The 101141-nt window shown below is 46.6% G+C and overlaps 2 protein-coding genes across 10 annotated transcripts; both read right to left on the reverse strand.

The window, feature by feature from the left end:
• Positions 1-1259: 1259 nt before the first annotated feature.
• Positions 1260-48601, reverse strand: CAMKK2 (calcium/calmodulin dependent protein kinase kinase 2). Of its 6 annotated transcripts, XM_088019576.1 has the most exons (18): positions 48495-48601; positions 34432-34525; positions 32470-32969; positions 28069-28116; positions 27335-27388; positions 26572-26623; positions 26082-26215; positions 22675-22711; positions 18832-18853; positions 18594-18682; positions 17005-17204; positions 16282-16335; positions 13886-13959; positions 13703-13790; positions 12449-12577; positions 7773-7873; positions 7206-7248; positions 1260-4369 (listed from the first exon to the last, which is right to left on the reverse strand). In XM_088019576.1, the coding sequence occupies exons 3-18, from the start codon at positions 32926-32928 to the stop codon at positions 4205-4207; spliced, it is 1749 nt and encodes a 582-aa protein (XP_087875702.1). In that variant the 5' UTR covers positions 32929-32969; positions 34432-34525; positions 48495-48601; the 3' UTR covers positions 1260-4204. The 6 variants fall into 6 exon arrangements, with proteins under 6 accessions (XP_087875702.1, XP_027972209.1, XP_087875703.1 ...); XM_028116408.2 differs by lacking the exon at positions 34432-34525 and having other exon boundaries at positions 48495-48599; XM_088019577.1 differs by lacking the exons at positions 27335-27388; positions 34432-34525 and having other exon boundaries at positions 48495-48599.
• An 8671-nt stretch (positions 48602-57272) lies between these two features.
• On the reverse strand, positions 57273-99202 carry ANAPC5 (anaphase promoting complex subunit 5). 4 transcript variants are annotated; one of them, XM_028116604.2, is made up of 17 exons: positions 98898-99202; positions 94723-94802; positions 94149-94258; positions 93106-93298; positions 85731-85797; positions 82699-82800; positions 81317-81507; positions 77974-78055; positions 77245-77334; positions 73685-73866; positions 72485-72620; positions 69162-69236; positions 66712-66833; positions 66145-66252; positions 65914-66061; positions 58001-58163; positions 57273-57509 (listed from the first exon to the last, which is right to left on the reverse strand). In XM_028116604.2, exons 1-17 carry the CDS (start codon positions 99102-99104, stop codon positions 57358-57360), a joined length of 2208 nt encoding a protein of 735 aa, XP_027972405.1. In that variant the 5' UTR covers positions 99105-99202; the 3' UTR covers positions 57273-57357. The 4 variants fall into 4 exon arrangements, with proteins under 4 accessions (XP_027972405.1, XP_027972404.1, XP_027972406.1 ...); XM_028116603.2 differs by having other exon boundaries at positions 57273-57604; positions 98898-99201; XM_028116605.2 differs by lacking the exon at positions 58001-58163.
• Positions 99203-101141: the final 1939 nt, after the last annotated feature.

Consider the following 101141-nt stretch of genomic DNA (forward strand, 5'->3'; position numbering starts at 1 on the left):
GGATAAAACCTGGGCTTTTCTTGCTTTGGGGGGCGGGAAACGTTTACTGAACCCCCTTGAAAAAGCTCTGGTTCGTGCTGCCTTTTTGGGGGAAAAAAAAAAGCCTGCCTGAACACACGGATCGAGTGGAGCTGGAATTTTTTAGGGATGGCTTTTCATCTTGCAGCCTAAGACACAATAGTTAACTGGGGTCGGGGGGAGACTTCTCTTTGCCTCCCTTTTTCTCAGAATGCTAAGGCCAGCTGGGGTGAAGGATGGGGGAGGCATTGCTTACTTTACTCACCAGGTCTTCAGCTATATTCCCACTTGCTGGCCCTCCCTGGTACTGCTGCTTAAGGAGGAGGGGTCCTTGACCTTTGCACCCATGGAGGGCCTTCCAGGAGTCTCTGGAACTCCTAAAACTCTGCAAAGCAATGCACCTGTGTGCATTTCTTTTGGCTTTCATTAGATTCTCAGTGGGGTCTTTGAATAGGAATACCTGCTCTTGACTCTTAAAGGCCAGTATTCCAAAGTTATATTTCTGCAACAACAGAACAAGGAGCGTTCACACTTCATCTGCTGTCCCTTCATAACAGAAAGCCAAGCTTCAAAGCCAGTAAGGCAATGCCATGGGCTGGATTCACATTTGGAGGGCAGGGAACACCCAGACCCTAGAGTGGAGGAAGCATCAGTTCTAAAACAGTCTCCAAACGCCATGAAAACTGTCCAAGCTCTGTGGAACCCTGCATTTGCTGACAAAATTAGAGCCCTTGGACAACTGACTTAACTTTTCTGAGCCTCAGTTTACAGAGGATGATCCATAAAATGGGATAAATACCCACCTTGCGGGGTGATGTGTCCTACAACATGCCTGCTCACAGGATGTGTTCCATGTGTAATTAATACTGCTCCCAGAGCTGCTCACCTAGTTGGTCTCCAACAGAAGAATCTAGCAATTACCTGCCTGCTAAAGCAGTGCCTCTCAGACTTCCGTGGGCACATGAGTCACCTGGGGATCTTGTTTAAACGGGGCCCAGGAATTTGCACCTCCAACCCACTCCCAGGAGATGCTGACGCTCCCGGTCCAGGGACCATGCTTTTGTAGCAGGATACTAGGACATGGTTACACAGACATGAATAATGTAATGCTGAATACATTAGCCCTGACTTGGGCATCTGATCTCACAGTCAGCCTAAGGAAGAAAAACAGACGTAAGGACGGATGTCCTACAGACATCTGTAAACAGTGACCAACAAAAATACCTCCGAAAGGCCCAGGCTTTGCACCATTTTTGCTGTCTGTTTATTTCAAGTTTACAGAGAAGCTTAAACATCTGTGGAAAAACACCAAAGACTTATTTTTCTCTTAAATTCATGTACTTTTAAGTGATAAATACACAGTATTTAACTTTGTACACCTGATAAAAAGGAAAATGCATAGTAGAAAGGATCAGGAATAAAACAGAAGCATCGGGCATTAAATCAGACACAGAATAGAAAAGTCAGCAGTCCCACGAAACTCGGCCCATAAAGCTGCAAAGAGGATGGGAACCGACGACCTTGAAACCTTCTCTAGCACCTTGGAAGCAAGTGGAGGTCATGGTTCTTCCCCCCAGCAACGCAAAGCTCCCTTTTGGAAGATGAATGAGAGCAAACGGTTGAGCCCATGCATCTAAATGCTCAGGTATTCGCCTCCTCGTTCCGGAAAGGCTTTAAGGATGGGAGCCCTAACTCACGGGAAAGGCCAAACCCCTTGGGAGATGGCCTCTCCAGCCCCCAGAGCCAACAAGGGGCTAGCTAAGGCTTTCTGGGAGCCCCCGGTAAGCCTGTCGAAGAGACGGGGAAAGTGGAGCAGGGCAGAAGAAGATGGGGCAAGAACTTGTGCAGGCCCCAGGTTGCTTACACCAACTTGGTCCCACAGATGAGCCAGCAATGAAAGAAACTGATAGGGCATCCTTTTTGCTCACCCGGAGAAGCTGCCCATGATGGCTTCTCCCCTTTCCCGACAGAGCCAGCTTCCGAAAAACCAATGTTTGTGCTCCAAGAAAACGGTAGCCCCACCGCTTGACGGTACGGCCCTCTGCTTATACTTTTTGCGGGGAGCAGTTCCTTCGCACAGCTTTCTTTGGTGTTTCTTTGGAAAAAAAAAAAAAAAGTTGTGAACCCACCCGCCTAAACAGCCGGCATTCCGCGTATGAAATCTTACGTGGGTAGTTCTGTGGCGGAAGAAACAGTCTTGCCCGATGCAGCTGTGTAAACAGGAGTTCTGCAGAGAGCTTGCTACCTGCCCGCCCCGGGCGAGCCGCTCGTCCAGGCCAGAGTCCACACAGACAGGCCGGGACTAAGGACAGGTTGACTTGAACTACTGCAAGGTGCTTATTGCAAACTAACCAGACGCCATCTGCTCCCAGAAGGGATGGTGCCCTATAAATACAAACAAGCGCAGGAGCGCCAGAGGAAGTACCAGGTTACAAAAAGCAAGCAAGCAGGCCAGACAACCCTTCATCTGACGGTTGTCCTTTGCTCTCCGAAACCAGCATTCCTTAATTCTGTACTGCTTATAAGATAGCAAGAAAAGTCTGGCTAAATGACAGTCAAGAGCTTACGAAGGTCTGTGGAAGCCAAGAACACCCAGGTTCTGTGAATGCACTGGGTAGCGGGGGCACAAGGCCTTGCTCCCATCTCTCTGCAAAAAGTCCTCCTACCAGCGATGATCAGACAGAAACTACAGGAGAGCATGTCCTCTCAGCCCAGTTACTGACACTATTTCGCCCAAGCCAGAGTCCACAAAACACTGGCAATCTCCCAGAGCAAAGGCCTTCCTGTTTTCCTCCCCCGTGAACTTCACACTCAGCCATGTGTGGCTCTGAAAGAAGTCACACTTGAACTGCAGTGAGAATTCCCAGTATGAGTTGGAACCCAAAAAGATAAACCTTTTCTGTCTGGGACTTTTGGCTTACAAAGCAGAACTCCCTGTGCCAAGCCCTGGTTCTCCTGGACCCTGAGGACCGCTCTGGGTTTCAACAATCCTCTCTAAAAGGGTGCCCCAAAGTTTCTGTGTAGATCCTAACAGAGCTTTGCCAGTAAGGATGATCATTTGTTTCCGCTGAAGCAGAGTATTTCCTCACTGGCCCTCCAGAAACTAAGTGCTTCACTGACGGCAACAATCAGCTAGTATTTGAGAAAACAAAACCTCGGCAGTCTCTAGAATACACAGGTTACAAACAGACCAAGCTGCTAATATACAGGCACAGATTTCATTGGCTCTAACTCTGATCACATGCCTGAAGCCGTGGAAAGTATCCTGGAAGCTCTAAATGATCTCTGAACTACTCTAGAGTTCAGTCTAGTTTGAGAATCGAAAATATTTTATTTACTCGTAAGCCATGTAATGTACATGGAAGTGTAGGATTTCACCCTGAAGTTTTTGTCATTTAACAAGAGATTGACCAGAGCTCCGTTAATATTTCAGAAACCCACTGTGAGTGGCTATCAGTCCTTTAGGTAAAACCTCCCCCCCACCCCCCGCCCCACAACCACCACGGAACGCCCTTCGAGGGGCGGAAAATCCCCTTTGCGAAGCAATTAAGCTTCCAGCCCTTTCCCTTTTCCTGACTACAACTCTACCCATAAAAAAATGTAAAGTCCTTCTTACAAATAAGGTGCAATGAAGCTCCCTGCAGCTAACTGAGGGCTAGCCCTGCCCGGTCCCCGTGACCCACAGTCCTGGAAGGTGCCATAGGCTTGGCGTTTGGGGCTTTCAGGGTTCGCAGGAGGAGTCACGCCCCCCTTCTTCTCCCTTTCAAACGCAGCAACTAACTCTGTGGTCTCAGCCCACACCGCCAGAGTTTTCTGCCAGTTTTGCATGATTTTCAAACCCCACACACATTCACTTGGTATATCTGACATGGTTCTGAGTTTACAATGAAGGATTTTTGGCATAAAAACGTTTTAAAAAGCAATTGTCCCAAAATGCATGTGGCTTTGGGTCTGCAACTCCTCACACCCGCCCGTTCAGCCAGCCAGCGGCCAAGGTCGATGTCATGGAGTCAAGTCTTTTTTTTTTTTGTCCCCTTGAAAACAACAAAGGAAGAAAAACAAAACAAAACAAAACAAAACACCAGAGATGACGGTCAAGGCTCTACACACGTGCTGGGTTTCCGTAGGACATGCTGCTATGGAAACGCAGGGTGCAGCCTGCATGCGAGGTCGCGCGTCCGGGCAGCTACTCCATCACCTCGTCGGGCCGCAGAGGATGCATGCGAGCGCGGGGGCCGGGGGCCAGGGCCCCCCAACTCTCGGCACAGGGACCGCCTTTCACAAGAGCACTTCCTCCTCCCCCACGGGGGGCGGGTCGGGGCCCCGGAGGCTGTCTTCGCTGCCTTGCTTCCTGCTCACCGAACAGAAAACCCACGTTAAGGCAAGGCTGCCACGGCCTGAGCCGGCGTCTCCCGCGTTCCCACACCACCTGGAACGTCACTGACTTCACTTTTCCCTTCAGAGTCTCTCCCCTTTTCTCGCCTATATGAAGTTTCAAAGGAGACTTTGTATCCCCTTCTGTAAATGGAAAAGCAGCATCATTTGCCAAAAATAGAAGGGAACTATAAAAATAGATGCGAACCTATCTGTGTAACACCTAAAATCATCCCATGTGAGTAGTGTGCAGCCAGCGATGGGGCCTGTTCACAGAGGTTTTTAGGTATCTTGATGTGTCCCCCCCAGCCCCCCACCCCAAGCTTCCTTCTTCAGGATAACGTTGAAGATTCTTCAGTCACCTGAAGGTGAGCTTCCTGGGGGCAGCAAGCAGGACCACCTGGGTTTGGCCTGGCACAGAGCCAGCCTTTTGGAAATGGTGGTCAAGAGGAACGTCCCCAGCACACAGGCCCACGGGACACCTTGGATGGAGAGAAGGGCCCTCCTCTTGGCGATGTGAGTGATCAGAGCAGGAAAGACCAAGGAGGCGGGAGGAAAGGTGTCCTTGTGTACCTGAGAGGTCATATCCTGAAGTGCCCCCGGCTCGACCTGCCTGGGGGTGGGGGGAGGTGGGGGGCGGGGAACGGACACAGGTTGAACTAAGGAGTTAGGAAGGAAAATCCCTGAGGAGAAGCCCATATCACTTGCCACCAGCCAACAATAATGGCCCCTTCTAAGGGAAGCCACTGGGCTTGCCACACCAGACTAACGTCTGCTGGGTGTCCCGGCCAGAAGTGAAACCCTGTCCCGGCACAAGGAAGAGAAAGCCAGTTATCTGTGACCCTCTCTGTTTCAAGAGCAGGCTCACTGGCTTTTATGTTTCTGCCAAAGAAGAGGGGGTCAAAACTCCCAGGGAGGACAGCTGTAACTAGATGTCAAATCCGGGCCTCAAATTTCTGCCCTAGAGGTGCCTGCCTGTACCAGCTGGGTGTCGTTGCAGACAGGCGGCAGGCCCTGGGCCCGAGGCCTCCAACAACTGAATAAGCCCTCGGAACTTGATTGCTGGGCCATTCGGACAATCAGAGCATCCCACCAGCAGCCTGAGGGCAAGACCAGGTAATCCCCAGGTCTTGCTGGGACTACTGGTGAGGGAATAAAGGGGTAGTAAAGCCCTTTGGTCCAATCTCTGGGTATCTTGCGATTTTGAGCTCACTGAAAATAAGAAACAGATGACAGACTTGCACACAGACAGGGGGCAAACCCTAAACCTCGAGAGAAGAAAAAGGGCAGCCCATTAGGCTTCCACTCGCTGTCACCCTGGGAGGCTCAAAGAGTAAGGCGGCAGAGAACAGGGAGACCACCTGGCAGGAATAAGGCAGCCTTCTCGGGCTGCCGACAACTGGCCGATGGCTAACTGCCCCTTTCCCTGATCCTAAACTGTCCACTAGCTGACTCCACAGGCCCCTGACTCCTGCGCTACGGGTGGCCAGTAAACTTCATCTCATGAGTCAACTGCGCACACACAGAAATGGCCGCTTGCTTGTATGTGAATGTTCGTAGCAGCAGACATTCGTGACAGCCCAAGTGGAGACAACGTCCGTCACCGAAAGAAGGAGGAATAAAATGTGGTCTACCCGTACAATGACCTACGGTCTGGCCAGAAACAGGAAGGAAGCGCTGACACCTGCTACACCGTGGATGAACCTTGAACGTGATGCTGAGTGAGAGAAGCCAGACGCAAAAGCTCACACGTTGTACGGTTCCGTTGACAGGGGGTGTCTAGAACAGGGGAGCTCTACAGACGCCGAGAGAAGATCAGTGGAGGCTGGGAAAGGGCAGTCGGTGGTGACAGCTGAGGGTACAGGGTTTCTTCGGGGGCTAATAAAAATGTTCTAAAATTGATTGTGGTCTTAGTTGTATAAGTCTGTGAATATATTAAAAACCACTAAATCATACCCTCCAAACGGGAGAAACATATAATATGTGAATTATATTTCAATAAAGCTGCTCTTAAAACATAGAAATGGCTTTCCAACGATAAAATTTTAAATGTTAAAAAAATTAATAAAAAAATACATAGAAATGACTGCCTGGAGCTCCCAGCTGAGGATTGGGGTAGTGAGTTGAGCTCAATGGAAGGAATCCTAGAACTTCTACCTTGCCATAGGCACTAGGGGGAGGAGAGGCAGCAGGGGTGCTAAGTGTTTATCATCTTCGTCCACAGGGATAAAAATTCCCATCTGTCCTGGGAGCTGCTGGTAATGCTGACAAGGCTGTGTGTTGAGAAGAGGGATGGCCAAAGGGAAAAGGTTCAGATCCACCCTGGGGACAGAGGACTCTTACACTAATTTGCAGCAGGCTGGAAGGGAACTTATCTTCTAGGTCTTCACCCATCAGAGAAGAAGGGGGTGGATGCTGGAGAGCCCCAGAACACTGCATGCCTGATCTATGCTCTGACCACATGGACCCAGGGCAGGGGCAGCCACGGGACCCTGTGCCACAGCTTCAATGCCACTGACGTGCCCTGAGCATATGTGGGTACCAGACTGGGTCATGAGACCTGGGTGAATTCGCAGGCATTCCGGGTGGAGCGCCATGCACCCGCAGCCCCAGCCCACATGCACGACCCGCCGTCGGGTCCAAGCCCCTGGCTGGCCCTGGTTTTTATCCTAGGTCCAGAGGCCCGCAGCGAGCCTAGGCACAGCGGCCCAAGGTGGAAGGACCCTCCGCCCGGGTGGGGATGCCCCGTGCTCTGCAGCTGCCCCCGCCCCCAGGCTCCGGCAGAGGCTACAGCGCAGGCAGGCAGGCATTACCTTGGGCTCAGACAAGGGCTCACACTCCCTGGTTGGTTTTTTGCTGGAATGGCCAGAGGGGAGGGAAAAGGGAAGTAAGAAGGGACACTGGGGATCTCTGAGATGCCTGTCCCCCACCCCAGAGACACTCAGACCTCCAACACCAGCTTCACAGAGCTGCTGCCAGGGGGATTTTGAGCACGGCGCCTCTGCGGTGACACACAGGGTCACGTGGGCGAGGCAGGTCTTGCTCCTCCATCACAAGGCCCATAATCCCACCATCAAGCATGCATGCTTCTGGGCCACAAAAATGCTTTCTGATTGTCAAGCGGTCCCCCAGATAAAGTGCAAGTCTCCCTGAGAAAGGTAAAACTGCAGCATGGCTTAGCTGTCCACAAAAGGAGGTGGGCTGAGCCCCTGGCGGGGTGGGGGCGAAACTCTCCCTCGTGAGCCTGGGAGACCTGGTCTGAGTCATTCCAGGAGCTTCCTTCCACTCCAGGGATGGGCCCAGGCAGAGTGCGCTGGGCAGGGCTGCCCTGGGTTCAGCCTCTAGCTCCCCAGCCCAGAGGACGGCAGATGGACACTCACGTGAGCAGGTTTCCAGGCGCTGACAGGGAGCGCTCCTCCCGCCGGCTGCCCTCAAACGGGTTCCCGAAGGAGCGTTTCCGTATCATGGTCTTCACCAGGATCTGAAGGACAGAAGAGGAAGCTGAGCCTCCTGGGGGCGACTCCAGGCAACGTCCTCCCCTGTGCCACTCTGCAAGGGCCGTCTCCCCCCTCCTTTCTCTCCCAGCCCCCGGCCGCTCCCATGGCTCGTGGCTGGCAACAGGCCTTTGGGAGATCCTGGGCAGCATCCCTCCCACCGCGGACACAAAAGCCAAAGCTTCTGTGACTCGTCCCACGTCCGAAACCATTCATGTCTCCCTGACTGCCAAGAAGGTCCACACCCCTTGGTCTGACATCCTCCTGCCTTAACCTCATCTTGGTCTACCTGAGCCCCAGGGGGGACCCCGTGCTCCACGAAGCTGGCCAGCACTGTCCCTCCAGTAACTTGGCACCACTGATCTCACCCAAGCTACCGCTACCCTGCCCTCCTGGCCCATCAACCTGTCTCATCTTCAAACCTGGGCCTTTATTTTCAGTGAAGACTATCTGGCCCCCCCCACCAAGGAAGCAATTATTCTTTTCTGGGCCAAATTCAGGGGCTGTACTTCTTTTTAAGTTGAAATATAAGTCCCACAGTCAAACATTCACCATTTTAAAGTGTACAGTTCAATGGTTTCTAGTATATTCACATCACCACTATCTAACTTCAGAACATTTCCATCACCCCAAAAAGAAACCCGGTACTCACACCCCATTTCCCCTCCCCGCCAGGCCCTGGCAACCACTGATCTGTGTTCTGTTTCTATGGATTCGTCTATTCTGGACATTTCGTATAAACGGAATCACATGGTATGTGGCCTTGTGTGTCTGGCTTCCTGCACTGAGCACCAGGTTCTCAAGGCGCCTACGGTTGCAGCAGGTGTCAGCACTCCCTTCCTCTTCGTGGCCAAATAATGTTCCTCTGTACGGATATACCTCCACTGGTGGACAGGTGGGCTGTTTCCACTTTTTTGGCTATTGTGAATAATGCTGCTACGAACATTTGTGCACATGTTTTTGTGTGTGGGCCTGTTTTCCCCACAAAATGTTTTCATCTCTCTTGGGTCTATACCCCAGAGTGGAATTCTTGGATCACGTGGTGACCACGTTTAACATCCTGAGGAACCGCCAGACTGTTTGCTACGGTGGTTACACCACGTGAGGGTGCCAATTTTCTCAGGGGGCTGCATTTTAGCAGAGGAACACCTGACTGGGTATACGGGGCTGAGGAAACCTCCCAGGACGCCGAGGCTAGCCAGCCCACAGGCTGCTGTGAAGTCCTAAAGGGCCATCCAAGTCTGAGAGGCGCTGGGGGCAGGCGGGTCCACTGCCACTAGTGGGAACTTGCTTGTGGGCCCCCTCACCCACTCGAACACAGATGGGGTCCCCAGCTTGGTTGGCAGACACCTGCCTGACGAGTGGATCCCTTGGGAAAAGGTACTATTCCCTCATCCCATCCCTCGGCCCCTGCTCAGCTTCCCTCCTCCTCCGCCTCCCAGGTTTCTGCCTCATCCCTACCAATCTGACCTATCCTCTCCAAAGCCCAGATCTGATTCCCTCACTCCCTGACTTAAAATCTTTCACCCACAGGACTTTGGAACTTATCCTGCTGCTGGCCAGAGGGCCAAGAACGATTCTGGAGCAAGGGAGTGAATGAGTTATTTTTGGTGCTGCTTTTGGCTGCTGTATCCTCTGAAGGAATTCAAGGAAAAGACCTCAGTCTGAAAGGCACTGGCCCCCACCCCCTCAAGCAGAGCATGGTGCCTCTTCAAGCTCTTTTATGTGTTGAGTGAGCTTCTGAATTATTTTTTGTGTGCACTAAGAAGAAATCCAAGTATTTAAAAAAAAAAAAAAAAAACCACGATGGCAGCGCCTGGGTGGCTCAGTCGGTTAAGTGTTACCTTTGGCTCAGGTCATGATCTCGGGGTCCTGGGATCAAGCCCAGCGAGGAGTCAGCTTCTCCCTCTCCCTCTGCCCCCTCCCCCCCTGCTTGTGCTCTCTCTCTCTCTCTCAAGTAAATAAATAAGATCTTTAAAAAAACAGAAACAACAAAAACAAAAAACAAAACCACTGATGTTCCAAATGGTGGAAACACCCATCATCTGAAAAACGGATAAACAAAATGTGGCCTATCCATACACTGGCATGTTATTCAGCCATGAAAGGAAATGGCATGCTACAACATGGATGCACCTCAAAAACACCATGCTGAGTAAAAGAAGTCAGACACAGAAGACCACATACTGTATGATTCCATTGATATGAAATGCCTAGGAGAGGCAAATCCAGAGACAGAAAACCCACCAGGGGTCGCCAGGGACTGGGGGGAGGGAAGAACAGAGTGACTGTTAATGGGCACAGGGTTTCTTGGAGGGGGGAGGGGATGAAAACGTTTCAGAACCACAGAGGTGACGGTTGCACAATATTATAAATGTAATAAATGCCACTGTATTGTTCACTTTAAAATGGTTAGTTTTATGATACACGAGTTCTATGTCATTAAAAAAGAAAAGAAAAAAAGCACTGACTTAGATCCCCTAGGAAAGCTCTCACCGTCCCTCCCTGGCCAAGGCTGGTGTTCTGTGGTTCCTGGAACACACCAGCCCTTTCCTCCTCTGTGCCTCTGCAGGTGTCGCTCCCCACACCCTTCCACCCCCTCCATCCCTGCCCTGTCCCTCCCTGTGGCCTTGTCAACTTCCCTAGCCCTCAGGACCCAGCAAAAGAGCCTCCTCCTCTGTGAAGCCTCCATTCTCGTTCCTCTGTGCGTGCCTGTCACCGTGTAATGGACAGGAGAGTGATTCTTTCTTATGAGGCCAGGAGCACCACGAGGGCTCATGCTGTGCCCTGCTCATCTCTGAAACCCTGTGCCTGGCACACGATGGGTGTGTGGACCTGGGCCTCCCCACTCCAGCCCCTGCCCTCGGATGGCTGCAGTAGCCCCCACTTCCTCCCCGGTGCCCACATTCCACTCTCCACGTGGGGTCTTTCCAAGGCCAACTCTGATGGTGCTACTCCCCTGATTCAAACCCTGCAGGTGCTGCCCACACCTCTTGGGACCAAGAATTAAATCTCTGCTGTGGCCTCAGGTCTTGGGTGGTCTGGCCCCTCCTCCTGCCCAGATTCATGTCACCTTCCTTGCCCTGCCTCAGTGGCCCTGGCTTTCTTGAAGCTTCTTGTGGGCCCAGCCTCCTCCCACCAGAGGATCACCACGTTTGCTCTTCCCTCTGCCAGAAACACCCCCTGCCCAATACCACCTCGGCCCAGTAAATACTCTGCCATCCACTCAGTATCTATCCGCTTCCTCCCGGAGGCCTTCTCCAACCCATCACCTTGGCCACATCCCCCTCTTGGGGCTCCACGGCCCCCCTTAGGGGTACACCTTGCAGCCCCTCTGTTTTGTTGGTTGTTTGCCCAGCATCCGCCTCTCCAAGATGGCAGGCACACCACGTTGGTTTTACTCGTCACTGTAACCCCTGCTCCCAGATCTCTAGGATCAGAAGCCTTCTCCTAAGAACATCCTGAGCCTGGCACAGAGTAACCTGTGGTGGGCACCTGGATCTGACACCAGCTGCCTCCCGCACTGTGGCGCAGGACATGGGTGCAAGCGGTGGATGAGAAAGAGTGAGTGAGTGTGGGTGAGTTTTAACAGTGAAGGTCATGCAGAGGCCCTGGGGAAGGGAGGAGGAGGGTGTGAATGGATGCCCCGGCGCAAGGGCTCAGGTTTTGGAAGAAGGAGAAAGTGTGTGGGGAAGCAGGAGGGAGAAGTGCAAAGCTGGGAGAGAAGGGGCCAGCATTTGGGCTCCTAAAGGGGCAGTCACCTGAGGCCAGACACTGTGTCTTTGTGGAAAGTCTCACCAGTTCCTTCCAGAGCCCAGGGCCCTGCCTGCCTGCTGGAGCCGGTGCTAGCCAAACACACCCCAGGGCTTTCACGGGGCCTTAGTGGGGTGGCCAGCTGGATTCTGCCCCCGGGACTGCTGCCTGGACCCCAGGCCCTCGAGAATTCTAGTCTCCCTCCCGGAGCCAGATGCCCTCCTGGGCAGGGACTGGCAAGTGAGTGATTCCCAGAGTCTCCAAGGTTAAGCCTGAGGACTCCACATTCTGGGTCCTTTGTCCTGGGTCAAGACCCAAACATAAGGCCATAAAAGCACCGGAGCTGGGAGACCTTGCCCCTAGCCCTGGGAGCTGCCCACACAGCAGATGTGAGACAAACGAAGCCATGCACTCTGGCAACCGAAGACCCAGCCAGGAGGGAATTCCATCTTGGAGACCTCAGCTCCAGCTCCCACCCCTGGCACCTGTCCCGGTCCTTCTCCTGCCCCTGCCATGCTCTGAAAGCAGGAATTCCAGAAAAAGCAGTAGGATCTTTGGAGAGGAGCTACCCCTCCCAGTCACACAGAATCTGGTTGTAGACAGAACTAAAGCTACAAGATGCAGGGGCCTCCTGGCCTGATGTGTGGCCAGGGCCCAGAGCCTGGTGGCCGTGAGTCAGGGATAGACCCGGCCATCCCGATTCTCAGGCCCAATGTCTGCTTCTTAGCCGCCCGCCTGTGTCCCGGCCCGTCCTCGGCGGCCCGCCTCAGGCTGTCCCTGTTCTCGGTCAGTGGTTCGGCCCGCCTTACCACGGTTGCCAGGCTGGGAATGTGTTTGACCGAATTCTCGACCTCCTCTTCGGTCACCTCGACCAGCGTGCAGTTCTCGTCCTCCGATGGCAACGGCTCCGCCCCGTGCCTCGTGACCCAGGGGTGCAGCTTCAACGAATGACAGGAGGGGTGAGGGGCAGGCGACAGGCTCCCAGAGGCCGGAGAGCAACACCGAGGCCCTGCCAGCGAGCGGAGCCAGGGAGGGAATGCGGGGCGGTGGGGGGGGGGGGGGGTGCAGAGGTGGTGGCCTGAGGTCAGGCATGCAAGAGAGCTGGCAAGCCAGGCAGAGGGTGGGGGGTGAGCGAGATGCAAGAAAACGTGTAAAAGACGGAGGGACAGAGAATGGGAGGGAGCCACCAGGCCGGGATGTGCACCGGACCGCACTCACCATCTGGCCCAGGCCTTGGCAGAAGTGACCAGAATTTGGCATCTGCCTTGTATAGTTGCCCAAGGAGCACCCATCACCCCTCAGCAACTTTCCCTGCTGCCCCCCGGAAGGCTCTGCTCAGAGCAAGCAGACCCTCCCCATTTCACAGAAGGGGAAAGGGAGGCACAGTGAGACCAGTTAGAAGGCCACTGTCAGGAGAGGACCCAGGCAGGGGTCCAAGTCCTTATCTGTAACCACTTGGCCTCCCTCTTCTCAAATGCTAGTTAGCTAGATGCCTAGGAGTTCCTGAAGCAAACCTCTAGATTTCTTAAAGAGTCTGATGTGTGAGTGTGGCACTGGTCAGGGTGTAGGGGTGCACAGGGATCTCTCCTAACAGTGCTTTCTGCAAAAGGAAGGAATTCAGCAGGCTGGGAAGAGGGTATCAAACTGCTCACTAATTTCCTCCCACCCCCACTGAGATTTCTCCAAGGGATGGGCAGGGTCAAGGAAAGGATCCAGGACTTGGGCAGTGGGGTATGGAGCACACAGAGACCCCATTCTGGTCTGGTCCCGTCAGGGTGGATGACACCAACCCAAGCCGATCGGAGTGAGTGCTAGCTGCCCCACTGACAGCAGATCCCACTCCCACAATCACAGTTAACACAAGTCCAAGTTCTCCTCTCCAGCCCCCACCACCGCCAGCCCTCAGCAGCCAGAGGCCCGGGGCATGGAAGGGTAACGGTGCCAAGGAGGACGCAGCGCTGTGGACGGAGGGGCGTGGGGCCTGGGAGCCAAACAATCCCAAGCAGAGGACACAGGCCTGGCCCCTGGTGCACACCCCATGGAGAGCGGTGGCCCCCAGGTACCTTGATTTCCGGCACCACGATCCTTGATTCTGGGTTCTTGTCCAACATGCGGGTGATCAGGTCCTTCAAGTCCTCAGCTATGTCAGGCCTGGGGATGCAAGACACATCAAGGGTGAGAAACACACAGAGGACCACCAAGGGCTTGGAGAGGAAGGTGACTTGGGACAGACAGGCAATACTCACTGATCTGGAAATTCCAGGGCCTGACTCTTGATCTTACTGTGCAAACACATGATCCGCTCGTCCATGAACGGGCACTGCGAAGAGGCAGCGGGGACAGAGTGGCCGTCAGCGGCTGCCCCATCAGTCCTGCAAGGGCTGCCCCGTACTGGTGTCACTCCACGTGCGTTACAGCAGAAGAATAGATGCCCAGGAGCCCACTGCAGCGAGGGAGCAGCTCCCATGCCCACAAGTCTAGAAGAACCCAGAATACCCTTCTACAAGGGCTAGAGCCCCTCCCCGCCACACTGGGGCTTTCCTCTAGGGCTGTGCTTTAATTTACCTACGTAAACAAAGTCAAAGACTCTCTCCACCCACCTGCTGGGTGAACAATAACAATAACTAAGAACAATACATAAGATGTAGCAGCAACAGCAGTGATTCATGAGGGCTTACGCTGGGCCAGGCCCTGGACTGAGGTTTCTCAGCACCAATCTTCACTGGCTGTTCCCTGTCTGGAATGTTCTTCCCAACAACATCTGCATGGCTCATTTTCTCCCATCCCTCAGGTATCTGATCAAAGCTCACCTTCTCAGGGAGGCCTTCCTGAGCTCCTGTCTAAAGCAGACCACCCCCACTGTCATGTGATTTCTCATCAGAGTGCCTATCCCTGACATTATGTTACATTTGTATGCATGTACTGTTTAGCTCCTGCGGGGAAACATCAGCTCTAAGAGGGCAGGGACTGTTGCCTGTCTTGCTTCCTGCCGTTTCTACAGTGCCCAGGAATATCCCGGGTACAAAGTAGGGGTTTGATAAATACCTGCTGAATTAATGAATGCTTGAACTATTTCTGGTGATCCTCTCAGAGCCTTAAGAAATCATAAATATTCTTCTCATTTTACAAAAGAGAAAAACAGAATCTCAGAGAGGTGACATGCGCTGGGGTGTATGAAGCTGGGATTTACCCAGACTGGGTTGACTCTGAATCCTGTTCACACACCACTTCCCAAGTGACAAATCACTGCTCTCACTCGGGGGAGGAACCGACAACCTGGGAAGAGCTCAGGTGCTGTGCTGGAAAAAAGGAACCTCTATGTGGGTGCTCAGAAGGTGGGAAAAGGTCACAGAATGTGACCTGGTCCTCTCCTGTCCAAGGAAAATTCTTTCATTAAGAGTAGTAACTTGAGATAAGAGTTTGGATTGCACAGGTATATCCATTTGACAGAACTCATTAACCAGTACACTTCAGATCTGTACATTTCATGTCAATTTTACCCCAAAAAGGAAAAAAAAAAAAGAACCACAAATAGTGAGCTCTAGCTAATGACTACATTCTGAAGCATCTGGAAGGAAGTGCAGAGATGTTAGCAACTTAATCTGGAATGTGTAAAAGAAAGTAAGACAAGGTGAAGATGGACGTGGACAGACTTGTGATAAAGCAAATACAGTGAAATGTTTATGGCAGAAAACAGCTGGTGGCTGCGTGGGGGTTTCCCGTAGTTATTTCAACTTTGCTATATGATTGAAAATCTTATCAAATATTGGTGGGGAGGACATTATAAACCACGCGACCAGTTTCTTAAGCTTTCCTCCATAAAAGCACAAATTCATGAAAAGGAAAAATCCATGCTTTTATTGCTCACATAATTAATCTGAACTTCAGAGTTAAAAACTGAAGTTCCTAAGTAATGATAATTTGATAATAAAAAATAACAACAAAAGAACAACAACGGGGGGGGCAGGGCGCCTGGGGGGCTCAGTTGGTTAAGCGTCTGCCTTCGGCTCAGGTCATGATCCCAGGGTCCTGGGATCGAGTCCTGCATTGGGCTCCTTGCTCAGCAGGGAGCCTGCTTCTCCCTCTCCCTCTGCTGTTCCCCCTGCTTGTACTCTCTCTCTCTGTGTCAAATAAATAAATAAAATCCTTAAAAAAAAAAAACAACGATGAAGAGACGAGACCGCAATCTCTAAATCAATAATGTCAAATGGATTTTTCACATCCATTCCAATTCTGTCCCTCCAACAGCTTCTGGGAACACACTCTGCTGAGAAGAACATCAAAGCAGCACTGGGCTCAGGAAGAAAGGGTGCCAGTGGCTATTGATTTGTGATGTCTGTCTGGGGTGTCGGAGTGGGGAGAGAGGTGGCACATTTGCTGTCCTTGCCCTAAATCCATCAACTATTTACAACCTCTAGAGCCTCTGCCAATCCTTCTGTGTTAACAGATCGTTTTGCACAGATTGGACTATTCTGTACAGGTATGTACATTTAGAAAGGCATCTTTTTTTCACATTCGGGTCTAACTGTGGAAATAAAATGGTAAACTCAATGAATAAAGTACCGTCTCTCTGCAAGGGTAACTATTAACCCACAGGGGCTGCCCAGCAACACCCAGCAGTCAGGACACCCCACCCCGTTACCTGGCCAAACACAAAGCAGTACAGCGTCACACCCATGGCCCAAACATCCAAAGCCTACAAGAAAAAGAGAGCTTCGTGTAAGGAGACAAGGGACGGGGCGGGGGGGGGGGGGGTGTCTATTGCTTCTGCCCCGCCAAAGATCAAATCCTCCAGCTTTCCTCTGAAGAACCACCCCTTCCTGACTCTGGATCCACCAACTGAGGGTGAGACTGATCCTGCTACCGGCCTCTGGGTGAGCACATGACCCAGGCCTGGCCAATAAGAGCTTCATTTCCACCAGCCATAGTGATTGGTTTAAGGATAGGCACATGACCCAGGCCTGGCCAATGAGAGCACCACTTTCCCCCCAGCCACAATGATTGGTTCAAGGATGGACACATGACCCAGGTTGGGCCAATCAGAGCCAATCCCGGGATTTTTGCGAGGGCTCTTCAGAAAGAGGAACGCTCTTTCTTCTGAGGTTGGTAAGCTGATAGGAAGGAGCCTGGAATGGCTGGGGGTACCCACCCACCTGGGCAGGAAACCAATTCAAGAAAACAGCAGAAAGATGGAGAGATGAATTCCTGTTTGAATCCCTGTATCTAGCCAAACCGGAAGCCGCTCTTCATCTACATGATCCAATGGATTCATTGTTTAAGCCAGTTTGGGTTGGATTTCTGCCACTTAGACTGAAAGGACCCTAACAGAGGCAGAACTCAGCATCTCAGGCAGGTCCACACCAACCTTCCCAGAGAAGATCTTCCGGGTCTCCGAGAGCGACTCAGGCGCCATGAAGGCGGGTGTGCCCACGGTGTTAGAGAGGAGTGCGTCGCTGCCCTTGAACTCGTTGCTGACACCGAAGTCGGCAATCTTGATGTGCCCGTCTTCTCCCACCAGGAGGTTGGAAGGTTTGATGTCCCGGTGGATGATCTTCTGATAGTGTACTAGGGGTGGGGCGGACACCGGATGGGGGAGAGGGGGCAGGAAAACCATGTGAGGAGCTCTGCCTAGCCTCCAGAGCCCAGAAATACAGACGTGGGCCCCCAGTGCTCTCTCACAGCCCCCAGGCCCTTCCCAGCCTTACCCTCCCAAACCTACTGGATACCCCCAGCTTTGAAAGGTAAGGGGGGACAGAGTGTGCTTAAGGAAATTACCCCATCTTCAAAAATGAGTGCAACACCGACTGACAATAATAGTCAGTAACCACCTGCCCTAGTCTAAGTCGTAGGTGACAGCGGTCCCTGGAGAGTTTTTGTTGAGCCTGGCTGGCGTCCAGCTAGAAGCCTCACAACTTGTGACAGTCCAACATATTTTCATTTACTAATGCCAACACTCAACAACGAATGGTGCTGGTCGAATGGAAGTGTGGACCACAAAGTAGGACTGGGGACCTCCCTAACTTGTTCCTGCCCGGATGTCAGCCCATAGGAGAGGACATGGTCTCTCTTCCTATGGCCTGGAAGACCCAACTGCGTTTCTTTGCTGGTGGCAGTGTTGACAGTGATGAAACCAGTAATAGGGGCAGCAGCTCCATTTGTTGAGTACCCCGTCTGGGGCCCAGCCCTGGGTTAAGTGCTTCCCATTTTCCCCATTTAAATCTCCCAACAATTAAAATCTTTAAAAAAGGGGGCGGGGGGAGCCTGGGTGGCTCAGTCGGTTAAGCATCTGCCTTCGGCTCAGGTCATGATCCCAGGGTCCTGGGATCGAGTCCCGTGTCGGGCTCCCTGCTCGGCCAGGAGTCTGCTTCTCCCTCTCCCTCTCCCCTGCTCATGCTCTCTCTCTCTTTTTGTATCTCTCTGTCTCAAATGAATCAGTAAAATCTTAAAAAATAAATAAATAAATCTCCCAACAATCCTATATGATGGGCAAGGGGAAGAGACAAAATGTTTTAACAACCAGAAGCAGAAAGGACACCTGTCAGTCAGAACTACTGATATGAACTGGCTGATTTCCACCCTGGTGAGAGACACTTTATTCCCACTTAACAGATGAGAAAACTAAGGTAACGGGAGGTGAACAGGATCCCCATCCCAGGGTTGCTGGGAGTAAGGGACAACATAAATACAGCCCCTAATGGTGCCTGGTACACACAGAACGTGCTGGGGGAAACAGTCATTATCAATATGGCTCTTAATTTTTGCGGCAGAAGAAGGGTTTCTTTTTCCATCAGGAGCATGGCTTTCTGTAGCTGTCCACGACTGCATGTCAGACAATTCTGTCTCTCACCCTCCTGCTTGTACTCCAGGAGGGAAAGTCCACTTTCCCACTTGCCATCCACTAGCTGGGATGTTAACCACCCCTGGGTGAGAATCCTCCCACAGGCCCCCGCTTACGGTACTCTATGCCTTTGATCAGGTCCTGGAAGTAGAAACGGGCCTGGTCTTCCGAGAGTGGTTTGAGGGTGGGCACTTCCATCACAGGCCTGGAAGGTCAACACACACATGAAAAGCAAACCAGATACACTGGCCTTCACCCTCTTTCACCAGCAGAACCAGGCACCACCTCCCTCGAGAAGCTCTGCGGCTTAAGAAGCTTCAGGCATCACACCCGCAAGGAAAACGGGACACTCACCCCTGGTTGACCAGTTCAAACACTGCAGGAAAGAGAAGGGGGTGAACTGTTACATTGGGAAATTGGAAATCCATCTTCCTCCTCCTCCTCCTTCCCAATCGCTCACAGAAACACCAAGAAGCACAGAAACTAGTATTCGGGCTGGGGAAAGAACAATCCACTGAGCCAAAGCTGGTCAAGGTCTTGCTCGGGAGGCTAGGGGTCAGAGATGTCTGACCCCGGTCCGACTGTACTTCTAGCCCTCAAAACAGCCAAGGACCGCCTGGCCAGGGAAAACAAAGCAGGGAGACAGGAGACAGGCAGAGATGGCTCATGGGCTCCTTTCTTCTCTCCACTCATACCTTGGAGATGCCAGGGATATGACTGATACTAAACTGTGTCCTCTTAGTCACACCCAGGTCCCGAGTCGCCTGATGCCAAAGAACAGGACTATGGGGACACAACCCGACATCTGTTTACTTAGGCACAAAGAAGGAGCCCTCGGGGTCCTCGGAACCCCAGGAAAGTTTTGATTCAAGAAACAACAGGAACATGTTTCAACCATCCCTCCCACATCCTCCACACTGCTGGGCTGTGTCAGGCCACAGACCAAGAATGCTTGTAGATTCTTCCAGCTCCTCTATGCTCTGTGGTCAGCTGGGCCTCAGACTCTTTCCCGTGACTCTCGATCCAAAACAAGACTTGGAGCGAGAGGTGGGGGTGGAGATTTCCTCACCACCTCAAAGGCCAACGCATCCCACGACTCAACAGGGCCTTTCTTGACTCACATTCATGCTCGACCTGCAAATGCCTCCCACCAAGCCAGCTCCTTCCCAGTCCTCTACTTGCGGGGAATCCCTGCTGCAAACCACCAAGTATTAGGTAAGCTGTGTCCAGGGAATGCACAGGGCTTTGCTGTTGTTGTTGCTGGGGCTTTTTTGTTTTGTTCTTTGCATTTTTAAAAATTGAGGTGAAATTTTCCTAACATAAAATTAACTAATTTAAAATTTACAATTCAGTGGCATTTAGCATTCATGATGCTGTGTGACTATGCCTCTACTTAGTTCCAGAAATTTTCACCCCCTCATAAAGAAACCCCATGCCCATGAGTAGTCAGTCCCTTCCCTCCAGGCCCCTGGCACCCACTGACCTGATTTCTCTTTCTATGGATTTGCCTATTCTGGACGTTTCATGTATATGGAATCATATACTATGTGACCTTTTGTGACAGGCTTTTTCACTTAGCATCATATTGTCAAGGTTCATTCATGTTGTAGCATCAATCAGTACTTCATCCCTTTTTATGGCTGAATACTAGTCCACTGTGTGCATATGCCGCATTTTGCGTATCCAGTCATTAGCTAATGAACATTCAGGTTGTTCCCACGTTTTGGCTATTGTGAATAGTGCTGCTCTGAACATTCACGTACAAGCACTTGTGTGGATATCTGTTTTCAGTTTTGGGGGGTATATTACCTAAGAGTAGAATTACTGGGTCATGTTGAATAATTATTTTAATTTTGTCCTGCTTGGACAAACATAACTGGGAACATGAAACTATCCTATAGGAAGTGAAAAATGCAGTGAATTTCAAAATCAAGTGAAGAATAACTTTGGTGCTCTCTGTTGTTCTAGAATCATCTACCCACATTGGAGTTTCTTATAGAAGAAACCGAAAGATGGTTTCAAAGATCTCCAAGGGCTCAGGTGGCTGAGAGACAAGAGCCGGCTCCTCAGATAAAAAGACCAGAAAAGGAACATAACTCCCTCAGGCCCCTCCCTATCTTCAGGTTCATCAACCAGTGTTGGGCAAACCCAAGTTAGGGCAGATCTGCCGTGGCGTCAGGCTGTGGTTAGAAGCAAAAAGCAACAGCACTTGAAGGGAAGGTTTCCATAGGCAGGAGCGCTGGTCCCTTCAGCTCTGGCCTATCCCAACTTCGTTCTGGAAGACTTAACTTCCACGAGCTACTTCACAAATTTCTGTGCTTCCTCCTAAGCTCGGTAACTTGGTCAGCATGGAGGAAGCTAGCTATTAGTGATTGAAAACAGCCAGCCACCCAGGCGCCCCTCTCATGTAATTTTTTCAAGTTAACCTATGTAGGGGCGCCTGGGTGGCTCAGTCAGTTAAGTGTCTGCCTTTGGCTCAGGTCACGATCCTGGGGTCCTGGGATCGAGCCCCACTTCCTTCGGGCTCTCTGCTCAGCAGGGAGTCTGCTTCTCCCTCTCTCTGACCCTCCCCCTGCTCGTGCTCCCTCTCAAAAAATAAAATCTTAAAAAAAATAAAGTTAACATATTTGATGTGATTTACTATGTAGCCTCTAAATTGTTTCTATAGGAAGATTTTATAAGTTCTAAAATTTACAAACAAACTGGCAAAGAAAGAGTTCTAAAATTTGAACATGGAGTGCACCTTAGATGCTCTTAGGGAACTGGCATTAACTTTTTCAGATGTAATAATGGTACTGTGACCACACAGGAGAATGTCCCTATGTGAGATGCACACTGAAGTATTCAGAGGCTGAAGTGTCAAGATGTCTGCTACTTTACATTTTGGATAGTTCAGCAAAAAAAATACAGAAATGGATGGGTGGGTGGCTAGGCTGATAAAGCAAATCTGACAAAAAAATTAACAACTGTTGAATCTGGGTGGTAGGTATACAGATACTCATTGTACTATTCTTTCAACTTTTCTGTAGGCTTAACATTTGTCATAATAAAAACCTGGGGCAGGGAAGAGGAGGGGGAAATGAAAAATAAAATGTCCTAAGCTGCAACACTTCCTCGGAACTGAACCATAGCAACTACGTGAGGAGAAAGGGAGCTCTGAGCTTGTTTTCAGACCAGACCCCATATAATCACTCCTTGTGCAAAAAGGATCATCCCCCGTGCTCATCCAGGAGACTTCTGGATTCCAGGCTGGGCTCGTGCCCACTCTCCTCACCTCGATACCCCTCCTGGCTGTCATCTATACTCACTTGAAATGCACAGGCTCATTTGAATGCCCACCCAAGCCATATTGCAAGGACATGTGACCTGTCAATCATGCATTCCTGGGCCCAACAGTCTGCTCTCCAGATTTGAATTAGTCCTGCCCTTCCTTCCTTCATCAGTACCTATGCTTAGAGCTGACAGAGGGCTGTCCCATGTCCTCACCAGTTTTTAAAAAATCAAATCTCTGAGGACATGCCTGAGTCCCTCCATTTCTTTGTGCAGTGCCCTCCAAGGCTCCAGACGCCCCCCCGCGGCCTCGGGCTCTCCATCCTCTTACCCATCCCCTCTCCCTGGTTTACTCTGTCGCAGCCACATTTTTCTCAAACACGCTAAGCTCTCACCAGCCTCAGAGCCTTTGCACCTGCTGTTCCCTTTGCCTGGAATGCTCTTCCCCACATGTAACAGGACTGTGTCTTTGACATTCAGGTGCCAAATCATCACCTCATATGTGAAGTGGCCCCTCAATCCCTCTCTCTCAGGTCATCCTATTTAACCTTCTTCAGAGGATCTACTGAAGTTAACTGATTTATTTAGTTGTTGACTATCTGTCTTCCCCGACTAGAATGTCAGCCTCACAAGAGCGGGAGCCTCATCTTTCTCACTCACCACTGCATCCTTAGTGCCTAGAACATGCTCAGCATTAGCAGGTGCTCAATAAATATTTGCAAGTGAATGAACAGGACCTCCAGAGAAGTCTCAGCAAGCACTCCCTTCCATCTCCTGCTCCAAACCTGGGCTGCAGCCTCACGTGTGACTCACTGTGGTGCCCAGCTTTGGCGGGGGAGCCAGGGACAGGGAATGCTCAAGAGGACCCCGGGGTTTGGCAGGTGCAGCTGCCTGAGCAAAGGTGGCGGATGGCAAGGGCTCTCTTACCCATGTACAGATGGTCCTCATTGGGGTCATCCAGCACCTATTGGCACAGCCACACGGAACAGGCCGGAGATGAGGAGCAGGGGAGAGGAAGAGAGAGAAATGATATGAGCAGGGAGGCAGCATCCACATGACTGCATTTGCCAACAGGAGGGCTGTGCTTTCCACTGGTTTTCCTGGTTAAGATGAAGGGCACAGGAAAAAACCCAGAGTGTGTGATCCAAACGGCCATCTGGAAAATAGGCACCTTCTAGCCCAATCCTCAAGGGTCCAAAACACCTAGAAAAGAGGTTACAAAAGGGAGGGGCAAATTCCTCCCCTGGGAAATGGGGGCGCCCGGCTGCCTTAGTCAGTCGAGCAAGCCACTCTTGATCTCAGGGTCGTGAGTTTGAGCCCCACATTGAGAGTAGAGATTACTTAAAAAAAAAAAAAAATTTTCTTTTTTTTAAATTCCTTCCCTGGGAAATGTCTCAGTTTCAGTAAGAATCCCACCTGTCTCCTAGGAGACAGAGGAGTGATCCTCAGGGTGAAAATGCAAATCCTGTCTGGGCTCTTCCGACCCCTCCGTGAAGCGCCCCCTGACTTCCTGCCCCTGTGAGAAAAGACGTCCCCCGGCCTGGAACTGCCACAGCATGTCCTCGCTCTCTTCTCACGGCCATCCTGCTTTCAGCTCGTCACTTATGTGTATCTTGTCCCTCTCTGCAAACGGCTGTACCCGCCTGGGTTGCCTCTGCGGTGCCCTGCACAGGATAAGCCTCATAGTCAGTGCTCAGGAAATGCCTGATGAATGTCCATGTCCATCTGATGAATGTCTGAGGTCTGTCCAACAGGCAGGCCGGCCACCAGTCTTGTTGGGTGGACAGGTCAGATGCCACAGGGCGGTGGGGGCCAGGGAGACCATGCCAGGACCCAGGGCCACTTGCTAAACCAAGTGTCCTTGAGCTTCCTCTAAGACGGCTGACTCCAGCCATCAGCGAATTGAGACTGTGAAACTCAGTGTGACAGGTGGAGGCAGCCTGCAGCCACCATCCCTCTCCTTCTCTCCTTGGCTAGACTGCTCCTCCTGCCTCTTCCCACATCATGCTCACCTTCCCCAGTCAACCAAGATCCACAGGACAAGAGCCCTGAGAAAGAGATGCACCCTAGGCTCCCACCTGGAGCCCTAAGCCCTGCCCTGTCGGGGGAGTCGGACCCAGGGCATGGCCTACCTAGAGCCCACACCTGAAAAGCCCCAGGAGGGCATGGCTACTAACCCTCACACCCACCAAAGGCAGGAGTGCACCCCCAAACAGAGGACACCGGCCCTTTGCACATGCTGTTCCTTCCTCTGCAATGCCCTTCTCTGTCCTTTCCCTGTTACCTCCATCAGGGAACAACCAGGGTCATCTCAAACATCCTTTCCCTGAAAAGCCTTCCTCAGCTGTTTGGGCTGGCTGGCTGCTGGCACTCCATGCTCCTGCAGCACCACGAACACCCATCCAATTACGTACTTTATCACATGCCATTTACAAGTCCTGTCATCTAGGCCGGAGGTGCTCCAAATGTAGTTTGGGGACTTCTAGAGATCCCCAAGATGCTTTCAGGGAAATCATGAGGTCAAAACGATTTTCACACTAAAACTAAGATAAGGAGCACTGGGTAGCTCAGTCGTTTAAGCGTCTGCCTTTGGCTCAGGTTATGGTCCCTTGGTCCTGGGATCGAGCCCGGCGTCCGGCTCCCTGATCAGCAGGGAGCCGGTTTCTCCCTCTCCTCCCTGCTCATGCTCTCTTGGTATCTCTCTCTCAAATAAATAAAAATAAAATCTTAATTGGGGCGCCTGGGTGGCTCAATTGGTTAAGCATCTGCCTTTGGCTCAGGTTGTGATCCCAGGGTCCTGGGATCAAGCCCCGCATCGGGCTCCCTCTTCAGCCGGGAGCCTGCTTCTCTCTCTGCCCTTCCCCTGCCCAGCTCGTGCTCTCTCTCTCTCTTTCTCTCTCTGTCTGAAATAAATAAAATCTAAAAAACTAAAATAAATAAATAAAAAATAAATTAAAATCTTATTTAAAAAAGTGATAAAATAAAATAAATAAAACTAAGATAATATTTGCCCTTTCTACTCGCATTCTCTACTAGTAGAGAAACGAGAAACCACATGGCATGCAAAATCACCACAGCTGAATGCAAGCGCAGATATGAGAATCCAATCATCTTCTATTAAGCCAGACGTCAACAACAACAAAAATTTGCAAAGATGTAAAATGCCAGGGCGCCTGGGTGGCACAGTCCGTTAAGCATCCGACTCCTGGTTTCGGCTCAGGTCATGATCTCAGGATCCTGGAATCGAGCCCTGTGTCGGACTCCGCACTCATCGCAGAGTATGCTTGGGACTGTCTCTCCCTCTCCCTCTGTTCCTCCCCACCATGCTCCCTCTCTACCTCTCTCTAAAATAAATAAATAAATAAATAAATATTTTTTAAAAAAATAAAATGTAAAACGCCACTCTTCTTAAAATTTTTTCAGAAAATATACTTATTTTTCATAAAAATATATTGTTATATAATGGGATTGTTGTTGTTGTTGTTTTTAAAGATTTTATTTATTTATTTGACAGAGAGAGACACAACGAGAGAGGGAACACAAGCAGGGGGAGTGGGAGAGGGAGAAACAGGCCTCCCTCAGAGCAGGGAGCCCGATGCAGGGCTCGATCCTAGGACCCTGGGATCATTACCCAAGCCGAAGGCAGACGCCCAACGACTGAGCCACCCAGGCGCCCAATTGTTGTTGTTTTTAAATGAATTAATAAATAATTTTTAAACTTCTCAGTTTTAAATCTTAATATGGCAAATAATAAATATAACCCACATACGCAAAACTTTTTTGGGGCCTTCAATAATTTTGAAGGACATAAAGGAATCCTGAGACCAAAAACTGTAAGAACTGCTGATCTAGAACAGGGGATGGCAAATATAGCATGCAAGCCAAATCTGGCCCTCTGCCTGTTTTTTTGTAAATAAAGTTTTATTAGAACACAGCCATGCCCATTTGTTTACATGCATATGTCTGCTTTTGAGCTAAAACCATATATATATATATATATATATATATATATGTATATATATATATATATATAAGAGAAAGAGAACCAGCTCCAAAGACAAAAATGGATAAAGGGCAAGTCTCGGTATCCGTCTGACCTTCAATTTCTTTATCTGTAAAATGGGAATAATAAATAGTCTTAGGGAAGGGTGAGAATAACATGAAAGAACAGGGGTGAAGAAACCTGGAGCAATAAATACTACTTCGCTCTGCAACAGCTGTTTAACATGGTATGGCTCTCCCTAGAAACCGGTGGTGCAGCGTTTGGGTCGTAAGAGAGCTGGGCCTGGACAATCACCATTCTTCCCTCCCTCCTCCCTGTCCCCCTAGCTCACCTCCACCAGCTTCACCACATTGGGGTGGTCTAGCTTCTTGAGGATGGCGATTTCCTGGTACACCTGCTCAATGGGGCCCCTAGGCTGGATGCAGCCCCCAGGGGCTGGCCGGGTGCCTCGGGGCGGGGGGCGACCTGGAGGAGACACAGACCATCCCAGAGTCAGGGCAAAAAGCTTTTCCTCTGCAAATGGGGGGGCAATCCAAGTGAGGGGGACTCGGCAGGGCTAGAGTGGCTGATGCCACCAGGGGCCGTAAGTAGCTTGCTCCTCTCATCTGTCTCTTCTGCTGCTGAAAATCAGTGAGGCTGGAGACCCAGCCCCCTCGCTCAACTTTCTGTCCCCTCCTTCCCACGCCATACCCCAGGCCATAGTGACAGGAGTCTTTGAGGCCTCTACCCGGGCACTCTGCAGGGGACACCATTCAGTGAGATCTTCTCTGTCGTGCCCCAGCCCTGCACCTAAGAACAAAGGCCTGGTCCACCAAACTCACGTGGAAAGCCCGCCTGTCGGATCAGCTTCTTTTTGGACAGCACCTTCATCGCCTATGGGAGAAAAGACCCCACACCTCGGTTAAAATGGAGAGGAAGGAGGAGGGAGAGTTCCCTCCACTCTTGGCTCCCTGGCGGCCTCAGGGCAGTGCAGTGAGTGCTTTGTCATCGGAGTGGGTCAAGCAGCTGCGGGTGGCCTGAGGGCTGGACTGCCAGGGTCCCCCCAGCCCTGAGGGTGCTTCTGAGGTTCCTGGTCCTCTTTCCCAGCTGGGACCACAAGCCTTGGGACGCGATACAAGTGAACCAAGACACTAGTGAGCTAGAGTGACGGAGGACAGGCTGTTCTACACACGGGGAAACTGAGGCTCAGGTGTTATGTCACTTGGCCAAGGACACACAGTTGGCAAATGAGAGAGCCAGAATTTGAACCCACACTGGACTGACCCCAAAGCCTCAGCTACAAGGGCAATTTGTCTCACTACCACCTGGTTCTTGGTGCTATGAAGGATGTAGAAATGGTAGCCCAGAGTAAGGCTATGAGACATTTACTGAATTTACCCATTTTCTTTCTGAGCCAATCACTTTGCCTCCCCATTTCCACATCCACATAATGGCAACACCACTTCCTTCCTAATGCACAAAATGAAATGACCTAAGAATAAAATGAGACAACAGCGAAGAAAATCTTCCAGGAAACCAAGTTCTGGAAAGGCGGCTTTTGCTTTGGACAACGGTGAGGGCGGGGAAGGGGACATGGACACTTACGTAATAGGTATTGTCATTTTCATTGTAGGCCAACTTGACCACACCATAGGAGCCCTGGATAAAGGGAGATGCCCATGACATACTATCCAGAAGTTACAATCTGCAAAATGAGGACCCTAATACAGGGGCTGCAAACCAGTAGCCAAATGGCCAAATCTGCTCTGGGATTACATTTTATTGCATCTGCAGTTTTTAGAAAGTTTGAATTAGTTGCCAACATTTAAAAACAGAAAGATCAGATGTAAAATCTAAAATCTCAGCTTCTTTTGAAAAAAATCCGACCTGTCCATATGGACCCATAATCATTTCTACATGTTAACAGTTTGTCACAGTCCTCACCACTCCCTACTGCCTTAGACCTAGCATGCTTTGCTCATTTATATTACTCATTTGCTTTCTATTGGCATTTGAGTTTTTGACCCCTGCAAAGATATTGCCTGTTGGCTGAAATAAAAGCAAAAACAGATGTGAGAGCACCTTAGGCGGGGGGGGGGGGGAAACACTAATGTTGGTGTTATGGAATTCCCTCGAAGCTGTCTGAGCTTTTGTGGAAACACATTAATATTATGATGTAGAAAGAAAATAAACCAGATGGACCACTGACGACAAAACCCTCCCCCACAATCTCGCCTCCAAGGACTTCTTCCAACTCCCAGCTCTAGCGGGCTCCCTCCACTGTATCTGAGACATTCTTGGTAGATGTAGAAAACCAGCCTGGGTCCTGGGATATTTACCTTTCCAATTTCATCCTTCAGTGTGTACTGATTCAGCTGTACGCAATCCTGGAAAGTTAAGTAGAAACACACCGTATATGAATTGTAAGTTTGCAGCTCAATACGTTTTTCACAAAACAAACACATGAACCAGGACCCAAATCAGGAAAGAGAATTTTCCCAGCGCCCTAGAAGCATCTCCCAGGGTGACCACTACCCTGACTTCTAACAGCCGAGTTTTTGTAAATTGCAAAAAGGTGATCATACAGTATGTACTCTTTTAATACCCATTTTTTTAAAGATTTTATTTATTTTTGACAGAGAGAGAGAGTGTACAAGCAGGGGAAGCAGCAGGCAGAGGGAGAGGGAGAGGGAGAAGCAGGCTCTCCGTTCAACAGGGAGCCTGATGTGGGGCTCGATCCCAGGACCCTGGGATCATGACCTGAGCCGAAGACAGATGCTTAACCATCTGAGCCACCCAGGCACCCCCTTAATACCCATTTTTAAGAGGTGTTCCCAAAATGTTGATTTTAAATTAAACAAGTAATCCTAGCTAAGGACTATGCTGTCCTGTAAAAACATACAGTGACATAAAGTAGAGAATATCTGAGTGACCGTGAGGCTGACAATGGTTTTTTTTCTTTTTTTTTTAAAGATTTTATTTATTTATTTGAGAGAGAGAGAGAATGAGAGCTAGAAAGCATGAGAGGGAAGAGGGTCAGAGGGAGAAGCAGACTCCCCGCCGAGCAGGAAGCCCCAAGCTGGACTCGATCCCGGGACTCCAGGACCATGACCCGAGCCGAAGGCAGTCGCCCAACCAACTGAGCCACCCAGGCGCCCTGACAATGGTTTCTTAACGGTTTCTCAAAGGATCTTTTTGTACAAAAGTACAAGATATAAAAGGCAACAAGTGATAAACTGGATTTCATCAAAATTAAAACCTTTGCTCTTTGGAAAAAAAAAAAAACTTTTGCTCTTTCAGACACTCACTATTAAGGAAACAAAAGACAAGCCACAGCCTGAGAGAAACTATTTGCAACACATCAGACTGGCATTCAGACAGATAAAGAACTCTTATAACTCATTAATAACAACACCCTCATCTTAAAAAAAGAAGATATACAAATGATCAGTAAGCACATGAAAAGAGGCTCAAAATAAAAAAGGAGGCTCAACATCATGAATCATGGGGGAAATGTAAATTAAAACCACACCCATTAGCTTGGCTAAAATCCAAGACTGACCATACCAAGTGTTGCAGGAATAATGTAGGGCATGGAGAAGCTTTGCACACCGCTGGTAGGAATTGAAAATGGTGCAGTCTCTTCGGAAAACAGTTGGGCAGTTTCTTAAACACCTCCTCCAGGACATAGCCATTCTGCTCCTAGCTGTTCATCTAAGAGGTGTGAAAACTCATGTCCGTGCAAAGACTCACAGACAAATGTTCCAAAGAGCGTCATGTGTAATAAGTCGAAACAACTCAAACACCCACTGACAGATAAACAGTGGTCAACAAACAGTGGTCCATCGCAGACAATGGAGTGCTAGTTAGCCATAAAAAGGAAGCATGCAACAACACGGACAAATCTCGAAATCATCATGCCGTCAAAGAAGCTAAGCCCAAAAAAGAGTACATACTAGATCATTCCACTTACATAAAGTTCTTGAACTTGCAAACTAATCTACAATGCTAAAAAGCAGGTCAACGGGGCGCCTGGGTGGCTCAGTTGGTTAAGCGACTGCCTTCGGCTCAGGTCATGATCCTGGAGTCCCGGGATCGAGTCCCGCATCGGGCTCCCTGCTCGGCGGGGAGTCTGCTTCTCCCTCTGACCCTCTTCCCTCTCGTGCTCTCTATCTCTCATTCTCTCTCTCTCAAATAAATAAATAAAATCTTAAAAAAAAAAAAATTAAAAAAAAATAAAAAGCAGGTCAACAGTTACCTGGGAAAGGGGAAGAAGGGGGAGGATGTGTCGTCGGGTGTGCGGGGAAGGTTTGTGATCTTGACTGGGGCGATGGTTTCACAGACGTATGCATGTATCAGCACTGATCATATTGTACACTTGAAATATGTGCACTTTGTTTTACTTCAATTATACCTCAACATATTAGGGAGGAAATGTTAGGTGATAAAAGAAGTAAAACTGGGAAAAGAAACATGATAGAAAATAACACTTCCAGTGTTACAGATAAGCCCAACACTTCCCTTGAACCCCCCCAACCCAATTCTAACCCTTTCCCCGAACCTTGACATCGGTTTGGTGCATAAACTTCCAGGCCTTTCTCTATGTAAATGCACGCATACATGCACCTGTTGAAAATACAGAGCATCGTTTTGGGATGGGGTTTGGGGAGGCAAAAATGATGTCACACTAGGTCATTTCCCTCTCAACGTCACTGGAGACAGTTACATGTCAGAGTGTACCTGCGTCTTTTGACCTGCTGTATAGCACTCCTCGGCTCACAGAGCCCTCCCTTCACCAGGGGACATTTTAGGTTGCTTCCTCTGTTTCTTTCCAGTGTTGATTTTATTCCCATAAGTCCTAGAGGGATGTGACAGGCTGAAGTGGGGCCCTGCAGAGCTGTCCTAAGGGGTCTCGCTGCCCCTAATCTAAGCCCCAAATGCTGCTGAATTCATCTTCCAGATTCCACTCTGATCCCATCAGGCCCTGATGCTTCCAGGGTCAAGTCCTGACTCCATTCCTCTGACCTTGGCAGAGTCACCTAGTTGCCAACCAAATACCAGGCTCCCCTTTCTTCCTTATAAATGGATAGCTGGGTGGCAATGTCCCAGGCTGGAAAACCGAATTTCCCAGGCTCTCTTACAGCTAGGGGTGGCCACCCTATCTATGTTCTGGGTAGCAGGAGTAGGCAGAAGTTATTGGGTAGAGTTTCCAGGAAAAAGGACTGACTTAGACAGCAGATGACTTTTGCTCTTCTTCCCCATTCCTTCTTCCTGTCTGGAATGAAGCTGTGAGGGCTACAGTCACAGCAGCCATCTTGAGACCATGAGGTTTTAAGGACAACAACAACAACAGGACAACCACACAGGTCCCAAATGCCTACCTCCAGATTTATTTTACATGATAAATAAGCCCTACTGTGTTAAAGCCACTTCTGTGGTGAAGGGCAGTGTGTCTCAATTTCTCTAGGCTGACTCAACTCTAAATGAAATAAACCCAAACTCTCCCTCTAGCCCTGTTGCCACAGTGCTCCCTACATGGGCCCTACCCTTGACTGCCCTTCCCCCCACATCCTGACTTCTACCCCTGGGCCTTTGCTCACGCTGTGCATTCCCCTGCAGTGAACTCTCTGTGTGTACCCATCTCCAATTATGAAAATCCTACCTAGCCCTCAAAATATAGTTAAATACCGGCCCCTTTAGAAAGCCATTCTCGATATCCATACTTCTCCCAATTAAATTCATTCATTCCTTCAACAAATATTTTTGTGTTCCTACTATGTGCACTGGGTGCTGGGAACATGATGGTGGACAGGACTGTTCCTTCTGAGCTTACATTCTAGCTGGGGAGACAGGCCAAAAACAACTCAACAGACACACAGATAATCAGATGGTGATGAGTGTCGCATCAACAGGGTGACAGGGGAGGGGGCTGGGGGCTGAGGCTGCTTACAGAAGGTGGTCTGAGAGGCCCTTCAGAGGAGGAGACATTTGAGTTGAAACTTGGCTGTCAGGGGGAGACAGCCCTGCAAAGACAAGGGGGCGGGAAGGGGGGGTCCAAGCAAAGAGGACAGCAGGGGGTAAAGGCCTAATGGAGGGAATGAGCGTGAATATCTGAGGAATACAAAGAAGGCAACGTGGATGGAGCCCTGTTAGCCGGCAGCAGAAAGGCTGGAGATGGGGCGGGAGAGGGGGCAGGGGCAGATCACTCAGGCCCAGTGTGCCCTAGTGGGGCTCTGAGTTCTAACCTACCTCCCAGAAGTTTTCAGCAAGGATCAAATGAGAAATACACACCAGGTGCTGAGAGTCGGCCTGGTGCCCTGCTGCTGGGCCAGGAGGCTTCTCACTGACCGCCAGCCCCAGCACAACTCCATCCACCAGTGCCTACATCTCCGCTGGACGTTCTCTGTGGCCCCAGAGCTGCTGTGCCCACTCTCAGGGCAGATCACCTGCTCCCAGAAGCCCCACCAGCAATTGCCAGGAGTTGGTATGAAAGGCCCAGCTCCCTTGGCCCTCGGGCCAGATAACTCTTGAGGTACAGGACTTTCTACACTGTCAAACAGGGTTCCCCAGAGATGGAGCCCCAGTCAGTTGCGCATGGCGGCAACCAGTTCCCTCGGGCACCCTTGCTGACCTCCTTCTCTTCCACCCACACTTCCCACCCCCACCTGGGTTTCCTGGGGTCACGTCCCAAATGGACGCCACCTAACAGAGGACCGCGCGGGCTCGGCCAGCTCACACACCTGCATGCCAGTGATGGAGACGTGGTGGGACTCCACGGTGGGCCGCCGGGGCAACCGCGGCGAGGACTGCGGGGAGCCCACCGGCGAGTGGGGCAGGGCCGCGTAGACGCAGCGTCCGTTCGCGTCCAGCTGGGACCGCTCCTGCAGGGAGAGCTTGCGACTGCACAGCTGGGGCCGGGCCTGGGGCTCGGAGGCGGAGGCGTCGAGGGGCCCCTCTCGGCCATCGGCCTCCAGGGGCCGGTCCCGGGCCGGGCCGCGGTCCACTGCGCAGCCCGGCTCACACTCGGTGACCACGATGAAGGACTCCATGCCCAGGCGGATGCTCAGGGATGAGAGGCCCTGCAGGGCCTCACAGGGCTTCTGGCCTTCGCTGCCGCTGCCGCTGCCGCCGCCGCCCCCCAGCTCATCCTGGAGGGCGGCCGGGTCGCTGCTGGGCTGGCTAGAGACGCATGATGACATGGTGCGCGCGCCCGGGCACTCCCATCCGGCAGCAGGGCCACCTGCGGAGAGAGGAAGGGTCAGCCGCCCGCTGCGAGCAGGGCAGGGGAAGCGGGCTGCCCCCGGGCGCCGCGGGAACCTCCTTCCCGCCTCCAGTGGACAGCCTTAAAAAATCTTGCAAAACATGTGACATGATCTTAAGTCTATACAGAAGAGCCTACTCCACACTTCCTTACTTGAAAAGCCCCTCCTCACACACAGACGAAATCCAAACTCCATCTCTGTAGGAACCAAGTATGAGAAAACCCCAAAATAGAGTAAGCCTGCCCCCTACAGAGGCGGCAGCTACTTCCAGCTCAAGCCGCTTGTTGCTAAACTGGGATTTGGGCCTAGAATTTCCTGTTCCCCCCACCACCACCACTTTCTTTTCTTTTTTTTTTTTTTTTTACCTATTTATTATTTCATGTTTTCCTAGTTCAGCACTCTAGTTGGTGCCTGCCAGGCATACAGCAAACATGAAGTGGAAAGGTTGACATCCGAGCACCTGGCTGGCTCAGCTGGTAGAGCATGCCACTCTTGATCTCAGGGTCTTGAGTTCAAGCCCCACAACAGGAGTTAAAAAAAAAAAAAAAAGGTTGACATCAAATAGTTCTTTGAGGGGTTCCTCAAAAAGCCTAAACGGAGAATGACCACATGACCCAGCAATTCCGTTTCTAGGTACACACCTGAATAGCACTATTCACCATAGCCAAAAGGGAAAACAACCTACATGTCCATCAACAGCTGAATAGATAAGCAGAATGTGGTCTAACCACACAATGGAATATTATTCAGCCATTAAAGGAACAAAGTACTGACACCTGCTACAGTCCGAATGAACCTCAAAAACATCATGCTAAGTGAAGGAAGCCAGACCCCAAAGATCATGTATGTATAATTCTCTTTAACTGAAATTTCTAGAACAGGCAAATCCATAGAAACAAAAAGTAGATTAGTGGTTGCCTAGGACTGAGGTGTTGGGGAGAACGGGAGTGGCTGCTAATGGGTACAGGGTCTCCTGGGGTGATGAACATGTTCTGGAATTAAACAGACGTGATGACGGCACAAAACTGTCAATGTACTAAGTGCTGCTGAAGTGTTCATTTTTAAGCAGCGAAGTTCATGTTATGTGAACTAAAAAAAAAAAAAAAAGTTGGCACTTCCTTAGACTGTCAATTCCTTCCGTCTCTGGGACAGATCATTAACCTTTGGTTCATGTGTTTGACAAATTCTGCGGGACAAATGTCACAGGTGCCACTAGGATTCAGGGAATACATCCTAATGGTGGCAGCTCCAGACTGATCACCCACATCACCAAGGTCCCAGGCAAACAGTGGTGCTGAGTAGAGAGGTTTTATGAATGAATAAAAGGGTATCTCTTTATGACACTGCGTGGCAGTGAGGGGAAAGGGAGGAATGCACAGACGGGAGCAGAAAGCCAGCGTGCTTCCTGGAGGAGTTGGGTGAGGGGCAAATGCCACTTGCCTTCTTGGGATAGTCCTGTAAGAAGTAGTTAGGGAACAGCTTGCTCCTGCGTCCGGCAATCTGGACAGTAACCTAGGTGGATGGGGTCCGTGCTCTTGTGGAGGAGGGGAAGATCAATGAGAAAAGCATTAACAAAATCACTGCAGCATCCTAGGTACAGTTTATGAACAAGGAGTTCATGGTGAAGAGTGACAAAGAAAGCCATCCTGGGACAAGATGCTCAGCCTTAGCTAGAGTAAGAGAAGGGCAAATTTAAACTACAATGAAATGGTCTGGTGGGTCCTCAAAAAGTTAACTGCAGAATGACCACAGGATCCAGCAATTCCTCTCCCAGGTATGTACCCAGGAGAATGAAGTAGGGATCCAAACAGCTACAGATACACCCTTGCTCCTGACAGCACTATGCACAGTCAAAAGGTGGAAACAACCCAAGTGTCCATCAACTGTGAATGGATAAAAGAACGCGTTCTGGGCGCCTGGGTGGCTCAGTTGGTTAAGCGACTGCCTTCGGCTCAGGTCATGATCCTGGAGTCCCGGGATCGAGTCCCACATCGGGCTCCCTGCTCAGCAGGGAGTCTGCTTCTCCCTCTGACCCTCTTCCCTCTCGTGCTCTCTCTCTCTCATTCTCTCTCTCTCAAATAAATAAAATCTTTAAAAAAAAAAAAAAGAACGTGTTCTATCCATATGATGGAATATTATTCAGCCATAAAAAGGAGTAAAGTTCCAACACATGCTACACCCATGGATGAACTCTGAAAACATGCTAAGTGAAACAAGCCAAATATTAAAGGACAAATACCATATGATTGCATTATATGAGGGACCTAGAATAGACAACATCATACAGACAGAAGAGAGAGGGTACCTCTCTCCTCGGGGAGAGAGGAACAGCGAGTCACTGTTTAAGGGGTACAGAGTTCAGGGCGCCTGGGCCGCTCAGTCGGTTAAGCGTCTGCCTTCAGCTCAGGTCATGGTCCCAGGGTCCTGGGATTGAGCCCCGCGTCGGGCTCCCTTCTCCATGGGAGGCCTGCTTCTCCCTCTCCCACTCTCCCTGCTTGTGTTCCCTCTCTCTCTGTCAAATAAATAAATAAAATCTTTAAAAAAAAGGGGGGGTACAGAGTTCAGTGTGGAGTGACGAAAAAGTCCTAGAAAATAGACAATGGTGATTGTTGAACAACACTGTGAACGTCATTAATGCCACTGAGCCGTACACCCAAAAATGGTGAAAGCGGTAAATTTTGTGTTATGTATATTTTACCAAAATTAAGAAAATAATAATAATAAAACTATAAGGAATTACTACTTTTTCAACTATCAGATTGACAACGACAAAAAGTATCATCATAGCACTATTTTGGTGAGGCTATGGGGAACATGAATTGGTACCATCCTCATGAAAGGAAACTCACCAATATCTGACAAAATTCCAAACGTACATACCTTTGACTTAGCAATTCCACACCTGAGTATTTATCCCACAGAAGACAACCTCACACATATAAAAAATGATGTATTTTGACAGTGTGGTTTGAAAATGACCATCCACAGGGGACTGAGTAATAAGATTAGGTACATGTATCCCAAGAGAAAACCACGCCTTTATTTTAAAAGAGGTGACTCTACACAGCCTGATACGAATTAGCTCTAAGACACACTGTTACAAGGACAAAACCAAAGCATTAGTATGTTGCTGTTTTGGCATAGAGTTTGGAAAAAGGCCATACATGTGAAGTAACTGTATATGCAACAGCATATTTCCAAAAAGATATACAAGAAAATGGTTAGGGGCGCCTGGGTGGCTCAGTCGTTAAGCAGCTGCCTTCGGCTCAGGTCATGGTCCCGGGGTCCTGGGATCGAGCCCCGCATCGGGCTCCCTGCTCCGCGGGAAGCCTGCTTCTCCCTCTCCCACTCCCGCTGCTTGTGTTCCCTCTCTCGCTGTGTCTCTGTCAAATAAATGAATAAAATCTTAAAAAAAAAGAAAGAAAGAAAATGGTTAACAGTGACCTCCAGAGAAAACAAGTGGTTTGCAGAAGTAGGGGGACAGGGTGGGAAGGACTAACTTTCCACTGGGTACCATGTGCAAATAGTAACTCTTCAGAAATGAATTCTCTTTTTTTATTTTTAATATTTATTTATTTGACAGACACAGCGACAGAGGGAACACAGCAGGGGGAGTAGGAGAGGTGGAAGGGAAGCAGGCCTCCCACGGAGCAGGGAGCCCGACGCGGGGCTCGATCCCAGGCCCCTGGGACCATGACCCGAGCCGAAGGCAGATGCTTAACTGACTGAGCCACCCAGGCGCCCCGAATTCTTTTTTTAAGATTTTATTTTGGGGGCACCTGGGTGGCTCAGTCAGTTAAGCATCTGCCTTCGGCTCAGGTCATGATCCTAGGGTCCTGGGATCGAGCCCCCTGTCGGGATCCCTGCTCAGTGGGGAGTCTGCCCCTCCACCTACTCCTGCGTGTGTGTGTGTGTGTGTGTGTGTGTGTGTGCGCGCGCGCGCCTTCTCCCTCTCTCAAATAAATAAAATCTTAAAAAAAAAATTTATTTTTAAGTAATCTCTACACTCAACGTGGGGCTTGAACGCACAACCCTGAGATCAGGAGTCACATGCTCTACCGACTGAGCCAGCCAGGCGCCCCCAGAAGTGAATTCTTAAAAGAAAGAAGGTAACGTAACCATGGCAGGAGTTAGGATAATAAACCTAGAGGGCTGAGGCACGCGGAGGAGGAGGAGACAGCTGGCCCCACTCCTATTCCTGTCTCCCACCCTACTGTGTCTGAGAAAGAAATCATGAACTGTGTTCCTGGCTGTGTGTCCCGATCACTGAAAGAATCCAACCCAAGTTCAAGGTTCTCTGCGGCCCAGCTTGTTATGTTACACATCCCCCAGGAAAGGATAAGCAGGACCCTTGAAGTTCCATTGCTTGGACTGTCCACATACAAATGACTTAGCCTCCCTCGGCCTCAGTTTTCTTATCTATAAAATGGGCATTCACCCAACAGTCATGAGGACTACATGAGCTAAGCACGCAGTATCATGTCTGGTACATGGTTATATGATCAAAAAGCTATTCTTTCAACAATTACCTATCGAATGCCTACTCCCTGCCAGGCTGGGTTCCAGAATGTTCCTATGAGGTACTGATGTCCAAGCCAGCCAGCCTGCTCTCGTGTGGGTTCCATCGCTCTGGCCATAGGGGCTGCTGCCCCCAGGGCAGGGAGGCAGCTCCAGTGGCCTGTCCTCCCTCCCAGAGCCGCCTCTGACAGGTCTGCAAAGTTCCTGAAAAGAAAACTAGTCTGGCAGCACCTGAGAAAGTTAATGGAGAATTTTTCTCTTGCCAAGAAAAAAACAATTGCTTATCGATCTTCACTCCAGGCCAAGGACACCAAGCCATCTGCCCCCAGCAAAGCTGCTTTTAATCAGTCTCCTTGACAAGTTGGCGTCTGGCCAGGGCCTTGGCCCTTGAGGTCTGGAGGAGGCAGGACGGAAGTGAAGGCCTCTGTGCTGGAGGGGCAAATGTGTCCAGGTCTCAGGAAAGAAGGCCCAGACCTCAGTGCCTCGAGACCACCTGGAGCCCCCTGGTCTCCAGCGAGGCTTGACAGGCAAGATGGCCATTCTGCCTGGGGGGAGGGCGATCTTCCACCACTAACCCCTACAGAGTCCAAGCCAGGGTTCCAATGGTTCTGGGGCCATAGACCCTACAAGGTCACAGGCTCCATAGGAATTTGATGAAACCTATCAACACTCTGCCCAGGAGGAAAAAAAAAATCATACAAAGACAATGGTTTGCATAACAACCGCAACAGCTAAAAACCAACTGAGCACTTACCCTGCACCAAGCATGGCTAACCATTCCACCTGGGTCATTTGATCCCCACAGGCCCTCTGCAAGGGAGGGACAGCTGAGCATGCCATTGAGGGGTTGGGGGGCCCCTTTCTGCAAAACTGCTTGGGTTTGACAAAAACACCAAGAGCCCTCTCCCCAGAGCCTCTCCTGTGTCCTCTCCCTTCCCCTGAAGGCTCCCCCATCCCCCCAGGGCTGGCAGCCCCAAGCTCCCCCACCTCTCACGAGGTGGCTCAACAGAACAACCAGACCCTTCCTGAAGCAGATGGTCCAGGCTCCGGGCCCGGATGAAGGGAAGCGCTCCTTCCTCTGCCAGGAAGCCAAGGGGTACCAACCTCTAGGAAGCGCGTTCCCATTTCCTAGGGGCTGTTTCCAACCTGTGCCTGCTCACCAAATGCAGAGGCACCATACGAGCCCAGCCAGCAAGTAGCCAGCAAGTGTGCTAGGGACATGCCTCAACCCGAGACATACCCTGCAAGGGGTTCCCTGAGCTCCCAGGCACCGTGGGCTAACAAAGGGGCCTCAGGTAGCTGCAAGGATGCTGCCAACGCCAGGGACGATGTCCTCCCTGGGAGAACAGGCTTGGCCAGACACATCCTCTCTTACGTGGGTAAACTGAGGCCCAGCGAGGTCCTAAAGGAAATTCACTCACACATTTGTTCCTTTAGATAATTACTGAGGACCTACTATGTGGCTGGTAAACAAAATAGATGTGATTTGTTAAAAGTACGTACATGGGGTGCCTGGGGGGCTCCGTCAGTTCAGCATCTGACTCTCGGTTTCCTCTCAGGTCATGATCTCAGGGTAGTGAGATCAAGCCCCTCACTGGATCTGTGCTCAGTGGGGAGTGTGCCTGAGATTCTCTCCCTCTCCTTCTGCCCCTCCCCCTGCTTGCACTCAATGTCTTTCACTAGAGATCCCTCTCTCTCTCTTTCCCTCCCTCTCTGTAAAATAAATAAAATCTTTAAAAAACAAAGTAGGTACACAAATAACTCTACAAGTATAAATGAGGAGAAACCAGGACGAGATAAAAGAGAAAACAGGGGAGATGCCTGGGTGGCTCAGCTGGTTAAGCAGCCAAGTCTTGATTTTGGCTCAAGTTGTGATCTCAGGGTCCTGGGACGGAGCCCCATAATGGGCTCCACGCTCAGTGGGGAGTCTGCTTGAGGGTTCTCTCGCTCTCCCCCAATGCCCCTCTCCCTGCTCACACTCTCTCTCTCAAAAAATACATTTATTAATTTAAAAAGAGAGAGAGAGAGAGAACGGAGGGTCCCACTTTAGATCGGAATGGAGGGGGCCTCACTTGAGGAAATTATATTTAGGCTGAGACCTACAGGGTGCGTAGGTGCTGAGGGGGCAGGAACTTGTTCCAGAAGTGAGCTTCTGAGAAGGCCCCGAGGCAGGAAAGATGTGGGAGAGTGGAGGGAACAGAAAGAAGCACCACCCCCTCCTCCCCAGATTGGAGGCACGTGAGTGTGAGCGTGAGTGCACGGAGGGTGTGCGGAAAGGAAGCTGGAGGGGCTGGAGCACAAGAGCTTTGTAGGAAGTTGATGGAGAACACAAAGGGCAACCCAGGGCAGAGTTTCAGGGAGCCCACTAGGCACCTGTTATAGATTGAATTGTGCCCCCCCCCCCCCGCCCGGCCAAAAAAGATATGCTGGAGTCATAACCCTGAGACCTCAGAATGTAACTTGATTTGGAAGAGATGGTCTTTACAGAGGTCATCAAGTTACAGTGAGGTCACTAGGGTGGGTCCTAATCAAATATGACTGGTGTCCTTATAAAAAGGGGAAAATCTGGACCCAGAGACAAACCCACACAGGGAAGAACACATGGGAACGTGGAAGCAGAGATCTGGTGCTGCCCTGTCTGAGCCAAGGAATGCCAAAGATGGCCAGCAGAAGGCGGGAGGGAGCTGGATCAAGGGCTTCTTGCCTCCACAACTGTGAGACAATACAGTTCTGCTGGTGAAGGCCCCCAGTCTGTGGTTCCTGGTCACAGCAGTTAGCCCTAGCAAACTAACACAGCTCCCGCCCACCCAGAGCAGCCGGCTGCCTCCGAGGCCACAATTCAGAGGTGTTTCCAAACAGGAGCGGAGACCTGGGGGGCTCGGCGGGACTGGCCAACACAGGGCTAAGGTTTGATGTCAGCAGGAACACTCCAGATTCCAGCCCTGGCCCAGCCAAACAGTCTTATCAGTTCAGTGACACCAACCCTTACAAATGACTCTCCTTAAGCACTCTTTGTTTGGAGGCATGGAAACGGACTGTCTCCCCAGAGACAAAGGCCCCCCCTTGGTAGACAACAGGAGGGATAATGCCCGTTTTAGCTTGGCGTGCACAGACCCCGTCCCCATCACAGTCCCGAGAGCAAAAGGGTGGCAAATGGTGACTCCGGGTGACAACTGGCCACCAACATATTTTGCTTGGCCTACCCTGTGTCTAAAACTATTTGAATGAGAGGTCAACATCTCAAAGCCAGGACATTTCAGATAAAAGGCAAAATTTCCAGAGTCTCTGGAGGTACTGGACACTCCAATAGCACTGGGCCTGTGTTCTCTCCTGGCAACAGCTCATGGCAGCCTCAGACAGGAGATACAGTTGCCCGCGTGCCACAGTCCTCGCCGCCCCCCCTTTCCTCCCCAACACCGAGGACAGGCCAAGTGCACATCACATGCCCGCCCCCTTTTTCCACAGCTCCTGCCCTGTCTCACCCCTCTAGGCCCTGCTTGGAGATGCGTCAGATGTCAGGGCTAAATAGGGCACACATCGAGGGTCACCTGCTCCAACCATTTCAATTCACCAATGAGAAAATGAACGTTCAGGAAGATTTACTGATTTGCCCCAAGTTAAGCAGTGGTTCCACAGGAAAAGCTAAAATTGGTCTGAGTTTTTCGAGAAGGGGCTAAAAATTACAAGTACAGCCTTGCAAGGTCCACATATTACATCCTAAATAAAGTCCAGGCTCGGCAAAATCTCTAACAAAGGGGAGGACACAGCCCATTCTTCTGACTTCCTAAGACCTCAACCTGCTTGAGAGGGGGAGTATGAAGACAGGGGGTCCTCGGGTGGTCAGAAAAGAAATGCATAGGATTTGGGAGTGGAGACATCACCCTGACTTAACTTGTGAGAGCCGCGGTCTTGCCTTTCTTTTTTACTCATCAACTCCAGGATCTAGAACTTTCCAGAATGCTGTAGCACTCAGTAAATGTTGGCTTGAGGCCGTTGTTTATATCACCCATCCCAAGGCTGCTAAGAAGTTTTCTTTAGCTGGCTTAGAGTCCATGTTCCTTTAGTCTAGTAACAGCAGCTTGCTTTACATCTGGGAAACCATTCTTTCTTGTGAAAAGTGACTCCATGGGGCTGTCTGTACCATCAACTTCAGAGATTCCCATATGACTTAAGCCTAGTCAATGAGGCATGAATTGCTCTGGTCAAGAGATTTGATTCAAGAGTAGATGTGTGACTCAAGTCAGACCACCAAGTCTCATTCTAGGATTTGGCAGAAGTATTGAGAATGTCTCTTTCTGTGGAACTTGGAGCAAAAAGGATGTATTTCTAGAGTTATCAGGGGCTGGGGAACAACCCTCCCTTAGAATGAAGTCGACAGAGAGAGAAGAGAGGCAACAGAAAGAGAAGAACTGAGGCCAGAGACACTGTTTGAGTACCTGGATCCAGCCATGCCTGAAGCCCCACATACACCAGAAGCTTTTAACTACATGAGCCCATTTTTGCTTAAGTTAGTTTGTGACTGGTTTTCTGTCACTTATAACCAAGAGTCGTGACTGACAGAAGACACAGAGCTGATTAACAGAAAAGCTTCTCCACTAAGCTTCCTGCCAGATCAACAGTTTCCTACACTGTAAGGCTCTCAACCAGGCTAAACTGCCAGGCAGCTGCAGGTCCCCTGGTGACCCAGACAGCCTTCACCTTGACAGTGAGGCAGAAACCAGAACTTCCAAAGTCTTTTTTTTTCTCTTTAATCTTTTTTTTTTTTTCTCTTTAATCTTAAAGGAAAAAAAATCAAGGATAGGGAAAGGAAGGGCTAATGAACAGGACAGAGTGAAGGAAAGAAAGTGACCAGCATCTTCGATACAAGAAATGCATCACTGTAGCTGGGGCCATGATGGTGTTAGATGGCAGCCAGCTCTCTGGAGTTCTTGCCAAGTGCCAGGCACTATTCTGAGCACTCTACATGTATCATCTCATTTAACTGTCAGAACAACTTTATGAGTCAGGTACGCTTATCATGCTTATTTCACTGGTGAGGACACTGAGGCAGAGAGTCCGAGCGACTTGCCCACAATCACACAGCGCTTTGGGAAAGCATGGGTGTAAACCAAAGGCTCCTGGAGAGGTGGGACATGGTGATCAAGTGAAGGTCCCTTCTGCACACAGCAAAGGCTCCCTGAACGGAGGCTGTTGCCAAGAAAGCACTTCCACGGCTAGCAAGTTCAAGTCCCTCAACTGGCTTGAATTTATATTAAAACAAAATTTTTTATCTCTAATCCTACCATGCTAACTTTACTCTCTTCATCTTCCCCTCTAACTCTTGTCCACATGCATCACTTTTCACAAGATTTAAATCAAAGCGTGCACAGAATTTCACGTCCTTGCTTACAAGTGTCAAAAAGAATTTGTGCACGCTCCCGAGGCTCTTTCCTCTTTGGCGCAGGGCTGCAGATGGAGTCGCTGAGACCCAGGGAGGTGAGGTGACCTCCGCAAGGGAGCCTAGCAGGTCCAGGGCTAGGCCAGGGTGAGAACCAGGGGTCCTGACCCCTGCAGCCCCATGTCCCCTGGGGGCCACAACAGTTATTGAGCAAGAAGCCCAAGTGTCTTCTTCCGAGGCTATTGTTTGGTCAATAAGGAAGTATGGAGAGGGGGGCCCCGTTCACACAGCCAAGCATCTTAAGCCAGGTGCGCCCCAGTGGCCCTGCATCTTGAAGAGGAGGAAGTGTCAGTGGGTGGGGTGGCTGTGGAGCAGGTGGGGGGGTATCTGGAAAGGAGGTGGGAACCATATTACTTCTTTCCCCCTCTTCCCCCTGAATCTTTCACTGAACCAAAGGAAAAGGCAGGGAAACAACTGGAATTTCAGTTTGTAATGAAAAGAAGTAACAATTTGAAACAAATGAAAGAAATAACTGGGACTCCAACATTCTGCAGCCTGGCAAGTCGGAGATAGAGGGGGCCAGCCTGGAATCCACAGGCACCCCTGCCTTGCCCACCCACGGCCCTTCTCCTTCCCTCTTCCCTGCGGTTTGGAGGTGATGCTAAATCCAGTTCCCTCCCTCCGGAACCTCCAGCCCAAAGCAACCCCAGACAGGGGGACCAACCCTGTCCCCCACACCTGGACACAGAAGCTGGGAGAATTGTCTGAGATGAACCTAAATAAAATCTCTTTCCATCAGAAGCCTCAAAGGCAAAATCCTAACACACTTGTAAAAACCCATAAGGGAGGTGTTCTTTCTTCCACACCCTGCCCCCACCCAAACCACTAGTTCCCCATTTAAACTTCTCCAGCAGAGGCTTATCTCAGACACCACCCACGATGCCCCTTCCCCCATCCACTCACCTCCTACCTCAGGCCCCTGCAGGCAGAGGGGCCAGACCTTGGCAGGAGAGGGGTGAGGGGGCATCTCCTTGCGGGACCATCCTCTCTCCACTCCAGGTTGGGTTAAGCATTTTTTATCTCTGCAACTGCCATCTCTCAACTATTTACAGAGCCAACAGGATAAAAAGAGACAACATAAAAATAGTTGCTCAGCAGCTTTCGGGATGGGGTGGGGGTGGGGGTACAAGAGACTCTTGGAATTTTCTTTCTCTCCTTTTCAAAGGGGAAAATGCTAGAATTGTTTATCTCTTCCAGAGCACTCCCCAAAGAGTTAAGAGACCACCCACCTGGGAGCTCTCCGGGGACAGGGACCACATCCCAGCGTCCCTCAGCTCCCAGGACAGGGTTTGTTACCAGCCCCCCAAAAAGTGTGGGTTCAGTTCAGTGACATATCATCAGGGTTCCAGAGCCAGCGCTAAGTGAAGCGCCTTGCTCTGCCCTGTTTCCATCCGGTCTTCCAAAACACATGAGCCAGTCAAAAAAACAAAACAAAACTTGGCTTTTCTCTATGCTTAAAATGTTTCGTAATTGAAGAAAACGTTCGGCAGCACCACTACCAACATGACAGAAACCGAAAACACGGGCAGCTGAAATCACTCCTTCCCCATTTTGGTCATTAACGCCCCCTGCAGGGAATGCCAGAGCCAGAGGTCTGAGCAACCTGAGCAACCACCTCCCTTGAAATATACCCAACTTTTGGTTGTGTTGAGGAAGGGATCCAATCAGGGAAGAAAGAAAAAAATAATCACTTAAAATCTTATTTTTCAGAGAGCAAAACCATACCCTCCTGGAGAAAATGGGTATCATCTGCCACCATATGGAGGCCAAGGGAGATTAGAGCACTCAGGATTAGAAGGTAGGCCAGGAAACTAGACAGATCCCAGGGGCCAGGGCATTGATTTTCTCATCTATAAAATGGAGCCACTGCGGCCTAGTCAGAGGGTGGCTTTGGAGTCCATCTTCTATATGAAAGCTGGTTCACAGTCAATGCTCCCAAAGACCCTGTTCTCCCCTCCTCTCTCCGTTCCACCTACTCAGCTGTCAAACGGAAGAGGCTAAGGGGTGCTCTTTTCTGAGCTTCCTCCCAGGTCAGTGTTTGCTAGACTTCTGATTTCCTCTGTGGTAGGCATTTCTGGCTAAGCCTTTGGGAGACTGCACTGACTCCACGCCTGGCCACCGGGTTAGGGCTCCATCTGTCTGGTGAGGCTTTCTCTACTTTGTGGATTTACTTACCTGAAAAAAGTCTCACAAAATACATGCCAAGAGATGACATGAGGCCCTACATCTAACAAATCACCGTGACGGAAGAAATGGAACCGAAGGAAATCCACACTCTCCCTGAAAAATCACACGCGTCCGTGTCCGTCCGCCCCCCCCCCCGCCCCCCGCCCCGTGCATTGACCCTGGAGGCACTGGGCTTTGGAAGGAAGGATTCTTGTGGCGGAGCTGGAGGGGGCAAGATGGAGGGAATCCTGAAAACCCTGTTCATGGGAACTGTTCCCCAACTGATTTCAGAGGCCCTTCCTTCCACCGTCTCTTTGCAAACAGAGTGACAAAATAATGTCTCATGCCCAGAGGTTTATTAATTGGGCGCTGAAGAGGCAGAGGAATGCACAAAGTGCATGGTGTAAACAACCCAGTGTCCACCAGCTGATGAATGGATAAACAAAATGGGGTCTATCCATACAAGGGAATACTACTCAGCCACAGAAGAGAAACACGGAGATGTTCTACAGCATGGATGAACCTCGGGAAACATTTATGCTCCAAGGAAAGAGAAGCCAGATACGAAAGGTCACATATTAACAGGTCAACAGGGGAACAAAAACATTCTGAAAGAAGAAAAGGCCATTCCAAGAGAGGAATGCAATTTCCTTCACTCCCAAGAAAGGAGGCGCAGAGATGAGGGAGAAGGCCAAGGCAGCACCCTGGAGCCAGTCATGCCTGAACCCCACGCCCCAGGGCCTGTAACCCAAAGGGGAGGAGCTAACTGGGAGAGCACAACATCCGGGGAAAAATAGCAACACAAGGCCCTCTGACCCAAAGGACAATCTGAAATAGCATTTGCCCCAAATCTCCAGGACTGGAAAAGGAAATGAGAACTCTAGGCTTCCCACAGCTACCAGAAGGTGGCATGCAGAGAGGAAGGTTGCGAGTGACCCTAAACAAGTTATAGGACTTTGCCTCTCTGAGCCCTTCCATTAAATGAGTTCATGATGGCATGAGGATGACTCTGCAACCCACATTAAAATCTGAGTCAAAATGCCTTGAAAATAGGCTTGGCCTGCCCCACCCAGTTCCTCTTGACAGAGGTGTCTCCCCACCCAGCAGCCCATCTTGGATCCAGGTTGAGGCTCTCAAGGAGGGAACTCTGAGTTACTGCAGAAAGTTCTTTCTGCTAGGTCAAACCCTTACCCTTCTACTCCCATGCAATCTCCTTTTATTTATTTTCTTTATTTATTTATTTTTAGCCCATTACTCAAGGCTGAGCACAAACGACACCTCTTTCTGGGAGCCTCCTGGATTCATACCGGCCAGAAGAGATTTCTCCAGAAACTCCACAGCCCTCTGCTTCCTTCATTCCTAGCACACTGATTCCTCCTGGTGTTTTTCAACAGGTGCCAGGACAATTCTTTGTGCCTGGCATGGATCTGGCCTGCTTGCCGGACATTTGGCATCCTTGGCTCCAACCCACCAAAGCCAGAAGTGCTCAGTATCACTTTGACAACCAAGTCACCAGGCACTTCTCCAAATGCTTGCCAGGAAGGTGGGACTGCCCTTGATGAGAGCTACTGCAGAGTTATTGGTGAATAATTTGGCTACTAGCCCACTAACAACCTGGGAACAAAGACAAGTCAATAAGCATCAGCAGCATGCCTGCTTAGATCTGTGTCCCCCTAAGCTGGCTTAGTAAACAATTCTGGACCCCTCAAAAAGCTGAGGGCAGCCTTGCAAGGGACCCTGCTCTAGGAGAGGTGGTAAAGTGCATAGGCTCAAGGGCCTGACATGCCTGTGTGACCCTGGACAAGTTGCTTAACCTCTCTGATCCCTCTATAGAATGAGGCTAACTCCTAGCAACACTGCAGGATTGTTTCCACCCTTGACCTCCTCATCTCTACAATGGGAATAAAAATCTCTGCCTCTAGGATTTTGGTAGACCTTAAATGAGATAATAAACGCAACACATAGCACAGTGTTTGGAGGCTCATCAAATGATGGCTATTACTTTTTATTACAAAAATACACTGTGCTCTCACTACAATAGCTGCTTTCTATATAGGAAGGGCTGATGATGAGCAATCTGGAAGGAGGTGCCAGGGCTCACCACAAAGCTGCATTTGCATAGCATGAACACTGTTTATTCTTAAATTGCATGTTTCTGTGGGGTGGTTTGGAAGGCAGGGGATCGCTCCCCCAAAGCCCTCCCCTTGTTGCTGCCCCTACCTCCCCCTGAGAACATGGGAGCCTATGGGGACAGAGAGCTAGCCTGTTCTCTCTCCCCTGGGGGCAGAGCTAGGCAAGGGGGTGTGGTAAATGACAGTACCACTCTAGGGTACATGAAGTTTCTATCTCTGGGACTGTAGGGACTTCCAGATTGAGGAAGGTTAAAGTTACCTTCAAGGAAGTGGACACTACATGTCCCACCCCAGGCCAGCGAGCCCCTCTCTTAATGAGACGGCACCAAGTCCCCCGCCCCCTCCCCAAACGGCTTCCCTCCGCCCCAACCTTCTGAGGGAGACAGGAGAGGCTAAGGTGCAACCTCCCCACAGCCAAGTGAGAGCAGCAGGGAGGCTGGCAGAGCTGTGAATACACCCGCTTCCCAAACTGGGCAGTGCGGGGGTAGGGGGAGCCAGGAAGAGCTCGAGGCTGGATAGGGTGGCATTCCAGGCACCGAGATCCAATGCTTAGCGGGGCTGGGCCCGGACTCCTCGCGTCCCCAAGAGTCAAGCAGAGGGTGCCGGTGAAGGCACCTCTCTGCACTCACTGAGTGCTGAGGATCGGATGTAAATTAGGTCAAAAAGACCAGCCAGCGAGGTTCCGGAGGGCGGAGGCAGAGGGCCAACTAAGGGAGGCAAAGGTCCCCAGGCCCCGCAACTGCTGATCCAGGGTCCTGCCCCCTGGTGTTGGTCCAACCCACCAGGTCCTGGGTTTGCCCCCAAGACAAGCGAGGTGCGGGGGTGGGGTGCTCAGAGTCCGGTGTCCCTCTCCTTCCCTGCACTCTTCCCTAGCTTTCCCCACCTGTCAAACGCGAGAAGGTGGGCCTAGGCCGCCTCCAAGATCCTTGACTGCCCCGGCCTCGGGTGACATCGGTTCCAAACTCCGGGACCGCCCCTCCCACCCCCGGCCGGGCGCGGCCCAGCCAAGGAGGCCACCCCAAGGCCCCAGGCGCTCCGAGGACGCGGGGGAAGGGGCGCCGGGGGGCCGGGTCCCCCCACGTGGCGGGGCGTGGGGCGGCGCACGTGGGGTCCCCTCGATGGAGGGAACTGGGGCCGGCCTCAGGGCTTTGTCTGCAATCCCAGCAGCGGTCCCGCGCCCCGAGAGGACGACGGCGCCCGGGGCTGCGGCGCTGCGTCCGCGGCCCGCGGCCCCGCTCCCGTCAGCTCACCTGGGCTCCGCGCCACCGCCTCCCGCGCTCTGCGCCCCCGGCTCGGCTCCGCTCAGCTCAGCGCGGCCGCGCGCTCCTCTCCGCGGCCCCAGCGGGCGCGCGGGGTTGGGGGGGCGGCGGGGGCGGGAGGAGCCGCCCGGTTTCGGCTGGGGCGCGACGCCGCCGCGGGCTGCGCGGCGATTGGCCGCGGCCGCTGGAAACCCGGGCGCGGAGCCGCCCTCGGCGCGCCCCCGCCGGCTCGGCCCCGCGCCGGGGAGGGAGGGGAGGCGGGAGCCGGCGGAGGCGAAAGTAGCGGCGAGGCAGGGGAAAGAAGAAAGGGGAGGAGGCGTAGGCGAGGGGAAGTGAGGCGGGGCCGGGGGCGGTCGGAGGAGGCCGCCGACCCGCTCCGAGGGGAGAGACCTGGCGGGCGCCGGAGCGCGGGTTGCTGCGCGGCAACTTTGCCCCCGCCCGCGGCGCGCACCTGCCCCGGTTCTCCCCGCGGCGGCTGCGGCACCCTCGGGCAGGCCGGACGCGCCGGCAGCGCTCGCTTTGTTTGGCCAAACGCGAGGACTGCAGGGCGGCGGCTGAGTCGCGGAAAGTTCCCCAAGCCCGCGGGACAGCCGGGGTCCCGCCTAGCGGCCCGACTTCCGTCCCGGGGCTGCTCCCTCTGCACCAGGGGCGGGCGGTGGATGCGGCCTGGATTTCGGGTCACCACCCATTGGGGGAAACCCCTTTCCTCACCCGCCTCCCCACTGACCACTGCTCAGGGCCCGACCTAAAGGCTGGGCAACGGTGTTCCCTTCCCACCCCCGACTCCACCCGGATATACCAAACTACACGAAACCCAATGAAGTTCTGGCTTTTCCCCAAGACTACTTAGATGCTTTTTGTGAAATACATCATCTTCTTCACATTCTACCCCTTTGGGGCGCCCTCTTTTGCTGGAGCCTTAAGAGTGTGTTTAGTCCCCCAGCTGGGTAACGGCACTGCCCGGGGGCGGGGGGGGGGGGGCAGGGAGAGAGGAGACCTCAAAGGCTGCCTGAACCGCCGACCTTAGGTGGTTTCGAAACGCAGTCCTGAACCAAAAGATACCCAGGGGATGTCTCGCTGACCCTGCCAAGGAAACAAAAGGGAATCAAGAGTCCAGAGGGGAGTCAGGGGCCCAAGTAATTAAAGGTTCAAAGTCCTCTCGTACTGGGTGGATTTCCAGTCCCCCTCAGTTTAGTATTTCCGTGCTGCAGGGGTGCTCACAGACAACTCAGAGCTTCCAACCAGATGACCACCATTTCTGATGTGACTCACCACTCATGCTTTTTTTTTTTTTTTGTAATAGTGAAAGCCCGGAAACAACCTTCCTCAATGTTCATGGGCGGAATGGATAAACGAAACGTATAATGGCCATTTGATGGAATACTATGCAATAGTTCGAAGGAGTACATTAGCTCTATTTGTACACATACACGGGAAGATCTCCAAACCAGAATGCTGAGTAAAAGAGCAAGTTGCAGAATACAATATGATGTATAATTTGTATTTTATTTTATTTTATTTTATGTAAAGATTTTATTTATTTGACAGAGAGAGCGAGAGAGCACAAGCAGGGGGAACAGTAGAGGGAGAGGGAGAAGCAGGCTCCCCGCCAAGCAGGGAGCCCGATGCGTGCGGGCTCGATCCCAGGACCCTGGGATCATGACCTGAGCCAAAGGCAGACACTTAACCATCTGAGCCACCCAGGCGCCCCTACAATTTGTATTTTAAAACCCCCACATAGTCTATCTTGTTCATGGACACGTGCTTACATAGTGTTTTTTAAAAAGGTCAGAGGGGATTGAGTGTAAATTCCTGACAATCTGCCACAAAGATGGAAGTAGGGGCAGAAAATAAGGACAGGGAGCATAAGGAATGTTGGACAGTTTTATGCCTTTTACTTAAAAATGAATTCCACCCCCGAATAGCCACAGGAATATTGAAAAAGAAAAGCAAAGCTGGCAGCATAACAATTCCGGACTTCCAGCTCTATTACAAAGCTGTCATCATCAAGACAGTATGGTACTGGCCCAAAAACAGACACATCAATCAATGGAACAGAATAGAGAGCCCAGAAATGGACCCTCAACTCTATGGTCAACTAATCTTTGACAAAGCAGGAAAGAATGTCCAATGGAAAAAAGTCTCTTCAACAAATAGTGTTGGGAAAATTGGACAGCCACATGCAGAAGAATGAAACTGGACCATTTCCTTACACCACACACAAAAATAAACTCCAAATGGTTGAAAGACCTAAACGTGAGACAAGAGTCCATCAAAATCCTAAAGGAGAACACAGGCAGCAACCTCTTCGACCTCAGCCGCAGCAACTTCTTCCTAGAAACATTGCCAAAGGCAAGGGAAGCAAAGGCAAAAATGAACTATTGGGATTTCATCAAGATAAAAAGCTTTTGCACAGCAAAAGAAACAGTCCACAAAACGAAAAGACAACCGACAGAATGGGAGAAAATATTTGCAAATGACATATCAGATAAAGGGCTAGTATCCAAAATCTATAAAGAACTTATCAAACTCAACACCCAAAGAACAAATAATCCAATCCAGAAATGGGCAGAAGACATGAACAGACATTTTTCCAAAGAAGACATCCAAATGGCCAACAGACACATGAAAAAGTGCTCAACATCGCTTGGCATCAGGGAAATCCAAATCAAAACCTCAATGAGATACCACCTCACACCCGTCAGAATGGCTAAAATTAATAAGTCAGGAAACGACAGATGTTGGCGGGGATGCGGAGAAAGGGGAACCCTCCTACACTGTTGGTGGAAATGCAAGCTGGTGCAGCCACTCTGGAAAACAGTATGGAGGTTCCTCAAACAATTCAAAATAGAGCTACCATACGGTCCAGCAATTGCACTACTGGGTATTTACCACAAAGATACAAATGTAGGGATCCGAAGGGGAACGTGCACCCCAACGTTCATAGCAGCAAGGTCCACAATAGCCAAACTGTGGAAAGAGCCAAGATGTCCATCGAGAGATGAACGGATAAAGAAGAGGTGGTATATATACACAATGGAATATTATGCAGCCATAAAAAGGAATGAGATCTTGCCATTTGCAACGACGTGGATGGAACTGGAGGGTGTTATGCTGAGTGAAATAAGTCAATCAGAGAAAGACATGTATCATATATGACCTCACTGATACGAGGAATTCTTAATCTCAGGAAACAAACTGAGGGTTGCTGGAGTGGTGGGGGGGTGGGAGGGATGGGGTGGCTGGGTGATAGACATTGAGGAGGGTATGTGCTATGGTGAGCACTGTGAATTGTGCAAGACTGTTGAATCACAGATCTGTACTTCTGAAACAAATAATGCAATATATGTTAAGAAAAAAAAAGAAGAAGAAGATAGCAGGAGGGGAAGAATGAAGGGGGGGAAATCGAAGGGGGAGATGAACCATGAGAGATGATGGACTCTGAAAAACAAACAGGGTTCTAGAGGGGAGGGGGGTGGGGGTTGGGTTAGCCTGGTGATGGGTATTAAAGAGGGCACATTCTGCATGGAGCACTGGGTGTTATGCACAAACAATGAATCATGGAACACTACATCAAAAACTAATGATGTAACGTATGGTGATTAACATAACAATTAAAAATTTTAAAAAATGAATTCTAAGCAAATGGTGAAATGTTAAGTCAGTTCTGAATGGTGGATGCATAGTTCTGTCTTTTTCTATATTTTGCTATTTTTTCCCCAAAAATATATATTGGGGCTGATGGGGGAACATTTTGTACATTTTGAACATTTTGACTCTATGTCAGGGGTCAGCAAACTTTTCCCATAAAGGGCAGGAGAGTAAATATTTTAGACTTCCAAGCCATGTGGTTGCAACTTCTCAGCTCTGCCATTCTAGCAGCCACAGACAAATGAATGGGTGTGGCTGTGGGCCAATAAAACTCTCATTTGCAGACACTGAAAGTTAAATTTCATATAATTTTCACATGTCACAAAATATTATTGTTTTGATTTCTCTTCAACTATTTAAAAATGCATAAAACATTCTTAGCAGGACATATAAAAACAGGTGGCATGCCAGATTCAACCCATGTGAGCAATAGTTTGGCAACCCCTGCTTTACTAAAGAAACCAAAATAGATATTGGTTGATGTCTCTTCCTGTTACTTGTTAAAATATACCATTCTATATGTTACTAAATTGTCTGTTTTATTAGAGTGCTATTGCTAGCAGACAGAAACAGGTATACACACATACAGCTGTGTGAAGGTAGAAGCCCATTATGTGAGAAAGGCAAGAAAGTACCCATCCAGATCCAAACTCTAGCCCAAGATCCACTTCTTTCTGGAAGAATTTCCTGAAATGTTATGACCAGGCCCTCCTTGGCCTCTCCTCTCTCTGACCTCCTATAGCAAGGACTGGACCACGTATTTGATGCTCAGCCATCAGCCTGTCTCTATTCTTTCCTTTTCACTAATGGGTTCCAAATTGCCAGTAGAGCTATAAATTCCTGGAGGATAGACAAGTACCACGTCTGAAACATCCGTTTACCTTCAGTGTTGTGGTTGAAAGCAGTGACTCTGGAGTCAAGAATAGACCTAGTGCAAATCCCAGCTTCGCTAGTTACCGGGTCTGTGGCCTTGGCCTTGGACAGGGACTCTGGTTTCATCAGCTGTCAAATGAAGACAACCAACCTAGCTCACAGGCTCAGTGAGTTTTAAATACAATAATGTATGTAAAGTTAATAACTCAGTACGTGGCACATAAGAGCTGAGGCGCTATTGATATACTTAAGTACGGTGCTAAAAACTCCATTGATTATGTGCCTTTCTTATTAAAGTGAATTAGAACAAAGCAGAGGACATCGTAATTGCCGTTCGTTGACATCTGGCCTTCCTTATGATAGGAATCCTTCCACTGAAGAAAACCATTTTCTTCTTAGAGATATGAAAATAAGAATTGGCTTTGCTTTTTGGGTTTTCTCCTCTAAGAACACTAGAAGAACCTATTCTAGGCAAACCGATCTTGTTCTCTTGACAACCCAGACTGCCAAGAAAATAAGTAAACAAAGCATCTGAATCTTATTTTTAAGAAAACTTAGTACAAGGGAGGGGCGGAAGAAGACTTAAAAATTATCTTACCCAGTAGGACAGCATCATAAGCTCCTGCCAAAGCTTTGTCTTTTCCTATAGGAACTGTTGTATGTTCTACTCATGGTGTTGATGACTAGAATATTCCACCTCCCAAACCTTGAACGTCCAGGTAGAGACAGCAGGATTAATCACACTGATATACTTTATTAATTGAATTCCTTCCCATTCAACAGGAAAGTAGAAAAACACTGGCAAAAAAAAAAAAAAAAAGAGAGAGAGAGCGCGCGAGCCTGGGAAGTTTCCCTTCAATGGGCAGTGAGATTAAAATGTTAGTCCCAAACATAAATAACAGCATAAAAGGAGAAGTCAGCAGGGACATAGATAAAGAAGCTCTTCATTTGTCTTAGATGTCCTATGAGAAAGAAAAAAATCAGTGTAACCCCAAAAACATCAGGGCAAAATAGAAAACACTCTGAACAAGTAGGAGTATTCAAGGCATGTAGGTCAACACGAAGGGGCTCCAGTGATGAGATTGAGAAGCTTGTCACACCTGGATGGAATCCCCACCAAGCCAAACATTACAGTACTTTTCAAAGCTCCAGAAACAGGGAGCTCTAGGGTAATGCAGGAACTGGGTTGGATTCCCATCTCTGCAACCTACCAGCTGTGTGGCCTTGGGTGAGTGAATTAACCTCCTTATGCCTCAGTTTCTACATCTGTTAAACGGGATGAATGCTATTGCCTACCGGGGCACCTGGGTGGCTCAGTCGTTAAGCGTCTGCCTTCGGCTCAGGCCATGATCACAGGGTCCTGGGATGGAGCCCTGCATCAGGCTCCCTGTTCAGTGAAGACCCTGCTTCTCCCTTTCCCTCTGCTCCTCTTCCCCAACCCCTGCTCATGTGCTCTCTCACTCTCAATAATAAAATCTTTTACAAAAATGCTATTGCCTGTGTCTTAGGATTGTTGTAAAGATTAAATGTGTTAATATACTTAAATTACAACAGGGCAGGGGCGCCCGCGCGGCTCAGTTGTTAAGCGTCTTCCTTCGGCTCAGGTCGTGATCCCGGGGTCCTGGGATCAAGCCCCACATCGGGCTCCCTGCTCCGCAGGAAGCCTGCTTCTCCCTCTCCCACTCCCTCTGCTTGTGTTCCCTCTCTTGCTGTGTCTCTGTCAAATAAATAAAATATTCCAAAAAAGAAAAAATTACAACAGGGCACTCTGTAAGTGTTAAGATATTTGTACCCACCTGCCCCAGGGCTAGAAACACTCAAACAATCTGCTGGTAGAGCTCCCACCATGCTGAGCCACTGGCTTGGGTCACCACCCTTTCTTCTCTGTAAGGTCTCTGGGTCACCACCCTTTCTTCTCTGTAAGGTCTCTGGTAGAGACCCGAATGCCCACTGGCTATACAGCTTCAAATCCCTCCTCACCAAACCCTTTCCCCATTTAACCAAATCATTTAGTTACACTTGCATGTTAAACCACCCATAATTACACCATTCTGACCCTTCCCTCCCCAGATGCTCCACCAGGAAAAAAGCCAATTAGCTGTAACCCAGACAGTCCTGTGTGTGTGGGGGGGGGTCACTCTGATGTTTCCAACTTTCCATTTAACCCACTATTCCTGGAGGAGAGAGCCTCAGCCAACAAATCTAAGTCACAGGTGGCAGCAGGCCACAGACCATATTAGTTTTGGATTCAGTTCTGCAAGGGTGAACGTGCAGGCTGGGAGCAGGGTCAGGCAGGCTGGCTTCACGGGCATGTAAACTGTGCCCCTTACTTGGTTTAATGCTCTATTTAATACAGGCTTTGTATTTTTACTTTGCACAAATTTTTATAAATTATGTAGCTGGTCCTGATCAGGTCTGATTTCTGGTTTTTAATGTTGATACATGAGGGGTCAGCTGTGCAACCTTGCCCCATCTCTTGGACCTTCCTCTGCTGAGGCAGAGGGATTAAGATCACTTCTTAGATTGGAAAGACCACAGTTTAAATACACGGACAAAAATGTGTCAGATGAGAGAATATATTTGGAAGAATAAAAACAAACTGATGATTGTGGTTATTTCCTGGGAGGAAGAATCACTTTTTACTCTACAGCCCTTAAGAATATTTAGTTTTTGCCATCTACATATATAACCTCTCAAAACCTTAAGATTTTTCAACATCAACACAACAATTACTGTCTCTGTCTCTACCCTGAGCCTCATTTCCAGAGCAGCTGTCTTTAGCCAACAAACGTACCCCATGAGTGGGAGTTGTTTTACAGTTTCAAAGAGCTCTAGAGATAAATTATTTCCCATCCGAAGGTTTAAATTTAACAGAGAAAGAGCCAATGATAGAAACTGCAAAATTTGGTTGGTTCCTTGTTGCTGGTTTGGACTTGAAACACGGTGATTTTCCTGTGAACAAACACCGAGGGATAAGATAAATTCATGGACAAAGCAATAACTGGTTCTGCTTAATTGCTAGGTTGAGATGTAAATTAGATACACTATATATTTGAGTGATAGCACCCACACACCTCTGAGCTTCAGACCCTTTCTTAATTTATAATCACCTTATTCATAACGAATTCCTAGACTTATTATCATCAAACCTCATTTATACAGTTAAAGAGAGAAGAAATATACTCATGCAGAAGATATAAGAAAGCATATACCCAGAAAGTGATTGAAATAGGCTTTTTGTCGTTGGCCCAAAAACCATAAAAAGATCTTTTCCTTCTAGGGCACCTGGGTGGCTCAGTCAGTTAAGAGTCAGCTTTGGGCTAAGGTCATGATCCCAGATTCTGGGATCGAGCCCTGCATCAGGCTCCCTGCTCATCGGGGAGCCTGCTTCTCCCTCTCCCTCTCTCCCTGCTTGTGCTGTCAAATAAATAAATAAAATCTTAAAAAAAAAAAAAAATCTTTTCCTTCTTAACCTCAAGGACCAACATGTGCTTGCGGGCACACACAGGCACACCACAAACCCCAGCTCAGTCCAACAAAGCGAGGAAGCTTCAGAAAGAAAATCCAAGCCTCAGAAAAACCTGTACTGACCCCCTAGAGAGATCCAGCAATACCCAAAAGAGCTGATGTCTGAGCATAGATGCTAAATGAATTCATGTGATGATGGAGAGTGTGCACAGATTCTAAGATATTGGCAACTTTTTTCAGAGAGAACATAATCTTTAACACTTGCACAGCGGTTTATCAAAAAGCATTGGCATCTTTTGCTATCAAAAAGAAAAGGGAGGGGCGCCTGGGTGGTTCAATTGGTTAAGCGACTGCCTTCAGCTCAGGTCATGATCCTAGAGTCCTGGGATTGAGCCCCATGTCGGGCCCCTTGCTCAGTGGGGAATCTGTTTCTCCCTTTCCCTCTGCCCCTCCCTGCTTGTGTTCTTCCTCTCTCAAATAAATAAATAAAATCTTTTTTTATTTTTTTTTAAGATTTTATTTATTTGAAGAGAGTGAGCAAGAAAGAGCAAGCGAGCACAAGCAAGGGCAGCAGCAGGCAGAGGGAGAGGGAGAAGCAGGCTTCCCGCTGAGCAGAGAGCCCGATGCAGGGCTCTAGCCAAGGACCCTGGGATCATGACCTGACCCAAAGGCAGATGCTTAACCAACTGAGCCACCCAGGCGCCCCTAAATAAAATCTTAAAAAAGGGGGGGGGCGGGAAACAAATACGTATATTCTAGCAACAAAATAAGACAAACTAATCAGAATGCAGTTTATTGATCAGACAGACATCAAATACATCATTTACATGGACGGAGGGCATGTAAACAAGTCCCAAATCTTCTAGTCTATATAGTGGATCAGCAGGGATGCTCTCACTAGAGATGATTTATCAAGGGCACCCCATGAGAGGGCAGTTCCTGATGCAGCTGCCGGAAGAGCATCGCACACCGGTTCCTCTCCTGGGTCTTCCCCAGTGTGTGGTAGAGTCTGGCCTGGAAGTAAACAACATCTCTGATTTGCTCTTTGCAGTCGACCTTTGCAAAATAGTTCTTGGCTTCATTGAGATTCTCAATGGCTGCCTCCAGAGCTGATGGAAAGTGGGAAAATACCATGCATGTTTAACTCAACATTCCACACATAATTTTCAAAACTTAACATCTACTTTTATTGATATAACATTTACCAGACAGTTTTGTATTCTACTCCTCGAGAAGAAGAAGAAACAAAACACTAGGGTGAGGTTTTTAAAAAGGTCCCGATTTCCAGCCAGGGACCTGGTTCTGTAGAGTTAAAATAATGATTCACTTGCCCTCAAACTTCATGCCAAGCATACATGTCAAAGTACTTTAAATACAGCATGAAATTTTAACATATATTTGAGAACTTAAATACTGTCCCAAATTTAATGTCTTCCTTCTTCTGGGTCCTAAATTTTTTTTTTTCCACAGTAGTATTGCCCAGCAATCTTTGAATGGCTCCCTACCTTCTGCCTTCTTTGGTGGATCATAAGAAGCTGCTGAAGCCACCTGGCACTTGGCCACCAAGAACATGGCGCGGCCTTTATCCAGCACCGCCCCATCAGCCAAGATGGGTTCAATGGCCATGTGGAGAAGACTTAAGGCCTGCTCTGGGATTCCAAGAATGAGCTGAAAAAGAAACACTGTGGTACTGTACACACCCACATCCACTGCCCGTGACAGAAAAGGCTTCATTTCTGGCTCTTCTCTCCCAAAGGGCCATGTCTGGCTTATGTTCTCCCTGACATGTACTACACTGAATATGCACCACACTCCTAGAAAACAATGTGTGACAATCTGATTTCAAATTATGATGGATACAGTAGGTAGTAGTTATTCACACTATAGAAAGGTTTTTTTTAAAAGATTTATTTATTTATTTATTTGAAAGAGAGAGAATGAGAGAGAGAGAGAGAGAGAGAGAGAGCACATGAGAGGGGGGAGGGTCAGAGGGAGAAGCAGACTCCCTGCTGAGCAGGGAGCCTGATGCGGGACTTGATCCCGGGACTCCAGGATAATGACCTGAGCCGAAGGCAGTCGCTTAACCAACTGAACCACCCAGGCCCCTATAGAAAGGTTTTTGTCTTTACAAGAAGACTCAGAATCAATATCCTTTAGTCTGGTGATTCCAAAGGGTCAAAAGGTCATTCTTGCTGTGTAAGAATCACTGGGATAAGGGAAACCACTAAGAAAATAACCCAAAAGTATATAGTAAAATAAAACAAGAAACATCCATTTAACACAAAAGAAACAGTAATGGAAGAACTGACGAGCAAAAAAGATATGACATACAGAACAAAAAAAACAAAATAGAAGTCCTTTCAAATCCATAATTACATTAAATATAAATGAATTAAACTCTTCAATTAAAGGGCAGAGGTTAGCACAACAGATTTGAAAAAAACATGATCCAACTATATGTTATCTACAAGGATACTCACTTTAGGTTAAAAGACACAAATAGGCTGAAAGTAAAAGGACAGAAAAGAGATATTCCATGCAAAGAGTAACCAAAAGAGACCTGGAGTGACTATTCTTATATCAGATAAAATAGACTTTAAATCAAAAACTGTTACAAAAGGGGCACCTGGGTGGCTCAATCAGTTAAGCATTTGACTCTTGGTTTCAGCTCAGGTCATGATCTCACAGTTATGGGATCAAGCCCCACATCGGGCTCCATGCTCAGTGCAAAGTCTGCTTCAAATTCTTTCTCCCTCCCCCTCCGCCCCTCCCTGCTTGCACTCTTGTGCACTCCCTCTCTAAAATAAATAAAATCTTTAAAAAAAAAAAGTTACAAAGCTAAAAGACATTACACACTGATATAGGGTCAATTCATCAGAAGATACAATTATAAACACATATACACCAAACAATGGAACCCCAAAATATGTGAAGCAAAAACTGATAGAACTGATGGGAGAAATAGACACCTTAACAGTAACAGTTGAAGAGTTCCAGTACTCCACTTTCACTAAGGGAGAGAACAACTAGACAGAAGATCAGCAAGGAAACCGAAGACCCAAACAAGGCTACGAACCAACTAGCCATAACAGTCACTTGTTAGGGAGCACACTCTACCCAACAACAGCAGAATGCACATTCTTCTCAAGTGCACATGGAACACCTTCCAGATAGATCATGTGTTATATCACAAATTAACACTCTAAATTTTAAAAGACTGAAATCATACAAAGTATCTTCTTTGAGCACATGAAATAAAATTAGAAATCAATAATAGAAGGGAATCTAGAAGATTCATAAATATATAGAACTCAAACAACACATCTTTATTTTTTTTTAAGATTTTATTTATTTATTTGAGAGAGAGAGAGAATGAGAGATAGAAAGCATGAGAGGGAAGAGGGTCAAAGGGAGAAGCAGACTCCCCGCTGAGCAGGGAGCCCAATGCAGGACTCGATCCCGGAACTCCAGGATCATGACCTGAGCCAAAGGCAGTCGCCTAACCAACTGAGCCACCCAGGGGCCCCTCAAACAACACATCTTTAAATAACCAATAGGTAAAAGAAGAAATCACAAGGGAAATTGGGAAGTACTTTGAAAATACACACACAACATACTGAAACTTACAGGATGCAGTACTCAGAAGAAAATTTATAGCTGTAAAGGCATAAATGAAAAAAAGAAAAAAGATCTCAAATCAGTAAGTTGAACTTCCACCTTAAGAAACTTTAAATAAAAAAAAAGGGATGCCTGGGTGGCTCAGTCAGTTAAGCGTTTGCCTTCAGCTCAGGTCATGTCCCAGGGTCCTGGGATCAAGCTCCATAATGGGCTCCCCGCTCAGCAGAGTCTGCCTCTCCCTCTCCCCCTCCCTTCCCCAGCCCCCTCATGTGCTCTCCTCTCTCTCTCAAATAAATAAATAAAATCTTAAAAAAAAAAAAAACACAACCCAGAAACTAAAAAAAGAACAAACTACATCCAAAGCTGACAGAGGCAAGGAAACGATAAAGATTAGAGTGAAAATGAACAAAACAGGGGGTGGGAGGATAGGGTCACTGGGTGATGGGCATTAAGGAGGGCACATGACATAATGAGCACTGGGTGTTATATAAGACTGATGAATCACGGACCTCTACTTCTGAAACTAATAATACATTAGATGTTAATTAATTTAATTTAAATTTAAAAAAGAAATTTAAAAAAAGAAAAAATGCTGACACATTAAAAAAAAAGAAAATGAACAAAACAGAGAAAAGAAAAACAATAAGATCAACGAAACTAAAAGCTGGTTCTTGGAAAAGATCAAGAAAATTAATAAACTGTTAGCTAGACTGACCAAGAAAAAAAAAACAGAGAAGACTCAAATGACAAAAATCAGGAATGAAAGCACAGTTAACTAATAACCTTACAGAAATAAAGAGGATTATATGAGAATACTATGAACAATTGTATGCCAACAAATTAGATAAATTAGATATAATGAACAAATTTCTCGAAAGATACAAATTACCAAAACTGACTCAAGGAGAAACAGAAAATCTGAATGGGGGGCGCCTACGTGGCTCAGTCAGTTGAGCATCTGACTCTTGATCTCAGCACAAGTCTTGATCTCGGGGTCCCAAGTTCAAGTGCTGCGTTGGGCTCCACCCTGGGTGTGGAAACTACTTAAAAAAAAAAAATCTGAATGGACCCTTAACAAGTAAAGACACTGAATCGGTAACCAAAAAAATCTCCAAAAAAGAGCCCAGGACCACGTGGCTTCAGTGGCAAATTCTAGAAACATTTAAAGAAGAATTATCACCAATCCTTCTCATTTTTCCAAAAAACAAAAGGGCAGGGAACATTTCTTAACTCACGTTATGAGGCCACTATTACCCTAATATCAAAGCAAGATGAAGATCTCAAAAGAAAACTACAGACCAATATCCCTTAAGAATACAGATGCAGAATACTAGCAAACCAAATCCAACAGCATATTAAAAGGATCATACACCATAAACAAGTATGATTTATGCCAAGAATGCAACAGTAGTTCAATATGCAAAAATCAATGTAAAACATTATATTAATAGAAAAAAGGGGAAAAAACACACAATCTACTCAATTGAAACAGAAAAAACAAGGACGCCTGGGTGACTCAGTTGGTTAAGCATTTGCCTTCGGCTCAAGTCATGATCCCAGGGTCCTAGAATTAAGTCCCACATCAGGCTCCTTGCTCATGGGGAGCCTGCTTCTCCCTCTGCCTGCCGCTCCCCCCTGCTTGTGCACTCGTGCTCTCTCTCTCTCTGACAAATAAATAAAATCTTAAAAAAAAAAAAAAGAAAGAAAGAAACAGAAAAGACATTTCACAAAAACCCAACACCTATTCATGATAAAAACACTGAGGAGTAGAAGGGAACTTCCTCAACCTAATACTGATGCATCAGTGAAAAACCCACAGCTAACATCATGTTTAACAATGAAAGACTGAAATCATCCCCCTAAGATCGGGGCAAAAACAAGGATGTACACTCTTGCCACTTCTATTCAGCACTGTTCTGGAAGTTCTACACAGGCCAATTAGGCAAGAAAAAGAAATGAAAGACATTCAAATTGGAATGAAAGAAACACTCTCTGTATTTGCAGATGACATGATCTTATATATAGAAAACTCTATAAAAAATTCTCAAAAACCTGTAACAGGTATTAAACAACTTCAGCAAAGTTGCAGGATGTAAGATCAATATACACTAGCAATAAACAATCCAAAACTGAAATTAAATTTTTTATAAGTTTTAAGAAGTATTTTATTTATTTATTCGAGGCAGGGGAGGAGCAGAGGGAGAGGGACAAGCCGACTCCGTGCTGAGCACGGAGCCCAATGCAGGGCCCAGTCCCAGGACCCCGAGATCATTACCTGAGCCGAAACCAAGAGTCAGATGCTCAACCAACTGCACCACCCAGGAGCCCCTCTTACTTCCTGATTTTAAATTTAATACAAAGATACAGTAATCAAAACAGTATGGTACTGGCATAAAGACAGATATACAGATCAAGAATAGAGTGCAGAAATAAACCCATATATCCATGATCAATATTTCTGACAAGGGTGCCAAGACCATTCAATGGGAAAAGAATAGTCTCTTCAACAAGTAGTGCTAGGACACTGGGATATCCATATATGAAAAATAAAGCTGGATTCCTACCTCACACCATATACTAAAATTAACTCAAAATGGATCAAAGATCTAAATGTAAGACCTAAGACTATTAAAACCCTATTCAGCAGGAAGAAGTTACAGAAGATGAGACCTTCCACCTTCAACAACCTTAAAGATTTAACGGTCAAAATTGTTCAGAGGGGAAATGATGAGGGAGCAGAAGGCTGGCTGAAGACAAAGCATAAGCTGACACCCTGCAACCTCCTCCCACCCCCTCACTCCTGGGTGGGACGTGTGTGACATTCTTCCAGGAATCTCCCAACTATCTTAATGTTAATGCCTTGCTAGAGGGGGGAAAAACAACCTTAACTTGACAATGGCAAGGCCTCCGATATCTTGTAGGTCCTCCTTAGCATATGAAAGTTCTCTTGAAACCTCCCTTATCCTTACCGCCCACAACCCCAGAGTATATAATCAGCCACCCTTCACAACCCACACAGTGGCTCTTTCTGCCTACGGGTCCTGTCCCCAAGCTTTAATAAAATCACCTTTTTGCACCAAAAAAAACCCCACAATCAAACAAAAAATGCTTACAAGGAAATATAGGTATAAATCTTCATGACCTTGGATTATGCAAGTTTCTTTCTTTCTCCTTCCTTCCTTCCTCCCTCCCTCCCTTCCTTTCTTTCTTTCTTCTTTCTTTTTTAAAGCTCCCACTAAGTTATTTGTGAGAGAGAGAGAGAGGGAGAGAGAGCATGAGAGGGGAGAGGGTCAGAAGGAGCAGCAGACTCCCTGTGGGCCTCGATCGCAGGACTCGAGGATCATGATCCAAGGCAGTTGCTTAACCAACTGAGCCACCCAGGTGCCCCTAAGCAACAGTTTCTTAAGTAGAATACCAAAAGCATAAGCAACAAAAGAAAAAAAAGGATGAATTGGATTTCATTGAAATTAAAAACTTTAGTGCATCAAAGGTCATGATCAAGAAAGTGAAAAGACAACCCAGAGAACAGAACATACTTGCAAATCATCTATCTGATAAGGGTCTAGTATTCAGAATATACAAAACAATCTTATAACTGAACATCAGAAAGACAATAACCAAACTGAAAAATGGGTAAAGGACTTAGATGTCTCCAAAGAACATATACAAATGGCCAATAAGCACATGAAAAGATGCTCAATATCATCAGTTATTACAGAAATGCAAATCAAAACCACAATGAGATAGAACTTTACACTAGGTTGGGCATAATAAAAAAATGGGAAATAACAAGTGCTGGCAAGGACACAGAGAAACCAGAATCTTCATACATTGCTGGTGAGATGGTGCAGTCACTGTGGAAAACAGATGGGTGGTTCCACAAAAAGTTAAACAAGATAATTCTATCATATGACCCAGCAATTCTACTCCTAAGTATATCCAAGAGAAATAAAAACATATATCCGCACAAAAACTTATACATGAAGTTAAAAGCAGCTATTCATAATAGCTGATCCAAATGTCCACCAACTGATGAATAGATAAATGAAATGTAGTCTATCCATCTAATGAAGTATTATTCCGCCATTAAAAGGCATTGACACCTGCTACAACATGAATGAATCCTGAAAACATTACGCTAAGTGAAGAAGCCAGACTACATAAGGCCAGATATTGTATGATTCCATTTATATGAAATATCCAGAATAGGCAAACCCACAGAGGCAGAAAGTAGATTGAAAGTAGGTTGCCAGGGGCTCAAGGTGAGGGGGGAATGGGGGTGACTACTTAATGGGCACAAGGTTCCTCTTCGGAGTGATGAAAATATTCTGAAATTAAATGGTGCTGATGGTTGCAAAACCCTGTAAATATTCTTAAAACCACTGAATTGTGCTCTTTAAAATGATTAAAATGGGGGCGCCTGGGTGGCTCAGTCGTTAAGCGTCTGCCTTCGGCTCAGGTCATGACCCCGGGATCCTGGGATCGAGTCCCACATCGGGCTCCCTGCTCAGCGGGAAGCCTGCTTCTCCCTTTCCCACTCCCCCTGCTTGTGTTCCCTCTCTCGCTGTGTCTCTCTCTGTCAAATAAATAAATAAAATCTTTAAAAAAAAATGATTAAAATGGTAAATTTTTTAAGTGAATTTTATCTTAATTAAGAAAAAATCACTAGAGGGGCGCCTGGGTGGTTCAGTCGGTCAAGCATCTGCCTTCACCTCAGGTCATGATCCTAGGGTCCTGGGATCAAGCCCCGCATCGGGCTCCCTGCTCAGCAGGCTCCCCGCTTCTCCCTCTCCCACTGCCCCTGTTTGTGCTCTCTGTCAAATAAATAAAATCTTAAAAAAGAAAGAAAGAAAGAAAGAGAGAGAGAGAGAGAGAGAAAGAAAGAAAGAGAGAGAGAGAGAAAGAAAAAGAAAGAAAGAAAGAAAGAAAGAAAGAGAAAGAAAGAAAGAAAGAAAGAAAGAAAGAAAGAAAGAAAGAAAAGAAAGAAAGAAAGAAAGAAAGAAAGAAAGAAAGAAAGAAAGAAAGAAAGAAAGAAAGAAAGAAAGAAAGAAAAGAAAAGAAAAGAAAAGAAAAGAAAAAAGAAAAGAAAAGAAAAGAAAAAATCACTAGAGAAGCTGGAAAGGAAAACATTAGATTCCCGTGCTCCTTCCATAGAGATTCTGACTCCATGCATTCAGGGCAAGGCCAGATATATAGATATTTTTTAAATCTTCCCAATTAACTCTAACGCATGGTTTGGGGAATATCTGCTTTAAGTTAGTAAATTCCTCTAGTGCCAGTGAGTTCAAAATGCATTCATTCACTAAATATTTATTAAAAGCCTACTATGTGTACGTCTTACTCTGTACCAGAGATCACAGCAGGGAGAAAACAAAGTCCCTTTCTCGAAAGCCTTTACATTCCTCAGGAGGAGACAGAAAACAAACATAAAATACAATTTAATTTCCAAAAGCTTTCAATGAACACACAAATTCCTCATTTCTTTATTTATCCCCTTATTAATCAAGCATAGCTCTGGGCCAGCTAAATTATTAATATGATACTACTGTCCTCAATGAAAAGGTGCATCCCCTTTCTTAAATATGCAGCTCAGTACAGCCAGTGCCACTGGGAGGGGTCAGCTTGCCAGGGAGTTCGCAACTTCAGACTTCCATGGAGGGCCTGACGATGAGACTACATTCCCAGACTTCAATATTAAGAAGTCAATGCTCATTATTATCCTTTTCAAAACCAAAAAGTAGTAACAGACTCACCAGTTCTTGAGCACAAATATGTGCTATAAAAACAGAGATCAGCTTACCTGAGCAAAAGCCAAGTTCAGCACTGTTTGGGAGGCCAAGTACTGTAACCGGTATTCCTTGGAGAGGGCCAGAGCCTGTAGGAGCACGGGCAACGCGACGGTGGGGGAGGAAGACCGCCAGTAGAGCTCTGCCACAGATAACAGGACACTGCCCGCAAAGAGAGAGACATGGAGTGAGAATATCCGGCGCAAGGGTCCACCTACAGCAGGTGCTTGAGAGACCTCCCTTACCTGATCACCATTTCTGTATTCCTGATTTTCTGACAATGAATCAACAATTTCTGTAAAAGCTTGTGCGCCTCTGACATTTGGTTCTGAGCTTGTAGTACAATTGCTTTCCTGACACAGAAACAATATAAACAAAATGGTTATGCTGATGTTTTGCAAGTCAAGTCGCTTTGAGGGTTAGAGTCTCTATTTCCTCAACTAGACTGTGAACCTCCCATAGGGAAGAACCTTGCCTGATATAATTTTTGTTAAAAGAGGGAAAAAAGTGTGTGTGTGTAAGTACATGTGTATACACCTACCCACCCACCCACCCACCCACACACACACACATGCAAGAACAAAAAAGTCTGGAATTATCAATATCAGAACATTAGTGATTATCTCTGGGTGATACTTATTTTGTCCATTTTACTCATCTGTATTTTCTAATTTCCCAGAAGAAATAGGTAATAAATAGGAAAAAAAGTTTTTTCCTAAGCTAAAGTTAATACATTAACTTTAATTAAACAAATAAGAATAAAGGCATTTGAGGATTACTTCACCCTGGGGTTGGAGTTTTTAGTCTCTTACCTGTATACACCCTCTATGCTGTTAAGAGCTGTGATTCCCGTAACAAGTGAATCAGCCAAATGGTATTTGCCATCATTCATTGCTCTGTCAAACTGTATTTTTTGATCACATAGCATCCATAACTAGTAAGAAAAAAAAAAAAAGAACAAAATGGCAAGGGTTCACCTCGTTATTCAACAGAAATATAAAAATATTTTGGCTTTCTTAGCAAGTATTCTTACAATTCATACATTTTTGAGATTTAAAAATGTTTTTATAAATATTTCAAGGATGTGAAAAAGCACTAAGAATAAAAAAACCCATGTGTGCCAATCACCAACTTTGTCAAATCACAATTTTGCTTTATTTGCTTCAGATACTATCACACACTACTGAAGTTCTTCGCAAATTCCATTCCCCTTTCTTTGCCCAAAGTAAGCACCAGATTTAATGTTTATCACTCTCATTCACGTTTTTATACTTCTACAGCATATATTCTTACCCTTAAACAATGTATAGTATGATCCCATATGTTTTTTTTCCAATAAAAATTAGAAGGATTTTTGATTTCCAAGCTTTCTAAGAGAAGTCAATGCAACCAACAGACTATTAATAAATTTACAACAAGCTTAAGTAATTTTGTTACATAAATTAACCCATTATAGGCTAGCAGTGTTTCAAATGATAGAGCTTCTACCCTGTCTTTCACTTTCGATTCCTTCAGATGTTCCTGTGAAGGCAAAAGTGGTGCTATAGGTCGGGGTTACCTCCCCCCCAACCCCCACCTGCCCCCTCCCCACCTCCAGCTGCGGTTTACATGCAGGAACCACAGGTGTCAGATCCCCATAGCTCCTCTTTTCATCTTGGTTTTGCCACAGAAGGAGCAAGTTTCCTTGGCGTGCTGGCTTATTTCAGTCTTGTTCACCATCTTCCTGAGGGAGGCACCATAACGGGGTCCGAGAGGCACCGATGATTCCAACCTTCTTGGTGCATTCAGCCCAGAGAGCAATCTTGTACGTTTTTAAATTTTGTATATAGTAAATACTATCATACCCTATGTATCCTTTGACAACTTGCTTTTAAGCTCAACATTATTTTGCTGGGACTTACACATGTTCATACAAGTAGCTCTCTAGTTTATCCTTTTCACTGATGAATAGTTTTCAATTACATGAATATGTGACAACTTATCTATTCTCATGTTGATGAGTATTTAGGTAGGACCAATTTTTCACTCTTCTGAACAAGGCTGCAATCAACATTCTCATACATCTCTCCTGGTGCAAGAGTTTATCTCAGGTCTACAGAAAGCGGTGGGAAGGCAGTCGTAGGACATCCGCACCTTCATTTTAATGTAGTGCCCGCCCATTCGTTCTTCCAACAGGTTGCATGGATTTGCACCCCTCCCCCCAGGAGCACAGGACACTACTTGTCACTCCTCGTCCTCACCAACACTTGGTGTTGTCAGGTATTTGACCGGTGGCCAACCTGATGGGTATGAAATATCTCATTATTGTTTTCACTTGTATTTCCCTGATTGTCAGTCAGGCTGAGCATCTTGTTATGTATCTATTGGCCATAGATGTTTTTTCAGTGAACTGTGAATTACATTCTTTTTTTTTTAAACATCTAGAACTATAACCAAAACCATTCCATCACGTTAGCACTGCCACAGAACCACACTTAACCCTCCCTTCCCACATGACCCGTAGGTGCTTTCTCCAATCTTCTATTTTGTTTGCATACCACCTTTGCAGCTGGGCACTTTGAGTTCAGACCACAGCCTGCTGAGACCCCAGCACATTTCACATGCAGATGGGTACCCATAGCATATCAAGTGCGGTGGAGCCAACAACCCCTGGCAGTGGCAGCCTCAGGGACCAGCAGTGGATTCCCAGGCCATGACCTCTTAGGGTTTCAAATTCTCGAATCCATTGCTGACTAAACTTGGTAAGGGAAAGAAGGGACCAGTAGAACAGCTTTCTCAGCCCCATTAGAGACAGACATCAGTGCAATAACGAACAGGGGGCCTGGGAGTGCTTTATAAAATTAAATTCCCTCTGGGGACAACATCTTCCCAAAAGGTCATTTAATTCTGGCAGGAAAAGACTAGAGTTGCCAAGTAAGGCACACAACACCAAACTGAGATGTAATTCTTCATCTATCCATAGACACAGATGATCCATACAGTTAGAGATACAACGAATACTACCTTAAAACCATAAAGACAGGAAGAAAAAGTTCCCTAAATAAATCTTTAAATCTTTTATCAGAGTTTATTTCTCTGCCCTCTCTCACAGAGTTTAGAGAGTCTGGTATGTACCTATATTCACCTCAATGCACAGATGACACAGAAAGGAACCAAGACACAAGAAACTGAGGGGAGACCCTAAAATATTCTGCTTTGACAACAATACAGTAAAAACCATCTCTTTGGAAATAAATCCAATGCCATGCAAAAGGCAGATTACCTGGGCATGCTGACTATTAGGCGGGAATCGTTCCTTCAAGTGCTTTAACACTTCCGAAGCTGCAGCAAAACAGCCCTAAGTAGAAACACACAGTTTGATGAGCACACCTGTGTTGTAAACCACACCTGCTACACCACTCACAGGATGTCACTATGATTCACCTGTTTGTGGTGCTGTACCCTGGAAGGCATGAGCCAGAGACTGTCATACATCAAGGGGTCTTTTTTTTTTTTAAGGTTCTAGCATATTTTATTTGTTCATTAAAAAAATTTTTTTAATTACACATGTAATGCGTGTTCATTCTAGGAAAAAAAACTTAAGAATAAATGTAAACAATAAGAAAAAGACCAATTTCAATCTCACCAAAGATACTCACAATAATGTTTTGGCACATATCCTTCTAAATTTCTCTTATGCACATAAATAAACGACACATACACGTTTTCTAAAAACAGGTATATATGCGATTTCTGTAAATTGCCTATAACACTGTGTACTACATGGTAGACACTCAATAAATATTTTTTGAATGAATCAATCTTTCCAGTGTCCACAAATACAAAGCTATATCATAGTATGTTATTAGGTAAATAAACTATGACACATCAAAATAACCTCCTAGTGTGGGACAGTGTGGTTGTTTCTAATTTTGTCCATTTTAAGAATGCTACAGTGAGTATCTTGGTGCATTTACCTTCACATAGTTGTCCACTTGTCCAGTCATTTCCTTGAGATGAGACCTTTGAAGTAGAACTGGCTGGCCAAATGGTAGGCACTCTGAAGCCTTCTGATAGAAATTACTAAACCACCCTCCAGAAATGTGCCAAGAGCTTTCATACCAGCACTCTACGCCTTTCTCCCACCACAATATTTAAGGATTGCCTATTTGACTGGTGAAACTAGTATTTCACTGTATTAATCTGAATTTCTTTAATAACTAGATTGAAAATGTTTTCATGTTTTGGGGTCATTTTTGTTTTTTATGTGAATACACTTTCATGTCTTTTTTTGTACCCTTATGTCGTTGGAATGTTCCTTATTGACTCCAAAAGCTTTTCAATTTGTCCCAATCCTTTGATTAGGTGAAATGTCTTCTGTCTATATAGAAGTTCAATTAGACTGCAAGTAAACTTTCATTTGAAGTGAATGAAGTGGAAATTACATTGAATTATAATAAAAGGTCAATAATCTTTTTACTCTTATGATTTTTAAATGACCAATCTTGCCAACTATTTTCATGACTGCCACAGTGAGTTGGGCCCATAGGTTGAGATGGGTTGTCAAACCTGCAGGCCAAGTAGAGAGACACACACTGCAGTACCCCCCCAAACATTCCCACTGTGACCTGCCCCTCCTGAGGCTGGGAGAGTTATGATACCAGATGGTCTAGAATTATACGAAAACAGCAAGGGGGCTGGCTGTCTTAGTGCTCCCTTTGGGTTTCAGGAGAAAGGTCAGAAACAGCTATTCAGACCTTTTAACTTCTTTGTAGGTTCGCCCACGCCCCAGTCACTGCCACACCAAAGTGCAGCATCCAGTGTATTTGGAGATCAATTTCAGAACACAGTCCGAAGCACACATAAAGGAAAGAGAGGAGCAAATGGAGATGCATGATGAAGCTGCCTTCTCCACCGCTGGCCAAGCTTAATTTCCCAGGGGCCCAACCAACCTGTACAATTAAAAATGTGACAATCATCAGCCCCGTGGGTATAGCTACCTGGTTGATGTTCTAGCACCAGCAAGGTCTTAAGAAGGCAGGTTGAGGAAAGGGAGGAAGGGACTGAAATGAAACAAAGAGGCCACTGCCTATCTCCTAGCAGTGCAATTCTAAGGCTTCACAACACATGCCGGCCACTGGAGCCAGGCAATGATGGCATCAGCAGCTTCTTCACATAAGCCCGGGGATATAAGGGACATGAGGCTGGAAATACCAACACAGATCCAAAGAGCAGGAAAGATCTCCCAGGAAAAATCGAGGAACTCTAATAACTGGCCTTGGAGAAAGTTTCAAAGCTTGAGTATCGAGCCAAGACCAAGATTTTTGTAAAGTAGTTTTTCAGTCCAGCAGGGAGAAAAAAAAAAATCATTTCTACCCTACATAACTCAAAGAGAGCTGAAAGGAAGTTACCCAGTTTAAGGCTGGGGTCAGTGGGGAGAATGGCTTCAAAAAGCCATATGGGGAAACTTAAAGTGGGTGAATTGTACAGCATGTGAATGTTCTCTCAAAAAAGTTGCTGGGGGAGAAAAGTCGCACGAGGTTCACACCAAACACCTAACTGAAGGTTCACTGACTCATCCATTACCAAATGCTCCACTTAACCACGGTAGCGGGAGAGGAAAAGGCGATATGTTTCGGGGTTCCATTAGGAGGGGTAGAAAAACCAAGAAAGTGATGAACGTGCAGCTTCCTGCAGGAAAGCAAACAGCACGTGCAGCTGGCCGCTGTTCTGACATCACGGAAGCCGGGGTGATGCTTCCCAGGTGCAGGAAGAGGGCAGCTGATGAAGGTGCACGTGGGACGCAGCCAGGGCCCATCCATCCCCTTTGTCTCCACAGATACCTAAAGGACTGTCAAACGCTGAAATACGGTTGGTGGGGGTAAGTATTTATAGACTTCTGAAAGGGGCGGACACCATCCAGAGCTCTTCGGGCTGCAGATTAGGGAATACTGAGTGCTAAGGTACACCCTAACGATAACCTAACGGTAACAGACACTACAGACAAGTGGAGGAAGCCGTATGAGTGAGGAAAGGCACGTACAGCCAAGGCAGTGTTTAGTGAGCTAGAGGGCTTGGGTAAGAGGTTTCCCTGACTTCTTTTCCATGAAAGAAGACATTTTGGAGCAAAGGAGAGAGAATGCCTAGGGCAGCAGGAGAGACCCTTTCCTCAATGCCCTACAAAGAGAACCATGTAAAAGGACTTGGGCTGTGAGTCAAGGTTACATCCAGTTTCCACTGTCCCTTTTTGGAGTCAGTCAGACTTGTGCTGGAGACGTAACATTAACTGGTGTGGCTTTCCCGTCTCCTATAAACATACATAGCTCTACTACCTTTAATTTCAAAGACTCCTTTTTATTCCATTTGCTACATGGAAATAGCTGACCTCTTATTCCCTTTGTCAATGCAAAGAGATCCCAAGTTCCACAAACTTTATAGACTCCACACCCCATCCATTTCCAGCGATGGGATTTCACCCTTTCAGCGCCCCCTGCATCCAACCAGGCCTGACCCAGACACATCCAGTGCTTTTCTGAAGCAGCAGAGAGGATGACATGGTGGAGCCTCCACTGCTCCCAAAGCACGCAGGCCCAGCTACCTGCCTACCTGCTCTGCGTGCAGCTCTGCGAGATGGCAGAGGGCGACGGCAAATGACTCCGTGTTGTTCTGCTGCACACCTGCATTCACGGACTCCAGGCTGTTCATGCTCAGCAACATCTGGGCCTGCTGCAAGGCCATGGTGCTGGGTGGGGAGACGGACAGGAATCCCCTTCAGTCAAGAGACCCAGGTTGCCCCTCAGCCACATCCCACAACTATCTTGAGTGGAAATGGAAGGAAATGAAGTCCCTCTGCAGGCTCTGGCTTAGGGGGAGCGGCCACCTCCCACCCTCAGCACAAGGAAAGCAGAAACGCACCCTGGGTGTGCAGTCCCAAAGGAAACATGTGGTGGTTACGGCGCAACCGGGAGCTCCAAGCTCCAGACCCCTTGACTGCCTCTAATTTCCCTGTGGTCACAGTGCGTTAATTAGTTTTCATGGATAAATTCAGACCTGATGCCATCCTGGCACCAGCTGCTCTGGCAACGTAAGCAGCGGCCAGTGTCTGCAGCTGTCTCAGAGCACATCGTGCCAAAAAATGATCTCAAGTATACAAAAACAAGACTCGTAAAGGAGGCGCTTCCTTTCATTATTGAATTCCTAGAAATAGCAGATTGTCTAGGTAGAAGGTGGGGTAGTGACGGGGCTCCAGGATTAAAAACCTGGTTCAGAAGGGTACTTCCAAGCTAAAGAAGGCCAAATGGAAAATTAAACTTGAGGCCGGAGATACTCCAGAGAACACACCTTGGCTAACAGGGAAGCGCAACCCAAGCAACTGTGGCCCCTGCCTGCCAGGGACAGGAAGAGAGATTCCGGTCTCGGATCCTAGGGGCATAGTGCTTGGAGTCACAGGACCTGGGTGTGAGTCTTGGCTCTGTCACTGATAATGGCATTTGTGATCTTGGGCAGATCAGATGTATGAACCTTGGTTTTCACATCCTAGAATGGAGCGCACCTACCAGTTACCTCATAGGGCAGCTGGGAGGAGCAAATAAGAATGAGCATGGGAAAGAACTTCACAAAGTCTGTGCAAAGTACGAAGTGTTTTAAAACTATAAGCATCTTCTTTAATCTCCTGCACAAACAACTTTCATCAAAGGGGAAAATGACTTGTCTGTTTGGCCTTTCATAGAACCAGTTTGCTAGCTTCCGCTCATCTCTGGAAGGATTCATGCCCCTACGGCCTTGAAAGTCAGCTTGAAGACCCACCTGCGGCCATAGAGTCTCCAGATAGCCGTTTTCTGTGCAATGCTGATATCGATGAGCTCTGACAGGCTGTGTTTCCAGTGTAGGAGGTCAGAGTCCTTTAGGGCATCCATCAGTTTGTTTGCTGTCTTCCCAGCAAAAGCCCTCTGCTGAACTAGGGACTGTATTCCCAGAGAGGCGAGGTACTAAGGGGACAGACATATCCATGACTCAAGGTACAGATTACATGACAGAATTGTTCACTCTTCAGAAATTTGGCATCTTTCACATTTCAGCACATGCAAACCGACGGCATTATATAAAAGGAAAGTACCTAGGGCGCCTGAGTGGCTCAGTTGGTTGGGCAACTGCCTTCGGCTCAGGTCATGATCCTGGAGTCCCAGGATCGAGTCCCGCATCTCCCTCAGACCCTCTCCCCTCTCATGCTATCTCATTCTCTCTCTCAAATCAATCAATCAATCAATCAATCAATCAATCAAAAAAAAAAAAAAAGGAAAGTACCTACAGCCTGACCCTAATGCATATGAAATGTGTGCCTGAAAAACTGGGCCTGGAAGAGAGGCAGATGGTATGCTGAGAACCAGGGCTTTGACATAAAATGGGCCTGGACTTAAACACTGTCTCTATCACTTATTCTGTGAGTTGAGGCCAGTTAGCTTCTTAACCAAGCCTCAGCTTCCTCATCTGTAAAATGGGCATAAACTCTATCATAAAGAATTATCGTGAAAAATTAAAATAAAACGGTATGTGGGGCACCTGGGTAGCTCAGTCAGTCGGTTAAGCGTCTGCCTTCGGCTTGGGTTAAATCTCGGAGTCCTGGGATGGAGCCCTGTGTTGGGCTCCGTGCTTGGCGGGGAGCCTACTTCTCCCTCTCCTTCTGCCCCCTCCCCCGCTCATGCCAGCTCTCTCTCTCAAATAAATAAAATCTTAAATAAATAAATACAAAACAGTATGTGTCAAACAGTGCTGGACACATTACAGAGTAGGATTTTTTTTTTAAGATTTTATTTATTTATTTGTTAGCGAGAGAGAGAGCACAAGCAGGGGGAGCAGCAGGCAGAGGGAGAGGGAGAAGCAGGCTCCCCGCTGAGCAAGGAGCCCGATGTGGGACTTGATCCCAGGTCCCTGGGATCATGACCCGAACCAAAGGCAGACGCTTAATAGACTGAGCCACCCAGGCGCCCCCGGAGTAGGAGATTTTTTATTTCCCTTTTTAATTTTTTTTTAAGATTTGATTTTTAAGTAATCTCTATACCCAATGTGGGACTCAAACTTACAACCCCAAGATCAAGAGTCACATGTTCTACCAACTGAGCCAGCCAAGCTCCCCTGAAGTAGGAAATTTTTTAAAGGATGACTATTATGAGCATAATTATCTTTTCATTAACTTCTGATATAATTTTCAAAGGCGAAAGCACAACTTAAAGAGTCAGCTTAGGGGGCACCTGGGTGGCTCAGGTCATGATCCCGGGATCCTAGATAGAGCTCTAAGTCAGGCTCCCTGCTCAGGGGAGAGCCTGCTTCTCCCTCTCCCTCTGCCCCTCCCTCTGCTTGTGCGCTCGCGCTCTCTCTCACTCTCAAATAAATAGATAAAATCTTTAAAAAAAAAAAAAAAAAAGAGCTTAGGGGCCCCTGAGTGACTCAGTCCGTTAAGTGTCTGATTCTTGGTTTCAGCTCAGGTCCTGATCTCAGGGTCGTGAGATCCGAGCCCTGTGTCAGGCTCCACGCTCAGCAGGGAGTGGGCTGGAAGAATCTTTCTCTCCCTCTCCCTCTGCCCCTCCCCCCACTAAAATAAATAAATCTTTAAAAAAAAAAAAAAAGCTTAAATCCAAAACAAAAATTGTACTTACGAAGCCTATCATTTATTTTAAGGGACAACTTACTTTTTGTCATTATAATCAATTCTGTACATGTAAGTTTCCTTTCCCAAAAACAAATCAAATGGACAATTTACAGATTTAAAAAGCATATACAATGTGTCAACTGTACCTCAATTTTGTTTTAAGGAGGCTCCCCACCCAGCTTGGAGCCCAACATGGGGCTTGAACTCACGACCCTGAGATCAAGATCTGAGCTGAGATCAAGAGTCAGATGCTAATTGGGGCGCCTGGGTGGCTCAGTCGTTAAGCATCTGCCTTCAGCTCAGGTCATGATCCCAGAGTCTCCTGGGATCGAGCCCCGCAGCAGGCTCTCTGCTCTGAGGGAAGCCTGCTTCTCCCTCTCCCACTCCCCCTGCTTGTGTTCCCTCTCTCGCTGTGTCTCTCTCTGTCAAATAAATAAATAAAATCTTAAAAAAAAAAAAAAGTCAGATGCTAAACTGACTGAGCCACCCAGGCCCCCCTTCCATTTTTAAAAAGCCTATACAGTAAGTCATTACACATATTACTTTCAGTTTTCCTGGACCTTGCTGCAAACTTTAGGAGACAGAATGCTTAAGCAGTCCCCCTGCCTATGGGGCAGTTTTCAGCAGATGTTTTTGAGACAGAATAAGGTTCTGTGAGCAACAGTAATCTAGATTCTGATACTCATTACTACTACATATGTGAAGACTAAGCCCTTTCACTGCCTCTCAGTATTTGTCACCAAGGACTATAATTCGGGTCCTTCTCTGTCACTTAAAGTAAGAAAAGACAAATGTACCTGTCAGGTTTACTGGTTCCTGACTTTGTTTACTTTTAAAACACGGATCAGCAAACTGGCTCTATAAAGGGCCAGGTAGTAAATAATTTAGGTTTTGCAGGCCACATTTGGTCTGTCACATATTCTTCTTTGTTGTTTTTTTTCCCCAACTATTTAAAAATGTAAAACCCATTCTTAGCTTGAGGGCCATATATAAGCAGGCAGCAAGCCAGATTTGTCCCACTGGCTTTAGAGTTTGCCAATCCCTGGTTTAAAAATAAGCCTTTCCTGGGGCTCCTGGGTGGCTCAGTCGTTAAGCGTCTGCCTTCAGCTCAGGTCATGATCCCAGGGTCTTGGGATCCAGCCCCGCATCGGGCTCCCTGCTCAGCGGGAAGCCTGCTTCTCCCTCTCCCACTCCCCTTGCTTGTGTTCCCTCTCTTGCCATCTCTCTCCCTCTGTCAAAAAAATAGATAAAATCTTTTTTTATTTTTTTAAAAATATTTTATTTACTTATTTGAGAGAGAGAATGAGATAGAGAGAGCATGAGGGGGGGAGGGTCAGAGGGAGAAGAAGACTCCCTGCTCAGCAGGGAGCCTGATGCAAGACTCGATCCCAGGACTCCAGGATCATGATCTGAGCCGAAGGCAGTCGCTTAACCTACTGAGCCACCCAGGCACCCAAAATAGACAAACTCTTTGAAAAGAGACTTTTCTGAAAATTTTCTAAGTAAATATGTGGAAGTCAATGTTGATCAATAAACTAAACAAGGATCTCCCCTCAAATTGGTCAATGGAACTTTCATAGATATTATTAAGATAAAGGGAGCAGAGAGAAACCTATCAAACAGAATTTCGCGGTTTGATTAACAGTTAAGGTCATAAGAAACTACCAATAATAAAACCACACCATTTATTTAAATAATCTCACAGGAAGACAAGTCTTACCGGTAACCCAAAATGTACTGCCTTCTTCACAGAGTGCTCTAGCAAAACATAGCTATCAGATCTCTTCTGCCCCAGCACGTAAAGCCAGCTCTGGTAAGAGAAATCATCAAAATATATCCTAACAATGACAACAGTTAATGTTCTATCGAAATATCAGCATGGTTGTAAGAAAAATTTAACGAGAGACAAGATAAATCTTCTAAAATATTCACGAAGTATGAACCTAAATGAAAACCACTGAACACATTACAACTGTCAGACTAAAGTAAACAGCTACTGATCTTCACCTCTGACAGTAGTGAGTGGCAAGTATTCCATAAAAAAACCATGAAGCTCCCATAGGGCCTTTAATTGAGAAATCGAGATTCTCAGGGAATGTTAAATGAATTCTCTGTTCTCCCTGTGCTTGGTGTTTATGCTTTCACGGGACAATGTCTCATCCAGTTACTAGGTGTTGCATACACCTTTTGGTTAATGCCAACATTTAAAGTGGTAGCTTTGGATTAAAATTTGTAGACAAGAAATGCCTCCCCCAAAGCAAAACAGAGATCATGAATTAAGAAAGATAATAACTATGGGTTGCCTTTTCTGAATTCCCACAACCACCTAACTAGTTTCCCTTCACCGCTAAGGGCCTTCTAACTGCAAAACAACCCAATCCGAATGGGGCCTTTTGAAGGCCAACTCAACCCACGGGCTGAACTCCCGAGACAGGAAGGGGCAGCTCACCAAGCAATGCTGGAGACACACATGATCGTTGGACTCCTGGGCAATCCTAATCGCCTCCTGCAGGGCAAGCTCTGCCTGCTGACTAGAGACAGACCAAACATTAATAACTCATTAACAGGGGCGCCTGGGTGGCTCAGTTCTTAAATGTCTGCCCTTTGGCTTGGGTCATGTTCCCAAGGTACTGGGATCGGGCCTCGCACAGGGCTCCCTGCTCAGCGGGAAGCCTGCTTCTCCCTCTCCCACTCCCCCTGCTTGTGCTCCTTCTCTCACTGTGTCTCTCTATCAAATAAATAAACAAAATCTTAAAAAACAAAACAAAACTCATTAACAATCACAAACATGTCCAAGCAACGTAACAGGAAGGCATCTGTACAGTAATTCATCCAAGGAGAGGCCTCTGGGTTGGAAGTTGTAACAATGAGCTTATTCCCAGAGGTGCTTCCGTCTCCCAGCAGCAAGAAACATTAACAGTAGAGACACAGAACAGGTCCTTTCTAAGGTGGATTTCTACTACAAAGGGCAAGAAGAAATGGCTTTTCTTGATCTCTGCTCCTAAGATTTTTATTTTAGTTGTCTACCCCTGGGAGGAGGGGCCCGCATAGGATATAACACTTCACTTTTCACGGCATTCCCTTCCCCATTATGTGAATTTTTTTTTTTACAATGGCATTTGATACTTTTGTATTTTTTCAAAACTAGTTTTAAAAAGTATTTGGAGAATACTCACTTCTGAGATTTTTTTTCTGCTGATGTGGCTCCCCTCCATCTGGGATGTCTCCCTTAATCTCAGATTCTGCAGAAATTCAGCCAACTATCCTTGGCCCCACTGAGCTCTCACCTCTGAAAACACCCACAGAAATGCTATCTGTAACCCACCTTGCAGTGCTTAAATACTATTATGTATCACCTTCTACTTATTTAATCTATGTTAATTTTATTTCTTCAAATAGTTTATAAGCCTGCAGAGGGCAAGCTCTTAAATTTTGGTTTCCCAGTGGCAAGTCACAGAAAAGAAGTTCTATAAATGCAGGGTTACGGAAGACCTCAAAATCAAATCAGAAATTCTATGGGTATCTCTTATTAAGGAAAAATTTACATAAGGAATTTTCTTTAAAATTAGTATTAGCCTCACACAATCCATTTTAACTGCGGAGAGCTGGATTGTTCTTCAATAGCCACTTATTTGAATAAAGAGGGGAGATACATTTTTACCTATTTTACATTTCTTTTAAATTCCTTTCAATGCTGAGATGTAACAGGACAAGCTACTCAGGGGCAGGAAGCCTATCATCACATACAGGACCTCAATAAATATCAGTTGATTTAACTTTATGGAATATCTGAAGAACAAATAAATAATGTTAAGTTAAAAAAAAGGAGGGGCTTTTGGGAGAACTGTATAGATAGTATTTTAAAACTAAAGAGAGATTACTTTACCCCGGGTAGGAGGAAAAGTTAGATCTACCAAATGGTAGATTCCCAGACAGATTAAGACTGCTTTAAATCTGCGTTCAACTATTAAGTTAGTAGAGGTGAGGGAGGGCTGACCTGCTACCTTATTATTTAAACAGACACTTACAAATTGAAGGAGTGATCTGTGCATATATCTGGAGGAGTGTCCCTTATGAAAACAACAGCACTCCCCAACCCTCTATTCTCATCTATCACCTTTATGTATTATGGTCAGTGTTGTTTATTGTCTATCTACCCCACTGTAAGCTCCATGAGAACAGAGGCTTTTCCCTCTTCTTTTACAGTTGTACCCTCAGCACCTACCACAGTGCCTAGTACACAGCAGAAGCTCAGTGAACAACTATACTGACTTTCAAGAAATCTTCACAATCCTATAAGCTAAGTGACAAAGATTTATAAAGGCCACAGCTCCAGGGCTAGAATCAAAGAAGCATGGACCTGAGTAAATTAATTAGCAATTAATTTGATTCAGTTAGCTGCCTCTCCTATTGAAAATGTATCAATTCTATACATCAACAGATTATTTGTATCTAGAAGGCTGGATACAAATTTCCAAACCCGAGCAGCAGCTGTTTTGAACACAGAAATCAGTTAATGGTAAATACTACAAATGATATTACTATTTATTATGATAACATAAAAAATGAAAGGTTCTGATTAAGAAGTCATTACAGTTGGGCAGACAAAAAAGAAGTCCAGGATCAAAAGATAACATGGAATCCCATAAAATCATGGAGTTTGGAGTAGACTTGAACCTTTCTGAGTCCAACTATCAATGTGATGCGTCAGTTCCCTTACTGACACCTGGTCTAGGCTTGAGCACCTCGCTGCCCCTTCCAAAGAGGTTCCATGTGGGACCACCTTCCTTATCACAGGCAAAGCACGGCCCTTCCTTTGCACTTCCCCGCTCTTGTTCTTCTCCAGGAATTACACCCTCGGTCATCTAAGCTTTCTTCACATGACCTTTTATGACATGAAGATGACAAACATGTACTTGGCTAAATCATTTTCTCTCTAAGCTCACCATTCTCATATCCTTCCCACACTGTTTACACAACATGGCTTTGAATGCCTACAAGACGACTGTCCCCAACACAAGTTCCAGCCTCTCTATGTCCCTTTTAAAATGTGACAATCAAAAACAATTTCTGACCCAAACAGCAAGGGGTAGAAGTCTCAGTTCTTGAACTTTGGACACTATATTTCCATTAACACACCCTACAGTCTCTATTCAAAAATGCCTGTAGCAGAGACCACATTTCTCTCAAAGGGGAAAAAGCCACGGGGCGGGGGGAACACTTTCAATTAATAATTCCCTCCCTTTTCACCCTTATTCACATTATTTCACTGTTTCCAAAATAGCCTCCACGTTTTAAGTTTTTATCCACATAACTCTATTTACTAATTAATAATTGGGCAATTTTCCTATTTTATTCATTAAAATCATAAGCACATCTCAGCAATGGCATAAGCCAGTGTCACCCCACTGAACTGCGGGAATTCTATCCAAAAGCACAAACATGTGGCTTTTAGTAAGCTGTACACTGTTTTATCCAGTAAAAGGACAACTTCCTTTTGGCTTTTTGAAAGACTGAAAATAGCTTTTGTATCATTATTACCTCCAAAAAATCCTTTTGGGAATCTCTGGCCTAACGACCTAATTTCCTTTTAACTCAATGGCTGTTTTTCTTAGAAGGAAAGAGGCCATGCACTAAGACAGTAATGCTCAACAATGACACTAGGGGGCAGACTGCTTAAGCAGAAAATTTTTGTTAACTGCCGTCCAGGGAAAGAGCTTCCGTCTTCGGAAGTTAACGCTTGAGAGTTGATCTCTTCAAGTCTCTTCGGGGACAGAAACCGACGGACTCACTAGTGACCGAAGCGGCAGTGCAGGGCGGCCAGGTTCAGCGCGGCGTATCTCAGGCTCCGGCCGTAGCCCTCCTCCCCGTTACTTTTGCTTTCAGCCCCAGTGAGAATCAGGCGATCGAAATAATGAAGGAGGCTGTGTGTTGAACTGAAAACATCTTGGACCCGGAGGTTGTTTAAGTAGCTGAGATAGTGCTGAAACAAGAAACAATCCACGCATTTTAAATATTCGGCTTCCTCCCGCGTGAGACTAATTCAGAGCGTCCCGCTGGCTGCAAACACCAGTGTACCCCCAACCCTCCCAGCAAGATGGCTTAGCATAACCTTTCCCCCACGGGCAGGATAAAACAAGTTCAAGATACGGTGGTTTATTTCCTCCTTAGGGAGTCCCCAAATGAAAAATGGGCGCCCATTAGGATTTGTGTCAGAGTTTTGGCCTACTAAATATAGGTCCACTATGCCACTGGTTATATTTGGGCCCATGGGTGATGGGGTGGGGGGGACTCAACTAGCTCAAGTATTAAGGAATACTGTGAGCTCAAAAATAAAGATTTTAATTCCTGAATTCATATAAAAATTATAAAATTAATTTCTGTAAATGTCCAAAGCATAACACAGTGAGTCTTTAACTAGTTTACTAAGTTAATTATCTTGCATTTTGACACTATTTTCATTTTGTTTGATTCACTGAATTAAACTTCCCTCCAACAGGCAGATCCCAGTTACTATGGAGCAAAGCAGATATATTTCTGCATGTGAATAAAGATGTCAAATCCAGGTACTACTAAGAAAGTTTAAAACAAAAAAAGAGGGGCACCTGGGTGGCTCAGTCACCAGACACCTGCTTTGGCTCGGGTCATGATTCCAGGGTTCTGGGATCGAGCCCCGCATCGGGCTCCCTGCTCAGCCAGGAGCCTGCTTCTCCCTCTCCCACTCCCCCTGCTTGTGTTCCCTCTCTCGCTGTCTCTCTCTCTGTCAAAAAAATAAAATAAAATCTTTAAAAAAAAGAAAAGAAAAGTTTTCAGGGTAAAAATCCAGTAAGGAATGCAATTACTTGAATTTGGGAGGAAAAAAAAACTAAGAGGAAGGGGGAAAAGAATTTTTAGCCCCAAAACTTGAAGAAAAAAAAAAAAGTCAGTCTACTCTACCATCTGTTCATAACTCGGAGCCTCAGAGAGACGATGTATGAACGAGAACAGCAAGAGACTAAAGAGACTCCTAATGGCCCCGGGGGGTGAGGGGTGACAGGAAAAGCTTTGCGACCTAGGCTTGTTGACTTGCCAACATTTTCTTCCAAGAAACGGGGCCAATGGGCCACTCCTCATTTGCACGGCTCCTCAATACAAAGAATAGGCTTGTCCTGGCTTTCCAACTCAAAAGACTCACCGCTTCAGCAAAATCAGGATTAAATTTCAACAAGTTGTTCAGTTCTTTCTGCAAAGATGCTGGAGTGAGGGCTTTTGTCTCATCGTTCTTTAACAAAGAAGCCTGAAATTTAAAAATGACAACTCAGTGGACAGAAATGGCTAATAAACATATGGAAATATATACTAACCAGCATCCTCTGACTATGTTCTTTTCCGCAGCTACTCTCTCCTCTTGACCACACAAAACACTGTTTCCTCTTCCTGAAACACAAAGAGCCCAACTACCTCTACCCAGTCACACGCTCCTCACATGCCTTGCAAACTCCTGCTCCTCCTTCAGGCCCCAGTTTAGACTTCAGCCACTTGCTTGTATCACTTTCTAGACTAGGTAAGGTCCTCTAAGCCCCTACGCGTGCCCATAAGCCCCCTGCACTAACCCTTCCTGCAGTACTTATCAAACTACGTGAAAAGTACCAAAGTGACCCACCCCGGACTGGGACCACCCTCAGGACTGACAGTGTGTACCTCCATCCGGCCCCGCAAGAGGCCCCAAGAGCACTCAGGTGCCTTACTCCTGGTTATCTGTCTCATTAGATGGTACCAGCAATGATTACACAAATATGTAGAAAACTAATTCTAAATTAAATATTAGTACTTAACTTTGTTACAGACACTTCAATTTTACCTAGACAAAAAAAAATTTTTTTAAAGATTCTATTTATTTATTTGACAGAGAGAGACAGCGAGAGAGGGAACACAAGCAGGGGGAGTGGGAGAGGGAGAAGCAGGCTTCCCCCTGAGCAGGGAGCCCGATGCGGGGCTCGATCCCAGGACCCCGGGATCATGACCTGAGCCGAAGGCAGACGCTTAATGACTGAGCCACCCATGCGCCCCATTACCTAGACAAATTTTTATTTATAAGCAATAATTTCTAATTCCATTTGAATTCCTTATATCATTATAGAAGGTTCCAAAGACATGGAAAGACATACAGAGGAAACAAAAATCATCTGTAACCCCTCCACCCAGAAAGAACACTATTAATATGTCAGTGTCTTATTCCAGTCTTTTTTCTATGTGTGTGGGATATGTATGTGATACATACGTTTATACACCTATACCACATTTTTAACAAAATTAGAACATGGTATATCAATTTACTTCCTGCTCTTTTCATTAATAATATAAAGTTTGTCTCATCATCAGTCTTTGAAAATAAGACTTTTAAAGCAAAAGTATTAACCCTGTGACCATCATATTTATTGCAAAATATTTTTTCCCATTTTACTGTTTGTCTTTTAGTTTTGTTAGAATGTGTTCTGACATGCATTTTTAATTTTTATGCTGAAAAATCAAATGATCTTCTCCTATGTGTTTTCTTCCACAGCTTTTATGTTTAGAAAGTCTTTCCCCACCTAGAGATCAGTTAAAAGTTAATATGTAGTTCCTCCTGGTCTAATTACAGCTTTACATGTTCACATTTACCCTTTAATCCATCTGTAATGTACTGAAGTGTGAGGAGGAGGTAAAGAGCTAGCTATATTTTCTCTTCCATACTTAACCAATAGTCTAGATGGGTTTTTCTAATATGTTTGAAGGGTGATCCTATCACTTTTCATCTAGACCTAAACAAACAGAAAATTAATAACAAAATTAAGGAAAATTAGAAAAGTAGAGCAAAAAATCAAAATCCTGCACTTGAAAATAACATGGGAGAAAAATATTCAGTTTCTGTTAGCAAACAAGTGAAAAAGTATGGCTCAAAAGCACCAGCAAGAAATGTCTGGGCTAAAATGTACTGATGTCTGCAACTTGAAATGCATCAAAAAATGAAAAGATGAAATGGTGGCTGGATAAGGGGGGTGTAGGTACATAAGGACAGAGCGAAATAGTAATTGTGGTATCAAAGTGACAGGTATATGGGTATTCACTGTGCAATGCTTTTCAACTTTTCTTTCTGTTTGAAAATGTCTAATAAAATGTTGGGGGAAGAGAAGTAAGTCTTCCAAATCAGGTTTTTGGGCTGTGTTAGTCACCCACTATTATAAAATGAACATGCATTATAACTTTAAGAAAAATAAAATGAGGGGCGCCTGGGTGGCTCAGTTGTTAAGCGTCTGCCTTCAGCTCAGGTCGTGATCCCAGGGTCCTGGGATCGAGCCCCACATCAGGCTCCCTGCTCTGCGGGAAGCCTGCTTCTCCCTCTCCCACTCGCCCTGCTTGTGTTCCTTTTCTCGCTGTGTCTCTCTGTGTCAAATAAATAAAATCTTAAAAAAAAAAAAAAAAAAAAAAGAAAATGATGGGGTGCTTGGCTGGCTCAGTCAGTAGAGCATGTGACTCTTGATCTTGGGGTTTTAAGTTCAAGCCTCACATTGGGTGTAGAGATTACTTAAAAATAAAATCTTAAAAAAAAAAACAGAAAAAGAAAATCACACACAAAATCATAAAGAACACATAACCACCACTGTATTGTTAGTGAAGAAAAGAAGACCGAGAATAAGGAATAATGCAGATTCACTAATAAACGTACTAACAAGACAGGCACGTGTGATGACATATAATGCCACAGGACATGTTTTTACTTATTAAAGATTTTATTTACTTATCTATTTGAGAGAGAGAGAGAGCAGGGGGAGGGGTAAGGGAAGAGGGAGAGAGAGACTCTCCAGCAGACTCCTTGCTGAGTGTGGAGCCTGACACGGGGCTTGATCCCATGACCCCAAGATCATGACGAAAGCTGAAATCAAGAGTCACATGCTTAACCAACTGAGCCACCCAGGAGCCCCTCCACAGTATTTGTTTTTCAAAAGTTTGTGATAGGGACGCCTGGGTGGCTCAGTTGGTTAAGCATCTGCCTTTGGCTTGGGTCATGATCCCGGAGTCCTGGGATCGAGTCCCGCATCGGACTCCCTGCTCAGTGGGGAGCCTGCTTCTTCCTCTGCCTGCCGCTCCCCCTGCTTGTGCCCTCTCTCTTTCTCTCTAAAAAATAAATAAAATCTTTTTAAAAATTAAAAAAAAAAAAGTTGGTGATAAATAACAGAATTAACATACCTGTTGAGAAAGAAAAAATTCTGCTTGTTTTTGGGAGAGAGGCCCACTGCAAGATACCTCCTCTTCTCTGGAAAAAATAAAACAAAACTACTAAGGAATTACAGCACAGGGATGGGTGAACTAGGTGATGGGCACCAAAGAGTGCACCTGTCATGAGGAGCACCGGGTGTCATATGAAGTGCTGAATCACTGTATTAGTTTTAGTTTCACCTGAAACTAATATGACAGTGTATGTAATGAACTGGAATTAAAAACTTAAAAAGTCAAACCAGCAAACAAAAAAGAATTACATAACAGCAAGAATGGTAAGGCTAACAAAGTCAAACAGCTTCATCAGAAGAGTTCAAAAACCTTTATAATTAATTCTCTCTTCTCAGGAATAAAAAAACATACTTAAAAAGTGAAGTTAAATGACCTGCCAAAGTTTGCACAATATAATTATGGACAGTTACAGACCTAAGTTCTACATGGTGTGATCTTTCCACCATGCAAATCTCTTGTGGTACCCCTGATTTAAAGCCCTTTGGTGGTACCCCCTCAGCTTCCAGAGTGAAGTCCACACTGCTTAGCAGGGCAGGTGCAATGTTCCGTGAGTGGTCCTAGCCACTACCTCTCTCCTTTGGCTTTTCTTTCTCACCCACACCTCCTCACAGATCTCCTATCCTGCCTCCTTGGCCTGCAGGGCCCATTATCCCACCCACTGTTGGACTGCAGTACACCATCCATCATTCAAGACTGACTCAAGTGTCATGTCCTCCAAGAATCTCTGCCGACGTCTTCACTGGAACTCCCACTGTCTCCTGGAGAGGCTGAGCACAGCACCTATGCATTGCCACACCTGCCTGCTCTCACTTGCAATTGGATGCCAATACCCAGCACCATGCCTAGGAACAAAACAGGCCCTCAGAGTTTGGGAAATGAATGAATGAAGAGTTTCTAACTCCTTGCTACAGATAAAAGATGTGGTGTACTCAAGAGCAGGAAAAAGTGGCTTCTCTTAAGAAATAACCATTTGCCTAGAAATTTACATTATGCAGAATTAAAAGACAAGGAATATAGGGATATAAACCTAGGCTTGAGAAATCTACACACACACAACAGAAAAGTCTTATTTTGAGAGCAAAGTATGAGTAATACCCTTCTGCCACAAGACTCTGAAGAAATGGACTTCTCTATAGGATTATGGTAAGTATAAAAATCAATATTTACTCATAAATAATGCTTTTGTAAGTACTCTGCATCTAATACTGCAGTTCTCCAACTTTTATGTAAATGATATGTGAATGGATATTCTAAAAGAAAAGAAAATTCTTCTGAGGTTACATAATTTGGGCAAAATTACACACTCTATCTTGCTTGGAGATTCATGATGCACGTGAGAGAAATCCAACAGAAAGAAACTATTTACTTGTATTTAATGCACCATTTACCAAACTCACTGAACAAAGAATCCTTTTCTCAATCTTTCAAGAAGAACTAGTGTTCCACAGAAAACACTTTGGGAGGTGCTGCTCTAATATTCTCTCGGCTTCATTTCTTTCTTTCTTTTTTTTTTTTTTAAGATTTTATTTATTTATTCGACAGAGAGAGACACAGCGAGAGAGGGAACACAAGCAGGGGGAGTGGGAGAGGGAGAAGCAGGCTTCCTGCTGAGCAGGGAGCCCGATGCGGGGCTCGATCCCAGGACCCTGGGATCATGACCTGAGCTGAAGGCAGACGTTTAACGACTGAGCCACCTAGGCGCCCCTCTTGGCTTCATTTCTGATAAATACTACCTAATAATCCCTAAGGCAGTGTATCAGATTCTGCAATCATTGGAGCTGCCAAGAACCAGCCCCAACCCAGGTCTAACAAAGATCAGTGACACACTAGTGACCTGGAGGGAAACAGAAAACGAATTCACAGGCCAAGTTCTCAAATGGAAAACAGTCAGTAAAGACCCCTTTCTCTTAACATGCCTCCTAACCAAGGTAAACCCAAGGCTTGGAAGACACATGGCTGCACACAAAAAGGCTAGAGATTGGTAAGAATGAATGAATGAATAAATTCATCTGAATGAAACTGGACACACAATACTAGTCCCATCTGCCCCTAAAGTCCACAGTGGTCAGGGCACCTGGCTGGCTCAGTCAGTAGAGCATAGAGAAAATCAGCAGCATGCAAACTGATTCTATAAAGAAGGTAAGTACAGTCCCCATAAATGAAGATCGAATTTGGTTCTGGCCTCCAAGGTGGCAATCGTGGCTGACATGAACAAGGGGAAGAGCAAGGAAAAACACAATGGCCCAAACCATCTTTTACTGACTCCTTCTGTTCCCTCAGGGCCCCATAAATACATGCAGAAGAAAATAACTTGTGAGAAGCCACAGAGGTATTCAATTTAGGAAAAGGGCTACCCATCTGGGAAAAGGGCTCAAGTACACCTTGCTTATAATCCAATTATTAGCTGAGACAGAATTTTAGACTTACTAGTGCTATAAATCAAGGGCACTTAAGCTGGGTCCATGGATGGGCTTAAAGTTCACGAACCTTGTAAAACTGCACTCAAAAGTTGGCAAAGATGTGCATTTCTAAAATGGACCTACTATATGGCATTTGTGAGATTCTCAGGAGTCTGGAAATTCCTCTAAAGGTCTTAAATCTACCACTGTCATCGAAATTTTAAAAATATGAGATTAATCAATCAACAAAAATTTTACTTTTTGTTTTTGAATACCTTGGCAATGCACAAGCCTCCAGTCTAGGTCCTGGAGGACACACAATGTGTTAACAGGCTTACAGTCCCGGGAAAGGCTAAGACAAGCCCAGGTGAGATGGGGGTAAGTGATAAATGCCAAATGTGAATATGAACTCTGTACTGAGAAACGGGGGAAATCACTTGCAAGTTGGGAAGCAGCAGAGAAAATGGTAAGGAAGGAAGAAGGCATTCCAGGAAAGGGAAACAAAAGACAAGACCCTGGCAGGCCAGGACAAAGGATCCAAGCTGAGAAACTGAAAGTAAGGTCAGAAAGGTCAACTGTGGAAGGCCTAGAACACCAGGTGGGGAGACTGTGGAATCCTTGGAGGTTTCTGAGCAGGATATTGACAGAAGCAGGGGAGACGAGGGACCGGGGCTGGGACAGGAACAGTTGAGGAAGCAAGGACCTCACTCTTCTGAGGTGTGTGACCAGAGGGCATGATGCAACCCCTCTCCCTGAGCCACACTGTCCTCCTTCTGTGCCTCCAATATGCTGGCCTGGACTGTCTTGGAAGCTGTGTGTGTGCCGTGTGCTCTGGCAATTTCTCCTGGCTCCTTCATCACCTGGCTCCCTGTCCGAGGGGCCCCTCCCCAGACGAACCCCCAGTTACTCTCTACCCTTTACCCGAGGGTCCCATTTTCTCTCGATGGCACTGCCTTGCTCTGAAACTGCATTACTTACCAGTTGCCTCTCTATTATCTGACCCTCCCCACATGGCCTTCTCCTGGCTAACACAGCACCTTAACATGGTGTCTGGTACACAGGAAGCACTCAGGAAGTATTTGTTGAATAAATTAATGAATTGGGGAGATTTATATTATATCACTGGCAAGTGAAGAATTACCAGATAATCTCTACTTCTATTAGGTCCTTTTAGGGGCACAGAGAAGCTGTAATTACAGCAGCTTGCAGACTAGGAGCCTCCACGGCCGACTCATGTGGGCTAATCCTATCAGCCCTCTCCTGACTACAGGCACTTGGCAACTGCCAGCAAATGAAACACAGGCTCAATTTCAGTGTGCCCTCTCTTCTGTGATGTGATTTTTTTTTTTAATGATAAACATTTGCTGACTCAATATTTATTCCCTCCCTTCTAAATTAATAGTGGGGGGAAGAAATCAATTAATTAATTAACAGTAGGGTTTCTCATTTCAGACGGGAATAATTTCACTGTGGGATGGGAGATTTGAAAGCTATGCAGTATTTCTTTCCCCTTTCTATTTGTTTGTTTGTTTGTTTATGTGGGCTCCACAATGGGTGGGCGTGGAGCCCAATGTGGGCTTGAACTCATGACCCTGAGATCAAGACCTGAGCTGAGATCAAGAGTCGGACGTTTAACAGACTGAGCCATCCAGGCGCCCCACTCCTTTCTAATTTTAATACAAATTTCTAGGGCAAGAAAAATAACTTTCCTGAAGAGACCTGGAAACATTCCAATAATTGAAAAAAAAAAAAAGAAAGAAAGAGAGAAAACAGGAAGAATAAAAGAACTAAATTAAGAAGCTTTTCATAATGCAATAAAACATTAGAAAAGGTCACAAAAAATGAAATTTTCCTCTTTAAGAGAACCAAGAAATGAATGTAAATATATTCTTCCTTTTTTTTTTATGTAAATATATTCTATAAAATAAAAAGAAATCTTACTACAAGTAAAACCATTTCTTTGTGGAGAAAACATTGTAACACTTGATTAGAAAAATCTTTAAATAGTATCTCTCTTTAATTTTGGTGATAAAATTCAGCTACTATATGTACATTATTTTCTGGAACTATACATACAGCTTTTTTTTTTTTGATCCAGAAATATCACTTACTGGAAAATTATGAAAATTTACATTGGTCTGTATTTTTTAACTATTACAAAGCATTCTGCATGTTGTATATTTTAAGTGAAAAAACATTCCTATTTTATTTTTGAAGATATAAAATTGTCATATATATGCAATTTGATTCTCAGTTCTTACGGTTTCAAATTCTTCACCCCTACTTTTTTTTTTTAAGATTTTATGTATTTGAGAGAGAGAGAATGAGAAAGAAAGAGCAGGGGGAGGGGCAGAGGGAGCAGCAAGCAGACTCCCCGCTGAGCAGGGAGCCCCACTCGGGGCTTGATCCCAGGACCCTGAGATCATGACCTGAGCCGAAGGCAGATGCTTAACCAACTGAGCCACCCAGGCGCCCCTCACCCCTACTTTTCAAAAAAAGTTTTTATACATTGTAATTCACTGTAGACTTTTTTTCTCCTTTTTTTTTTTTTTTAGTATAGTGCGCACAATGTGACGTTAGCTTCAGGTATACAACATCGTCATTTGACATGAAACAATACACTTTCATAGTAAATACACTGGGTCACACACAGGTAAGTTCTTGTAACATGATAAAAACAAAACGATGCAGTTAGACCTAATTACATCAGATTAATTTAGGAGACAGCCAAACCAAAATAAGTCTGAATTTTAACATTTCACAAGAAGTGACATTCTGCTACTTGAAGTAGATAAAGTAGCCAGAACAGGGACTACACCACAGCCCAGACGCATCCCTGAGGCGGCTGAGTTAAAAGAGAAAAAGAACAGCCAGTATTCACTGGATGTTTACTACATGCCAGGCACAGTTCCAAACACTTACATGGATCTGACGTTTAATGCTCACAACACCCCTCTGAAGAGGGGATAGGATGCACCATTTTGCAGATGAGGATGCTGAAGCACAGAGAGGGTGAGTAACTGGCCCAGAGTCACACAGGGAGTAAGTGGAGGAGCCGGAAACCTAAGCCAGCAGTCTGTCACCAGAGCCAGACTCAAGTCCACAGTGTTCTGTCTCTCCATTAGATGAGAGGCATTTGTGAGCAACTCTGAGTAAGTGAGGTTTTGGATGCTTAATGGTACTATAATCTCTTGTGCCCCGTACGTGCTAAAGAAACCACGTAACCAAAGGCCACTGTCAGGAAGCACCCAGCCCCGACAGCGGTCAGCCAGCCTACTTAGGGCAGGTGAGGTTTCTTAAATCAGAGCTCTGAGCAACGTGCAGGGTAATGATCTGTGATGTCAGTCTTCCTCACCACACTGTGGGCTCCTTGAGATCAGGGGACATGGAATATACTATACATGTACACACACAAGTGTGTGTTTTTCTCTCCCAGCAGCAGTTTACTTGGGAGGTGATCCCAGGTAACTGTTGGAGTGAGAGGAAGTGAGGTAGGAAAGTGAAGAAGTCAATAAAAAGTGCTTCATGGGACCACAGGCCAGTGTGGGTGATAGGCTGCGTATGTCGATTTTCTGCATTCATTCATCCAGCACATATTCACAGACACAGTCTACGAGGCAGGCACTACATTAAGTACCGGTAAAGATGCGATGAAGCAAGACAGAGAAGGGTCTTAGGCTGGGAAGGGGTGCCAAGGCAGAAGACACAGATACAAAGAAGTAAGCAAATAAATGTGAAAAGTTACTCTGTGAGGAGAGCCATGAAGGAACTAAAGAAGCCAGAAGTATGTGGGATGGAGATTACTTCAGATACATGGTCAGGGAAGGCCTGTGTGCTGACGCTGGAGCTGAAGCCGAAGTTAGCGGGGAGTATTCAGGAAGCTGAAACAAGCCCAAGCAGCTGAACTGCTGAGAGTGCAGGGGACAGTGAAGGAGCAAGAGGCATGGAGGATGGCGGGGCCAGACCGCACAGGCACTGAGGCCACGATACGCTTGGATTCAGGTCTGAATTCCAAGAACAGTCATGAAGGTTTGGGGCAGAAGGGTGCCATGGTGTGACTGACATTCACAGGGGTTCCCTGGGATGCTGCATGAAAAACAGATTGCAGGGAGACAGGAGCGGAGGCAAGGAGGCCAGAGGGGAGGCCCGAGAAGTCCAGCCTTAGTGGAGATGCGGTGCCGGGGTTGCAGGGGCAGCAGTGGTGATGGAGACAAGTGAACTAAGTCCAAACTGTCATGGAGGAACAACCGACTAGGCTGAGGGCCTGGTTGTCGGGGTGACAGAGAGGGAGGAACCAGGGGCACTCCTAGGTTTTGAGCTTCAACAACTAGGTAAGCAGTGGCATCCCGTGCCCCACGCTTAAACTTTAATAGGCACGCCATCCATTTTCACTGAATTAACCAACTGTTAACTCACTCTGACATAAGGAACACTATCAGTCAGGGAGGGTCCCAGCAAGAAACAAATGGCACATTCAAATGGGGTGATGTGAGAAGAGTTATAAAGGACCACTTATGAAACTCAGGGCAGGAGACAGAGAAGCCGTAAGGGACAATACAGTCCCCAGGACTGGTAACAGTGGGGCACCTTACGCCCCAGGCCTGGGAAATCTTCCTAGTTCCCAGACCCCAGAAGAACGCAGAGAGGACCACCTAATAGAAGCTGTTACCCCACAGCCAGTCTACCATGGCCCTGAAGGAAGGGAGCCAGTGGATCAACAGCCTGACCCAAGTTTCCTTGGCCCACTACTGCCTCCCAATCAGAAATCAGAAGGCAAGGAGCCCACTGATACAGCCCACATGGGTCAATTTCTTGGATCTGGAGCGGCAAAAGGATAGCACGCAGCACATGAATCTCAATGAATGAGGACTTACTAAGCCTATGACTATACTATTTCACAGGAAAGGGATGCCTACCCAAAAAAACCAAATTACCTTATAGATACATCAAGTTCTTCTTTTTCCATTTTTCTTTCACCCTCCTCTCTGTTGGTCTGTTCCATATCAGCATCCTCCACTGTCTTTTTCTCGCCATTTTGGAAGTACTGTTGAAGGGCAGTGTACAGTTTAAACACTTGACTGAAAGAAAGCTTACTGTAGGCCAAGATCATATGGCGCAGAAATAAACCTATAAAATAAGACATACACAGTGTAGGCATTAGCTGAAATCCAGGCTACACAAAGTTGATACGATTTCTTCCAATTCTTCCTTCAAAAGAATCAAAGAGATCCTTGCAGTTGCTATCCCCTCCAACTAGAATCTTCTTCCCCCACCTTTTACAAAACCGGTTTCCTCTTCTTATTCAGGGCTCAGTCCCCACCCCAACCCCCTGCCCCCACATTCCATCATCTTTATCCATCTGATATGTTTTTTTGTGGCTATTGAAACTACCTGAAATTATTTTATTTGTTTACTTTTCACCATCTGGCCCCACCCTACCAGTATGTGATCTCCATAGAGGAAGGTCCCCGTCTATCTTCTAAGTCTAGAGCCTGGCACACAGGAGATAATATAATAGCTGATGTTGAGTAACATAAAAACTACCATGCAAAAAAGCCAAACGATGGAGCGGGGATATAAACCTAACAGAAAAGCCTCCAGAAATTTCATGTATGCCCCCACCTTATAAACTATAGCAATGATATATTCTTACATGCCTCTTTTTATAAAAGTTTAGTTGGTGACCCTGACTTAGAGTCATATAACGCAGAGAAGGAATCCAAAGAACTGTGAGAAACCCTAAAAGCCCTTGGGACCAGACTAATAGTTGGGACTATTACAGACAAAACAGAAGATGCTTTTCTACAAGACAGTTACTTAAACATAGGACAAAATGGCAAGGCAATAAATACAAACTAAAACATGTCCAACACCCCATTGTGTTTGTTCAGAAATGGCAGAGTCATGATAGATGTGACTTAGAAAGCTGCTCACTTCAATGAAAACATTCTCTGCTCTCCTTAGAAGAGCGTCATACCTACTACACTCGTTTTGTGAACCTCTGGTTCAGTTCCAGAAAAAGAATCTGAAAGGTCATCAAAAAATTGTTCCATATCCTTCAATTCGCCTTCAGCCATCAGTTTGATTCTGAATGAGAAAATTGAGGTGCGTATTTTAGGAAGTCCCTCTGAACATCTTCTCATGTTTCACATTCCACAATTATCTCCAAAAAAAATCTATTTTAAAAGCAATTCAGAGACTCATATAAAATGGTGGCACATAAAACAAACTTGACAATCCAAAATGTCACTCTCGTTATTCTAAAAAGCATCACTGCTCATGTTTTCTTGATCATAAAATGTGTCAAAGTAACACATCAGCCAGGAAAAATGGAATTCTCTGCAACAACTAAAAAGAACAAGGTAGATCCATATAGAAAAATAAATTTTGAAACAGTATGTTTAATGTTAACCATTTTTCAAAAAAAGAAGTACTTAGGAAAACCAAGAGTAACAAAGATATATTTTTAGTGAATTCATTACCACGTGCATTTTCCTAATTTTCATCTACATAAACATATTTTCACATACACAGAAGGAAAGGAGGCTTACCTGATCTGTACTGAATTTGCCAGCTGGGGACAAGATTCTTCAATTAACTTGTACAGTTTAGACAGTGTAATATCTGGGCCCTGGATAAAGAAGACAGGGAGGTTACAGAAAAATTTTAAGGAGCTGGAGAATGATAAACAGTAAACATGAATTTATCAACCCCTCTGCTTTCACAATTATTCCAAATGTGAAATCTCAAGTCAAAAGGGAAAACAACCAATCTAAAACGCTAAAGGAACACTTCACATTTGCAAAGCACTCTTGGTTAGTTGGAGGAAAGGTTTAAAAGAGAAACAAAGCATACACTCCGTAGTCCGAGGACCCCGAGGACCTGCCCTTCCTTTTTATTTTGTAATCATGGCAAAGCTAGTTTTCTTCATCAGTAAAATGCAGATAATCATAACCATCTCCCTCATTTGTGACAAAGAAAGAGTAAGAAATGGCAAAGTGCTTTGTAAACTGGAAAACATTATTCAAACACAGGTGTCCTATTTTTCACATACATAATCTCATTTAATCCGTCCCAAAACCTTGTAAAGTAGGCATACTATGTGCCCAAGTCCATAAAAGGTACCAGCAGAGACAAAGAGTATGCAGCCTTCGCTGTCAAGAAGATTACGATCTAACTGAGGTTTAAACCTGAACACTCAATCTTTTTTGGAGAGTGAGTTGACATTATATGACAATTTTAGAAGTGGAAAGCAATTCCACTTCTGGGGAAGGTATGTTTGGTATGCATTGTTTGAAATGAAGAAAAACTGAAAAGAACCTATAAGTCTATCAGTAGTTAATCTATAACTTATAATAAGTTATAAATTTATTTTAACATTAAAATTAGGAGTTATATTTCTTTTCTTATTGGGGAATACAAATGCAGCTGTTAAAAAGAATGAGGTGGCTCTATTCAAATGTGCTGACATGGAAAGATCTCTAAGACTGGTTAAGTGAAAGGAGCAAGCTATAGAACAGAATTTTATTTATGTAAAAAAATTTTTCAGGGGCGCCTGGGTGGTTAAGTCGTTAGGTGTCTGCCTCTGGCTCAGGGTCCTAGGATCAAGTCGCACATCGGGCTCCCGGCTCAGTGGGAAGCCTGCTTCTCCCTCTCCCACTCCCCCTGCTTGTTGTTCCTTCTCTCACTGTCTCTCTCTGTCAAATAAATAAAATCTTTTTAAAAAAAAAGAAAAAAAATTTTTTAATTCAAGCAAAATTAAAGGATACATACCTATCCTTACAGTCATATGCTTCTACCTATTTATATACACATGGATTTAGCAAAAGGTCTAGAAAGATCTATTCTGACCTGCGACTCCATAAATAGTTAAATGAATGAACATTAACAGTGATAATCTCTGAAAGGGAAAAGGATTGGATGACATGAAGAACCATAACCTTTCACTCCATTAATTTTAGTATCAGCTGAAGTTTTTACAATAGATTTTTGTATATTAGTTGTGTAATTAAAAACTAATTTTTAAAAATTAACTTAATGTTTGGGGCGCCGGGGTGGCTCAGTCGGTTGGGCATCTGCCTTCGGCTCAGGTCATGGTCCCAGGGTCCTGGGATCGAGCCCCACATCCGGCTCCCTGCTCCGTGGGAAGCCTGCTTCTCCCTCTCCCACTCCCCCTGCTTGTGCTCCTGCTCTCGCTGTGTCTCTCTCTGTCAAATAAATAATAAAATCTTTTTTTTTTAAGATATTAAAAAAAAAAATTAACTTAATGTTTAAAGCCAAACGTTAAGCAAAGGAATTGGGAGTCTGGTTGGAACATTACTAGATTACATGGTATTTAGCCAAAGAACCACAAAGGATAATTTAAACCAGAAAAAATAGCATGAGCAAAGGCAGAAAGATGTGAGTTAAAACACAAGTACTGTTTTCTTTCTCTATTACTAAATCTTTCAGTATTATGACTTTTATTTCAATAATGGGGAAAATATACTCGTAATATTAGTAATGTGGCTAGGACTGGGAGCTACAAGTAATGGAGGCCCCATTCCTTGTATTCAACCAACTGGGTAAGCTACTTAATCTGTGTCCTCAGTACCCCTTCTCTCCCCCAACCAACACAGGTGATATATGTGTACATATATATATATAATTTTTTAAAAGATTTTATTTATTCATTTGAGAGAGAGATGGAGAGAGCACAAGTAGGGGGAGAGCTAGAGGCAGAGGGAGAAGCAGGGAGCCCTATGTGGGGCTGGGTCCCAGGACCTGGAGTTCATGACCTGAGCCAAAGGCAGACGCTTAACCGACTGAGCCACCCAGGCACCCTGGGTGATATATTTTTTATTTTATTTTTTTATTTTTTATTTTTATTTTTTTTAAAGATTTTTTTATTTATTTATTTGAGAGAGAGAGAATGAGGGAGAGCACGAGAGGGAAGAGGGTCAGAGGGAGAAGCAGACTCCCCGCTGAGCAGGGAGCCCGACGCGGGACTCGATCCCAGGACTCCAGGATCATGACCCGAGCCGAAGGCAGTCGCTCAACCAACTGAGCCACCCAGGCGCCCCAAGCCCTTTAGCGGCATCTGAGTGGCTCAGTCAGTTAAGTGGCTAACTCTTGGTTTAAGCTCAGGTTATGATCTCAGGGTCCTGAGATGGAGCCCTGCACTGGGCTCCACCTTCCGCGGGGAGTCGGCTTGAAATTCTTTCCCTCTGGGCGCCTGGGTGGCTCAGTCCATAAGCGTCTGCCTTCCGCTCAGGTCATGATCCCAGGGTCCTGGGATGGAGCCCCACATCGGGCTCCCTGCTCGGCAGGAAGCCTGCTTCTCCCTCTCCCACTCCCCCTGCTTGTGTTCCCTCTCTCGCTGTGTCTCTCTCTGTCAAATAAATAAATAAAATCTTTAAAAAAAAAAAAATTCCTTCCCTCTCCCTCTACTTCCGCCCCTCCCCCTGGGCGTGCACACGTTCTATCTCAAATAAATAAATCTTAAAAAAACAAAAAACCCTTTATCAGGTATATTGCTGATGTGGGGGCCCAAGACCCCAGATCTTTGCTTCTGCCACCACTGCTCAACAGACAACTGCTCATCAAGTTCCAGCTTACTAACATTCCACTTCCGGAGTCCTCCCCATTCACCTGAGTACACCCATCTGCCACAAGGGGGTATATCCCATTTCACTTATTTCATACTTGTATTTAGGCGCTCTACTAAGCTTTGCAAATACAAGAGTAAACAAAAGTAGGACAAAACACGGCCCTTATAGTAGTCTAGTTAGAGGAGACTCATTAATCATAAAATCACACAAATAAATGAGAAGAACCGTAACTGATATAAAAGAAGGTACCTGTCCTACGAAAATACATTAAACTGAAAACAGCTAACACTCAGCATTTTACTGTATGCCACAAACTGTGAAGTAGTGTCCACGGATCTTCTAATTTAATACAACCCTCGCAAAACAGTTCCCAATTACTGTCCCCATTTTACAGAGAGAAACCAGAGACCCAAGGAGGTTATGGAACTTGCCCCAGTCGCACCGCTAGTAAGTGGTGATGCTATAACCTGAGTCTGCGAAATGAAAGAAAACATGTGAAGGACTGGGGCCCCTGGGTGGCTCAGTCGGTTGGGCGTCTGCCTTCGGGTCTGGTCATAGTCCGGGAGTTCTGGGATCGAGCCCCACGTGCGGCGGCCCGACGCCGGGCCCCCGCCCCACGTCGGGCTCCCTGCTCAGCGGAGAGTCTGCCTCTCCCTCTGCCCCTCCCCCTGCTGGTGCTCTAATAAATAAAATTATTTTTTAAAAAATGTAAAGTGCTTAACAGTTAAGTATTCAAGGTCCACTGTTAGTTTTAGGTCATTACTACTACTTATTGCGGTCCTCCGGGAGCCTGTAGATTCACCTGTCTCCAACGCTCAGAACTACGTGTAGCCCCTCTCCAGAGAAGACGCAGGATCTGAGAAAAGAATTCTTCCCCCTGTCATTCAGCTAAGACACGCTGGAGCCAAATATGAACCTGCAAAAAAATGCATGTAAAGCGCCTGGCCGTTGGATGGTAAGTTCATTATTAGCAGGTGGTATTAACTCCTTTTTTTTTTTTTTTTTTTGAGGTGCTCCGGGGCTTAAAGAGTATCGGATGAACACTCGTACCCCCCAGGCCCAGTACGGTGTCCCGCACAGAGCAGGTGCTCAGTAAAGCTTTGCTGAATGAGCGGGAGCCGGTGGGGGCCGCTCACCTGCAGCAACGGCAGGAGCAGCTGGTTGAGCCTCCGCCGCTCCATGAGGCTGACGGCGCCCTCGCCGGTGCGGCCCATCTCGTTCAGCAGCACCAGCACCGCGATCTTATACGGCGTCACCCAGTCCTTGATGCCGAACACGTTGGCGTGCACCACCCCATTGGTCATCATGGGGTTGAAGTAGAGGCTCTCGTGGACGCTGGCCATGGCGCCCGGGGACTAAGTCCAGGAGCCCGCCCGCCCGCCACGCCCGGGTTCCTGGTTAAAGAAGTCCACAACCCGCCCTAGGCCTCCGCTGGCCCGCGCTGTGACCCAGGAAACGAGTATCCTCGCTCGCGGCTAGCCGTCGGCCAATCAGAGAAACCAGACCAGAGCACATGGGAGGGCTACAGCCAATAAGAATGTCCAGGGGTGCTGTGTGGGGAGGGGCAAAAACGGTGCACCTCAAGACTGAGTCCCTAAAGAAACTCGAGCGGAAGAAGTAGGTTCCCGGGTGACTTGGGATGGGACCGTGAAAGGAAGGTGATGCTTGGGGGCCGCAGCTGAACGTCCCTGGTTGGGGAAGCTGCCAATTTGTTTAATTCGAAAACAGTTAAAAATTGAATTTTGAAACAATTCTGTTTAAAAGCAACGAAATTAAATTTGCACCTTTAAAATTCGTATTTGTTTCATTATGTTAATTTCTAAACTCATTTTGGGAGTTTCATTTAGCTCTTTTAAGACGTGATGAAACATTTTTTCTCAGTATTTCACAAATGTCATTTGGAGACAGCCAAGTCAGGTTGCAAGTGGCCTTGCATCCTTCCATGAGATAGAAGGTGATACCACTTTCGTTTCCTACCCAATAAACTACAGGATCCCTAGTCTGGTATTCGTAGCCCCCGCAAAATCAATATCTTCAAACCGTTTTTTTTTTTATAATTCCCCTTCCATTCATCTGTATCTCTTCCAAGAAGCTTCTCAATAGCCTGAATTACTGTTAATTATGACTTGCCTTCAGTAGTCGTCTCAATGATCCTTGAAAGAAAAACCATGTACTATTCAACTTTGGCCACACACACACACACAGTGCCTCGTGCCTTGTTTTTTTGTGTCTCAATCACTATTTGAATAATGAATGAGTATGTGGTCTTAGTTCACAAAAACAGAAAAGGAGGTAGATATATATAGACTAAATTACTGTGGCCGAAAAGAAGTTATTGGTAGCGGACTAGAAAACCTTAATTCCATATCCTGAGAGCTCTGTACACTTTAGACATACAATTACATGTATTTTGACATAACAACTCTGTACATTTTACCACATACAATATCTATGTAACTGTCTATCTGTAAATGGGGAAACCGATTTTTTGCAGGAAATTTAATACATAAATAACTTCTTTTTTTTAAGATTTTATTTATTTATTTGAGAGAGAAAGCACAAACGGGCAGAGGGAGAGGGAGAAGCAGGGAGCCCAATGTGGGACTCAATCCCAGGACCCTGACATCATGACCTGAGCCAAAGGCAGGCGCTTAACCAACTGAGCTACCCAGGCACCGCTGAAAGCACTTTATTTTATATATTTTTTAAGATTTTATTTATTTATTTGACAGAGAGAGACAGAGAGGGAACATAAGCCGGGGGAGTGAGAGAGGGAGAAGTCTTCCACTGAGCAGAGAGCCGCATGCGGGGCTCAATGCCAGCTCGATGTGGGACTTGATTCTAGGACCCTGGGATCATGACCTGAGTCGAAGGCAGATGCCTAACGACTGAGCCACCCAGGAGCCCCTAGCCCTTTAACTCTTAGGGATTTACTATACCATCATCTCCTCTGAGGCTATATAACCATTTTCATAGCACTTTGTTCAAGCCCCATTTATTACACGTATGGTTGTTTTTGTTTTGTTTTGTGTTTCCCCAATGATTTACATAAGTAGCTCCCTCTGATGGACTGTGAGTGCCTCAAAGGCAGGTACCGGGTTTTGTTTTTTCAATCTCTGCAGTCTCGATTTTTGACATAGGCACCTGGCATCTGGTATGTGCTCATTATTGCTAAGACTCCTTTGAGTTGGCTGTGCTTCAAATCCTTAAAATTCACTCCACAAATATTTTTGAGTACGTTATGTGCCAGACATTGTGCTAAGTCCTAGGGATACAGCAGCAAATATACAGAATAGTTATTTGACCTCATAGAGAAAAAAAAAAGGTAGCATAGGTCACAAGTCAAAAATCCCTGATGACTCAGTCTCTGTCTCCAGGAG

The sequence above is a fragment of the Eumetopias jubatus genome, unplaced genomic scaffold, assembly GCF_037043125.1.
Source record: "Eumetopias jubatus isolate StellerSeaLion01/CBP00866 unplaced genomic scaffold, mEumJub1_p1.0 scaffold_16, whole genome shotgun sequence".
In the NCBI taxonomy this organism is placed as follows: Eukaryota; Metazoa; Chordata; class Mammalia; order Carnivora; family Otariidae; genus Eumetopias; species Eumetopias jubatus.

What these genes read in the sequence shown, in the direction of transcription:
- CAMKK2 (XM_088019576.1), bottom strand. Translation starts at nt 32,928, where the DNA reads ATGTCATCATGCGTCTCTAGCCAGCCCAGCAGCGACCCGGCCGCCCTC. An exon ending in TTCCCAGCCTGGCAACCGTG is followed by an intron (nt 7,874 to 12,448) that starts GTAAGGCGGGCC and finishes TCTGTCCTTCAG; the next exon opens with ATCCTGGTGAAGACCATGAT. An exon ending in AGCCCTTGTCTGAGCCCAAG is followed by an intron (nt 4,370 to 7,205) that starts GTAATGCCTGCC and finishes TTCGGTGAGCAG; the next exon opens with GAAGCAAGGCAGCGAAGACA.
- ANAPC5 (XM_028116603.2), bottom strand. Translation starts at nt 99,104, where the DNA reads ATGGCCAGCGTCCACGAGAGCCTCTACTTCAACCCCATGATGACCAAT. An exon ending in CAGTACATTTTGGGTTACCG is followed by an intron (nt 73,867 to 77,244) that starts GTAAGACTTGTC and finishes CTGTCCCCTTAG; the next exon opens with TACCTCGCCTCTCTGGGAAT. An exon ending in TGAACTTGGCTTTTGCTCAG is followed by an intron (nt 58,164 to 65,913) that starts GTAAGCTGATCT and finishes TTTCTTTTTCAG; the next exon opens with CTCATTCTTGGAATCCCAGA.